The 124352-nt window shown below is 37.1% G+C and overlaps 5 protein-coding genes and 1 long non-coding RNA gene across 11 annotated transcripts; 3 read left to right on the plus strand and 3 right to left on the minus strand.

Moving 5' to 3' along the window:
- Positions 1-2462: 2462 nt before the first annotated feature.
- Positions 2463-10988, plus strand: LOC148853355 (E3 ubiquitin-protein ligase ORTHRUS 2-like). The gene is made up of 9 exons (XM_088982968.1): positions 2463-4185; positions 6332-6864; positions 8087-8212; positions 8671-8770; positions 8860-8921; positions 9026-9128; positions 9232-9376; positions 9693-9910; positions 10298-10988. Exons 1-9 carry the CDS (start codon positions 3703-3705, stop codon positions 10799-10801), a joined length of 2274 nt encoding a protein of 757 aa, XP_088839094.1. The 5' UTR covers positions 2463-3702; the 3' UTR covers positions 10802-10988.
- Positions 10989-12306: 1318 nt separating this feature from the next.
- LOC148853356 (mitochondrial import inner membrane translocase subunit PAM16 like 2-like) lies at positions 12307-19379 on the plus strand. 2 transcript variants are annotated; one of them, XM_088982970.1, is made up of 5 exons: positions 12742-13140; positions 17016-17093; positions 18423-18581; positions 18837-18970; positions 19093-19379. In XM_088982970.1, exons 3-5 carry the CDS (start codon positions 18479-18481, stop codon positions 19207-19209), a joined length of 354 nt encoding a protein of 117 aa, XP_088839096.1. In that variant the 5' UTR covers positions 12742-13140; positions 17016-17093; positions 18423-18478; the 3' UTR covers positions 19210-19379. The 2 variants fall into 2 exon arrangements, with proteins under 2 accessions (XP_088839095.1, XP_088839096.1); XM_088982969.1 differs by having other exon boundaries at positions 12307-13140; positions 17008-18581.
- Positions 19380-29196: 9817 nt separating this feature from the next.
- Positions 29197-31079, minus strand: LOC148853357 (ethylene-responsive transcription factor ERF113-like). 2 transcript variants are annotated; one of them, XM_088982712.1, is made up of 2 exons: positions 30408-31079; positions 29197-29891 (listed from the first exon to the last, which is right to left on the minus strand). In XM_088982712.1, the coding sequence occupies exons 1-2, from the start codon at positions 30538-30540 to the stop codon at positions 29299-29301; spliced, it is 726 nt and encodes a 241-aa protein (XP_088838838.1). In that variant the 5' UTR covers positions 30541-31079; the 3' UTR covers positions 29197-29298. The 2 variants fall into 2 exon arrangements, with proteins under 2 accessions (XP_088838838.1, XP_088838839.1); XM_088982713.1 differs by having other exon boundaries at positions 30014-31079.
- A 10694-nt stretch (positions 31080-41773) lies between these two features.
- On the minus strand, positions 41774-75951 carry LOC148853358 (protein BONZAI 1-like). The gene is made up of 16 exons (XM_088985615.1): positions 75566-75951; positions 72164-72211; positions 58394-58542; positions 58210-58258; positions 49032-49088; positions 48090-48278; positions 47842-47976; positions 47357-47418; positions 47175-47274; positions 46970-47084; positions 43277-43353; positions 43051-43188; positions 42786-42950; positions 42520-42633; positions 42245-42341; positions 41774-42118 (listed from the first exon to the last, which is right to left on the minus strand). Exons 1-16 carry the CDS (start codon positions 75710-75712, stop codon positions 42024-42026), a joined length of 1737 nt encoding a protein of 578 aa, XP_088841741.1. The 5' UTR covers positions 75713-75951; the 3' UTR covers positions 41774-42023.
- Positions 75952-102522: 26571 nt separating this feature from the next.
- Positions 102523-104059, plus strand: LOC148853359 (uncharacterized). Its single transcript, XR_016112558.1, has 2 exons — positions 102523-102869; positions 103040-104059. It is a non-coding gene; the product is annotated as an uncharacterized LOC148853359 (long non-coding RNA).
- On the minus strand, positions 103608-115378 carry ML1 (MEI2-like protein 1). Of its 4 annotated transcripts, XM_088982974.1 has the most exons (16): positions 114510-115039; positions 114032-114409; positions 113562-113879; positions 113287-113332; positions 110215-110433; positions 109598-110037; positions 109314-109472; positions 108942-109058; positions 108695-108843; positions 108361-108458; positions 107823-108251; positions 106330-106984; positions 105297-105381; positions 105135-105203; positions 104830-105009; positions 103608-104273 (listed from the first exon to the last, which is right to left on the minus strand). In XM_088982974.1, the coding sequence occupies exons 3-16, from the start codon at positions 113637-113639 to the stop codon at positions 104118-104120; spliced, it is 2880 nt and encodes a 959-aa protein (XP_088839100.1). In that variant the 5' UTR covers positions 113640-113879; positions 114032-114409; positions 114510-115039; the 3' UTR covers positions 103608-104117. The 4 variants fall into 4 exon arrangements, with proteins under 4 accessions (XP_088839100.1, XP_088839097.1, XP_088839099.1 ...); XM_088982971.1 differs by lacking the exon at positions 114032-114409 and having other exon boundaries at positions 108692-108843; positions 114510-115378; XM_088982973.1 differs by lacking the exon at positions 114032-114409 and having other exon boundaries at positions 114510-115301.
- Between the last annotated feature and the right edge of the window lie 8974 nt (positions 115379-124352).

Consider the following 124352-nt stretch of genomic DNA (forward strand, 5'->3'; position numbering starts at 1 on the left):
CGAAGAGACAGGTCCAACCTGGGCCCAACACAACCAAAATTATATAGATAGAATCGGGGTTTAAGAATTCAAATTGGCTTATAGTAATCTTCAACCTGACCTAACCAATTAGGAGAAGGCTAGGTAATATGACGTTACAATTAAAATGATGAAAGTGATTTGATTGATCACCTCTTTTATGATATCAGTTGATTGCTGTAACTTTTTTCAATATCATGTCTTTCATGTGTCATAATCAAACACTAAGATGAAAATAATGAACCCAAAATACAATTTGCAGCATGTAGAGATTATCATTTTTTAGGATGAAACTTACAGTTGTTATACACCAGCTATTTTTCTGAATATGAAACCACTTTGGAGTATAAATACATACCCCATATTTGTTTACTTCCACCCCAAAAACAAAAGACAATGGGGAGTGAACATGTTTTTTTTTTGCACTTATATCTATTTGCATCGATCATAAATGATTTGACTAAATATTTCAGGAGTATGTTCAATGGTGCATGTTGATTGCAGGTGGTGTTGTTTTAATTGATGGAACTTATGAAGGACTAAATGTAAATTTGAGCTTATAAACAAATGCCTCAAAAACAAAATGTTAACAAGAAAAGTAAGACTAAGATAGAATAGGTGACATTTTTTCTAGTACATTGGTTCAATAAGTCGTAACAATTAAGAAATTGGGGAGGATGTCACAAGAAACATTAAAGCAAGCTAGAGCAAAATGAAGGGGTAAACCTATATTTTTATTTGATATGCGAATGTCATTTAGATTAAACAGAAATTTTATAAAACAACCTTAAAGTCAGTTGTGTTGTATGGAGTAGAATGTTGGGCAATTAATAAAAACATGTATAAATTAAGTGTAGCACATATGCAAATGCTAAGATGGATGGTGCGGAAAATTAAAACCATTGGGGTGATGAATAAATCATCCATATGAACCTAAGAATATATCTGATAGGTGATAAAATGTGAGAGAATAGACTAAGATGGTTTGGCCACATGTATAAAAGTGGAAGGATATTTGTTATGGGTAAACAAAAAGGATATAGATATAAGTAGTAAAAAAATGATTTAAGCATTAATAATTTAAGATTGGACATAACTTTAAATAGAATGAATTGGCTAAACTGAATCTATTTAGCCGACCCATATAGTTGGGATAAGGCATAAAAAATGATAATGATTTTTTTCCACACATTTGTTTCAACAAGTAAAACAAAAAAAAAAAAAAAATATATATATATATATATATATATATATATATAAGATCTCAATATAAAGTGTTTAAAAGTAATTGACTTATTTACATGAATCAGTGGATGGAGTAAATGTTTGTATCCAATTTTGGAACGAAGTGTTGCATCCATTTTGATTGGGACTTGGGAACGAATTAACATAAAATTTAATGCACATTTCAGAATTTTTTTTTTTCAAGAGAAACTTATATGTAAAACAAATATTTTCAATATAAAATGGTTTATTTACAAGAATCATTATATGAAGATCACATCTGTGCCCCACATGCACATCTAAGTGTGCATTGGGAACACCTCCGGAAGTTGTTAGTGGGAGATGTTCTCAAAACACAATTGCGATATGCTATGGGGCGTAGATGTGAGTTCCATGAGATCGGCTTTAGTCAGTGGGAGATATTTCCAATACAAGGCCCATAGGCTGTTTGAACGGGCCTTGCACTGACTGAAGTCGAGTTCGGATTCCATTGGTTGTATAAATGAATTTTGGATTTCATAACCATTCAACTTTGTGAAAAAGCTACATGTGAGAGATGTATATGGACAAGTGGGACCCACATGTAATTAATTATCAAATAAAAAATTATTTTTAATTTTTATTTTGGTCACGTGTGAAGAAATGAAATTTTAAGTGGGACACACATGTAATGACCATATTTATTTTTGACTTGGGTAGTGCCACATTAATAGACATTACTTTTTAATATGCATATACATATATTATTATTATTATTATTATAATATATATATATATATATACATATATAATAATATAAATATATACATATATCTGTATATATATATTTATTTTAAAATTTATTATACTATTTTATTAATTTTGTTTTATTATTTCATATATAAACAATTGTATACAATAAAGTTCATATGGAATATATATATATATATATATATATATATATTTATTTATTTATTTATTTTAAAATTTATTATACTATTTTATTAATTTTGTTTTATTATTTCATATATAAACAATTGTATACAATAAAGTTCATATGGAATAATTTTTTTGTCTATATTATTAATTTATTTTAACTTATTTTTTTAAATCCGACTAGACACAACCCGACATAGCATGGACACGCCTGGGCTGTGTTGGGTTTCCCTTTCCACTGAAGTGTGGTGCGCGCGGCCCGCAAAAATGAGCCCTACCGAGCGGATTTGCATGAAGTCTTGATGAGAAATCCTATCATGTACCAACACAACTAGAGGGTAGTGGTCTGTTTGATTGTCGAGAAAGGGATGGGATAAGAAGCATCTTTAAAGAATATTTGCTCTTCCATGTGTTTATTTTGAAGGAAAAGGATGGGATTGAAAAAAGGAGGAGGTGGGATGCAGGTTCCTGAAACTCGATATGTGGGGGTTACACCAAAATGGTGAGACCCCGTTGGGAAAAGAAAACAAAGGCCATTCGTGATAAAGTATTATCAAGAGCACCATCGTATCCAGTCATCTTCTTCCTCACACTATCTTACAGTCATCTCTCATTCACCATCTAAGGCGATTTCTTTCAAAGGCAAGCTCAGATCTGGCATCCCTATGCGATCTCCGTTCATTTTTTGTATCACTTTTTGTATACTTTTGTTAATGAGTTCCTCCTTTCATCTCACCGTCTTCTTTCGTTGAACGAGTTCCCTATCAAATCTGGTGTTTTTCTCAGCACTAGACGTTAAAATGAACTCATACAAGGGAAATCATCCAAGACTGGTGATGAGTTCCTTAGAGATACAACCTTGAACTTTTTGGTTGCTGGATGCAAGCAACCTCGAAAGCAATAATCCTGTAGCATTTCCCTTCTCAGCAATCCTGTAATATTTCTTAGCAATTAAACACTGAAAAACATATTTGACAGGACAATTGATCTCAGCAACCAGCAACCAAACACAGCTGATAGATTGAGAAAAAAATTCCCTATTCATTACATAATTTCTCATCTCATTCCATCCTTTATCAACAACCAAACGGACCATAAGGAAAAGTCAAGAGTTGAGATCTGCTGTAGTCTCGCTCGAAGCAGTGAACTGAAAAATGCACCAAAAAATAAAGAGAATAAGAGTAATTTAGGGATTTCGGAAGTTACAAGTTCTATGACCCTGCAGAAAAGATATGGTATGGCAAGATTTTTGACCAATCAAAACCCTTACATAAGAGGAAAACCTGTCTCGGTCTCCCGTCAGAAGAGGGAAAAATTTAAAAAGCGGTCGAAATATTTTTAAAACCCCGCCCTGGCCTCTCCACACTCCAAAGTCCAAACCACTCCACTCTGACTCTCCCTCTTCTTTATCTCTCCCTAGTCCTTGTATATGCACATTTTATCTTCGTCTAACCATTCGTTCCATCAAAAAGCTATACCCCATACGACAGCTCTCAATCGTCTTCCCCATTTACCAACTCCCCAATCTCTGTTTCACCCTCATCCATGGCGCAGGATAGTCAACTCCCTTGCGACGGGGATGGCGTTTGCATGCTGTGTAAGGAAAAGCCCCCAGAAGAAGAGACCCTTACCTGCAAGACGTGTGTCACTCCATGGCACGTCAGTTGCCTCTCTGTTCTTCCCGAATCCATGGCCTCTGTTATTCAATGGGAGTGCCCTGACTGTTCACCTTCTGTTGATGGCCTCCCTGCCGCGTCTGCTGGCAAATCTGTTGCTTCCTCTGTCCCTGCAAACTCTGGAGACCTCATCGCCGCGATTCGAGCGATCCAGGCCGATGCCTCACTTAGTGAGCACCAAAAAGCTAAGAAAAGGCAAGAGCTATTGAGCCGCGGTACTCGATCTCCGGACAACGAAGAGGCGGAATCTGAAGGGAAGGATAAGATGGTGGAAGGGAAGGATGTACTGGATCTCCTCGGTGGGAACATAAACTGCAGCTTCTGTATGCAACTGCCGGAACGCCCGGTTACGGTCAGTGTTTCTATCCCTCCTCTTTTCACCATCTCTTCTATGCCCGCGGCTCTGATTCAAAGATTCAATAGAGGTTAAGTCGTCTGGTTGAAATTGTTTCCATATATCTGCAGTGGTTCGCCTTTGAATACTTGATACTTCGAACCAGAGGTTGCAGGGAAAGGAGGTTCATTTCTAGATGAATGCTTTTTTTTTTTTTAATATTTTAGTTTAATACATAAATGAAAGACATAAACTGGTGTATCCTCTTTTCTTCGGGGCTCCGTTTGGACAGAAACAGACTTTTATTGGTGTATGTTCTCCCCATTCATATATCATACTTTGAATCATTATAGATTAATTGGATATGAGAGATTGAGTAGTTTTTGAGGAATTGAGTTCTGTAAGTTGTAAACTTCCAAATCTGTGTTGAGTTCGAGGTTTTTTGAACCCAATCTGGAGGGGAAGTTTGGAGAAAGTAGAACAGAGTCTTCTCTGTTTTCCGCTTTCTTGGATTTTTTCATTTTGGTCGAAGTCTTCGGTGCCCTTTTACTTTGGGAATATTAAGAGCATCATCTATTTCTTTTCCTCTGGGAAGTCCTTTTTTTCTCCTTCGGTTCTCTCTTTTCTGGTTACTCTCTCTGGGTTAGATGTTCTCTTCTATGAGAATTACCCTGTCGAAAGTTAATTGTGAGCAATATTGGCTCTATCCGATCGGCGGACTTGCCTGGATCTGTACTCAAATTTTAGGGTTTAAGGGTTCAGAGTTTAAGTTTTAGGGTCTTTGGGATTTAGGATTTAGATATATAAATCAAGAGGTGGTCGGACGCTAACTGAAACCCGTGAAGTTTGGTACTTGATAATGGGTAAACATCTTTTCAACGGTTTCGATTGACGAGGAAACACAATTAACTTGCCTATAATGGGGTTGAATATTTTTCGTTTCAATGCCTGTTTTTCTTAAACATTATATTCTCTCTATTTATTTATCCCTACGTGTAGTTAATTCCATTTCTTTGTTTATTTATGTTTATTACACTCGGTCCTGGTTCATATACTTCATACTGGCTTGTCTCCGTTATTGATTGTGAATTTGTGGTCGGCTAGATTGAGTGCGGATGATCGGACCCTATACGATTACACTCTTAACACTGGCATGGGCTAATGTGGTTTATTAATTATGATTGTTCCAGCTTCCTTGTATTTTTTTCCTTTACTGGTATTACGATTTACACTTTTTATAATAGAAAATTTTTGTTTCATTGAAATTCAGTTAATTTGCTCAATGAAAGAAAAAAAAACTGATGTAAATTTGTACCATCTTCCTCTATCCTGGGTACTTACCCTGGTTTTTGGTGCAAGGCATAAAAGTTAAATTTAAATATTTAACTTCAACTTATATCTTACTCTCTTCGGAAAATCTATCATCCCATAACCACGTGCTACAGAAAAATCTTTCACCAATCAAAACACCCTGTAAATTCATCACCCTAAGATTTTCTGATATCATATCTTTCCCTATCATACTTGAAACTTGCCCTCTATCATATAAAGCAGGAGTCACATCATCCAAAGAAATGTCCATTCTACCTCTATTTTCTTTTATATAAGCCAACAATACACCATTTTACTTCTCACAAACAAACAAGACAAGGCCAGAGATCTTAAACAATGGTAAACCAACATTTATACTCAATCTATTTGCACTCCGGTGCATTTATACTTGTGCAAATTTCTGTTTTTTTTCTTTTTTTTTTCTTTTTACATGCCCTATAAGCTAGTTCATAGGCTAATTCATTAGCATATATGTTCAGTCTATATTTGGATGTAAACATGTTTAAACAGTCTATAATTCTTTTAGTGCAAAAAGAAATGGTGGTTTGCCATTCCTTCATACGTGACATTGTCTTATTTATTTGTTCATGTAAACATGTTTAAACAGTTGTTGAATGAGGACCGAAATATACTATTCCTCGGCCTAGTCTTATTCTGTTTGTACATGTAAATATAATATTCCTCAACTATCTCTGCCAGAAAATAAGGTTTTTTGTTTTATTGAATAAATGCTAATAAACAACGAACTAATCAACTCTTGGAAAATTTGCACCTATTATACGAAAGTAAGAGATTGAACGCGCTCTGATGCAGATTTGTTTCCATATTCCAGACTCCTTGTGGGCACAATTTCTGCCTGAATTGCTTTCAGAAATGGACCGGGCAGGGGAAGCGTACGTGTGCAAAATGCCGTACCATTATACCTCCCAAGATGGCGAACCAACCGCGTATCAATTCTGCACTGGTTGTGGCCATTCGTATGGCCAAATTGTCCAAATCAATATCTACCGTGGGACCGCTGAAAGTGCATCATTTTATACACAACCAGAACCGCCCTGACAAAGCTTTCACCACGGAACGGGCAAAGAGGGCTGGAAAGGCCAATGCTTGCAGCGGCAAGATTTTTGTCACAGTCCCGCCCGACCATTTTGGATCCATTCCTGCAGAAAATGACCCCATAAGGAATCAGGGTGTATTGGTTGGGGAGTGTTGGGAGGACAGGATGGAGTGTAGGCAATGGGGCGTCCACCTTCCGCATGTTGCGGGAATTGCAGGGCAATCGGATTATGGTGCGCAGTCCGTGGCCCTTTCAGGCGGCTACGAAGACGATGAGGACCATGGAGAGTGGTTCCTGTACACTGGAAGGTTTGTTCTTGACTTAAAACTGAATTTGGATATGTTATTTTCTTAGTTCTAATTGGCATAGTTCTAGACTGCCAGGTTTTGATTTTTAGGCCCTGATCCCCCGTCTCAACCTCAGCAATTGATGACGATTGACAAAAAATCCAGTAGTTGCTTCTCCCTGAATGTTGAAGCCCGTGCCAATCGTATTCACAAAGTGCCGGCTGGACCCCTTTTCTTAGATTTATACTACTGGAAACTTCATTGCTTGGGATTATAGTTGTCAATGGACCGGTTTTGGGTTGGACCTGTCCAAATCAAAATCAATTTGAACGGATTGGACTGACGAATAAGGCAATTACATATCGAATTTGATCAGTCCAGACGTAATGAACCAAATTATTTATTGGATTGGGTTGGACCTGGACCATCTGTAATGCATTTATATCGGATTGGATCAGATTGAACTTGAATTGTTTTTCTTGTTGGTGTAATTGACACCCCTACTTGGGATTATAAAAGAAACCTGATTGGTGTAATTGAAATCACTAGACCATGTGATTTAGGGGGCATTCTATAACTTGAATTGTTTTTCTTGTTGTGGTTTCAAAAACAAATAAAAACTATTTGATTTGAAAACAGATTCTTTCTTAAAACACAAACACAAAAAACATGTTATTGGTTCTGTATGTGTTTTTTGTTTTCAAAATTGAAATAAAAACATGTTCTTGAATCTGTGTTTTAAAAACATGTTTTCATTATTTAATATTATATTTATAAATTATATAATGTCTATATTAAAGTTTTATTTTAGTTTTTAAAAATATTATTTTGTTGGTTCAAAAAACATGTATTTTGTTTTTGAAACAAAACCAATTTATTTTCTTTTGAAAACCAAAATTGTTCAAGAACATGCTTCTCTCTCTCTCTCCCTGCTGTGCTGATTCTAAAAACAAGTGAAAACAAAACATTCGTGTTGTAGAAGGCTCCCTTGTCAAAAAAGATTCATCTTTATTGAGGATCTCTACTTTGGATAGGTATTATGAAGGTGCAAGTTTTTCTTGATGCATTATGAATTTAACTAGCTTAGCTGCTTAGGTCTATTTAATATATTTGCTCGTTAGTTACGCTGCCTCTTTGACATTCATCTCTTTTAAAGTTTTTAATGCTCATTTATACTGTCATCCCTACCTTACTGATATTACTTGTATTTGTTGGTCTTCACCTTGATCGGTTTGCTACGTAGTGGTGGAAGAGATCTTAGTGGGAATAAGCGCACAAACAAGGAACAGTCGTTTGATCAGAAGTTTGAGAAAATGAATGAGGCGCTGCGAGTAAGTTGCAAGAAAGGCTATCCAGTTCGAGTTGTGAGGTAAGATTCATTTTGGTGAGGTCTTCCATGCTAAAAGATTAGACACTAGGAATTGGTTCACTATTTGATGGGCCAAAGCAAAATCCCTTGTCCGGAGGATGTCCTACGTGGTAGCGTTCCATCCAAAGATGGAACCAAATACGCTAGCAATAGCGTCCACATTGTGCTGCATGATTATTAATAATTTCTTTGGAATACAATACACTCAAGCTAATATGATTTTGATAGAAATGTAATTAGCATGTCAAGTAGCAATGGTAAATAGCCTTTTTCGACGATTATGCAATGATCAATAGCAATGTGGTTTTATATTTTTCATTAGCCTATGAAGTGATGCCCAAAACTCAGTTTCTTTGAGTCTGACCTTTACTTTTTAACCATACCAGGATAATACATTTTTTTCGTCAGCTTTGACACAGGGTCCAATACCACTTTTTTCTTTGCTTTATAATGAACAGGTCTCACAAGGAGAAACGTTCTTCCTATGCACCAGAAACTGGAGTGCGATATGATGGAATATACAGGATCGAGAAATGCTGGCGCAAAATTGGAATTCAAGTATGGCAGTTTCTTTTTCTTGACTACTCCAGTATCACTTACTCTTTGCTCGTAATGGACATGTTTTTTATGAGATTTTGCTGGATCAGGGCTTCAAGGTCTGCAGATATCTGTTTGTTCGATGTGATAATGAACCTGCACCTTGGACAAGGTTTGTGTTTGTTTTATCATTTCTTGTCCTCTAGAGGGAACTTGTCTTGTTCCCGAAGGGCTACTGCTTTGTATCCTATATTAACTGTGCAACCTCGGTTGCAGTGATGAGCATGGAGACCGTCCAAGAACTCTGCCTGTTATTAAGGAGCTAAAGAAGGCAACTGATATTACTGAAAGGAAGGAAAGCGCATCTTGGGATTATGATGTGAGCTTACTTGTCTGTTTTGTTATTACATGTATCATTTTCCACTTTTGTGCGCCTCCACCTACTCTCTATGTTACCAAATAGTTCTGTTTTTATTTTTCAGGAGGAAGAAGGGCGCTGGAAATGGAAAAAGTCTCCTCCAGCCAGCAGAAAAGCAGTTGAAACTGTAAATCAAGAGGACAGAAAGATGATAAGGAAGGCTATAAGACAAGCACAAACCTTGTCTGTGAGAGAAAAACTCTTGAAAGGTATGGTGTCTCTTTGATCTATCTGGACCCAGTTTCCTAATCATGGTACTTAAAAATAGTTTATTCATCTCTTATCCTGAGGGTTTGTTCTTCATGAGGGGTACATGTGAATATTTAATATTTATTCTTGATTTGTTATGGAGACTCTTGGTGGCTTGAACTTGTTCTGTTTGAATAGAAGCCTCTTTTTTGATCATTAAACATTGCCTAAAACAAAGAATTCTAGTATGGCCTGAATTTAAAATTGAGGCATTTCTGGAGCGGGATGCCGTCTTATGTTCATAACTGACAGTTTTTTGAATGGGTAATTGGGCAGAGTTCAGCTGCCTAATATGTCGGAAAGTCATGATCATGCCCCTTACGACTCCATGTGCTCATAACTTTTGTAAGCCTTGTCTGGAGAATGCATTTGCTGGTCAGACCTTTGTAAGAGAGAGGACATGTGAAGGTAGAAGAACATTACGTGCAAGAAAGAATGTCATGAAATGTCCATCGTGCCCTAATGACATTTCCGACTTCCTCCAAAATCCACAGGTGTGTAACTGAAAATCTCCTAATATATTTGCAACTTAGCAGTGCTTATTTAATTTGTAGTATTGCTGGATTCACTGTTCTCTGTATCACACTATGACTATAACTTTGAGTGCATTAGCTGTCCCAAAGTGGTAGATACTGGGTCTGGTTGCTTAGTTGATGGGGTGTGTATAGCTCATTTGGTTAGGGATGTGCTATTTATTTTCTTAAACTAAACGGGGGGAGTTGAGGTGTTATCATCAACATTATCATTTTTGTCTATCTGAATTTTATATTTTAAAGAAAATATTCCTGCCTCTCTTGCTGTCTCCCTTTCTTTCATGTGTTTTTCCTTCTACAGGTGCACCTTTTCTTTTGTTTTCTAATCTGGGATGTTTATTGCAACAGGTAAATAGAGAGTTGATGGATGTCATAGAATCCCTTAAACGTCAGACTGAAGAGACAGAAGAATGTGCTGAAAAATCAAGTGAAGAAATTGATGACATGGAAGAGAAACCTGATGCTCTAACAGATACTGAAGCCAGCACCGAGAAATTAGATATGATAAATGAAAGTGATGGTAAGGAAGTTGCTGATGGGGAGAAAAGCAAGATGTCCATAAATGAGAAGCAGGATGATCAGGAGAACTGTAAAATATCCAAAGATGAAATGCCCGATTCTGTAGAAGGGGATGCTGGTAAACCTAAAATGCCAGACTGTATTGAGCAGGATTTGCCAACCAGAAATGAGACCAGACCTAAACGGACTTGTAAGCGGAAGGCAACTGTTGAGACTTCTCATGCCGGTGCAAAGACCAGAAGCAGGAGCAAGAAAACCAAAGAGTCTATTGATGATGGAAATGTTTCACCATCAAGCCCTCTCCATGTTCAATCAGATGATGATTTTGAATGATTTATAGTCTATATTTTTTACCCAAAAAAATTCATTTATATTTCATCTTAAGAAAGTTTAAGAGCTTTCTTTTTCCATTTCTGGAGTTTATGCCATTATAGTTGGTGGATTTTTATTTAAACACTTGAGGAATTCTTGCCAATCAGGCATTCAATTTTTTAGCCTTAAATTTTGTATTATTTATTTACTTTTTGGATTCTTCATTTTGAATCTTTCCCATACCCGTGTAGGTTCAAAATATCCACATGGTGCATTTGATGGAGGATGCATTATATGACAGATATCTTTAAGGTATGGGCATGTGGCGTGGGTGAAACCATGTTTTAGCTTCTTCAAAGAAGTATGCCAAATTCGAGATATCTCAAGTGGGCACTGAGGTTTAGCCAATTGCATCTGCATCTGATCTGATTATCATGTGATGTTTGGTATGCTTTCCATTTATTTGAAAAATGTTTTTTTTTTTATATATCTTCAAAACCGATTAAGTGGTTGATAAACGTTTTTTTTTTTACTATTGTTTGATAGCCAAGTGGCATTAAGCATAATAGTAAATAAGCACCTTGGTATTAAGAGAGGTTAAAATGAAACTGTCTCCAATGGTTGATTTATGCATACACCAAGATAAACATTTATTTGATGAACAAGTTAACCAAATAATCATAAAAAACAGGTTTACCAAATAGCATTTTAGGGCAAATGCCTACATTGTGATGAATTAGCATTGTTTTTCAAATAAATGAAAGCCATACTAAACACCATCCGAATATTTTGATCCAAAATTGATTCTAATGTAGGGGTATTTAGTCAACTTGTAGATCTTGATATGTGGATTGTGGTGTCGATTGGATCCATCCTGTCCATCTTGACACACGGTGTCGATCGAATGCACTTTGACTATCTATCACCAACCACTACCAACCATTGCCACCTACTTCCAAATACTCTCAATCAATTCCAAGTCTCCAATTATAAAAAGGGGTTCCCACATTGAGGTAAGGACACATTATAACTTAAGCTCTAAGTATCATCTTTTGCTTAGTCTTACCCCTTAGAGCCCTCTTCTAACTTGATCATCGGAGCCTTCACTCCTGGGATAACTCCCAGGGCCTTTGGCATTTTCTTTGGACCCGTTGGCTTTGAATTTTGAAATTATGTTGTTGTCCTCGGCTCCATATTTGGTAGCGACAATTGGTGCCGTCTGTGGGAATATCTTCAAAACTTTTCTTTAAGAAAAAAAAAAAACTAATTTAATCAATTAGTGTCCTTGAAATAGTTGACAATCAAGACCTTACCCCTAACGTCTGGAATTTAGTCATGATTGACCAATTCGAGCTAGTCCTGAACATGTTGGACAACTTGGCCCAACAATTGGACAATATGGGGTGTCTGGCAAGAAGCCACCCACAAGGTGGCTACCCCATCAAAAGCCATGGACAATGTAATGGGCGATTCACTCGTATCCTGCTAAGCCAACACTTGGGTGGCCTGGAGAGAGCTGATCGTTTGGAGTCAGACAACAATAGTTGATGGGTCAGCAAGCCCTGTTCCAAGACCCTCAGCTCCCTAGTTGAGGGGCTGACCACGTGGGGTTCCACGTTGAGTACAAGAACCTTGGTCTTCGATATCATCATGCGGTGATTAGTTGGGACGACAATGGATGCTTGGGCCACTACAGTCCCCCTCTAAGATGTACTGGCGTTTGAGCACTCCGAGAATGGGGCTGACTTGTCTCACATGAGAGGGAACCAACACCAAGCCAAAGCGACGCTGATATATATCGACTAGTGCCTCAGAGATATCTATCCATTCACCGGTTGCCTTGCCTCATCCGGTTGAATGGAGGCGTTCATAGATATCGTCGTACTTGCAAATCTTTCGGGCACTCATGCTTAGGTGCCTTCATGTATAAGGCGTTCCAAGCCACGTTCAAGGGAGTTCGCGGACCTCTAAGATGTACTCTCCGCACTTCATTGCCTCTTGAAGATAGTTCGCGGACCTCAGAGCCTTCGAAAACGGTGTAAAAAACCGTCATGTTCTGATGTCGGTCAAGCAGACGCGCGGGAAAAGCCTTCTAACATATATGAATCTCTGTGTATCTTGTACTGGTTACTACTCATTTTCCTCGTACCGTCTGCTCCGATCTCCCTCAGCTCTCTCTATCGTCTGCTGGTTATTCCTCATTTCCTCCTACCGTCTACCCCGTGGCTCTTATAACCGAAATCTTGACTGGCGACGGCAAGGTTGTGCGCTGATCACCTGGAGCTTCATCTCGTGCATTCGAATCTGGTGTACATCCTGATTATCGTCACCAGGAGCTAACATAGGCGAATTTGATCAAGGTATGCTCTGTACTCGTTCTTTTAACGTTTCACGCCGTGATTTTCCTTCTGTTTTTCTCTTCTTCATTGGTTGTTATTTTGAATGTTTTTGATGTGGTTTAGTTAAGATTTGAGGAGGTTGTCGAAGTTGGTGATGAGGCACCTGTCGAACCAACTTCTACTAAAGACCTATACCCTCAAATTTCTAGTTTCTCATGCTGTGAGGACCTTTGTTTTTTTTTTTTTTTTAACTCTTCTCTTTTCTGAACTGCATGCTCTGTTTTTCTTTTCTTCTCCTTAAAATGCATCGATCTATAGTCATGTTATGGATCCTATCTGAGATTAATGACCAGCACCGATGATTGTGTCGTTTCTTCTTAATTATGCTCTCTCATATTGATCGAGTAGGGAATCCTTTAATAGAATGTTTAAGTAAATACTGAACCCCTGTATTCTTATGTGCGCTTATCTGCCGTTTTGTTACGGGTTCCATTTTATTTACTGTGAATAAATCTAGTGCTGTTGCAATATGTGCTATTCCGAGAGATAAATCCCCATACCAGCTCTGGTAAACCCCCTGATATCGACTTCGCTGCATATCTTTTTCATCCCTTTGCTGTATTAGATATCTTCCCTTTTCCTTTCTATCTTCAAATGATTGTAATAATTTAGTTTCTCATGGTATAAGTTAACCTTCCTCTGGGTTTAGCAGTTTTGGAAATGATTCAAGGATTTTTTGCCATTTCAATGAATGTTGATTGGAGCCTAAAGGTCTCGTAAATATCTTTTTCAATGTCCTCAGAATCTCTGTATTCTGATTTCTTCCTTTTCCATATTATTTGAGTTACTCCTGTTGTTAGGGCCAAATACCAGAAGGTCGCAATGCGTGTGTGCCTCTCACTACTGAATTCGGTTTTATTGAAATAAAAAGAAAAGAAAAAAAAGATCACTTTAGAGTAGGACCCATTATGGGACTGGTAGGAATTACATTGGGTGATGCTAGGAAGCACTTAACAATGATTCTCAGAATAAAGGTTTTTTTAGGTATAGACTGTCATCCCCGAATGAGTAGGTCTTAAAAGAAAAGGATGTAAGAAAAGTAAGGATGCTTGACCGTGAGGATAAACTAGTTCAGTGAGTCCAAAAAAAAAAAAAGAAAAAAAAGAAAAGAAAAGGAAGTAACAATTAAAAGCAACAATATAAAATAATAAATAAGTTTGGCAAAGGGTGAAATGGGAAGACTAGTCCATCAGACCCGGGTTCATCTAGGAAATAAAGGAGGGATAATAAGCTATTAAAAAATGAAAATAAAATAAAAAAATATAGTGAAATAAATATATAAATAACATAAAATATAAAAGTTAAAAAATTTTTGATAAAAAATAGTAATAATTTCAAAACTAAACTCAAATAGGATTCCATAAGAAAACAAAAAAAAAGGAGAAAATTCAAAAGATAAAAAAAGAAGAGAATGATAAAAATAATAAATAAAAAAATATATAAGAAGCTTTTTCTTTGTGTTGACTTATCCTTATCCTTTTCTTTCTTTACAGTTGTTCTGTTTGCTTAGTTGTGTTTGTTTATTTGTTTAGATTATCATGTGGGCCCTACCTATTGGACCCTGGAGAGGGGTGCCTAACCCCTTCCCTCTCCCATCCAAGTCTTATCGGTCTGGTTAGCTGGTGCCTCGGGCTTTGGAGTCATTAATAAATCAAAATGTTTTCTGACATAAATCCTGGAGGTCCCATCACCTCCATTTCCATAATTGATGGGTGGCGACTCCATTCACAGCCCAAGTAAGCCGTTTTTCTGATGCCCACAATAACAAAAAAAAAAAAGAAAAGAAAAGCGTAAATAGTGATTATGGACAAGATGAATTTGAGACAGTATACAGAGGAAATGACCAGAGCGGAATTTTCTGAATGCAGTAAGCCAATCCTCAAAAGCATGCTGACAGACTTTTAGCTTACATGAATTTTAGACTTATTAAATGCAAGAAGCATCATTATAGGATAAGAAAATTATGAGTGGATCAGGTTTGGGAGTTGGGACTCAAATTACTACTGCTCTTTACCTGATCCGGTTATTGATAATCAGGTTTTGTAGCATGAGCATAAAGGTGTTTGTCTACCATTCATGCTTACTTCAAATGATCTTAAAATGGATTTATTTGATTGACCAGTCACATCCATGGATCATGCTCTCATTGAACATGGAGCCAGGTCCCAACATATTGGATGTGTTGACAAAGTCAAATGGCTAGACTGACAAGGGCCTGTTATTTGTCTATTATTAGTGAGTCTAGGAAATTGGTACAAGTTGAAGGGCCTATAAAAGATGGGGTATGCCTAAAATGACATGGGTTGAAGTAGTGAGAAATGATTTGAGGGACCATAATTCAACAATGGGTATGACACTGAACTGTGCGGGATGGTGGAACATGATTCATGGAGTCCATATAATTGGGACAAGCCTTAGTTGAGTTGAGTTAGTCTAGGAAACTTGGAATGGTGGAACACAATTCATGTAGCCGACTCCATATAATTGGGACAAGGCTTGGTTGTGTTGAGTTAGTCTAGGAAAGTTAATTTGGGGATCTTTGAAGGTCTCTGTCTCAAGTTCATTATTGAGTAAGAATAAGGATAGAAAGTTAGTTTTTTAAGAGATTACAGCATTTCATTGGTTGATGTATCTTTATATTATTGAAGAGAATATATATGCTATATGCATGTAGACTAGGGTATTGCATAGATTTGTCTGGTTGATCAGTTGTTGAAGAAAAGAGAATATAGGAACATTTTTACTATATATTTCTATTATATGTTTGATCATTACTTTTCTTGAAGTTCACAAGTTCATGGATCCATGTGAAACTTAGCATTTAGATAGTTTGAAGAAGCTATTGTCAATTATCGCGTCTATCCTTTTAGCCGCACCACACCATCAGGCCAGATCCTCTTCTTATTGCATTCACATCTATAGATTTGTTGGTCTTATATTTGTTTCTTAGTCTAATGTTGATGATAGAGTTTGGAATATTTTAATCTTCTGGTGGTTGCCTTCTAATTCTTCCTCAAGGACACAGTGAATTGTCAGTCCAATCCCTTACCTTCCTGTTTAAGAAAATTTAGAAACCTTCGGTCTTTTCCAAAGTGAAAATGGTACTTGAGAAGGTAGTGCCAGGCCATTCATATTTTCCCTTGCACTCCTATTCTGACATTTTTGATCTATTTAACCTCCTTTGCTTCAGAAGATGGCCAGGTTGATTTTTGGCATTGATAGCAGTTTCATGGAGGCTATCTAGGTTTTCGTGTGTCCTTTAGTTGATTCTCAGTTGACATGTCAATGGATGTGCTATTTCAATGCTGTTATTTGGAGATTTGTTCATTAGGACAATGAACAATTGGTTCCTTAGCAAGCCCACCTCGACCAAAACAAATATGAAAAAATGATAGTTTATTTGTCTGTAATCAGAAGGACTCCACAATCTGAACCAACTAGTTGGATATAAAAAATCAGTCTACCATGTGGATCTTTTGCAATGATCATTCAATAGGGAATCACACATAATCAGATCATCAGAAAATATGAATATTGATTAGCTTCAATGTTTTAACATCCCTTCCATTAATATAATTTAATGGTCGTATACAATCTTATAATTTTCATTCGTTCATAATATGGCCATACATTTGCATTTTAGCAGAACTCAAAATAATGGCTGAGATTTTATTATGCAAGATAAAATTGAGTCTTTTTACTACATGATTGGTTGATATAAAACCTAGCATGATTTCTAGGTTGCACTCATTTTGTAGGTTTCTTTTCAGAATATGGTTCTTACATGTAATGTAATTCCAATTTTCCTCTTATTGTTTGCTATTCCAGTCTTGCAGATTTTTTCCTTCAGGAATCCTTCGCATACCAGATCCTGTTGTTTTATTAGCTACACCATTCCCTGAGGTTTGATTGTGGTATGGTTGCAGATGTTTTAATGTACTCATCTATACGATCTACTTCATGTTAGTTTTGGTTGTTTCTTTTTATGTGGTCTTATTTGTACCTTTTTCTGTTTATTGAAGTCATCTTTGGTCCTTAAGTTCTATTCTATTATCAGCTAGATTTTTTTGAGGCTCTGAATCATGGTATGTATAGTTCCATTCCATATTTCAATTAAAGTTTTTTATTTTCTACATCTCTGTATGTTAATTTGCTCTGGCATAATAGGTCTGCTAGTTGGATTGTTTAGGGAACTCTAAATGACCAAGAAATCTTCCACATGGGTATTTTCTATGTTAAAAAAATTAAGACTTTGAACCAGTATCGGTTGGGCAAACCACCGATACAGGGTGGGTTATAGGACAGAGAGACTAAACCATAGTCAATCCTGAGGCGCCCTACTTGATGGATTGTTTTGATCACACATCCTTCCACATGGCGCAGATAAGTAGGTTTTATAGGTAATCTTCCTACTTGGCCTGATTAGGAAGCCTTGTTCCTTAATGTTTCCCCCTAGTTTAATTGTTTTTCTATTTCAGGGCTTTGAGTTCTCCCTTGTAGTTACCTAAATGCCTTGGTAATTAGTTGGCAGTTTCCAAAAAAGTTTGTTTGCAAATTGCAGGTTGCTTCCCCTTGGTTCTGTTAATGTGTCAAACTTGGGGGATTTTTTGTATGGTTTCACTTTTCAAATAAAAAAACAACTGCCATTATCAGCAGATGTACATAAAAGAATCCTTAAAGACTGCTACTAGTTGAAATAAAAGAATCCTGACATCCCTTTGATCTTTAACAGGCCTTGTGTGAATAGTCCTCGTTGGAATGTGCATAAATCTATGCTTAAAAGCAAATCTATGAAAGCAAAAAGGGAACAAAACTGCTACAATTTCATAGTTTGGTGGAGCCATTAATTGCTTTACTGGACCAAAAGGCATGGATTGGAAAAGAATGGGTTCTTCTATGAATTGCTGATAGTAAACTGCAAAACCGTAACTTGACTAAGAGCCCGTTCAGATAAATAGTGACTAGAATGCCGTTTGGGAGAGCATGGCCTGATATGCGCTTGATAGTGGCTTTCTGGAATGTTGTTTCTACATGATTTTGACACATTTCAGTCACATGGAAAATGGATTTACATTCATCTTCCATCTTTTAAAATAATCAAAAGGATTATTAATATGAAAAAATGCATGGGTGTGGGGCTGATGTGGCCAATGACACCATACATGTGTGCGATCTAGTGAGTCAGCCATTTTCTCCTTCTAACTCTGTTGTTTTGCAAAATTTGTTTAACCAATCTGAAAAAGGACTGTCTTCTTCTGCAAAAGATTCATCGTCCATCAAATAATATGTGATAGTTCTCATGTTGCTGGTGCTGGCTGCAAAGATTCTTTCAAACTTGATTGTGACAGGGTCTGCAATATTGGCAAGGGCTGCTGTGCAAGCTTACCGCCAAGCACTTGCAAGTAAGTTCACTGTCTTTTAATAATATCACAAAGATTACATCAATTTGCTTCTTTTCCAAGTAAAGATGTTTCAACGATCATTGGATAACTTACTGGTCTTTTCTGCTTTTCTAATTCCATGGTCGTAATGGTACTAACAAATTTCTCAAACTGAAACTACTAGAGCCCATATTCTTCCGATGACATTTTTATTTCATCTGCCCTCTTTCAGTCCTTTCAAAATCCAACTTGACCTTTTGATTTGACCGGTTCCAGATGCCTCAAAATCTGGCGTCACGCAAGGGATGGCACAGACTACCGTTCGTAGGGCTAGCAAAATCATGACTGAAGCAGAGGCCCAACAGATTCTAGGGGTCACCGAGGGGTCGTCATGGGAAGAGATTTTGCGGGTTTGTATCTCATCCCATTTTGCTTTTTTTTTTTTTTTTGTTTTTAATTAACCTTTGCTGCTTGACAATTGAACTGGTATTTCTTACAAGTTGGGACCAAAAATCTGCACGTACGAATGCAGAAGTACGAAACTATGTTTGAGCAAAATGCCAAGAATGGGAGCTTTTACTTACAATTGAAGGTCCAGAGAGCTAAGGAATGTCTGGTAGTATTGTACCAAAGCAAAGCCCAGGGATGAACAAATTGATAACATGGCAAAGCATAGGCTGCGTTTTTGTCTTGTCTTCATCTAATTCTTATTCTTTCCACGATGTACACCCAGGTGGGCTTTGTAAATTTCATTTGTTTTGTTGACAACAGGGCATTAAAGTTTCTTTAAAATGTGAGAGAGAGTAGTAGTTTCGCCAAGATGAGCTGTTTGTGATTCATGAATCTCAGATAGCTTCAGACGTCGTGGTGGATCTTTACGTGAAAGTATTCTCGTGCTGTGCTAAAAATAGGGACTCTAGTCTTTGGGCCCGTTTGGTTCATAGTTGGAATCGAAATTGGAATTGGCCGTAATCTGTTTGGTTACAGGAATTGGAATCAGTTTGGTTCATGGTTGGAATTGAAATGATCTATTTTCATAATCTGTTTGGTTCAGACATGAATTTGAATCAATTGATTCTGATTCAGACCTCTATTCCCATGAACCAAACGGGCCGTTAACACTTAATAGTTGTCTGATAACCCTGAACCATTTGGAATTGGAAGGGTAATTGTCTATAAGCCTAGTGCGTGGGAATGTGACACATTTGAGATTATTATGCCGGAAGTGGGGAAAAGAAATGAATAGGCCACGGGATGGGTTCTTTGTCAACTTGCGGTCCATGAAATAGTAGTTGGCTTGAAAAGCCCACACCTGTTTGAGCCCTTGAACCTTACCTACCCAAATGAGGCCCATTATAATTTTTGTGGGTTTGGAATGGTCCGAACCCACAATGATTGTTGCCTACGGATGACTGTGTTGTAGTCTAGGTGGTTAATGACATTTCTCCTATTTGGAAAAGCCCATCCGGATATGCTGGTTATCCATTATTCATTGCTGGTTTTGCAATTTCGAGTGTGTACACAGCCTAAATACATGATCGGTAACCAGCAGATAGATCTTGACACCGGAAAAGCAGGTTCTGGATGTGGCTCCGAACCCTGGGCTGGCCAGTGAGGAGAGGGTCCTCTACACTACTGGTCCAATGGTTTCACGCCAACTTATTAGAGTTATAGTGGTCTTATGGTATTGCGTTTTTTGGTATTGGTGGTTATTTCTTTACCCACCAACAATTGAATGATTTGGCACAATATCATTGGACCAGTAGAGGATTTGGAGCATCTCGATATTGTACAAGCCAGAAAAACTTTGGCTGTTGAGGGCCCACAGCCTATGCTGTTGAGAGCGTTTTTGGGAATGTCTTGTTACCATAAGAGTGAGTAAATTAATAATTGCCCTCTAATTTATTTTGAACAAAATCAAAGATATGGGTGTGAATAGGTGAATATGCCCAGCCTAAAAACTCTCTCCAACTGTGTAGGCTGTTGGCCCCCAACAGCCAAAGTTATCCTGTACAAGTCAGAGGATCCGGATCTGGTGTGAAACATTTCCCCATGAATGACAATATGGCCTGACGTGCTTATTTGTGTACGAGTCAGAGAATCCGGATCTGATGTGTAGCTGGTGTGAGGAGCAAATCAGGTCTCCAAGCAGATGGCCTGACGTTCTTCCTTGTTCTGTTAATGCAAGCAGCCGCCGACTAGAAAACTTGTGGCAAATGGTTAATGGGCATTTAGGGCCAAAGCCCATTGTGATTTGCGACCCCAATAAAGAAGCCTTAGCCCATGCATGTAAAAAAAAAAAAAAAAAACAAGTATACATGCAATGCAATCATGATTGTTTTGCACATAAGCATGCATAGCGTATACATTTCACTGTGCATAGCCTTAGCCCATGCATGCATAGCGTATACATTGGCACCCCACATGCACATTTCACTGTGCATCGGGAACATCTCTAGTACTTATCACAATTCTATTCTTATATGGGCAATTACTGTCATGTCAACCCTTTGGCTTCAACAAAAGCATTATACATCTCTCTTTTTATGTAGGCCTTTTTAGAGTTTAGTCTACCTCAGAATTTATTTATTAATTCTTCAAATGTATGTATCCCCACCCCCATTAAACCAATGTTTTAAAAAATGACCAGGAAACAGAATCTTTCTGAGCACTGGTTTCCGGGTCAATGGTCCGATCATCTGGTTTGAATGAATAGTCCATTCTGACATTAAAATAATAAAAAATAAAAAATGGCCAAAACCCGTTGAACAGATCGACAGATTGATAGTTCGACCGCCTGGATTAACGGTTTATTGACTTTTTCAACGATTTTTGACCAAATTCCAGGTTTAAAGTAAAACGGAACCAATTGCATGAACTGTTCCTAGGCCGAACGGTCCAACCGTCCGGATCAACGGCAGTTAGAAAACATTACCATAAACAACATCCCTTAAATTGGGAATCTTTCCCCTTTCACGCTGACCCGAACTGTATGATCGCATTATGAATTTTGGGATGGACCGAACTCAAATTATCCCTTTTTATAATTCTCAGCCAAGCTAAAAACATATAAGAAAAACAAAACAGGATGGTTCCTTTTTTTTGAATCAACCACTTGTTGCATGAGAAAATTTCCAACGCTAGGTACGGAGTAGGGTAGGATAATTAGTGCGGAAAGTTTCTGATTCAACATCTCTTACATGATTGCATTTTCTTATCGCATGGTTACTATGATAAGCACTTTAGACTGATAACACTTCATTTCACTTGGTCTTTTGTCTTCCCGGTGTAAAGCACTTAGAAAAGAAGAAAGCTCTTCCGCCTCCATCTCCATTTGTGCGTTTCTTTCTTTCTTTGCTGGAATCTCTATTCAGCCACCGCAGCCCTTTTCTTTCTTTTCTAGAGTCTCATTCCTATCTGTTCTTCTTATAAAGAACCATCGGAATGTCTGCTACTGGTAGCTTCAGTTTTTCTTTGTTCACATGCAAATGCCCAAATACCAGTATACCATGGCAATCTATGATGGGTTACCGTGTAGCCCTAAATTTAGGACTCAACATCTTAACACTAATAACGTCAAGTCACATGTGAGTGTGCGAAAGAGAGATGGTGGGTTTTGTAAGTAGGGGTGTACATTGGACGGGATTTGGTCCGGTCTGATCCAATCTAAAACATTTTGGACCAGTCCAATTCAATGTATATACTGCTCAATCTGTTCAAATTGGTTTTAACCCAAATTTGGTCTATGGACACCTGTATTCTTATCTTCTTTTACCAATGGACTGGATATTGATTGGATCCAACACAATTCAATATAAATTCATTGGAGACGGACCATGTCCAATCCAATCGAATCTGATAAATACATGGATTATTAAATTTGAACTATTCCAATTTAATATCTTATTGATCTGTCCAATCCGTCCAAATTGATTTTAAATTGAAAGAGGTAAAACTGAAAAATGGACCCTCTGACACCACTAATTGTAAGTAATATAAGAAAAGAGTATGAAAATTTATTAATGGGGAAAAATAATCATGTTATAAAGTTGTTCACATCAATAACATAGCAAATCCTTAGGGGAATCAAAAACAGAAAGCATGTTGTTGATGAAGTGAACGTTGGAATTTAGAACTTTACTTAAACAATTGATGGACAATGATACTTGAATGGATACAATCAACCAGAAGCAAAATTTTATTAAATGCTCAGCTTTAGTTATAATAAAAAACATATATTTTTATATTAAAAAAATGGTTTACATGGTAATGTCAAGTAACCTAGTGAGTAGTGACACCTTAATTATTAGGCAAGTTAGATAAAGAAAAATAAAGAAAACATGATTTAAATGAATGATTGATGGTGCTGCCTCAGGTTTATCATAAAGGCAAAGTTAGTGAGGATAATAATAAACAGCTCGGCTCAGGTTTTTTTTTTTTTTTTTTTGAGGGCCAGGGGTCCCTACTTTACGTGGACAACCGAGGCTGGAGCTGTAAATGGATCGGACCTGATTCGGGACAGGATGTATCACAATACCAGTGATATGAAAGATGTATAACCAGGACAATTGGATTTGACCCAATTAAACTTACTTATACTTGATATTTATAATTATCTATGACAATAAATGTATAATTTTATTTTTGATAACCTACTCTTAATTCTTAAACTGTTTATATTAATATGTTGGTAAAATATTACAAAAATTACAAGAAACCTGTATATATTTAACAATATATAGGTGGCCCGTGACTAAACTGATTGAGAACGGAAAAAATCAGTCCAGAGCCAATTCTTAGTCAGGAGAAAATCACATAACCAGAGATTTCAAAATCGGTTTGATCAATTCGGTTCTATCGGATAGATCCGACCCATTGACAGCACTGAGCCAATCCAGGAGGTTACTGGTTTGATGTTTCATCTCATCTACTGGGCCCGATCCTGGGTATCCAGGTCCGTGCCACGTTGGTGTTAATAAATGGAGCCGCACTTTGATTGCCGTGGAAGTGGAAATCTGTAAATATATATATAAATATAGATCACTTCAGAGCCGCAAAGTTTGACGTGTAGCCGAAGCAGCATACGGAATAAAGAATGGGGATGGGAAGTGAGAAGTCTGGGGTTGGATGGGTCCCACAGACTGCAGCAATCATGTCCTTCCATCCCACGCTTGCATGCACAAAAGGAGGATGGTGGGGTAGCAATGGCATCTCACGCTGATGCCACGTCTTTGTCACGCCCACCCTCTGTCTACGTGGCGCCCTCTGAAAAGCCAGGAAGCTTCCTAACTTCTGTCGGCTACCCCATTATTCCCTTTCTCTGCTCTCCTCAGTACTCCCCCCTCCCAACCCTGAATTGAAGCCCTACTCTTCTTTCTTTTCTTCTTCTCCTCCTCTTCCGAAATCCAGACGGATTCCCCGACATCAATCAAGTTGGGCATTAGACTTCTGGGCTGAGCTGAGCTGGGCTGGCCCAGTTTATCAAAAGTTCTCTCTCTCTCTGCATAAGTTCATGTTTTGCGGCATGTGGAAAAGCAGGTTAATTGAATGGGTGGGACTCACGTCATTCTGATCGTCTTTTAGTCTGCCAATTCGTGGACCGAGTGATCCATCTCTGAGATCTCATGTGTTGCTGGATTTGTTGATTTGATGGTGTTACTTGTCGTTACATATATATTTGTCCCGCCTATTCACTCAAATGATTCAACCCAGCTTTTTATTCCTTTGTATTACTTTAAGGTCCGTGTCTAAATGGAAAATAAAATTCTTGAAATTAAAATCAGATAGAATGGGATTACATTCTCAAGAAAGGAGAGGCAATGGCCATTCTCTCAAATGGGGGAATACCATTCTACCAGATAGGGATGGTAACTTTCACCATTCCTAATGGATACTTAACTTTTCCGACCCCATTGGGTCCAGGATGGAAATTTGCTTTGGTGGGTGGAGACAGAGATGGGGATTAATAGGGATCCCCAATTGGGATTTGGGATGGAGAATGAGGTCCCTGCCCCATTTCAACCCTGATTATATATATATATATTATATTAAATATTATGCATATGATATTACTTATATTATATGTTTAACATATCATTTATATTTTAAAAATTTTATTTATTTTAAGTAAAATTATTTTTCAAAAAATATTATTAACTAAAAATTTTGAGGATTCGGGTCTCCATCGAGGATTGGGGATGGAGGACAATTTTTATCCCTAACGGGGATCGGGGTCGGGGATTTATTCCAAAATTGGGGTTGGAAATGAAAAATATGATCCCCGCCCAGTTGCCACTCCTACTACCAGAACTGAAAATGGGATTCTAATTCCACCCAACCAAACAGTTGGAATCTGAATGACCCATTTTAATTCTGAGTCTTGACCTTTATTCCTGAGAACCAAACAGACCCTTGAAGGTTTCGGGGGACCAGCTTATATATGACTTTGCCTTATAATAACGCTCTCATTGAGTAATTTCATGATGATCAACACAATCACAATTGTAGTGTGTTCAGTCGTGATTCAGCGGATCTCAGTTCTAAGACGGATCCTTCCTGCAACTTGAAAAAGAACTCAATCTGGTAGGCCCTACAAAAGGTTTATAAGTTTCTTAGCAGTGGCTTACAACCACCTCTGGATGGATCTGATGGGCCCATCCAAATTCAAATCTCATATTGCAGAGATACACCTTGTTGTTATTAAAAGAAAAAAAAAAAAAAAAGAAGAAAAGAAAAAGAAACGGGGGAAGAAGCTGTAAGAACAATAGATAGTCTTTATGAACCCCTGGGCCTGGGCCTGGACCTGGACCTGGCCCCGGCAAATTATCTTTTAATAAAGTTTTCCATGAAAAGAAGATTTTGTTCTTGTTACACTGTTTTTATACAAACCCACAATATCTTAGTCGTTTTCATATGAAGATCGTACGGAGATTTATTTTTCATGGATCCAACAGCACGCTTGATCATTCATATGCTCCCACTGCATTATATTAGAAGGCTTTCGACTAGATTTCCTGTACTTTCTCTTTTGATAAAGATAAATTAGTAAAGCATGTTGTGTATTCAATAAAAGAACATTGATTTTATTTACTTTTAAGAATTCTTTGATTGGATTATCTCCTTTTTCTTTTAGTCATGTGACCACACCATATTTGTTAAAATTCTTGGATTTTAGACAAAATTTAATTATCATCTTATCTTTTAGGAATGGGGATTCGTGCGATTAAAGTGCAAATTGTTAAAAAGGAAAAAGAATTAGATTCAGTAGAGCATATGATAGATATATAAAAGTCTTGTTAAAGAAAATTTAGAATGGTCTATTCTCATACTCTATTTGGTTGAGACAGAATTTGAAATAAAAATTGGAATAAATTGAAATGAGACTTCATTCCCAAAGAAAGGGGAAGGAATGACTATTCTTTCAATGGGGGAATGCCACTTCATCAAGAATAATAGGAATATGATAATTCCGCTCAACTAAAAAGTTGAAATTGAAATAACCCATTCCCGTTCTGATTACAAACTCTATTTTCACGAATCAAATAGGCCTTTAAATATTTTATATGTTAAAAGACTAAACAATAAACCATTCAGTTCAGCCATTTCAGCCATTATCAAAGGGGAATGGTTAATTTAGATCAGAACTACTTTCTCGTCTTGATCTGGGTTACTAATTGCCTTTTGTTTAATTTCTCCAAATTAGAAAAAGATATTTTCCCGAATTAAATTAAAAATATTATTATATTTAATTTTTGAAAAAATGCATATAAAGAGATAATAGTTTTTATTTTTTATTTTGTTGATATGACATATTTAAAAAATAAAAACAGAAAAGTAGAGACGTTCTTACTGAAGAACGTCCCTTGAAATTTTCAAAAGAGATACTTTTAATTTGGGGCCAACACTAAATTTAATGTGTATGTGTGTTAAGGTATCTGAACAGGGCCCCAACTTTCTACCTTTTATCTGTTGACACAATCGACCCATCCTCCTTGGTATGTCAATTCTGTTCTGTCGTTTCAGATTGCAGAAGGCTCTTGCAATTTAATATCGTATTCTCAGTGAAGCATGCCAACAGGTTACAATAAAGTTGCACATACTTCAGTCAATTACAGATGTATGGCTGGTCCCATGGACCCCCACTCTCAGTCGTCTCAGCTGCATACGTAATGAACCAATATTGCCTGCAGCTGCAGACGATAACGCAGTTAATAAGTCACTTTACCCATTGATGAATGATGAATGAACGAAGGTAGTGACACACTGACAGTTTGGTCTAAGCCCTTTTAAAGAAAAAAGTTTGATTTTCATTAATTATTATTATTATTATTATTATTATTATTATTATTATTATTATTATTATTATTATTCTGGAACCTTCTACACTCTTATCAGGCATGCACTGAGCAGGGATACAGGGATACAGGATACTGTTACATCAGCATGTGTGAAGAAAACGTTTAAATCGTCCCATGTCGGGTTTCTCTTCATTCAAATTCAGCTACACAACTCCTTAACTTTCTTGAACGTACGTGTCCCAAGGGGAGAGAGAGAGAGAGTTTTCCTGTTTTGCTGAAGGGTCGCACAGCAAATACTCTAGGTTTCGGTGGGACTGGGGGATGGGAGTGTTGCTCGTTGTGGTCGCCAACTTGCATGGCAGAACCACAAATTTGTCATCCACGTACATGACAGAGTGTTTGTGCTTGTTCATCGACTCGCGAGTCGCGACTCACTTCCTATTATCGTATCATGAGCGAAATACATATGGAGTTTGAAGTGTAGACAAACCGTAAATACCCTAATAGCTAGACAACTGTAGATGTTACAGAAGTCACACACGCACAGCAGAAGGACCACACGGCGCGACCACTTGTCTGATAAGACAAACATTAATGTTTGGACGATCCACAAACAGAGAGGGAGAAGAATACGAGCAAATGACATGACCAGAGCAGAAAGCTCCGAGAGCCGCAGCTCCGCCTGCCGTCAAGTATAATTCCCTGACCATCAGCTAGCGCCTCCTAGGCTCCAGCATCTTCCAACTCATAAAGCACACTTGGAAATTAGAATTTAGACGACAGGGTCGTCGTCGTCGTCGTCCCAATTCGGTCATGTTGATCAGCTGGTCATGCGGATCGACCGACCTTTCTTTAATTTTTTTTTTACTTACAGCCCCACCGAAGCTTCTGCGTATATGAGGCAACTCATCTCATCTCAACCAACTCCTAGTTGGATTCAACCTATGATCCGGATCAGGAATTCGGGTACCCGCCTCCTATATCTATATATGCTAATCGTTCCTATATAATTATTACTATACCAAGCCCAGAACGTGTGTGGTTGTACTAGAGACTAATTAAAGATCTAGTTTCATTCCAAACCCTTGTCATCAAGTCAAGCTCAGGGTCAGGGGGAGCCTTGCATTGTTTTCAAGCAACGGTTGCAAATAGAAGGTTTGGCAGAGATTGATCATGGCTCTTTAGACTTTGCAGGGGTCTCTTTTCTCTTTATTTCCGACTCCTTTCTTTCTTTTATTTTTAGGTGGCGTTGGCAGCAGCAGAAGAAGCACGTCCCCCCTCCCCCCACCGTTCATCTTGTCAGAAAGAAAGAGAGAAAAGCTATATATATATATATATCGAGTCTGTCTGTCTCGACGCCTCTATCTCGCTCAAAATCTGATGATCCAGTTCTTACTTTAGCCGACTTCCATGACCATTTTTATCTCCACCTTTGAATTTTATTATTGAATGCCTCCTGGTTTCCCACCTATCTATATTCTGTATAAAAATACCAGGTTGACGTCAAAAGCCCCTAACACGTTGAATTGGATACATCTAGATCCAAGTTTTGATTCATTTATATATCATTCGGATTCAAATAAAATCTTATTCATGCATTGAACTTGTATTGCTTTCGAATATTGGGTTCCATTAATAAATTAAACTAATTAAAAAAATTATATATACTAATATAAACTGAATTTGGATTATCGACTTTGGTATTGCGTATTATATATAATTATAAATAAAATGAATTGAACAGATAGGGGTGGATTCATATTTGATCCAATTATGAACAGATTGAAGCTAATTTGATCCTTAACCTGGATTTGAATTGAATTTCGACAAGCGGATACTGTTTGCAGCTGGCTGCATGTGTACATACTCTATCACTTGAATATACATAATTCAATCAGTTCACCAACATAACTTTCCTTATTTTCTGATGATTGCTGGTTCTCTCTAATTGTTTAATTTAACCAGGATCAGCCTATCCACCGGTCTAACCAGGTTTACCGACCTTGACGTCGGTCTAGCACTTAAAGCACGTGATGCATTTACATGCAGAATAATTGGACCAAACATCATTTCACTATGTCATTGATCGTCCTCTCTGCTAAGATCCTAAACATTATTTATCTGATTAAATTCTTTCAAGTAACAAACCGAACCAATTAATTAAGAGGGGGAAACGACTGCCCCTTTACGCCTTATCAGCGCAGGACGTCTGCATATTGGTGAAACTGAAATCGTGTATGTTGGTATTCTCTCTCTCTCGTTGCACTTCTGAACCTTAGCCTTCTTTTGGTAATCTTGTGAGATCAAAAACGCATGGACCAAAAAAAAAACACAATAACTTAAGACGAAGAATGGAATTAATCCTCCAAGGAAGATGTTTAACAAGAATCCCGTACAATAAAACTGAATGAGCATAAACCAAATTCCTTACATCTCACTCGCTAATCTATTGGGTCTCTGCTGTTTGATTCCCTCCGCTGATCAGGAAGCTCAGAACTAGAAGAAGAGCTTCCGAAGTGCGATGAAAAGCTCAGAAGATCTTGCTGTTGTTGTTGAGAAAGCACCGAAGTTGACGACAACGACGACGAAGACGTTGTCCAAGAATAAGACGGCAAAACAAGGGATTCCGGATTGTATAGATTCGAGGCAATGAATGGTAGATCTTCGTCCCTACTACAAAGAAGTTGGGCGTACTGAAGGAGGTCTGGGTACATTTCCTGTGACAGAGAAGGAGCAGGAGCAGGAGCAGAAGGAACAAGGACCTGGTTAGGAAGAGCAGCAGCATGGCTAGAGTCATGGCGGCCTAGTACGCAGCCCAATCCAGTCCTGCCTTGCACTCGCTCAGGAAAATTAAGCTTGGCTTTGGTTCCTTTAAACTTGAGTGCTGCCTCGTCATAAGCGATGGCTGCACTCTCGGCCGTGTCAAAAGTACCGAGCCACACTCGAGCTGCCTTCTTTGGGTCACGTATCTCCGCTGCCCACTTTCCCCATGGTCTCTGCCTTACTCCTCTGTAATGTCTTCTCCTCGAGTTCCCTTCACAGATATATATTATCGTCAAGTGTCATTCATAGCAAGAGAGAGAGAGAGAGAGAGAGAGAGAGAGAGAGAGAGCATGGCGCACACAGAATGGAACTAGAGAATTTGAGTATACTCACAATTTGGGTTTTTTTTTTTTTTTTCCTGCTTCTCCAAACTAGCCAGAAAGCTCGATATACCTCCACAGAAACTAGAGAAACAAGAAAGCATGGCGCACACAGACAAAACTAGAACTAGATAGACCTAGAACCCGTTCACCCAATACTTTGAGAATAAAAAAGAAGATTCGTTTCCATTTGGGCTAAATGAGAGAAGCTAGAATTACATATACCTGATAAAAAATGGCCAATTGATCATTTTTATGCCAAAGGAGGAAAAAAAACTTGGTAGGTAGTGGAAATGGTATTTTGATTTCAGCAAATTTTCTTTATAATTAATTAACTTGTGACTATGTGAAAGATAATTAGGTATGTATCTAGGGTTTTCATAACAATAATTAACAAGACACGGTACCTTGATCCTGAGTAGGTGGTTGAGAAGGGTCCAGCTCTCTCATGCCGGATTCCGGCACTTTTAGTGGGTTTGCTTGCACCTGGGCTGACTTTTCATCAGCGGGGCCGATGACATGGGCTAGGGCAGACACCATGGCCGATATATCTTGTTCAGAACGAGCGGAGTAGGCGGAGAAGATGTCCTCTTCCTTTTTCTCCTCCGATGCATCGGAAGGAAGAGGCCTCTTCCCATATCTCCGATCCACCTTTCTAAGCTTTGGGAACGGCTAGCGGAGACACCACCAACCACTACTTTCTTTTGTGTGGCGCTAGCTAGTCCATCACAACATCAATCTGATCAGTTTTGCAGTCACAGCATATACCGGATAGATGATTAAAGAATCAAGCGAATAGAAAAAGAAGAAGATCTGGAATGATAATCACGGCCGAGGGGATGACTGAAGAAGAAGAAAGAGAGAGTGAGGGAGAGAGATTGTAAGAAGGAAAATAGGGTTAGCGAGGGGGGTTTTATTAGGGAACGTTCGAGCCACAGTTGTATCAGTCTTAGCTTTTGGTGGTGTGAAGAGGAAGAGTTTATTTATGTATTTAATTGAGATGATCGCATCTCTTTTTTTTTTTTTTTTTTGGGTTTTCATCTCTCTCTCTTCTGCTGTATATATTTTCTTTGACTCCTGGTCTCTTCTGCTGCCGAGTCGATCTTTAATTTGGTTTATATCTTGCCACAAATAGGGTGTAAACGGATCGAATTCGAACCGAATCGGGCAATATCCGAATCCGAATCCGATTTTTTTAAAAATCTGATATCCGAATTCGAATGTTTTTTTTTTTTTAAAATATGATATCCGAATTCGATTCGATATTTGACGGATGTTAAAAATTAATATCCAAATTCGAATCTGATTAAATATTCAAATATTTGATTCAATTTGAATTCGATTAATTAATTATTTTAGATGATTAATAAAAATTTAAAATAAAATATTTTATTGATATAAAGTATATAAATATATAATTTAATTATTTATATATATAAATATATAACATAATTCTTATATATAAGTTATATAAAATATTTTATATATTATATATAAGAATTAAATAATCGATCGAATTCGGATATTTATCGAATCGAATCAGGTCATATCTGAATTCGAATCCGATTAACTATTCAATAAGAATAGGACATCCGAATTTGACCGATTAGATATTTGAATGATCTGAATTCCATTCAATTATATCAAATATAAAATTCGAAATCGGATTCCATAAAAATAAAAATAAAAGAAGAAAAAAAAATTAAAGTAGCGTTTGGTTTGGTCGTTTTAAATCTAACTCTATCGACCATATAGCAGTAAAACATGCAAACACGCATTAACTAAGAAGTAGACGTCCATATAAATAAATATATATATTCTTCCTCTTGACGTATGTGGGTTCATTACTTCACTGTCACTGAAGCTTGCATTCAACTTTCGTTGACGGTAGTAGGAATGATACCCTTTTTGGGAAACCCAGGAATCAGGCATTTTTCCATGAATGAATAGCCAAAATTTAATATTTGTAAATTAGATGCAATTTACCAGTCTCAAAGCTCGATTGGCTGGATCGAGATTGATAGGCTGGATTATTCTTGGTTAGATTGTACTTTGTCCGATTTGGTTCGGTCATTCGCTTGCTTGATAACAACTTGGACCATATAATAGTTGAAAATTTCTGCCAGTTGACTCGGTATTCATCATATAATTTTTCATTTATTTATTTTGTTTATTAGTACTCATTATGATTTTTCCACATTTTTCTTAAATTTATTCACTTTTCAAAAACTTCAAGATAATTCTCCTATCACTGAGTTCTTTCATTAGGATTTTTGTTAGATCGCCATTAGTGATCATTAGAATTACCAAACTACCCTAAAATGCTCAATCAATCTTATTAAATATTTTATGAATTTGAATTAATTCATCTGCCCAGTTAGTTAATCGAGTCATGGATATTGGGGGTCATCACTCAAGCTTTTCAGTTTTAAACAGTTAAATACCTGAAAATGGGGTGTTGGACAATCTGGGTGTTTTTTTTTTTTTTTCTCAAAATTACTGTTCCAGTAAAAAAACAAAAAACACATCCACTAATTTTATTTTTATTTTGAGAAGTGAAACTAAGATATGTTTTCATAAACCATGGAAATTATTATTTTTTTAAACAAAAACAAATGTTCACTCTTAAAACATTTGAAAATAATAACAATTCAGCTTGAAAAAACGCCCCTAGATCCCATAATGGGTGTAAAACAATGGACTAAGTTGAGTTGGTGATTGACATATAGAAGATATTAATTTCAGTTGGTGGAACAGAGATGAGATAGCTAGGTGGGGATCTTCCAGGGTTGGGTGCCAAGGACCAAGCATGTGCACCATGTGTTTGTGCCAGGCCAAACATGCAAATGATAGAGACTTGCCATCTTTCTTTTCTTTGTTCTTTAAACCGATAAAATTCCTACCTTATAAGATGATTACAAGTGTATATTTGACCAGTGCACTTCTCAAATTCTTATGACCTTTGTAGAGAAGAGATTTCCTACAATTCTGCTTATACAACCCCCAATAAAATATAAACACGTAAATATTTTAAACGAAACACTAATTGATGTATGTGATGTGTTTTATTTTTTCTTTGAAACACTGAGATGTGTTCACATTTTATTGAGGGTCTCCATATTATCTGGTCGCAGGAAATGTGATCTCAACCTTATATACTTGTATCCCCCCCCCCCACCCCCTCTCTCTAGATCGATCTCTCTCAATCACAAGCAAAGGTTCACGTGGAGATGCCTCCTGAAATGCTGCAACAAAATTTGAAACCCTTCACATGCCTTCTGTATATCCTCTGATATAAGGCCAAAAGCTTCCAATAGTTGGAATAGAGTCCCTAATTAATAATAAAATGATAATAACAGCAGGAGATAGCATGTATCAAGGCTTCATATATTCTCAAATGATTCATATATTCTGTCTCCGACAGGGCCATGACCTTGGGCTTCATGCCGTTTTCAAATCGACTTTGTCAGGTGTAACATGTGAGTATGCCATATAATAATCCGGGTCTTTTAATTTGCCCACTTTGGGTGCCTGAATCCCCTTTTCTTTCAACTTAATTTCATAGATAAGCTATCTTAATCCCTCTGTCACATGCCAATCTCTACCATGTTTTTGACCATATCTTCTTCTTTCTTATATATTCTAGTAGTTATGGCGGTGTTAGTGCTCGGATCCATCAACTGATAAACATGGGGTTTGGGTCTTTCTGCTTTATTTATTTTATTTTATTTTGAGTCCGCATTTTCAGCCACAAGACCCGAACCCATTCTGATAACTTCATATAATATGTCAAAAAATTGTCAATTTATCATTAGATATATCGAAGATAGTTTGAAAAGAGAGAGATACAATTAGGATTCAACTCTGATATTGGAAAATTTTATTACCAATTAATTAGTATCATAAAAATACATAGAGTTTTGATTAATTGGTCAAAGCTATTCCAATATGATACCTTTCTGGCATCATTGATTTACAAATAAAATTATCAGATTTATGGTCAAAATAGCAAACTCGAGGTATGCCAGTTATAATTGGATTCTAAACGATAAGTTTGATTAATAAATAAATAATATCCCTCTATGGTGTGGGTGTGGGTAAGGGTGTCAATGGACTGGTTTTGAATTGGACCCTATCCAATTCAAAATCAATTTGGATAGATTGGACAGACCAAAGAGACATATGAGATTGGACCAATCTAGACCAAAATATTTTTTAGATTGGATTGGACCTGATTCACCCGTAATAAATTTATATTGGATTAAGCCAACATCTGATCCATTGATATAAAATAAGAATATAGGTGTCAATGGACCAAATTTGGATTGAAATAATCTAAATTAAAATAAAATTGAATAGATTAGACGGTCCAGACATTGAATTGAACCGGTCCAAAATGATCCAAAATATTCATTGGATTAGATTGGACCTGATCCATTTATAATGGAGTCGCATTGAACTGGATAGGATTAGACCAAATCCAGTCCAATTAACACCCTTAGTGTAGGTGTGGGTTAGACTAGTTTTATGCGTTAAAGTTGGAGTTATCGGCTTTAACTTAATACATGACCCAGGCCCAAGCTACTGAAAGATATCTTCCTCCAAACACCAACTAACCATTTTTCTGTCACCGTTACGCTTCAATGTTAAGATTTAGAAAGCAAGTAGTCGATGGAAACGGCTGCTATTAAGATGGTCATGTCAACCTTTTAATCTACTTCCTTCATTTCTGCCACAATTCAGGCTTTTTGTTTTTTTAATAAATTGTCGAAACCTCTTGACCTAGCTGAATCCTCCCCTGAAAATTGGTAATTGTAGTCGCTTCCTATTAATTTTTTAATACAGTTGCAAGTAGATCATCTTTATTATTAGAATCTTCTAACAAGAGTACCCATGCAATTTCTATTAAGACTGATTTCTACAAAAAATAATACAAACTTTATAAACAATAAGAAGTAGATAAATTTAAAATTGCAGATTTAAGTTGAGCGATAAAATAAAAAAAAAAAATTGGAAGGGTTTGGAAAGATAAGTGGTTGATATGAAAAAAATAATTAGAAAATAAATATTTTTATTAAAAGTAATTGCATGGGTATTCTGAATATTTTTATACATCTATTTAGAGGAATCTAATCGATCTACAACCAGAGGTAGACTGCTTGCAACCATGAAAGATAATTACAATTACCAAATCATGAAAGATTTTAGCAATTTACCCATTTTTTTTATTTCAATGAATTTAACTATATTAATTATTATGATTTATATTCGACTCCGATAACCGAAAAGACAAGATGCCAAAAACAGTTATAACCAATGGAAATTGATTCTTTGGATATCATGTCATTCGAGCAGCATAGATTTTTCCGTGGATCCGTGGATAGGTAATGAGATTGTAAGATAAGAGGTGTCGGTGTCGTCAAATTTGAATTGGATGATTTCTCTCCTTGTATTTATTATGGGGGAAAAGGATTTGATTTGTAGCAGCCAAAGGTTGTTGTTTGGAAAGTGAAGATGAAATGTGAAGTGAACACTCAATCTCCATATTCCTTTGTTTTTTCCGTAATAGTTTTAATCTCTATTAAATTCAAATAGATTGGGATTTTGGAGGTTTTTATAGAAATGGGCTTATTGATCACTGGATCGCCCCATGTATATCGTCCTACCCATTATGGGCCTGGCCCATAAATTCTAATTATGACGTCCTTATAGTTGGGCTCCATTTGATGCGTTCCGTGTCGATTGTTGGTTTTTAGAAGCTGCCGAAAGACTTTTCCCCGAAAAGAAGTAAGAAGTTTGATTCAAATTTATTTCAAAAAGTTGAAAATAAAACCTCTTGCCGTTTTTTGTCTCGTCTTTGGGAGAAAGACTCACCTCCAACAAAACGGTATGTGGACTGTCAAAATTCAATAAAAAAAAAAAAAAAAACTTACCAAAAGACACTTAATTTAAGTCTGGCCGTGAGGCGGTGACTTCTACTGCCGGTAAGGCTGTCTCCACTGGACACGTTAGCTCATACAATCATGCATCTTTTACTGTTGCATGGAAGTGGTGTGCGGATGAACGTATCAGAGGATAGTGGATTATCATTGTCTAATTAATAATATTTGGACGGTTGGACCGGAAAATCAGAAATCAGTCAGATGATCATTTCATTTTATCTCAAAACCGTTATTTTGCCAAAAACTATTAATTTAATCAGTCTGACAGTCAAACTGTTCAATGGTTTTTACTGTATATTTTTTTCTTTCTTTAATATTTTTTATTTTATTATAAGAATGATCGGACTATTTGACCGAAGGACTGGACTCCTGACCCATTCATTATCCAATCCGGTTTTAAAAACCTTGATGTAAACAACCTAATATTTGACCTCTCAAGTACCCAACGTGAAGTTTTTAGTTACGCCCAAGCCTGGGTGAGACAATGGTTGGGCTTTCTCCTTTTCACCCTTCAAGTCTGAAGTTTTTGGTTACTATTGTCATGGAACGGGTGACTTTCTGTGTATCTCCGTTTTTGAGAGTTTCTTGATGAGTTTTAACTCTGTTGGAGGTTGGTCCTCCTTTATTGGCGTTTTCATCTTTCAAGTTAACCTTTTCATTCTTTTTATTTACTGTTGATGATTGTACTCTCATGCATTGTATTTAAGATTCTGAGCATTCTTAATAAAATTAGCCATTGCCTTCGAAAAAAAACAGTACACAACGTGATGTCGTGATACCTTAAGAAAGTCCTTAAAAAAAGTATCCAACGTGACGACCAAAGACTCAAGTGAGCAAAAGGTTTGACTATGAACAATACTGGGTCATCAGTTCAATTGGTTGGATAGAATATAATAAATTAATAATATTAATTATAAATATAAAATATAAATTGAAATAAAAAAAGGATTAATTCAATTTGACCACCAAACAAAAAGTTATGGCATTAGAAAGTTGATGAGAAATTAAAAAAAAGGAAGCCAAGTAGCCAACGATTTTATAAAATCAGAACTGGTTGTTTGATTTCCCGGTTGGATCAGCCGATTGACTTTTGATCAAAATTTCACAACTGGTTTTTAGGATATGATCGGATCAGATCAGTCGATGGACCAGTTTATGGTTTTTCCAGTTGGACTGATCAGTCCGGTCCGGTTCAGTAAACACGGGTAGGAGAGTAGGTATGGATGAAATTAGAGGAAATAGACTGAGAGGTTCTGGTTTGTTTTGGCATATCATGTTCGCGAATGAAGATCAATTTGATCCACGCCAACGGTAATGATCTCGTAATGTCAAACACGTTGCACTGTGTCATAATAATTTCCGCCTCTAATTTAGGAAATTTTTATTAATGTGTTCTGTGTTAAGCAAAAGCAGTCCACATTAGCTCGTGGATGTTTGAAATGAATGAATTGAGCATATTCCATGACATAAACTATAAAAATAAGTAAATAAAAATATAAATGGGTATCCGGGATACAAATCCAACAACTAAGGCTAATTGCAGAGAACCATTTAATTAGACGCATATTTTGTAGGAAGTAATTGGCAATTATTAATTCAGGCTCCAATGAAGCATAATACATATGCAGTTTGAATCTACTGATAAATAATTATTTATTTGGTTGGTCCATTGCTGGATCCCTAATAAGTAATAACAATACACCACCTGATCGGGACCCGTCCATGTGCACGAATCACATGCGAAGAAATGGATTTTTCCGTTTCAAAAAATATCACCTTCTCACAAGGGATCCTTTTGGTTTACGGGATTAGAGATTTAGTATTAGAACTGGATTGGCCCATTCCAATTTCATCGGAATCTTATTCTCATTCATGATGGAATGGTATTTCCCCATTTGAATATGGCTAGGGGTGACAATGAGCCGAGTTTTTCACGAGCTGTTCGAGCTTGGTTAAAATCGAACCGATTTCAGTGGCTCGATTATTAAATGAGCCAAGCTCGAGCCTATTAGAGCTCGGCTCGTGAGCCGGCTCAAATATATATATATATATATATAATAAAAATATTATAATTCTTAAAATTTTAAATAAAAAATAAAAAAATTTTGATATACAATTTTTATTTTTATAAAATATTTTTTTTCTCAAAATCGAGCTTGAGTCTGGTACTATTCGATTCAGCTCGGCTCGAATCCACCCCTAAGTATGACCATTCCCTCTTCTTCCCTTGTGAATGAAATTCCATTCCATCTGATTTCAATTCTTATTCTGATTCTCTTCCGAATCAAATAGGCTATGAGAATAAACCATTTTGATTTCAATTCCAACTGTAAACCAGATGGACCCTAATGCTCGGTTTAGAATGAGTACAAATATAAATATGTACAATGCAAATACATACAAAATAATATAAAATATGAGGTTTTGCATTCTACAAATTTGTATTTATATTCTTTCCAAACTGAGCTTAAGATTCAATTTGCTGCTTGAGGCTACACAGTAGAAGTAGACCATCCCCCTCCCTTAACCCCCCAACCTTGATGGCAGAGGGATTTGATAATATCAAAGATTCAATTTGAAAACAATATAAATACAAATATGTACAGTGCAAAATTTTGTATACATGTTTCTAAACCCTACACACATGACACCACAGTTGCACATTGGAAGTGAGATTGGCTTCTATCAGGGCAAATCTATGCCCACACCATTCTAACAGCCTTTTGTAACTTTGCATTGGGAATATCTCTCCATTAAATAAAGCACGCAAGTGTGAAGATATTTTCAATGCAAGGCAGTAGAAGCTGCCCGAATGGGCTTTTCCTTGACTGAAGCCAAACTCGTTGGAATCATACAAATACAGGAGATTGTTATCGATGTAGGGCTGTGGTGTCCCGTGGGTAGGAGATCGGGGTTGTAACATCACCGGGTAGTCCATCCCCTGACCCATAAAGCTGCCTCTACTTAATATTTTGCTTAGACCAATTAGTGGATTGATCCCATTCCCCATATAAAGTATTGAAGTGTTTTTCTTTTTTTAGTAGGAAAAACTAAGTGTTTTTCTGGAAGCTTATTGAAACGGTTCTTATATTCTCCAACACCAATGTATCAATTTCCTCTTTCTTGGCTCTTGGGAGTTTCCTTTAAGAATTTTATACCATTTTTCCCCTTTTTCCAAATCCTGTTGGCATCCTCCTGGTGAGGTTCCTCGTTTTCTGTGCTAATTTTCTCTTTCCCCCAACTAAGAAAACTTCTAATAGAAAGTCTGACTGACCTAGTTACTATCAGGGTTGCTCATTGGATCTTGATAACAGTGGCACTCAAGAGGTTTCTGTATAAATGATAGCAGGGATTAGCATGCTGTGTCTAGATTTTCAGCCCATGGGCAGGTATTGATTGCAGTTAGTTCCCTCCTCTCCATTGGTTCCACCAAGAATCAAGACTAATTTTGATGGGTGCTCGGTTGATAATCCTAACCCATCAAGAGTATAGGAGCTTTTGGTATACATGATTACATTGTGGTTCTTTCTTTACTGATAAATGATAATGCATATTGTATTGGAACGTGATTAGAGTGGAGATTATTTCCCTTGTTTATGGCCTTGGAGTCATGCTTGTAATGGGTGACAGTCAGTTTAAGGTGCAGTGACATTCACAAAAAAAAAAAATAGTTTGGATGCACAAAGCAGCCAATGGTCCTTGGTCTCTCCAAACAGAACCAGGCAAGAAGCTGTATCAAATCTGTCGTTGTTAACTAAATTTGAGGGGTTAAAGCTTGCTTGTTTGGTTTGAGTTTGGCATCATTGGATAGGTTAGTCCATTACCCATTCGGGATCACATGATTTGGACATCAATTGAGTAGGTTATGGCCAATTTATGGACAGCCAAGTAGCTGAGTCCAAATCAGCTCCTCACAAGGTTGTCCCTCACAACATCCCACAGCACATCTCCCGATGATGACATCATCATTTCTGGGATTATCATCGGGAGTTATTCTCAATACACAGCGGGGATGTGCTGTGCGACGTTGTGGGGGGTTGATTTGGTCTCCAAGTAGCCACAATTCTGTGACAGAATTTTTGGTAATTTTGTTAGTTTTATTTTTGAATTAAAACTCTTCTATTTTTAGAATTCGTTTGATATGTATTAGTTTTAGAAATTGTTTCTTACCAAAAAGAGTAACTGTAGAAACCCTTTTTAGGACTTCTTTCTTAGTTTGGTAGCCATCTCAAAGAACTGTTTAACCTAAATACTTAAGCTGTTAGGTGACGTTTCTGATTTTTTTTTTATTCTCTAGCACGCCCTCTTTGGGGTGAGCAGTTTATTCAGTTTAAAACCGAATTGAATAAACCAAAATAAAAAAAATGCAAACCAAATTACAAGAAAACCAAAACTGAAAATTTTGGTTAAAAACCAAATTTAATTAATATAATATATATATTATGAAATTTCTTTGTAATATATTATATATAAATATATAGCATATTGTATATCATATATTACATATTATATAATGAGTTCTGGTTAATTTGGTTTTTCGGTTAACCGAATTTCTAACTTTGAAAAGCGAAACCAAAAACCGAACTAACCGAACCAAATTACCCAAAAAACGAAAAACAGAGACCCACCCATACCTTGTATTGAAATTTAATTATTATAAAATGGGTAATAAGGACCAAATACTAGACCATTTGGTCAAATAAACTCTAATACCATCCCAAGAAACCATTCAACCTAAAAGCTTAAGCTGTTGCGTGAAGTCATTGAATAGGTTTTTATTATCTAACAAGCCATACTATCTAGATTTATGACTAGGACAAAGTTTAGATTAGGGAAATAAATCTATATTAGGTCCATGATGTTGCTTTAAAGGAGAACGACAAAAGTGAGAATAAAATATTGCGGAGCTGAAATGGAAGAAGGTTTGCTTTCTTCAACCTTATGTAGGGTAAGGGTTTTCCCCTATTTTATTTCTCGCGGTTAAATCTTATTTATTTTTTCAATTTTATTTTAATTTATTTCAAAAAATAAAAAAGATAACAGGGGAAGGCACAATCATGCCGTTTACCGTTTAGTGCAGGAAATCCCGTCTCCCTGCTATATATATATATATATATTTTACATCTATTGATTCTATTCTTTATGGCATAGTTGCTTCTGTGATGACTGATGACTTAAGTCATGCAAATGCTCAATCAGCATTGGCCTATGATGAGGTAGGAAGCCCTCAAATCAAAATAAATTACTTTTCAGGCCATAAACCCCCGTGGCCACATATTCGAACCAAAAAAATAGACATCCAAGGGGCCGTTAGACACTGAATGTTTTGTTTTAACTTGCCTTCTGAACTGCAACATCAGCAAAAAATACATTTTCTCCCACTCTGTTTTTGTTCTGAGAAGTGAAAATCAGATGGTTTTGTTTCCAAAAACAAATCTTTTTTTTTTGAAACAGAAAATATATTGTCTGAAATAAAAACAAATTTTCACTTTTCAAACATTTGGGGAAAAAACATACACATACACAGCCATTTTGTTTTGAGAAACATTCTGTTTTCAACCAACAAGAAAAACAATTTACTTAAAGAACGTCCAATGAGGCCATAATTTGAGTACAAATGTTCATGGTGTGGAGTTTCAGTCCACAAATTATCTACAAGCAGAAAATTTATCGAATAATCTTTAATGCGCATCCACCAGAATGATTACCTTCCACTTTATCAATGTTCCTATTAAAGAACATTCATTCTTGGAGTTTGATGGAAGATTATGGTTATTTTCCGGATTGGGCTTTGTAATGATGGGAATACAATCTTGCAATTTCATGGCATATTTTGATTCCATTCCGCATTGGGCTTTGTATTGATGAAAACTTGACTTGTAAACATGTTTGGAATCCATTTTTTAGCCAAATGAGAGAGACTGAAAACCAGAAATCTGGAGGCTGGAGTGGTAGGAAATGAAAAGAAATAAAGAGCACCACTGCAATCTGGAAACGTTTTCGGTATGGTAGGCAAAATCAAGGGGAGGTATTCAGGATGGGAAACAGTTATAAAATCCTATTTACAATTTTGACAGATAATTAGCTCTTTGGCTGAATACCTCTTGAACGCATGTAGGTTAAGAATTGTGTGGGCAATTCGGCTAGAAGTGATTGGACAATTGACATTTCTCCACCTGCAATTGAAACTGCGGTTACTGTCGGTCTTCTGAATGAGTATTGTCAGTAAAAGTTGTCAAGGGTAAATGGAATGAACAGTTGAAAACTGTTCAGAGTCAGGTTATGAGCCAAAGATTACATACTCTGTACATCCCGAAATGGAACAAACTGCACTATATCACGTGATGCAACTCGTCCACTAGAGCTCTCAAGTCTCTCTCCTTTGTCTGCATCCAAAACCTGCCAAACCAAGAGAAAATTGGGTAAACAAAAAGGCAAGAAAGCAAATAAATGGAACTACTGAGACATGGCTTCGCATGCTGTTTTGACTCCTAATTGAATTTCTGGCTTCAAATGAGTGCTATCATTTCCATCCTTTTTACAGTCTTAGCAATGGAGAGTAAGGGTAATACAGCACCTCCATTTCTTTGAAGTCAGCCCCACCAACACCAACGATGAGAATTGACAACGGCAAATCAGAAGCCTTTACAAGAGCATCTTTTGTTTCTTGGAGATCTGTTATGACTCCATCCTGAGAAAGTCAAACAAAGTTCGATTAAGAAGTTTTATAATAAAAGATAGAAAAGAAAAAAAGACCCCAGAAAGAGGCTGTTTCATGCCTGTTTGGTATAACCTATCACATTCATAGATGTGAAGAGAGATTGCCCCTGTACACGTTCTTACCGTGATTATCAACAAAACAAAGTACTTCTGTTGGCTGCAAGAAAGAGAATGGCTAGCTATTGCTGCTGCAGTGTTGATCACTGGCCCAAAAAGGGTTGGTCCAGCAAATGATACATTGTGGAGGGCACTTGTATAAGCCATCATAATCCCATGAATTCCCTCAACCTGGAAAAATATAATCATATCTTCTTAGTACAGTGGAATTCTAAACAGAAATTTTATTATCCAAGTTTGCTAACAACTACTGGTTTTGCTAATCTTTCACCTCACATTGATAACTGCTTCCATTCAAGTTAAAACAATGAGAGACTGGACCATCAATAGGGCGTGCTCCAAAGCCCCAGGAAGGAAAACGTTTATCCAAATCATAAAATTGCAACACCTCTCCAACCTCTAAGATTGCCTGTGAAAGAAATATGGTCACCCAACTAAATTAGTTTGATAAATAAAAATTCAACAAAAATATAGAACAATAAAGATCAATTTCTTACTCTCTGGTAAGCATTTGGCCGGCCTGAAGGGTCAATATAATGCAATGAATCTGGTAGACGGGGATTTCCATTTGAAGCTGATAAACAAAAAGTAATTCATAAACACTGGTATGGCTATGTCGGGGCATTTTTTTGCCACCCCAAAAATAAGTAATTCATAAACACTGGTATGTCAATAATTTAAATCATGATATTTTTTCTTGTTTTGGCTCCATTTGTTTCAATGTTAACTGGATGAAGGATTTTGTAGACTGAAATATTTAAGCTGTATTTGTGTGCCTTCTACAATAGCTTCGTTTTCCTTGCCATTTACATCAAAACAGTTTGAAAGGGGTGGAAAACAAAGTTCTCATTGTAAAAAGTATGGAAATGATAGCACAAATATTTCAAATTTCAATCTCAATAATTTTATGTCCACTTTATTGATAAACAAATGCCAGCCTAAAGAAAGCATGTAAGGCTTTTTACAGATCACAATAGAGAAATTGTGAATATAAAACAAAAATAAATACTAAATGCTCAAATTGATTTAGAAGAATCGTGAAGTTGAGCAGGATAGAAAGACAAAGCACTGAACCTTTCTGCCTGTAAGGAGATTTGTTATGACAGAAAATTTATCAGATTTGTAGACCTCTCTCAGAACACTTCTTTTTTTTTTTACAATCAAAAGCACCAAATTGTCAAAAATCTGGGCAACCAGGTACAACACAGCATCATGCTGTGTTCACCTGATAAAGCAACTGGTTGGGTCATGATACAACCAAAGGATTTCCTTCAGAGGCCCAGGTTCAAATACTAACACGAGTGTACACGTGCAGCAGAATCTCTGAAAATGGCCCCTTCAATCCTCCCTCAATTATTATTGTTTACCTTTTGTATTAAATTAGAAAATAACTTGAGAAAAAAAAAAGTATACAAAGGCTATACAGGCCAATGGCCCCAAAAAGATAAGGAAAGGAAAAGAAACAAAAAGGCAGGAAGCAAGAAGCAAGTGGCCAAACAACGAGGATCAAGTGATCAACCCTTACCCATATCCAACCCCTACACTATAGTTGTCATTAGGCATGGTTTTCAAAACCGGACCAGACTGGACGGTCAGACCGGAAAAACCAGGAACCGGTCAGGTGACCGGTTCCAGTTTTCCTCAAAATTGGATTTTCCATAAAAACCGTTGATTTTGGTCAGCAAACCACTGACCCAGGCGGTTAACCATTCAAACTGCTTGAACAGTTTTGACTGATTTTAATTTTTTTTATTTTTTATTTTTTGTCAGAACGGGTTCGACCCGGTAACCGGACCCCTGACCAGTTTGGTCTCCAGGCCGGTTTTAAAAAACATGTTATTAGGTGATGGGGATCAGCTTAAGGCATATCAAAAGAGAACCAAAGCTGCTCCTACGCTTATATGGCATTATTATGATGACATGGGGCCCACATGGGAGCTGGGTTAGCAGTGGATCAACTTGGGAAGATCCTAGAGTCATCAATCCACCTTAAGATACTCTTTGTGTGGTTGAGTTTGCCACTGGACAGGACTTATTTGACTTTCTTGCATTCCTAGACAGCAAGGGTATTTTTGTAAATTTACATGTTTAGGGGTAATGTTTGGGGACAAGTCTTAGTCTAGTAATTTCCCTTTGTTTGGCTTTATGTTTGTAATTGTTTGGGGCAGGTTTAGTCTAATTTAGCTTCTTTTGTAAGTGGCTTGTTGGGCAAGCTAACTTGGGGGGGCAAGTTTCCTCCTTTAGAAGCTTCTTTCTTATTAAGCTTGTAAGGCTCATTTGAAGAACAGTTTTTTGGCTAATGAACAAAGAAATTTTCTCTACATAATTTGGTATGACTACCAAGTTGAGAGGGTATGATTGCCTAGGGTTTTCATCTTATTTCCATCTCTTCTCTTTTCTTTCTCTGTTCTTTGTTTGACTTACATATCTACACCTAAGTTGATTGCACGAATTGTGCTGAATCACAAAGATCCTGCATCAGGCACCTAGGCATATGAAAACTTGGTCGTATGGACAAATACCTTGCCCAAACACCTAGTTGTTTTACAAGGTGCCTTATAATCATCATATCTAAGCCTCATCCTAACCCTATGGGGCCGGCCGTATAATACCTTTATATATATATATATATTATGAGATTATAATATTAAAATAAAATTGTTAAACTAAATTATTCATTTAATAGGTTTATAATGTTTTTATAATCCATACACAGTTTCGATTTATTTTTTCTTGTTTGTTAGGGTTTGATCAATAAACAAGTTGGCGGACACCACCTTTAACTCCTTAAGACTTCAAAAACCTCAAACTACAAGCAAGGAAGATTTTATCCAATCAATACACCAGCAACAAGGAAGATCCATTCTTTCCTCCTTTTTCTAGGATAAAAGAAGGGCCCCACCCCTTCGACCAGTGTTTTAAAAGCGCAAAGCACAAGGTGAGGCACACGCCTTTTTAAGCAAGGTGCAAAAATTAAAAAAAATGTCAATCAAAACAAATGCCAAAAAATCAAAAAATTATAGAACGTAATATTAATAAAAATATAAACTTAAATTTTAAAATAAATGTTTTAAAAAAACTATTATCTAAAATTAAAATACATAAACATAACATGTAAAGCATATTCAAATGAGAATTTAAAAATAAAATCAAACATATAAAGCATTTTCAAGCGTATAAAGCCCACAATCTCTTTTTTTCTCAATTACATTACTTCAAGTAGCTAACGTGACATATTACATTCCTAATTCTACGAGCCACCTTTTTGACACACTCCTTGAGGCAAGCCCAAACAAGTCCATGTTTGGGTCTTAAATTCTTAGTTTTCACATAAAAAATAATGATTTTATAGTTTTAATTGCTTTTAAAAAGATATTTTATTAGGATGAATGAATGGACAACATTACCAAATAGGGGATTCTACTCTGCTCTAGTGCTCCGGCCCAACCGCTAGACTCAAAAAAAAAAAGGAAAAAGACATCAAATTTTCAAAAGGCACACGCCTGGGCTGAGGCGCACCAGGCATGCACCTAGGACCTGGGCGAGGCACCTACCCTAAAATGCGCCTCGCTTGTGCACCTGAGGCACACCTTTTGAATCACTACCTTTGACTCCTTTTTATCTTTTTATTTTCTAAGTTTCTCTTTATTTCTTTATTTCTTTCTTTCAAACATATTGATTTTCCATGTTTTAATATGAGGTTTATACTTAGTAATGAAGATTATTGCTGATTATTAACCAAAGAATGTTGCTAGTCGCTATGAAACCAAGGGAATTAACTTATGATTTAGAGCTTTAAAATAAAAAACAAAAATAAAAGATACATTTCCTAAGCAACACTTAGGCGGTTGCCTAAGTGGCTATATACTTGCATGTCACCTATCTTCGCCATTGTGCCTAAAAAAATATGTTCTACACTAGCTGATATACAGAAATAAATAAATAAATAACCTAATGATCCAGTCCAACCCAGCAATACTTCCCAAACCAACCAGTATACAGAACCAAGTACAATGGTCACCATGAAAAGTCTACAAATCCATAGAGGATGACATCATGAAATACCTCCCTATAAAAATTCCAATTGGTGCTTCCTCATAGAAGATCACATTACACATAAAAGCTACAGGTAAAAGTGCTCAGGCATGGAACATAGATTAGTCCCCAAAGTGCCAAGGTAAAATATGTACCAGTGAAATCAATGGCCACCATGAAGTTTAGTTCACATCCACCAGCAACATAATCCAAAAACGTATATTGTACACTTTCTGAGAACTTGTCCACAAATAGTTGACTCTTCAATACCTGAGAGATGTTACCAAAAAGTCACCAAAATTTTAATTGAAGAAAATAAGTAATTGGATAAGCAAACCATCTTATCAGAATGATCAGGACCTTGTGATAATTGTGTCCGACAGCAGTTGGTAAGAAAAAATTTTCTCCCTGCTTACTGGTCCAAAGGTTTTCCAAGTCTGCCAGTGATTTTTGAACTTTTCTGGTCAATCCACAACACGGAAAATCAAAATTCCAGTGGATCAGACAGAGAACGAGACAGAGGAAACTAGGTGTCTACTTACCCAATCAAGTCATGTTTGCCATTGCTATTGAAATTAAAGCACTCTATAGTTAATGGATTGTCCTGCATGAAACAAAAGGTACTGAGAAATGAGATCTAGTAATAGAATAAGGAAATCCAGTGTCTTCTGAGCAAAGACCCTAATACATCCATCTCCACAGATGTGCACTGCCATGTGGTACATATGATTGGACAATCAAATGTTAGTCCACTCCCTGGATAGCCAATGACACTATAATAAAGCAATAGGAAGTCCAACATTCTTTTAGAGGTGGGGAGGTGGGATAGAAAATGGATGGATATGGATATAAGTATTGGTGCCATTTGACTAAAATCTATGCCAATGAGCCACTAAAGCTCAGAGAATCCATGTGTCCGAAGTGTATAAAGTATGCCTTGGACAATGAGAGGAAGGGATGGGCCTTCACCGAAAGACACCGGATTTCCTCTGTACAAAATCCTAGCTCCTTAAAGACTTGCTTATGCCTTGCTTCCAACTTGCTGAAAATTCAAGAATATAGGCTTCCATGTTGGGTTGAGATCGTTCTTTTTCACTTCTGTTTTGCAAACTGGAATGGGGCCACCACTCTCCACAACTTTTGAAATTACTAAAAAGGGGTCCTGAAACAAGTGTAAGATGATTGAATATCAGTAACCATTCCTACATTACTTTTTTTTTCTGGCAGGGGGAGTGTAACAATAAAAAATAACATAAATACAAGTCTGGTCCATACACATTTAGAGAAGAGATCCTTGTACTCCAGATCTAAAGACCGTAAGGTAATCTCTACTGTGCTCTTTGAGCTGAAACATTCTTCAGCCCGAATAGTAAGCTCCCCTAAGTTTCTGGGCCAACTTGGCTTACTAGAATCTTCTCTATGCACAAGACTTAGTGTCAATGACCGAGTTGGCTTAGTGACTATCTGCAAAGAAACATAAAGGTGCAAGATGCTCATAAGTACAGAATGTATTGGTTTTGACAACAGATATAAGGTGAATAAAATTATGCTGCATAGTTTGTCCTATAAGTAATTGTACTTGCAACTAGAAGCTTTGAATTGAATTTTCATCTCTAACTATAAAAGTGGGCAGAGTTGACTCATCAAAAAGACAACAAAATGTGGAGTTATTAACAAAGTTAGAGATTTATCCAATCAAAGAGTATGGCAGCCAAAGGTTTACTTTCAAATGATGCAGAGTCTCTCTGTCTGATATATGACATGCTATCTGACCTATATCCAAGCTTGAATAGGACAGAAACTAAAATCACACTAATCAGGTATTTCTAACCACAAATCCAGTAAGTCTCTTATATAATGATAAACTTAAGTAAGGCTGTGAATATGTTACCCATTTTGAAGAATTTCAATTACATTGGACTCAGTTAGGTTTGGTCCCATTGAAAATTTAATAAATTCCCAACTCAACCCTACCCACCTAAAGTCCATTGTTTTGAATGGTCATCAGTCGAATTATCATGATCGTTTGATCATAACTTTTAGCTAAGAAAAATTCAAGAGGAGGCATATCAATTGGAGGTCTGGGTCAATCAGCATGCTTGTTAACCAGGGTACTTGAACCAACTGTAATGTACCCAAATGGCTCCTGGGCCTACAAGATGTTCAATGACTTAAACAGTGTAAGACACACATACTACAACTCTTGGAAGGCCATACCTCAGATAAAGCACAAGAAGCCTCCCCAAGAAACTGCTGCTCATCCAGCTTAAGCATCTGCAGAAAATAGGAAAGCATAAGTTATGGATATATCACTTCAGCCTTGCACACCAGAAAAAAAGGCACCAACATGCTAAATTAACAACAGTTACCATTGCAAGAACCCAGAAGAAGTTATTCAGTATTGCGCTTACATATTCTCCATGTTCCATTCAAATCATATCTACCAAAGATGATTTTTTTTTCTAATAAGAAATTTCATTTTGTGAATAAACCCTAGTTGATTCTAGGTCAAAGTAGAGAAGAAGAAAGAAGAAAGAAGAAAGAAAAGAGAAAGAAGAAGAACAAGGATAGGAGAAGAGTGTTCGGCCAGACTAGAAGAGAGGATGTTCAAAAGTCACTCTCCTAGTCGACCCACTTGACTTTTATTCATAAAACTTGAGTTACAAGAAAGACAATTTTGTCCCTCATAGAAGATGGGACACATAACTTAAACTCAGATACAATAGATATTTCACTTTCAATAAGATAACCAGAATGACCAAAATACCCCTGACTCGAGCATTCTAACACTCACCCTCAAGCTGGAGAGTATATATCATATAGTCCCAACTTGTTACAAATGTAATCTATTCTTCCCCGAGACAAACCTTTTGTGAAGAGATCTGCCCACTGATTTCCTGAGCTCACATGAGATGTAGTTATTACCCCACTTATCACTTTCTCTCTCACAAAGTGACAATCCACCTCAATATATTTATTTCTTTCATGGAAGATAGGATTGGATGAGATGTGAACAGTAGCTTGGTTATCACAGTATAGTTTCATGGGTTTGTCAATTGAGAAACCCATCTCCTGTAGTAGGTTCTTCAGCCATCACATGTGGTATGGGCCATAGGCCTGTACTCTGCTAGCCACCACTGTTTGCTTCTTGCTCTTCCAAGTTATAAGATTGCCACCCAGGAAGGTACAATACCCTCCTGTCTGATATAGAGCTAGCCCAATCAACATCTGTGTACCCTACTATCTCAAGAGTTCCTCCCTTTTGGTATAACAAACCACGACCTAGAGCACCCTTTAGGTATCTAACAATTCTCAGAACAGTTTCCCAGTGAGGAACCCGAGGATGTTGCATAAACTGACTCACCACACTTGCAGCAAATGATATATCTGGTCGGGTAATGGTCAGATAGTTCAACTTTCCCACCAACCTTCTGTATCTTCCAGGATCATCAAACTCTTCACCTGCATCCACACCTAACTTGGCATTGAGTTCCATAGGAGTCTCTGCTGGTTTAGCACCTAACAACCCTGTTTCTTCAAGTAGATCAAGAACATATTTCCTTTGACATAGGTTGATCCCCTGTTTTGACCTTGCAACTTCTATTCCTAAGAAATACTTTAGCTTCTGTTGAGCAGGAGGCCAAGAAGAAGAAGAAAAGAAGAAGAAGGAGAAGAGGAAGAAGAATAAGAGGCAACTGAGTTAAGGCCTCAACAAAACTTAGCTTCAGTCGAGTGAAGCTTTGCATTTATACTATTCTGGCCGTACATAACAATATGTCTACAGAATTACAAAAATACCCCTGCAGGTATTAAGACTGTGAACAGTACATATATTACACCTGTTAACACTCCCCCTCAAGTTGGGGCATAGATATCAATCATGCCCAACTTTTCATAGAGACCTTGATGTCTGGAATGGTCTAGCCCTTTTGTAAATAAGTCTGCTAGTTGGTCTTCAGAGCTTATGTATGGAGTGCATACTTCGCCTGTGATGATTTTCTCTCTGATAAAATGCTTGTCAACTTCAATGTGCTTTGTTCTATCATGTAGTACCGGGTTGGCAGCGATATTGATAGCTGCCTTGTTGTCACAGAGTAGAGTCATGGGTTTACCAATTGGAAAACCCAACTCTCCCAATAGATTCTTTATCCACATACCTTCGGCTACTCCATGTGCCATTGCATGGTACTCAGCTTCAGCACTGGATCTAGCTACCACGGTTTGCTTCTTACTCTTCCAAGTAACAAGGTTCCCTCCTACAAAGGTGCAGTAACCACTAGTAGACCTTCTGTCACTTTGAGATCCAGCCCAATCCGCATCTGTGTAAATTTCATCCCTCAAGTGTCCATGTTTCTGGAATAATAAACCAGCACCCGGGAACTTCTTAAGATACCGAAGTACTCTCCTGCTACTTCAAGATGGGTGGACCTAGGTGCATGCATGAACTAGCTGAGGACACCAACAACATATGCTATGTCTGGACGAGTCATAGAGAGGTACAACAATCTTCCTACAAGCCTCTGAAATTGCTTCACATCCTTAAGAGGTTCACCTTGGCTGTCACTTAACTTATGGTTGGGGTCAATGGGAGAGTCAGCTGGTTTAACCCCAATCTTTCCAATGTCCTTAAGCAAGTCTAGGACATATTTCCTTTGGGAGATGAAGATACCCTTTTTTGATCGGGCAACCTCAATTCCAAGTCAGTATTTGGCAGGTCCTAGATCTTTCACTTCGAACTGAGTGGCAAGGAAGCTCTTCAAACTTTGAATTTCATCATCACAGTCACCAGTAACAATTATGTCAACCACATATACTATTAGGGCAGCCATTTTACCTTCTACCCTTTTTACAAACAGTGTGTGATCTGACTGACATTGCTTGTATCCCCTCTACTGAACTGTAGTATGAAATCTACTAAACCAAGCTCTTGGTGATTGCTTCAGCACATATAAAGACTTCTTTAACTTGCACACTTTGTGTTCACTTCCTTGAGCCAAAAAACCAGAGGGTTGAGCCATATAAACTTCCTCTTCAAGGTCACCACTCAAGAAAGCATTCTTGATATCGAGCTGATGTAGATCCCAATTCAGATTGGCAACAAGAGAGAAAAGTACTCTAATAGAGTTCATTTTGGCAACAGGGGCAAAGGTTTCTGCATAATCAACTCCATATACTTGAGTAAAACCCTTTGCCACTAAACGAGCTTTATACATCTGCACAGTTCCATCAGCCCCATGCTTAACAGTGAACACCCATTTACATCCAACTGGAACCTTACCCTTAAGGAGATCAACAAGTTCCCACGTGCCATTCTTATGAAGAGCATCAATTTCTTCCTTCATGGCATTTGTCCATTCTGGTACTGGGAGAGCTTCTGCCACATTCTTGGGAATAGGGATACTGTCAATGGAGGTAAGGAAGGCATGAAATGAAGGTGAGATGTTCTCATAGGAGACAAAGTTGGAAATGGGGTGTTTTGTGGTGCACAACCTAACACCTTTCCTGTGAGCCATAGGAAGGTCAAGATCATTAGCAACAGGGAGGTCAGGACTATCATTGGGAGTCAAGTTACCTAAGAGGGTATGATCTTCCCCCAAGGAGTTGATGTCACTTGAGGTACAGCTTCTGGATTCTCCACAACTCTTGAACTTGGTTGGCCTTTATGACGACAAGAAAAAACACGGAAAGGTGGAGGATCAGGAAGAGAAGGGGGAGAAGGAGAAGGATTAGGAAGAGGAGGAAGTTGAACCAGTTTCTCCTCATGCCTACACTCCCCCTAAGGAGAAACAGGAAAGAAGGGCTCATCTTCAAAGAAGGTAACATCCATGGAGACATAGAATCTCCGAGAAACAAGATCAAAGCAACAATACCCTTTCTGAGAGAATGAATAACCAAGAAATATACACGGGATAGCACGAGAGTCCAATTTCCCTCGGGTGGGAGATAGGTTTTGGACAAAGCACCGACAACCAAAAACACGAGGAGGGATAGAAAGAAGAGGAGCCTTAGGAAAGAGAAACTGATGTGGGGCTTTGTACTCTAACCAACGAGAGGGCATTCGGTTAATGAGGTATGTAGAACAAAGGACAGCCTCAAGCCAAAATCGTTTGGGAACATTCATGTGGAGTAGTAAACCCCGTGCCACTTCAAGGAGGTGTCGGTTCTTCCGTTCAGCCACACCATTTGTGGCGTACGGGCACAAGAGCTCCGATGAAGAGAGCCATGTGAAGCAAAGAACTCCGTGAGGTCACTATGAAAAAACTATTTTGCATTGTCTGACTGGAATATTTGAATCTCGGTCTGAAATTGGGTGAATACCATCCGCTGAAAATCTTGGATAATTTTTGGTACTTCCTCACGGGTTCGCATTGGATATACCCAAGTGTATCTGGAATAATCGTCAATGAAGGTAATGAAGTACTTGTAGCCACTCTCAGGAGGTAAAGTAACAAGGCCCCACACATCAGAATGCACAATGTGAAAAGGAAACTCAAATTTACTATTTCTTTGAGGGAATTGAGTTCTACAATGCTTGCTTAACTGACACGTTTGACAGGAAAAATTAGAAACAGACATTGACTTACACAGTTCTGGGAAAACCAATTTCAAGGTTTCAAAAGACAAATGACCCAGACGGCAATGCCACAAATACATTTTACTTTTTTTGAACTGACTCATAGACTCTGTAACATGAAGGCTAGCCGTATTTTCCAGCATGTAGAGTCCATCAACCATACGACCCCTACCAATCTTCCTCCCCGAGGCCAGATCCTGAATCACACAATAGGTAGGGAAAAAAGTCACAGAACAGTTCAAGGAATTTGTAATACTACTGACTGAGAACAAATTCATAGGGAATTTTGGAACATGAAGAACATCGGAATGAGTAAGGCCGAGGGGAAGAGAGAGAGTTCCTTGACCAGCTATGGAAGTGTATGATCCATCAGCTAGTCTCACTTTATCTCTTCCGAAAAGAGGGTGATAAGTTTGAAAGTAAGAGGACATACCAGTCATGTGTTTTGACGCTCCAGAATCGATGATCCATGGAGAGTCAAGGTTGTGTGAGGCAACATGGAAAGCATTGGCAGAATTGCCTGATATGGATGCAAAAGAGGTGGTGGAGTTTACAATATCCTCCCTTGGGTCTGATCCAGAGTAGTTGTGTTGGCTATGTGGTGTTTGAGGCACAGTAGAAGTGGAGGGTTGATTCTTCCGAGAAACCATATTTGCCATGTGGTGTTTCTTGGTACCTTGTTGCCCGGGTCTTCTAATTACATCTGAGCCTTGCTTCTTAGGTAAATCCTGAACCCACTTTGGTTTCCCATGGAGATCCCAACAAGTATCTTTGGTGTGTCGAGGCCTTTGACAATTAGTGCACCACAATCTTTCCTTATTCATGATTCTAGGTTTAGAGGTACTCAAAAAACACAGGTGCACTACCTTATAGAGCTGTTACAGTCCACAACTAGGCACTAGCTGATTTTCAGTTTCACAGAGAACCAAACACAAACACTGCAATTGCAGTACTAGGGGTTATCACCTACACTGTGTAGGAGTTCACAAAAACACTATACGAACTGCACATGCAGTGTAACCAGGTCTGAAAGACCTACAGTTCACAACTTTGATACAACTCCTTCTCCCTCAGATCTTCATCTCTCTATTGCTTTGCGGAAAGGTAAACGTACTTGTACTTCTCATCCCATTTCAGACTATGTTTCCACTGCTCACCTTTCTGCTTCTCATTGCAAGTTTATATCATTACTCTCATCGGTTCCCATTCCCAAGACTGTACAGGAAGCCCTTACCTCTCTAGGGTGGCGGCAAGCCATGGAAGAAGAACTCTCTGCTCTACAACATAATCCTATGTGGGAACTCACCACCCTTCCTCCTGGTAAGCACACTGTTGGGTGTAAATGGGTCTATACAGTGAAGCATCTTCCTGATGGCAGTGTGGAACGATTGAAGGCACGGTTAGTGGCCAAGGGCTATTCTCAGTTATATGGTGTGGACTATATGGAGACATTCTCTCCTGTGGCTAAAAATGGTTCAGTTCGGGTGTTGATCTCATTGGCTACTATGTATGATTGGCCTCTCCTACAACTTGACCTAAAAAATGCCTTCCTACATGGTGATCTTGTTGAGGAGGTGTATATGGAGCAACCACCAGGGTTTTTTGCTCAGGGGGAGGCTGGTAAGGTGTGCAGGCTCAAAACGGCAATCTATGGACTGAAACAATCTCCTCGTGCATGGTTCGGTAGGTTCAGTGAAGTGGTGAAGGCTTTTGGAAGCTAAAGAAGTCATACCTGAATGGGCAAGTGTAGCTGTGTTTTGCTGAGATGTTTGAACGAACTGCTCATATATTGCCCGTGGTACACTCACCATTTCCTGCCCAGAAGCACAAGTGGGTGTGGAGGGGGTTGGGGCAGTTTGCTGGCTTTCAGTAATTGTGCTACTACTCTTAGATGTAACATGGTTAGCCCAAGTGTTGGGTGGACCACGCAAATCATAGCAGAAATTAACTGTGTGCCCCCCTAAGCCACAATGTGTACATTTTCTCTGAGCATTACCCCTTCCTTTTCCACGGCCTCCCCCTGACTCTCGGCCTCCAGTCCGACCACTGGCCCGGTTAAACATGTGTCCACCACGGTTGCTTGGAGGGCCACTGCTGCCACCACCACTTCTACTTCCACGGCCACTCCCTTTAGTCACTACCAAACCAGATCTATCAGAGAAGGAAGAATGTTCCACCGCCTCAATGGATGTCTTCTTAAGACGGGCAAAAACTTCTTCAAGTGAGGGGAGAGCTGATCCCCCAATATCTATGCTCTGACAGGCTCATACTCAGCCTTCAAGCCCACAAGAAACCTAGTCACATCAAGTTGTTCACGTTGCTGTTGTTGGATCTGGACATCTGATGTTAGAGGGTGATACACATTTAGCTCATTGCGGATGTTCCTCAAACTTGCATGATACTCTTCTAAGCTTTGACTTCATTGCTTCAAATTGAAGTACTCTTGGTATAACTGATATACCCTAGTTGTGTTGTGTTGTCTTGTCCAGAGTACAATTTTTTAGCATGATCTCAGATCTCTTTGGCTGTATCTAGGAACATGAAGTTCACACTAATCTTTGGTTCCATGTTGTTCCAAAGCCATGTCATTATCTTGCATCATCTTGTTCCCAATCACTGAACCCATGAGAATCAGAGGAAGGTTTCTCCTCCCTCACATGTTTTACTTTCCTCTTGGCCTTCAAGAATACCTCCACAGATTTTGCCCATGGTACATAGTTCTCACCATTCAACTTGATGGATGTCATTTGAACACTTAGATAATCTGCAGAAAGCATGATGCTTGTTTTGTTGTCATTCCCAACTACAATTGAAGCCATCTCAATTATTTCTCCTTTGAATATACACCACAATCTCACACTCGTCACAAGACTTATCTCACTTATATACCACCAACCCACTTTCTTCAACTGCACATTACACACTACACTCTAAAGCTGAAATCATTCAGTCAACACATCAAACACTTTACCACCAACACACCACTACTGAAAATACTCAGTCATTTCATCGAACACTTGTTCTTGCATACTGCAGAACTGATTACACACAAGGTCTAGGGGATCACTTTTAAGAACTTAGAATCATAGATATGTCAGTCACCACAACACAATCAACACCACACCACTACTGTCGTGGACATCAATAGTCTACTACTCTTATTTCAGAACACATGCGAGCAAGAAAACACAAAAAAAAAAAACATGACCGATATGTGTATCAATTTCACCCAGCACCACAGCAACTAACTTTTGAAGCACACAAAAAAAAATCAGCATTCACAGTCCATTTCTGAACACACGACAGCAGTGTCCATACCTGTATACGTCCAGCCCTCTTCGTACACTGAATAGAGGGTCTAGTATACCACTTCAACGACTACCACAACACCGGCCAGAGGCATTCTCACCTCCAGGCCCTCAAAACGGCAACTCCTTTTCAGCCCTTTATCGAGTCTTCAATCAGGTCAGCTGTAGGATGATGAAACCTACTGTGAAACTTGCGGCGAACCCAAGAAGAAGACAGCAGCAAGAAAAAGAACACAAGACCTTAATGCTCTGATACCATGTGAATAAACCCTAGTTGATTCTAGGTCAAAGTAGAGAAGAAGAAAGAAGAAAGAAGAACGAAGAGAGAAAGAAGAAGAAGGAGAGGAGAAGAGTGTTCGGCCAGACTAGAAGAGAGGATGTTCAAAAGTCACTCTCCTAGCCAACCCACTTGACTTTTATTCATAAAACTTGAGTTACAAGAAAGACAATTTTGTCCCTCATAGAAGATGGGACACATAACTTAAACTCAGATACAATAGACATTTCACTTTCAATAAGATACACCAGAATGACCAAAATACCCCTGACTCAAGCATTCTAACACATATAAACAAAAAGGAGAGCATACAAAAAGGTGACAAGGTAGCACCTCAGAAAACACAAAACCTTACATCAATAACTATATAAAAAAAAAGAAAAAATAAATAAACATCTTCAACAATATCATCAAATAAAGAGTTAGAACCAGAAAACATCTGATCAACAACTTCCAAATTGCACCAGGAAACAAATAAGATAATAAAACATCTTTACAATATAGTTAATAATAAATCAAAACATAAATATTATAAATCAAAATTTTGACCTTGTATATGTGTAGACAAGTGACTAGTTCAGTCATTTCTTTCCCTCACAAGATCAAAAGATGTTTTTCATTCAATTTTTGGTGTAGCATGCACCAGGCAACCAAAGAAGGGTCTGCATACTGGACTCTATAGCATGCCCCTTGTATGAGTATTATGATTTTTGGTTGTCCAAAGAGTATTATAGTTGGGACAAAGCTTAGCTGAGTTGAATTTAAGGTTCAACACATGAAAACCTAAGGGAGTTAATGCTTATCCCAGGTATCAAGTTCTCTTTCTTCTCTAGTACTTGGCATGTGAACAGGTGAGATCTGGGTCTGATTGAAATAGTCTAGGAACAAAACTGAATAAAACTACCCAGACCCAGTACCAACTAACCATATAGGATGGTAACAGGCCCAGAACAAACCCCTTTCTGGTCAAGCTTACTAGGTCAAAACCAACAAGATCCAAGTCACCCAACCATAAATATGTAAACTACACGTATAAAACATTATGATCTAATTTGAATCCATACAAGTAAATTAGAACTTAGAAACCTAATAGAAAATTGAGTATGCATTATGTGTCTATCAAATTATACATACTAAGAATGATTCATGTTCAACACAGTAGAAATTATGACAATCTTAATAAGCCTTATTCCAACCACATTAGAATTATAACGATACAAAGCATAATAAGTATACCTTTACTGATGTATTATGAAACTGTGTGTCAACATCATATACACAGAACCTGTGGGAAAAAGTAGTTACCCAGAGGATAAGTGAACTTGAACAAAACAAGAGCTATATTGATCATTTAGAGAGAGAGAGATTGAAAAACACCAAAAATAAAATGACCAAGGGTAACAAAAGCATTAAGACTTACAACAAATTCTGCACAATCTCAAAATGATAAGTAATAGTATGTTTTGTAATCCAGACAGGATTTAATGAATTTAACACTACTTCAGTGCGACCAAGCTCGTCAAGTTTTCCATCTCTTCCTTTTGCATAAACCACCACCATGGGGTCACTCTACAAACAAAATGAAAGCTCTAAGATAACAGGCTAAACATACTGCAGAAATTGTAAAACCTCACTTTAGGAGCATAACCAAATACATTATGTAGATGATTTTGTAAGTTATTAGATCTTTAATGGTCTAAAAACTAAATTGTAGAACACAACGTGGTGATAACAACAAAAGTAGCTGCCTAGATGGTTTCACCGGGCTGTGGAACACATTACCAACAAACAGAGTGATTACCATTGCTTATAAAAATCTCCATTGTTCCACAATATGTAGACTTTGCAGGGGTCAAAAGCAGGTTTTCATATATTAAATTGTCAATTGATCACAACAATCTGAAAGGTAACAAAACTCTGAATAATCCTAAAACTTATTATTCATTGAATCTGTATAGGGAAGCGGGCCAACCAACTAAGCTGCCACATCTATCTTATGTGATGCAGACCATGATGGGGGTGGGGGAAGAAACAGTTCCAGATCTGCGATTTTGGGTTTTTCTCCACCGGAGCCATAAGGTTATTCTTTTTTAGGTTCTAAGAGGCCAAAGATCTTGGGATAATACCTAAGGAACAGAAGGAGATATCCTAGTGGAAGCACAAAAGATACATGAAAGGGCCTTGCATCATTTCTTTCGGTTCCCCCCTCATCAATGGTTTTAGTGACAGAAGGGGCCTCAATTCATTAAGAGTTTCATGTACAAACTACAAACATAGATAAGATGCAGAGGGGTTTGGAAATTACTTTCCTTGTGCCCAGGGAGCCTTATGAAGATTTTAGATCAACTTTTGGTGGTAGTTTTTCCTATCAGTATTGTGTTAGTTATGAATGAAGGGATAGGAAATCCATCACATGGACGCCCAGGATTGCGGAATAAAGGGGGCGAATTTCAAAAATTTTTCTTTCCCTTCAACTGGGAATCAAATTCCCTATTTAGAAAATCATATTTTCAATGATCATTCTTGAACCACAAACTGAATCAGATCTGAACCAAAAGAATGAGAGAGAGATAATACTTGATACAGAGAAACAATATCTCTCAATGGAGGTGTTCACGCCCAAGATAGGATCCAAAATCTGCTCCCACTGAAGATGGCGCAGTGCAGGGTGAAGCAGAATCAACAGTGTTCTTCCCAAGAACTTGATCCTTCCAAAGAATCACCTGGACGGCTTGTGAATACAACTCCTACCAATCTTTTCTCCAAAAGATTGGAATCAAGATCCAATCTTGATTTCTCCCAAGCAATGGAGATCGAACTGCTATAGGTGGCGGCTGCAGGAAGGAGGCGGAGAGAGTATTCGCAGGGTGCAGAATTCTCTCTTCTGTGATCTCAACTCTGAAGACAAGACAGTTGGTTGTCTGTTGTGATGTGTCTAAAAGCTGCCGCCCCCTCTTCCTTTTATAGACTTAAAGGGATCAGCTCCTAATCCCATTAGGAGTTGCTAACCCAAATCATATCTAGATTAGAAGTCCCTTTAAAATAAGGGATAATCCTTATCTTATCTGCAGATTAGATCAGCCAGCTCCTAATCTAATTAGGAAGTTTCCAAATATAAATCTCATTTAGATCTTGGACTCTCCGAGTGGATAGGGTGTGGGCCAAATCCTATCAGCTGATCTTATCTCAAAATTCGCCCCTTAAAGACTAATCAAATTAGCCCAGTTCGAAATGGGCTTAAGGCCCATTTAGGGTTATGTATTCATTAAGCCTTCCAAACTGCTACCCAGTTGGGCTTCCTTGTATGGTGTGGGACCCAAACATTGATCTATACATCAGCCACATGGGTTCAGCCCAGCCTATGTTACAAGGCCTGGCCGAATACACTGTTATGGACAGTGCACCCCCTGAAACCCATCAGATGGGCTCTATGGGCCCAACACTTACCCTAAGTGGTCCCTGGGCCAAGCCACCTTGTAACACCCAGGGACTGTGGGCAGATGCAAGATTAGCCCATCAGGTATTATCCTCAATGGCCTTACACTTAACCTCTCAGCCCATAATGACAATACACTGCCTGACAAGAGAGGACCTCTCCCTCGGCTGCAAGGAACAGTGTTGCACTCTCTCAAGTATTGATCTCGGGAATTAAAACCTTTTGCAAACATTTCGAAACCATAATATATATACTTTTATATCTCATATAAAATATATTTTGCAAAACAAATCTCAACGATTGAAATCGGCTGCCGGCAGTCTTGGTTTCCATCAGTGAGAGTGCATCCCCGATCATTACCTTTGTCCGACAAAGGGGTTGATCCTGTCACTATGATCACCCGCTCAGATGAATTCTTAAACTGTCCCAACATACCCAGGTTTTGACCCCCGCTAAGGATCCCACTGATTGGTACATCAAAGACAGCCTAATCCGACACCTAGTGCAGTATCATAATCGAGTCTAGGGTCGGGTGTAACTTTCCAGTTTTGCCCATCAATCTCCAAGGTCCAGGGCAATGTTGGAAATCTGGTCCAGTTCAAAGATTCAATTAATCTCACATTGTATGTGCCTAGGGTCTCACCCCGGTAGCTGAGACAAACCACCCCAACCGACTTGGTGGCACCACAGTGTCAGCCTTGTCAGGATAGGTCTCCCCAGACCGACCCACTGGCTGTGAACATTCTAAACTAACACTGGTCTCATTAAGTGTCCAATTTAAGGGTATTACACAGAAACATACCAAGGGAACATGAATCAAATATGCACTTTTATTCATTTACAATAAATTCATAAAGCATCATTTTGATTGAAGCTAAGGGCATACAAAACTGTCTAACAATGAAAACACATATATCTTATGTATAGAACCCCAAACCACACAAGAAGCAATCAAGGCATCCCAGTCACTTAAAAGGGCTTCCTAATAAAAAAATGTCCAAAAAGATATTATTGTACTGTCAAAGAAAAAGGTCCCAGAAAAAATCACTCTAACCTCGGCCATTTTTTACAGCTAAAGAGTTTGCAGACTACGAACTTAGCTACATGGATTATGCTTGCCCAATTTGATGGTATAAGTCATAACCACCAAAGACCACACCATCTTTCCCACCCTTAATTCGTTCGATCACAATGTTAGATTCCCTTATGATGAGTCTTAGAATCCAAAAAGATTGACTATTCTAAGTCCATGAAGAAGAGACAGTAGTTAGTCCAGTGTTTTCAATCTATGGTTGAAATGGACAGTCAGACTGATTGATCCATCACCCAGCCAGAATTCCAGGTCCATTTCATCACTAAACTTCTTACATCAAAAACTGTTGACCAAGTCAATGATTCAGTGACCTGGCTGGTTGAACTGCTGAACCTTTTGCCTTGCCGGTGGGTCAAGGGTTAGATTTTAATTCTCTTTTTTCATTTTTTGGGTGTTTTTAGCCATTTTCATCATTGATAAAAACAATTCTTATTTATCACACTTGCATTTGTTTAATATGACGAATATATAATATTAGAGATATGCTTAGTTTTTCTCTCTACAAATTTTCTGTAATTTTTTGAAAGATAAATCATAAATGTGTATTTATCACACTTTTCCATATCTTCTGTATTTGTATATTTTTTATATTTTATTATTTAATTATGCTGTCACAGATGGTTAAACAACTGACCTACCACCTGGACAGAAAAGCGGTTCTGCTTCCAGGCATGGTTTCAAATGTCGCCCAACATATGTCGATGTCGAGGCTCACTGACATGAAAATGGATGGTAATATAAAAATTACATTATTTCAGTCGACATTTCCTATATTTTGGAAATGTTGACCAAATCAGTCCAAATAACCAAAAAAAAAGACAGTTTTTCCTATTATGTCGACTAATGTGCATTAATAATATAATATACTAGTATTTTATATTAATATAATTCAGTATATTACTATAAATTATTCCATTAATAATTTCCATTTAATATTTCAAATAAAATATTTATAAAAAAGAATTAACAAAATATAAAAACAAAAGAATAAATTAATTACTTTATAATATAAAATATAAAATATTTTTCAAGTAATAAAATATTAACTAGTTAGTATTTCTAAAATATTTATTAATATCAAAATAAGTTTATTAAATTTTATACTAAATCATAATTTATTATAAATTTAGTATTAAAAATCATAATAAGTTCATTGAGTTTTATAAGAAATCAGGATTTATCATAATCTTAATACTACAAAAAGGAGAATCAGTTTATTAAATTTATAATAAAACATAATGTATTATAACTTTAATATTTAAAAATCAGAATAAATATATTTCTATTTACTGGTGTGAAATAAATATGTTAGAAGTTATAATAAATTAGAATTAAAAATAAGAAAAGAAAATATCAGATAACCTTGTAAAAGCATCAAAATGCATAATAAATCAATAAATCGTCATTTACTAATTTGTTATTGATCTTAGTTTCTTAGCTTTATATAATGGTTGGGAATAAGATAATAGTCTAGAAAAATGTATTAATGCTTTTATCATTTTACAAACTATCATTGCATATTTCCACAATGTCTAATTTTTACAATATTTCCCCCAACATTTCCGACATATGTCCTATATTTTGGTAAGCGACATTTCCATCGACATCGACATTTTAAACCTTGCTTCCAGGTTGGTTTTAAAAATACCATTTAAGTCCTAAACAAACTGCCCAATCTCACCAATTCCAGAAATAGTAATATAGTATTTCTATTACTTTCCCTGTTTTTTAATCAACCAGTTCAATGGCAGCATCCTTTGGGTTTTTTGTGGTCTAGGTGTACTGAGACTCAAACAATGGATGAGTGCCTCACACTCAAGCCATTGCAACACTGGTAAAGTCCTAATTCCTAAACAAGCTGCCCGACTCACTAATTCCAAGAATAGCAATATAATATTTCTATTATTTTCCCTGGCAAATAGGAACAAGGGGCAGTGTTGGAGACTATCTCAATTCTTTGTCATGTTTTCATGATAAACCAGTCATATTCATCACTAATACAAAACATACTAAGCAAATATTACTCTTTCAACCTCAATTGAGACTGAATATATATTTTTTTTTTGATAAATGAAAGATAATTTTATTAATTAGATAGAAAAGGTGTATAGACACCCTAAGAGGAGGCACGAGATGTTACCTCCCCTTAGGAAAGAGAATATAAGCACACTCTTAACAGAAATACACTTATGAAGTAGCCCAAAACAAATCACCCCTTGAAGCCCCTTGTTTAGCCAAGGAATCAGTCATAGCATTTGCTGATCTGCTAACCCGCTGAAAGCTTATTGTCATGTTTCTTGTCAGCCACTTAACTTTCTTGAGAAGATCCCTGTAACCCCAGAAAACCGTATCCGAATCTGACAGCCTACCAAATACCACCTTAGAGTCCCCCTCAACTATCAAGTGTTCCACTCCAAGTTGGTTTGCAGCCTGTATTCCTTGTACTGCAGCCAATATCTCAGCCCTTGTAGAGTCACCAACACCCACTGATCCAGAGTATAGGGATAAGATGTTACTATCATTATCTCTCAAAACCGCTCCTATGCCTGAGGGCCCTGGATTACCTTGACTACTCCCGTCAAAGTTCAGTTTAACCATTCCTTACGGAGGAGGTCCCATTCAGCTTTTACACTACTCTTTTTGGAGGTTGTGGAGGCGACCTCTGCCCAGCTTTTCCAGTGAACTATATTTGCTTACAACTTTTTCTTTATCAGCAAAGAGATTTTATTTACTAATTTTAAAAACAGATTACAAGTGCTTTAGCTACTCTGCAGTCCAAAGAACAGCAATATACAATTTGTCCCAGATTACAAGGATCATCATCTCTCTGTTTTGCTACAACCAGCTATAGTTTTACCCAAAATAAAGTAGGCCTATCAACTCCCTGTTTTGCTAGAGTATCTGCCAATCCATTTTCTGTTCTTTTAACCCACCCAAATTTAGAGTTAAAACTCTTTGCAAGAAGGTAATCTCCCTAAAAGCAAATCTATACTTCCAGGGTGCTGGGTTTACTTGCTTAGCCAAAGAGATGACCAATACTATGTCCCCTTCTACTTCCAGCTCTAGCTTCTAACTGTACTGCTAATTTCAAGCCTTGTAAGAGTGACATTATTTCTGCCTGAACCGAGTCTCCATAGCCAATTGGTTCTATGAACAAAGCCGCAATTTCTCCATGATGATTTCTAAAAACTCCCCCTATACCTGCCCTCCCCAGTTACCAAAATATTTACCATCAAAGTCCGGCTTCAATTTGTTTGGCTCTGGAGGTTTCCAATCCATCTTGATAATTTCTGTTGGACCTGCTCCAGAACCAGAGGATTGACCCAAACATGGAGGATGCTTGGAGATGGAAAATGGGAAGCTGATGGCAGGTTTTCTGTAAAGTCTATGTTCAGTAAGCTGATAAGTTCAGGTCAGGAAAACTTTCCGGCTAGGCAGATTTGGAGCTCAATCAGTCCTTTCTAAAGTGAAGTTTTTGCTCTGGACAATAGTTTTAAATAAATGTCTATCCAAAGTTAATCTAGTGAAACGTGGCATACAGATTTCGGACATGTCATGTGGCTTATGTGGTGGGATAGTAGAAACTACTGAACATCTGGCCTTACATTGCCCAGTCTCGAATTATATTTGGAGGCATTTTCTTCAAGCTTTGGAAATCAGCTGGGTAATGCCAAATTCTGTGAAGGATCTGCTGTTGTATTGGCAGATTGAGGGTCTCAGCAAGAAAGGTATCTTGGTTTGGAAGACTATCCCCAGGGCAAAGCTAAATCTTCAGAGGAAATGGTGCAGAAAGCTGTGGGTAAACTTCTGTCCTGGGTGTCGGCAACAGAGGTGTTTAAAAATCAGATTTGAGTCTGTTGTTTAGATCTCAGAACTGGATGTATCTGTAATTTGTGGTGGCTCTAGGCAGCCTCTAATGGCCTAGGCTCCTTTGTACCGGTTCTTGTTTTAATAAATTACCTTACCTTTTCAAAAAAAAAAATTCATTTGGATTTTTACCCCAGGTGCAAATCTGATTTTTATGGTTTCAATTACTTCCTCCTTAGGTCTACTCTTCTCATTGAAAATCCTTTGATTTCTTTCTTCCCAGATGATCCATACCACAGCTGCTCTTATTACCCCCCATATGGATTTTGCCCTTTTTTCATTGCCGCAAGAAGCTGGAGCTGAATAAGTTGGCCACATCTTGTGGGGGATACCGTCTACAATCATGAGTTAAGAAAAGTATTCCCAAATGCAAGGTATAAAAGAGCAGGAGATTAGTAAATGAGGAAGGGTGTCACCACTAGCCAAATAGAGGATACAAACACGAGGATAGAGGCACTTAGTTGGCCTTCTTTTTTGTAGTATGCCGCAGGTGTTAACCTTTCCAAGGAACACTTCAAGAGTTTGCACTTTAGGAGGGATTAGTTTACACCAAATTTCTTTCACCGGGAAATTCTCTCCACATGTTTAGAGGGGTAAGAAGGTTAAAAAAAGAAGCACAAGAAAATAGACCATCAAGGGAGAGGGACCAAACTCTACTATTCAAGGAATTTTGATCCAAGAAGACCTTTTCCAAATTTGAAGGTAGAACTAGGGATTCGCATTCAGATATTTGCTTACAAGTTGACTATCAGCAATTATCTCCAAGTAGGGATTCCACCATAAATTGTAGGGGTTCTGCCATCAATTTTTTTTTAACATTTGCAATGAAATTCTGTTAAATTTTCAACAAAAGTTGTAAGTTTAAGGACAAGTTCTATATATTGTAATTATTTTCATTATGTCAACCACTAGAATCACAAGTTAATCAAAAAGAACAAGTTCACAAGTTTGATGTCATAAATTACATTTTGTAGCTTTTTGAGAAAAGAGGTTAACTTGATTGAGAAAACAGAGACTACATGAGATGATGTACAATCAGGCTACACAGGTTATAAAGGCATATTTCTATCACTGTACAAAAAAATCCCTCTGTGTACCAGTTTTAGCCAAACTATCAGCTACATAGTTTAATTCCCTAGGAATCCAACAAAGGTTTACAGGTAAGGAATTTAATAGATCTCTAGCTTCATTTAAATAGTGGGCCAGTCTCCATGGACCTCCTTCCTTCTCCCCTAACCACTTTATCGTGTTGCTGGAGTCTCCTTTGATTGTTAGATCAGTGAAGTCTAGGTCTCTTGTGATAAGGAGCCCCATTAAAGCAGCTAAAATCTCTGCCGTTGTGGAATCTGCAACTCCATTCGGTCCACTAAATACCCACAAAGGATGGCCACCCCTCCTCTTAAATACTCCACCAGTTCCTGCTATTCGCGGGTTTCCCTGTAGCACTCCCATCAAAATATAAAGTCACTTCCTTCTCCTCGTTTTGATGGGGGATGATCTTCCCTCTCGAAGAACTGGGAGAGGAGAACAATACTTCCACTACATTCTGCTGAAGCATATTCATGGATATTCCTTTGAAGCTGTCCAAATTCTGCACCCACTGATTGCACATGTATATTATATGAGAGATTAAGTCTCCAAGTGATCTAGCTTTATTATTGAAAATGCGACTGTTTCAATCTTACCAAACACCCCACATTACTGCTTGAGCTGCCGTATGCCAGCATATTCTCTCCCGTTTGCCTAGTCCACTTCCTTGCCATTATCTTAAGAAATCTTCCGTCTTCCAGGAAAACCCAGCTGTACCCTACTAGGTTAAGTAAAGCCATATCTTCCTCATTACTGAGCAATGTAAGAGGAGATTGTCTGCCGACTCACCATTACTGAGACAAAGGATACAGACATGGGGAGAAATGTACAGCCTTCCGTTGAGCTTTTTTTGTAAAAGATCATAGGTGTTTATTTTCCCCAAGCAAGCCTCTCACACAAAAAAAGAGACTCTCAAGAGTACATGAGCAATCCAAACTCTTCTATAAGGGAATCCATAGACTTCTCTTAAGGCTCTGAAAAAGGAATTAGTTGTGAACTTACTGGGTGGATGGAGCTTCCAGATTCGTTGGTCTTGGTTTGAAGGGGAAACATAGACTTCTCTTAAGGCATGTAGGAGTTCGGCAAGATCCTCAATCTCCACATCCCTTGAGTGTCTTCTTAGGTTTAGGTTCCAGTTTGAAGCAAGGGTTGAATCTGAAATACAGGAGCCTAAAGTAGCTTCTCTGTTTTGGGAGAGATTGAGAAGACAAGGAAATCTGTTGGCTAGAGAAATTTGATTTTGGCCCCATCCCCTACTTTATATCTAATAAAGGAAATAAAGATATCATAAATGGACTAATCGAGCAAATACCTTTCCAACGGTTAGAGGCTTTTGTTCGATTCAAGGTGACCTTGCTGTCCCAACCATTGGCATTCTTTCCGTATTTGCTGATTATAACCGAGGTCCAAAGGGCGTTTGATTCTAGAGGAAACTGCCACAGCCACTTCCCCAGAAGTGCTACATTTTTTTCCTTGATCCTTTCTATTCCAAGTCCTCCAGCTTTCTTTGGTCTACAAACTAAGTCCCAACTGACTAAGTGGTTTTTTTTCTCTCCACCCCCATCCCACAAGAAGTCACGCTGCAGCTTTTCAATTTTATTTCTGATCTTGGCCAAGATTTGGAACACTGAGATATAGTAACTAGGTAGGTTAGCCAAGGAAGCCTTTATTAAAGTGAGCTTTCCTCCTTTTGAAAGATAGCCTTTCTTCCAAGTTGCCAGTCTTTTTCACACTTTTCCACTACTGGTTCCCAGAAGCTTTGGCTTCTTGGATTCCCTCCGAGAGGCAACCCCAAGTATGAGATTGAAAAAGTCTCCACTTTACAACCTCGGATAGCCTTGAAGCTGTTTACCAAACTTTCACTTATGTATATCCCCACAATGCTGCTCTTGGAAAATTTTACTTGGAGACCTATAACTTTCTCGAAACACACAAGGACCTTTTTCAAGTTAATGATAGAACCCAGATCAGCCTCCAAAACACAATGATGTCATCAGCAAAAATCAAATGGAACAAGTGAATTGAGTCTCTTCCAACTTTAAACCCTTTCAAGAGGTTTAGGCTTTTTGCTTTCTCAATGAAGTGACTGAGAATGTCTACAACCAGAGTAAAGAAAAAAGGGGAAAGGGGGCAGCCTTGCCTAAGACCCCGACTTGCCTGAAAATAACCATTTGGTTCTCCATTTATCAGCACCGAGAACCGAGCAGAATTGAGGCACCCTTTTATCCAACACACCCATCTTCTTCCAAAACCTCTTAACTCCAACAGATTTAGTACACAGTCCCAGTCAACTCTGTCATATGCTTTCTCCAAATCGAGTTTTATAATCACTCCAGACTTGTCTTTTGTCTTCTGTCTTCAACACATTCATTGTCCACTAAAATACCATCAATGATTTGCCTTCCTTTTACAAGAGCATATTGACTATTGGAGATTAGATCCCTAAGCACTTCCTTTAGTCTGCCTGCCAGCACTTTAGCCACAATTTTATAAATACTGCCCACCAAACTTATTAGCCTAAAGTCCTTTACTTCCAAAACTCCTTCTTTCTTTGGGATTAAGGTGATGAATGTTGAATTGCTACCTTTGTTTATGATGGCTGAATTGAAGAAATCCTTGAACACTTCCATTAAGACCGATTTGATTATATCCCAACACAATTGATAGAAGAACAAAGGAAAACCATCCGGACCAGGAGATTTGTCTCCATCCATACCAAAAACCGCTTCCTTAACTTTCCGTTCTTCAAACTCCCTTTCTAGCCAAGCTTGTTGTCCCTCCGACAAACAACTTCCTTCCCAGTTTGACAAGTAAAAGGATTTGATGTTACTCTTTATGTACAGCTCCTTAAAAAAATTCAGAAACTGCTCCACTGTCTTCTCTTGTTCCTCCACTTCTTTTTGTGCCCCCTTCAGTTTTGAGATGTAACTTTTTCTTCGTCTTCCTATGGCATAGCTATTTAAAAATCTTGAATTTTTATCCCCTTCCTTCAACCATTTTACTCTAGATCTTTGCCTCTAGTATACTTCTTCCCTCCTAACTACCTTTTCCCACTCTTTCCTTAGTTCCTCCCTTCTTCTCCCTTGGCCATCTAAATTCCCATCTTGTTCCTTGCAGTCTAACTCATCCAATTCCTGAATTAACTTGTTTTTTTCTTCAGCAAATGCTTTTAACTCTTCCTTTCCAAATGATTTTAGCTTCCTCTTTAGGTACTTTAACTTCTGAAAAAAACAAAACCCAGCCCAACCGTCCACCTCACTCCTCCCACCAAGAGGCCACATTAGATTTGAAATCTTTATGTAGAGTCCAAACCTTCTCTAGTCTAAAGGGGTGCTTTCCTCTTTTTAAGACTTCAGTTTCTAACACAATTGGCCAATGATCGGATGTACACCTAAGTCTGATCTCTTAGAATAAGTCAGGGAAGTGTTCCTCCCAATCTGTAGTTATCAGGAATATATCAATCCTACAACTGATCAAATTCTCCTGCATATTCGACCAGGTAAACCTTCCATTGCAAAGGGGGAGATCACGGATGTTGTGTCTTGCTATGAAATCAGAGAACTCTCTCATGCTTCTGGTGATTCTTCTACTATTAGTGCTTTCGTGGCTGAATCTTGTGACATTGATGTCTCCTCCAATACACCACGAGAAGTCTTCAAATTCGTGGAGAGAATCAAGCTCTTCCCTAAATCTCACTCTGTCCTGAGGGGAGCTGGGCCCGTACACTCCTGTCAGAATCCAGTTGAAGCCATCTGGTACATTTGAAAACAAGACAGAGATGGAGAACTCTCCAGCATCTATTTCTGTTCCTAAAACCACCTCCTCTCTCCATGCAATGATGATTCCTCCTGCTGTCCCAATGGCTGGCAAGGTTGCCCATTTCTTCCCTCTTAATCCCCATACAGCTTTTATTAATTTCCTATCCACCAAATCCTTTTTAGTTTCCTGTAGGATGATGATATTCGGATTTTCCCTCTTAAGGGTTTCTTTCACTATGCTTCTTTTCATCTCTCCTTCCAAACCCCTTATGTTCCAGCTTAGAATCTTCATGGAAGCTCTACCACATTCTTTCTCTTACCAACCCTATTTCCCGCACCGGAGGGTGAATTCACCTTCTGACTTGCCAAACGCCATTGGAGTCTTTTCAGTTCCCTGTTTGTCCCTTTCTTCCTCCCTGTTCCTATCTTGGACTAAATGCACTTACTTTTGTTATTGTTAGTGTCTCCTTCCCATCTAAATTCCCTTACATCATTCACTTCTGTCATGCCCAAATTTCTGGACAACTCCTGTAATCCCACATCTACAACTTTTGCTCCTTTTTCATGCACTTGAAGCTCTTCACCACTCTAGCTATTTGGACCACCTGTCACTGTCCCAGAGTGTCATCAATTGGGAAAGCAAGGCACTTGAACCTGAAACACAGATAGTAGAGGTTTGAAAGTGAGAACAGGGGAAGCATGCGAGGAAATTAAAGATTCAGAAGCAATGTTAGAGGGGGAGGGTAAGGTAAAGCCTGGGTTGTGGTCAGAGAAATCCTGCGACAAACAACTTCATTCCTTCTACAGAAAACCCGGTTCGGACCCGACTCTATAATCTGGGTTCACTAAGTACATCGGCTGCAAAATCTCAACGCTTCCCCAAACTTCTCTCCCTTCGAATAAGAGCTTTGACCTTCTAAGAGCCACCTCATGGGCATCAAAGACTTCTTCTGAGAAATAAGAGCTTATCTCTGTTTCTGAATCAGAGACTTCTTCAGGAAAGGTCACATCTCATGCCTTTCCATGGGTTGCATGTAACTCTTATTTGCTGGTTTAAATATTTAATAAAATTTTACTCATTTATCAAAAAAAAAAAAGGAATCCAAACAAGGAATTGTAGGCTTATTTACTTCTCTTCCTATTCCTTCGAGACTGTTGGGAGTGTCAGGAATTTCTTGGTTCTCGAAGGTGGGTGTTTTAGGGATGACTGAATCGTCTGCTATCTCAGCCGAATAATCCTCGAGGGCTCTGGTCTTAATTCGGTCCAGCTTTCTTAACCATATAGGAGTCTGATGACCGGTTCGGGTCGGCTCAGTGGGTCGGTTCAGGATTTTGGACTTACCCGAATCCAAACCAATGGATCCTTACATTTTGCAACTTCTTTTCTGCTATGTTACAATCGATGCTTCTAGGGATCTCACACTTATCCAACCTTATAGTCAGTCATTCACTGTTATTTTGCCCAGATGTCCCATAGATATACTCCTACTTTCTGCAAGACTACAATTACAATTTACAACATAGTCATATTTTTCATAAAACATTCTGTGGAATTTTCCTTGCTTGTACTTTAAACTCTTTAGTTAAGGATTTAGATCTGTTTTATCCAAATGTCATGGCATTGAGTCATCAATCAAATTATACATGCCTTATGAGTTTTGTGTTGGACGACCTCTCAGGAGATTATCAATAACAATAAAATCCCTAAATTTAACCTATCAAAAAAATAAAATCAACAAATTTATGTAGCAATACTATATAAATTCATTAGCATTAACCAAAAAGTAGTTGTATAAAACCAATGCACTTCAGGCTTATCAGCAATCATAACATATTTATATCCTAAACTACTCAAATAAGGCTACCAAAAAAACATCTTAGAATAATCATGAAAAAATGATGTAATTTATAGTCCTCTGTACAGTTTTAAGAGTTAAGAAAACAAACCTTGGATAGAGCATCCCGATCTCGCAAGTTTGATGCAGAAAGTGATAACTGTCAAACATGTTTTTTCAGGTCAATTCAATATTACAAATCACCAAAAGCATGCTAAACACAATAGTAATAGCTACAAAAAGGAAAAGAAAGGATTGGACAGTTTCTAAATGCCAGCATTCTCTACACTCAGGTGCCCACAGTTTAGGAATAGTCTTTTTAGGTAAAGAATATGATCCAAATAGCAGACCCATATTCAAGTAACTAATCACATAAAGTGTTTCCTTCAGTCTGGCTATATAGTCATAAATCTGAAAGCAACCAACAAAAACTCCCATAGTTCATCATTCTATGGACTTATGCCAAGCTACAGGATAGGGAGTATAAAAGTTCAGACTTCAACAACCACAGAATTCCCAGTTTTTTTTTTCTTTTTGCTAAGGAAATAAAGAAGGAACTACAAAATTTACCACTCATTGCGTATAGTATTTGTAACAAAATTACTGTCTGTAGTCTGTCCTAAAAGAAGATAAAAACTTTAGTTGAAAATGCATACTTATAAGCAAGCAAAATTAATAGATAAGCTTTAAGAAACTTAAACAAGGTAACATATCAACGAAACAGTATGGACACAAGCAAAACTGTTGTGGTGAGGGTGCCAGCTAGCTCACTGGCAAAGTCTCCTGCTGGTTATAACAGAGACCTGGGATCAAATCCAGCTGGCTGTTATGCATTTCTTTCCTACCTAATGAACTTCACAATCTGCGATCTTTTTTTTTTAAGCCACAGGGAAGAATTCATTAAAAAATGCTCAGATTACAACTCAGGGAATACAAGTAGCAAGAAAAGTAAAAAAGATACAATATTTTAAATCATACTAATCTTGCTGAAAAAGATGGTAACCATGAGCATCAGGAGAATGACGGTAACCTCTGCAAATGAAGCAAAAGTCGTGAAAATGCCAAGAATGGAGGGACATTTGCCTCCAACAGAAATCATTTCAGCAAAAGTGTCTCCCTCGAAAGCATGACTGAGCACTAAAGCAAAGCCATCAAAGAAGGGTTTTAGGAATGCATATTTCCATAGCAAACACAAAACAATCGCAAAACCAGAAAAAGTTTAATAGCAAACAAGGCTGCAGGAGAGGCCCAAGACTTCCACCAACAAATGTGACAACAGTTCTCCCTGATACAAGATAAACCATTTGGCAACAAAAAGCTAATTGCCCAATAATTTACCAAAATTCTTCCAATAAATCCAATTGATCCACGTAGGTAGGAGCATAGGAAGTGCCAAAAATCACGCCCATCAATGCCAGGTGTAATTTGTTAGAAATAGTTAACCACAGGGTTGCAATTTGCTCCCAAATTCTCACCCATCCAACTCTTTGCAGAAGCAGAAACACCAGTAGCAGAGTGGTAACAAATCACGTCACAAAGGTTTCAGGAGACCAGTTCACCAGAATAATAAATGTCTTCATGTCCAGCACCACTGGACACAATCTCCAACTTTGCAAAGATAGAAGGAACCAAATTACTGGGACAATAATGATGGCTAAAATTCATTGCAACACCATGTTTACTGGAAAATCGATTGCTGGACAGAATAACTCATCCCTAGCGCCTGTGGTACAGGAACTGTGGTTCCCGCCAACATTCCAAAGGTCAAAATTAAACTCTGATGGAATCTCTATAGGTAATCCGGGCCCATAGGGTATTGGGGGAGTATTTAGAGATGGAGAGGGCAGAATTATTGCTATGCTTTTGGGACCAATAAGAGAGGGACATTCATTGAGAGTGGAGGTGATGGCTTTACTTAAAACAATTGGGGTTGCACCAAATGGAGATTAAAGGGGACTCTAAGTCGTTAATTGGTTTATTTGTCAAAAAAGAAAGTTGCTAATTGGTTGGATGCAGTCAGGTTGCTTGGGAGCATGGAAATATAGGCAGATGATAAGGGAAATACTCAATATAACGAGGGAGATTGGTGTGTGATTCAAGTGGACAAGAAGGTCAGCTAATGGGCTAGCGGATACCTTAGTAAAACAAGGGACTGTAAGGGAGGATAGGCAGTGTTGTAATGATTATGTAACTTGGGTCAACATCATACTATTGGGGTTGACGGTTGTACTTTGAAATATTTTTAGTGAAGTTACTGTTTCCAATCAAAAAAAATGGGCAAAGTGGCAAACAGTAGAATCAGAACTGTCTGACAGCCATGGCCTGCAGAAGGAAACAGCCCAATTACCCCACTCATCTAGTTGTAGCCCACCTTCAGAGTTGTAATAGTATAGAAAACCCCCATTCCCAAAACAAGAGAAGACCTTCTGCAGGTAAACTGTGAGAAAGAAACTTGCTTTCAGAAAAAGCGAGGAAAACACGCATCCATGGATGCAAGAAAGAAACTTATTGTTACTAGCATAAATAACAGAGAGAAACTTATTGTCACTTGCTGGTTAGTGGTCACAATCTGCAATCATCTGTTAAACCTGTTATCAATGTCAATATTATGTTCATGGGAATCAATGATAAAATAAAAACAGAACCTAGAGAAACAAGTTAAGCCTTTCAGTGAGTGATTAAAATTTAGGTCAACCTCCAAGGAGATCCAACCAGGTTTCTTGCAGAAATAATAACTTCAAGCATGAAAATATGGCTCCTTCAGATGCAGGATTTTACCCAACAAAAAAAAAAAAAGATGCAGAATTAGTAATCGGTTGCACACACACGCACACACTAAGGAGAATGAAAATGGAAAACGGTTTAAACCATTGTCACCTTCTAGTGAAAGAAGGGGATAATGGACATCTAAATTTCCATGTGCAAAGCAATATATGTGTGCGTAAACAGAATAATATATGATATGATAAACACTGTCTCTGACTCTCCCTATTCATGGATCCATTCCACGAACTGAAAATGATCATTTGTCTGCCTAGTACTGTCCCCCAATCACTGTGAAGATACAGTAATGTTTTCTACTACCTAAGTTAGAACTACAAAAGAGAAAATCAGGAACACTAGTTCCTATCTTTAGAATACTCAAGTCTTCCCAAAAAAGCGAAATTGTAAGCCCGTGAAACGCAGAGTGAATGTTTTGCTCATCCCAGAGTGCGACATCCAAATATCCGAGATCCTCACTATATAGTCTATCACAACAATCCAATTGAACATCTATTGCAACTGAGTTGCAGGATGATTCGATACGAAGATCTCACTCAACTAAGCTCGAACTGGAGAGAGAAACCTCGTCGAAATTCTGGTACACGTAACCAGAAATTAACTACTTGAACATAATATTGACCACAAGTATCACCTAAACATGATAATAGACAACTCATCTTGTTCTCATTAAAGAAAAAATAGGGTTTGCTGAGATAGGTAGCTCAATTCGAGTGACGACTGTAAAACCAACCTCGATCTGAGTATAGAGGCCGTAGCCACGTGACTTAAGGAAGAAATCAACAGCATCGTTGGGTCCTTCAGCGGGATTACTATGAGAAGCAGTTGTGCCTCCGACTGCCGCTCGTCCGCCGGCGTCGTCTGAGCAGCAATTCCCCATTTTGATCAAAAGATTTTAAGAGAGAGAGAGAGAGAGAATAAACAGACTGAAAATCCTATTTAAATATTTATTTGTTAAATATATAAGCTGGTACAGGTTAGTGGAAATATCAAATATTAACAAGATACTGCTACTAGGGAAAAAAAATCAAAATGCCGCGTTGGCTCAGAGGCAAGTAGTAGAGCAGGGCAGGAGATGGGAGATGGGAGACTTGGGAGTTAAAAGACGTGAGAAAGCGCGTTCAGTTATTAATATTTAAAAGTAAAATTTTACTGAAATTTGGGGGTAGTGTCCAATTAGTATTCAAACTTTCGAATCGTATTAATATACTACCTCAAAAAGTAACAAGTTGCTCCATGTGAATGTTTTTGAACCGTCGTTGATCCGGACGGTTGGGCCGTTCGGCCCGGAAATCATCTAAGCAACTAGTTCCGTTTCACCCCTAATTCGCTTTTGGATAAAATATTGTTGATTTTGTCAGAAAATCGCTGACTCGAACAATTAAACTGTCAACTCGTTTGACCTAACAGCACTTCACAGTATAAAGATGCAGGGAGAAACACATGAACTCATATCTAAGTTTGTGTCTCATATATGAGTTCGTGTCTAAGATCTTTGGAAGAAGAAGAAGAAGAAGATGTTGCAGAGAATCTCGAATCTGAGATCCGAGAACTCATACCTCAAATCTGTATATGTTGTTGCCACTTCGCCATCGCCAGTGACATCGAACCATCCTCCCCCTCTTCGCTCTTCTTCCCCCCTTCATTTCCTTTCTCTTCTTTTATTTTATTTTTTTCCATTCTCCTTCCTTTCTTTTCTTCTTTCTTTTTTTTTTTTTTTCTTTCTCAACCGACATCTCTTCTCCACTCCAATTCTCCTTTTTAAAATCTCATATAAAATATTTGCCCTATTCCTAATATACAAACCGTTCAACCCAGACAGTCGAATAGCTGATCTAGAAATTGATACCTAGACCAATTTCATTTCTAGGTCGGTTTTTAAAACCTTGCTCCATGCTATTTATTATTTGTTGAAAATGTCAAAACTACCCTTAAAAAAGACATTGTTCATGAATTGAATGAGGTGTCTTTGATTTTAGATTAATGAAGTCATTATCTTCTACCTTTAGATTTGAAACACATTATTGTCTAGTTATTTATTTGCTTTCAATTAGTGCTTCCCTCTATCATATTTCATGTTTTTTTCTCTCTTTTTCTTTGAAGATAATTGGTCCAGTTTCAAGGTAGAAGACAATGAATAGTGTATTCTTTTGAAAGGTAGTTTTGATATTTTCATTAGATAACTAACAGTCGGTTAATGGTAGGGAGTAGGGACCAACTTGACACTTTGTGAACATTTAGGTACTGCAGTGACACATTTGAAAGTCTAGGTTCTAACTTGAAACCACCCCCAAAGTTCAAGGTATCAAAGTAGAATTTTCTCTATTTAAAAAAATATATTAAAAAAAAAAGCAATTCCAGATTTCTGGGCTCCGTTTGGTTTATCAACAAACAATTCATTAAAATATTTCCCCTCAGCTTTCTATTCTCTCTTGCATTATGGTAAACCAAAAACATTTACGATGCACTTCACCACATATCACCTTCAACATTTTTTGCTAAAAATGATTTTTTTAATTCTTTTTATCTTGGGACAGGCGCATGTATGCAAGTAAAAGGGTTAAAAAAAAGTTAATATTATATAATCAATTTTAATTTTCATGAATTTCAAAATTTTGCTTGAAATAATACATACGAGTGTGAGGGCACGTGCTATAATTATTTTTTTTAATAATCATGCTATAATTAAATGACAAAGATATAAATTAATGTTATATAATCAAATTTTTGTATAGACTCCTCAAAGACCTTGTTCGCTTTTCCGTAAATTACTTACCCGGGTAAATGCAATTACTTAGGTAAGTGTATTTATCCATGCTCTTTTATTTCCCAAGTAAAAAAGAAAATGACCATTTTAACTACAAAAAAATTATTATTAAAATGGGCATTTTTGTCCCATTCAAGTGTTGGAAATTCCCCCTCCCAACCCCCAAGTGGGAAAGTTATCTACCCACCTAGGAGATGGGATACCCAGGAAAATAAACTTTCCTTGGTCCCCACATTAACCTGAAAAAAAAAATGGGATTCTTGGTCAATGGGAACCAAAATCCCATTGACCATATTTTCCCCCTCTCAAAATCCAAAAAAAAAAAACCCAAAGAGTCAATTAATTAATTTGATTAAATAGTAAATTTGCCCTTGTCCAACCCTTTGGTCGAGGTTTAGTCAAATTTAAGGCTATGTTTAGTTTGAACTTTGAGGCTCCGTTTGGTTTATAAGATGGGGATGAGAAAAAGGGAATATTCTAAAAATATTTCTTTTCCTCTTTTTTTTTGAGGGAAATAGGGGGATGGGATGAGAAAAACGTGGGATGCAGTATCCCAAAATCATGTAATCGGGGTCGCACCAAAAACAAATAAGGTGAGAAATGACGATGAACCAGCAAGAGAACAAGTGCGATGGCGACAATCCTTCATCGTTTTCTTCACCATACAGTGGCAAGAGAACCAATGCGGTGGCAGAAGAATGACGATCTATTCTTTGTCTCTATCTCTCCCTCCATCTTCCTCTTCTCTCTTCTCCCTCACCTTCTTCTTCCTATTCTTTCCATCTTCCTCCCCTTTGATTTTCCTTCTTTCTCTAATCATCGATGTAACTCTCGGCAGCAACAATCTGCTTTCTCAGCACTCCCATCTCTCTCTCATTCTGGCGTAGTGAAGGTACTTTTCCCATATAAACCAAACAATGGAAAGTTAAATTTTTACACTTTCCCATTCCATCCCACCCAAATCTTCCCACAAACCAAATGGAGCCTGAAGGAAAAGGTAAGGAAGTGAAAGAAAGGGAAATATGTACAACCTTAAGATTTTTTCTTTTTCTTTTTGAAGGGCTACATATAACGAAGATAGCCCATCCCCCAACCCAAGTGTAGGTGGGATTCAATCTCAGGTCTCCACTACAACCACCAACTTGGCACCTTGCCAACCCGAACTTAGGTCAATGTCATTACTTCCTAATTACTTTGCTTGAAAGGAGCAAGGTGGTATACTCGTCAAAAATCTTGATTTTCAATCTGAAACTTTTAGGCTGTGTTTGATTTGAAAAAAAAAAATAGAGAAATCTTTACAAACCCGGTATAAATTTCCTTATTTCTACCTTCCTTTCCCTATCCCTACCTTTTCCATAAACCAAACATAGAATGAATGATGTTGGGGGTGTCCGTGACTCCGGGGTTTAGCTGCTATGAAGTACGTATTCAATACAAGTTGGATGGTTTTGGGCCAAAATAGTGCCTGAATGGATGGCAATCTGCCAGTCTTTATATAAAGTCGTTCAGTGTGGACCTTACAAGTGACCTACAAAAATAAAGGCTCTTCTTTCAAACTCCTTTCTCTCATTATGCATACGCTCCTTACTCGACAGCCTCAACCAGCACTATAAGGTTACTTTTGGTTTAATAGAAAAATATAAATAAATAGAAAGTTGAAAGAAATTCTTAAAGAAATATTGGACCTTACAAGTAACCCACAAAATTCGGTAATAACTTCCCCCTTGACTTTCAGTTTGTCTCTTACCTTCTATCAAACCAAATGCATCTTAATGGTATTATATATATATGGGGCCTCAACACATCAGATCCACAATTATCCATATATCTGGTTAGCTGGGGGACATACTACCTTAACCTATGTTCTGCTTTGGTTGGCAAGCAACCCCATCACAGCTGGTTGACATCTAATCCTCCAAATTCTGTTCAAAATCTCAATGAGTTCATTAAAAAAATAAAAGAAATCCACATGCCAGCATTATTAATGTAGATTTGAAAGTAAATATTTGTTATTTGAAAGTGTAATAATTACATTAAAAAGTATATTGGTATCGATGAATTTTTCTTTTCTTTTAAATCTAAATGCATAAAATGTTGTTATGATTTCTGAATTTTATATTCTAAAAATTGTTAAATATTTATTTTAACCTTGTATATAAGAATTTTTGTTTGTGTTTTAGGGGTATCATTAAAAAAAATTGTAAGATTACATTTTAAGAGATGAAATATAAGAAGAAACAAACACCCATTTTCCTCTTAGACTGTGCTTGGTTGGAAGGAAAATATAGGGAAAGGAAGGGAAATGTGGAAAAACCTATACAAGGTTTGTAAAGGTTTCCCTACATTTCCCTACTTTTTCCTTTAAACCAAACATAATCTTAAAGTTGTAAGATTCCTCTTAAGGGATAATCGATTAAAAGGAAATGAATAGACCCTAAATGTGTCAAGAGGATTTAATCCCCCGCAAAAGAAGGTTTGGGGATAATAGGGTCACAAGTCATGGCTACTTCAAAAAGGTCCTCTATTACATAGATTGGCATTTTTTGTTCTTCTTTTAATAAGCCAAGAAAATATGAAATGGTTAAATAAGCATTCCATGTGCCAGGTTATTTTTGTTTTAATGGCCATGCTAATTGGGCTGCAAACAGATCAAATTGAATTTGAATAGAGGGATAACCAATATAACCCAATAAGAATAAGAGATATTGGAATTCAATTCAATAGTTGGGACTCGTGTGGATGCACAATCCTTTGTTACATGAAATTGAAATAGAAAGAGCCTTAAGATATTTCTATGTGAACCAAGTCAATCAAAGCCAAATTAACTCTAATGATTTTAAAACTACAAAAAAAATAATATTTCATATATGAAAAACCCTGTGATGCGATAAAGACATGATACTGGAAAGGCATTCCAACATCATAGTCTGTCGAACCCGTGTTTGGTTGGAAGGAAAAGGTAGGATCATGTAGGTTTCTTACCTTTTCCTTCAAACTAAATACATAAGAGCAAAACAATCTTCTACACCGTATTACGTTGGGTCTTGTTTTGTTTCGATGAAAAATCATTGCATACAAAAAAAATGATTTTCACTGAAATTCTTTTATATACTTCAATTTAGTAGAGGTAAAAAAGATGATTCCATATGCCTACATGCCAACAAGATATAGAGCCAAACTGCTAACATGCACAAAGGAAATGTGCCCCAGCACATTGACCCGCCTGGGCTGTCATGCATTAGCAAATGTGTCATCAAAGGTTCTGACTTTGGCACTTGCTTTTGTCTAAAGACTATACGATTGACCTCTGAACAAGTCCAAATATAATAAAATTTGAGCCTTTTGAGATTGGAGCAGTTGGGTTAATTATGTTACTTTAAAAAATTTTGCGTTCACTTCATTTTGGCATGTGTTTGGTTGTAATATGAATTTATTTGCATTGATGCAAAATTATGGTAGTGCAAATTATGATTTTTTTTTTCAAAATTTATGTTATTTTATTTGATTGCATTACAAATTAAGATCTGAAATAGAATGAAGTAAAACCCAAAATAAAATTTAACCAGAATTTACATTTTTTTTCATTTGCATTCCCATACATTTATATTAATGCAAATAAATCTATACGGTAACCAAACAGTTTTGCACCATCTTTTTCATACATCAATTCTCCTTCATATAAAGAGAGGACCACGTCATCTTACTTCTTATCTCATTCTCAAACAAATAGCCCTCCTACCTCTTTTCTCTTTCATATAAGGTGGGATCACATCATTTTACTTGTGACAAATAAATATAACAAAATCAACCTATTTGCACTTACATGCATTTAGACAAATGCAAATTAAAATAGCACCGCAAACAAACTGGGCCGAAGGTACAAATACAATACAAGAAACCATATATTATTAATTGGCACAGGTTCATATTCAATAAACTTGCCAACGCCATGAGTTATAGTTATGCATGTGGTAAAAAATGTTAATAGTTATGTAGAAAAAGAGAACTTCAATCTTGAATGCTAAGATGGTAATTAATTTCAATATCAAAAGGATATTATTATGCCCTGGCAGTTGGTAATCACTAATCATGACGGTTTCATTGAAGTTAATTCCAGTAACCACTGATTGAATATGCTTCTAGTTTTTTTTACAGGGCGCCGATTTTAAACCTTCCAATCCAGAGATCATTGCCTGGAGACAAATAATTATGCATTGCATATGTATTTTATGTTATTAGTTAAGCTCTGTACATCTAAAACCCAGATTAGAGCTTCTTCCTCAAACAAAGTGGCACATCTTGTTTTTCGTGCATCTCAAAGTGGCTATTCATACTTACAAAGTTTCGAAAAAAGCTTCATTCCTCCAACATTTGTTAATCCACTCAAAAAATAAGTACGAATTCCAAACGGTAGTTATCTCCAATGTTTTAAAAACAGATTTGGAGGCCGACTCCAGGTATGTGTATTTGTGTATTAATAATAAATTATGTATAAATATGTTTTAGATATGTTATATGTATTATTTTATATTTAATTATTTTAATTCAGTTTTTAATTTTTTTATAAAAAAATACTAAAAATTGTAATATGAGACTAAAAAAAGGTTTTTTTTTTGCGAAAATAAAGGAGCAAGGCGCCAACGAGGCCTTTGGATGCATAGATCTCAAAAAGTTACCCAAAATAAAAAAATCACCCCAATCGAATATCAGAGTACAAAGTTATGGCCTCCGAAAGTTTGCATGTATTGAGTGTGCAACCCATGACCTAGTCACCAAGTCGAACGGATCAATAGTCGAACCGCTCGGGTCGAACGGTTTTTGATTGTCTAGCGGGTCTTGACAAAACCAAACTGGAATCCTGACTGGGTGATAGTTCGAACGGTTCGACCGATCGAGTCAACGATTGGTTGAAAACATTGGTTATCTCCCTCTTATAAAAGAAAACAAAATTCATTTCAAACAATGTAGGATCCATTAAGTGGGTTATTATTTAGAAATAAAATTTGATTTAATCTCTTAAATCAAATAAAAATTGTATATATAAAACATATCAAATAAAAAAATAACCCAAATTTACAATATAACAAAATTTATCAGAATATATGGATAAAAAAAGCTGAATACCAGCCTTGTACTTAGGCCATGTTTGGGAGTGCTTAAGTTAAAAATAAGTGCTTAAAAACAAGTGCTTATTCGAATAAGCACTTATTTGCATTTGGCACATCTGGTAGTCTTTTTCTCCAATAAGCATTTGTGACTATTTTGTCCATTTTTTTCAAAATTTCAAAATATACCATTATGAAAGCATTTTTACCAAATTATTATTATAAAAACACTTTTGTGAAAGTACTTTTATAAAATCACTTGTGAAAGCACTTTTATATAAAAGTACTTTTACAAAATCACTTTCAAAAAAGTACTTTTACAAAAATACTTTTATAGAAGTACTTTTACGAAAGTAATTTTATAAAATTCAACTAGGCATAATTTTATAAGTGGTACTTTAAAATTCAACTAGGGTTAATTTTGGAAGAAAATTTTGAATAAGTACTTATTGTATAAACACTTAAAAAAAGTTGGGTTTAGGCTTAAAAAATAAGCCTTATTTTTAAAATAAGCACTTATTTTAGACTTATTTTCCAAATAGCAATAAGTACTTAATAACCCAAATAAACACTTATTTTTAAGCACTCACAAACATGACATTAGTATTGGAGCTAGCCGTTCTCTAGTATCTTATATATAGCATGCCTCATAAATTTTTAATGCTTTATGAAACTTTACATACTAACCATTGCTATTTCAATCCATTTGAAACATTATGGGTTGATCAACAAAAATCAACATACAACTCTCACATGCGACTGTGACAAGTGATAATACCTATCTTTCACCAATTTGTATTGATGCAAAATACATACTATGAATCAAATATCAAAAGGGTAGAGCTTATACCTAGGGCATGGTTTTTAAAAATGACTCGGAGACCGAATCAGTTAGGGGTCCAGTTATCGGGTCAAATGGTTCAACTGTTCGAATTGAACCATCGGCCCGTTCTAACAAAAAAATTAAAAAATAAAAAACAATCAAAACCGTTTGAACAGTCCAAACGGTTAACTGCCCGGGTCAACAATTTATTAATCAAAATCAACAATTTTAAACAAATTTCTAATTTTGGGGAAAACCGAAACCAGTCACTTGACCGGTTTTCGGTTTTTCCGGTCTGATCCGATTTTGAAAACCATACCTATGTTACGTACAAATAATGGCATTAGATGTGATATTTACATCGAGGGCAGAAATATTGAGGAGAATTGGATGGGCAAAAAGTGTCAAGAAAAAAGTTCAAGAGGGAATTTGTTCTTCTTGATAAAGTAATTAGATGTCCTAAGAGTTATTTTAAAACATTATTGCACTCAAAACTACTACTATCAAAAAGGCAATATTGGAAAAACAATTATTATAACTTTTTCTTTCTAATAATTATTAGCATCATTCGAGATTCTTAAAAGTTAAAACAATGGATGATGGGATCCCATCATCAATTGTTTTTCTTTTTAATCTTCAAAACACTCGATGATGAACAACAACGATAGAACTTATGTTTACTTAGATAATACCTAGGACTTATCTAAACATTAAACAGAAAGGAATTCGTTCTTGTTCATTTTAAAAAGGAGCAAAGGTTCGTTTTGAGTAAGTAGTAACACAAAGAATGGCAACGGGACTCCCATCCCAAACCGGCCAACCCCAATTCCCATTGGAGAGAAAAAGCAACCTCTATCCCCAATTTTCAATGGAGATAAATTCGTTATATACCCAAATCTCCAACTTTTTTAAATTAAAAACTTGGATTGAAAAAAAAAAAAATATATATATATATATATATATATATATATATGGAAAAGTACAAATAGGCTCAATGTAGATTTCTGATTTTCACTGCAGAGTTATAAATATTCAAAATGTCAACAATCCACATTCTATGCATTAATGCCCGCCCATGAATCGGCATCAATTCCAAGCTGGCACCTACTCCAGCATTACTTTGGGCCTATAAATTCTGACCCTAGGCTGAACCATCATTCTCCAAAAAAAAATATTTATTTAAATAAAAAAACATTAATCTAAATTGGTTTAACACTTTACTAATCATCAAGATAGATAGCATAGAAATTGAAATTTGTCCAACATATGTAGTGTCATTATTATAATTCTACACAACTATTTTCGAATTTTAAAATATAAATAAAATATTATACAATTGGGGTCAGATGGGGTCAAGGATCAAAGTATCGGTATCGGGTATCGTGTCGAATAGTTTGGATATGGATATGGATACGCTTTGGAAGCGCATGAATACAAACGAAAAATATGAAAACATATGGATACGCTATGGAAATGATACAATTTTTTTAAATACATTAATTATACTAATTTTAAAAGTCAATATAACCACAAATAAAGCATAAATACATAAAGATATATATTACTAATATAACAAGATACATAAATATCTAACAATTCTATTGATAATCCAACAATCAAGATTCTAAGACTCATATTATATAGTTTTTACAAAGTAAAACATGCACAAAATCATTATTATGTTAAATTCTATAAGTCCAAGACACAAAACATATGCAATTATTATATTTTAATTACTATAATAATTATTTTATATTTTTATTTTTCAACATTAACAAAAAAATCAGTTAAATATTAAATTTTGAAATGTTTGATAATATCAAAATTACTATCATATGAAATTTATAATTTTTCTAAGATACATATATTATTATCATATTTTTACTTTTAATCTTAACTAAAAGTATATCAAAATTATTAAAATTTCTAAGATACATATCATATGAAATTCATAATTTTTAATTATTAAATTAATAATTCCATTATTAACATTTTTATTTCTTATAGTTTTTTCTTAAATAATAAATCATTTTTACATAAATTTAAATTAGTGGATTTGATCAATTCAATTTAATATTATATTCTTGAAAATTTTTGTAAACATTTTTTTTTTATTTTTATAAACAATAAATATGTTATTTTTAGTATAAATTAAAATATAAATTAATAGTTTATAAACAAATATATAAAATTTGAAGATACATATAATGTACAAATTTATGAAATTTAAGTACTAAAATAATTATCTATTGTTAATATTTTTATTTGTATAAATTTATTGAAAGTAAAAAACAATTTTTGATTTGGTAGATTGTTTATGATGTAGCGCGATCTGGTCACTCCTAGTTGGAAGGGGCCTCGCTCCTAGCTGGCAACGAACAACACCTGAGAAGGAGAAGATGAAGGGTTCCCGGGGAGCTCGCCCGGCGGGAACACTCCGATGCTTAAGTTAGAACTTTGAGAGAGAAGCTTAAAGAGTAATGACGAGCTAAGAGTGGGGATGCGCACTACTCGATTACCAAAAATTCAATTACTTTTTTTCTTGGGGGTCGGAGCCCTTATATATTAATGTGCTGCAAATCAGGTGTAACCGCCTTTGGTTCTCTACTACAGCCGTTATTCGTCAAACTGATTTGATTGGCGCAGGTATCCGTCGCAAGGTACGGTCCTGTTACCTGAGAGACGTTATGCAGAACTGGCGTGCATGATGCCGCCTGACGTGAGACGTGGGGCGCAGTCCTCTGTTCTAGCAGGTGTTGCACCGCCGGACAAGAGACGTGGGAGCAGACTAAAAAGCACGGTCTTGTCGGATAAGACGTTACCCGAAGACTCTGAGTTACTCAATTGCAAGCTCCTTTGTAGCGAGCTCCTTTGTAGCGAGCTCCCTTGTAACGAACTCCTTCGTAGCGAGCTCCAATAGTGAGTTGCCTTGCAGCAAGCCGTTCTGTAGCGGGTTGTAGCGAGCTGTCTTGCGGCGAGCTGTCATGCTGAGCTGTCACTTAAGTCGATCCATATCCACGTGTCCCTTAGTTACGAGGTCGGGTCAAATCACCCTCTATCAGTTTACTTCATTAATGTTAATAAAGTAGTAATTTTAATATTATTTATTTATTTTAAGTTAAAATTATTGAACATAAACATAGGTTCATGTTAATGATAAAGTTAATAAAATATATTTTATTTTAATTAATATCACAAAATAAATGCCGGCATAGTGGCTTAGAATCTTAGCGCATGGTGGCATGTGTGCGCTGAGTCTTGAGTTTAAATCTTTATAGTAGCGCTTTTTAGACAAAATAATAGATGCACGCATATCAGTGTGAATCGAATTGTATCAGTATCGACCGATATGATGTAATACACATTAATACACATGAATACAGTGATGTATATCATACCAGTAGCATATTACGGATACCGATATAATATGTGTCGATATTTTAATCCTTGGGTGGGGTTAGGATGGAGACTTCACTCCTCGCCCTTACCAAAATAGTCTCCATCCCTGATTAGATCGAGAGGAATGAGGAAATTGTCATCTCTAAACTGAGGGTATAGTCAAATCTATAGGGGTTTTATTTGACTCCAGCGAGGATGATTGGATGAAAGTGCTCTATCACCTCCTATTTTTACATCTGAACCCTAACACCACCACCCCTCGTTGGACGTAAATGTTCTCTACCCTTTTCGATCTTTGTCATCAAACATAAAGTGGGAACCCATACGACAATGTCAATCTGGGTTAATAGTATCTATTCATATATTGGGAATATCTTCTAAATATGTATGTTATATATATAGCAAAACATTCCCAATTTTTAATTGGATGTTGTATTCTGAAGCTGTTTATATGATTTTAGTGAGATTAACTTCGATGCTTATACGACCCTGTTCACACTATTCTTACAGTTTTTTACAATCATGCATTGGGAATATTTTCATACTTTTTTATAGATCAGATTAGTTCTCTATAAGTGCCCCACAGCACCCCCACCTGTGTATTGGGATTTAGGAACATCTCCCCATGAGTATGGAGATAGTTCTCCATACACGTTGATATATGCATATGGGGCTCTTGTGGGGGAGTTCATATCTCCGCCATACAGTATATCCCTGCCGTGTATTAGAAATATCTCTCAATGATAATATCAGTCCCGATGACGTTATCATCGAGAGATGTTCTCAAACATAATGGGAATGTGTTGTGGGGCGGAGATATGATCTCCTTGTGGGGTGCCCTCTATGGAGTGCCAATCTCATCTATATTATTTTTATGACATATTCCCAATGTAAAACTGCAATGGACTGTCCAAACGGTGTGAGCACTGAAATTGATTTGTATTTTAGCTTTCAAGGGATAATGTCTCTATAATCTCTATTTCTACCCCTTCTACAACCTACATTCCGTCAACGTCAGTGTCACGCACTTCTTCTCACTTGGGAGTTGGGAAATTCAGAATGAAGTTTCAATGGAAGCTTCACTGACGGGGCTGTACACTAGCCTACTAATCTAGGTTTGTCCACTGGCCAAAGAGAGAGAAAAGAAAAAAGCAGTTTTCACTTTCTAATTCAAAAGTATGCACCAGTCAATGCAGAACTAACAAGGAGGTCTCTCATGTCAATTTCTTCTTTCTCTTCAAATCTGAATGCAAGGAAAAGGCATGGGAACGTACAGGTCACCCTCACCCACCACATGAGCCACTTGTGCCAGCTTGGACAAATGTGAAAGTAAAAGAGTACTTCCACCTTTTTGAAAGGAGCAAGGTGTAAAGCAATCACCGTGAATGGCAAGATCCTACCAGCTCAACTTCTCCGGCAGTTGGATCCATGTAGGAATTAAGTACCGCTTTGCTTTGGACCTTTGGTTTGACTTTTTTTTTTTGAAAGTGGGGTCCATTAGAAAAACCTATAAGCAAATGAGCAATGCTTTAAAAACTGAACCAGTGATTGATTCAGTTTTCTTTCTTTTATGATGGACCGTATAGGCTGAACAGGTCAGAACCATAAGCGAATCAATCCCTTAATTAGAATTTAGAATATTAAGTATGCGTGTATAATTTAGTTTGGAGTTTACTATCTAGTTATCAAAAATTAAATAAAAATAAAAATTAATATATCTTTTGCAATTTTGTAATTGACAATTTATTCTGCCTATTTTATTTGAAACACATTATTAATTTATGTTTTTTTTTTCAATTTGATTCAAGATATTATATGAGATCTTATTGGTAAATAATGACCTACTTTATTTGGTATTTACTATTTATCTAATAAATCTATTTTGAGTTATTTATTTTTAAAAGTTAAATTAGGTTGCTTCCTAAAAGTTAAATCAAGTTTGTAATTAATAAAGTATTTTCTTTTTGAACAAAAAATTATTTAAAAACAAATGTGGGTTGATGGTAATCTTTTAATGGGTCACACCATTTGTATTTAATAGAATATGGATAAACATGTTAAGCTAATAAATAAATGTCTATTGAGAATGTTTATGAGTGAAAATACCCACTTTTTCAATCATATTTATTGAATTAATAAGATGCCACGTGTACAAATGGTGGTAGTGGGCTATGGGATTTAACATCAACTTCTCAAAAAAATGCCACATGTTTAGATTTCCAAAAAAATAAGAAAGCCACATATTTGAATGATGGGAAGGTTATGGCTTGGTAGTGGGTTGTGGGCTTTATTAGGGCATCTCTCTTCCCATCTAGGGAAAATCTATGGTGATGGGATTTGTTCTTCACACCAACCTTACAATCACATTTCACTATGTTTTGGGAACATCTCCTATGAATAATAACATACAGATATGGAAAATGTTCTCGATGCATTGTTGTAACTAGACCTGTTCATGGGCCGGGCCAGGCTGGGCTCGGGTTGAGCTTTGACTCTTTATTAACGGAAAAATGTTAGGCCCGAGTCCGAGCCCGAGCCTGGCCCGACCAACGGGCCTACAACTTGGGCTCGAGCCTAGCCCTGATAAAAAGCCCGAAACCCGACCTAATAAAAGAAATTCAAAATTTTCCTATTCAAATAGACATTATCTATTTTAATTCAGATGTTTTTTCCCTTATTTAAATGAACAATGGGCCTACAAGTGAATCAACAACCTTCTCAAATAAAAAAAAAATTATTCAAATGGACATCACATAGGGTTTTTACTGGTTTAACTATAGATCAGGCCGGGTTTACTTAGGTTTAACTATAAGTCGGGCCAGACCGGGCTCGGGCCGAGCTATTTTGGCAAAACCCAAACCCTACTCAAATTTTATGCGAATCTGGCTTTTTAGCCCGATGTTAAGCCCGCGAGCCAAAAAGCTTGTTCAAGCCCGTCCGAGAGTCGAACCAGGCCAGACCGACCCGTCGGACCACTCGGCCCATGAATAGGTCTAGCTATAACATGATGTGAGGTCGGTGTGAGGAGCAGATCTGAACTTAAATTTTTTGATACTAAAAAGATATGGTGCCCGAAGATACCAATCAAAGCAATCTATTATAATGAATACCACTTGATTGGTTAGCTCTTTTATGATAAGATTGATTGGCTATAAGATTTTTGGTATTATGTCTTTTTGAGTGGGTAATGGGTATCATATGTCTATTCCTCGCACACAATTTAAATTTAAAATTTAAATTTTGAGTGAAGTTCAAATCATGACCCAACTATTTGACCATTCAGGCTGACAATTTTTGACCAAGTGCACTGGTTTTTGAAATTTAACAATTTCGGGATAAAACTGATCCATTAACATCTCCTCGTCAAATGGTCCAACTATCCAAAGTGACCAAATTAGCTAATATTTAGTGACAAGCTTGGCAATGTATAGTAAGGCCCTATTTGAGAAGGCTGAAGCTTTGGCTAAGTCAATTTTGTTGAGTTGCCTTAAGAAGCTTCAACCTAAAACCATTTTTCAGGTGAAATCAAGGTTCATTCCTCACAAAACAGTATTCATAGCCATTTGCAACTATGTATTGGAAATATACTTGAATGTTTTTATCCATAAGAAGATATTCCTGATGTACAGCTACAAGTGGGCTGTGAGCATGCTGTGAGTTTGTGATGACTGAATTTAATCTCCCATCAACATGCCAAATGACTTTCTTTGGGGTTTTGACCTTTTTCAGGGGGTAGACAAGCCTAGGACATACACATTGACCGATTTTTGAAATATAAACTTAAAAAATAGGTTGCATAGGGTTCAAAGTACATAAACCCCTTTAGGGGTATCCACGGTTCGGTTAACCAAACCGTGGACATATTTTGCAAATCTAACCGCTTTTTGGTTTTCGTTTTTTTATTTTTTTTTCATTTTTATTAAAAATATGTTTTCTGTGTAAAATGAGAAAAATAATAAAGGAAAAAACCTGATTCAAGCCAAATAGGTATCATTCGACATTCAGACATGAGACATTCATATTTTAAACAAATTTTATGTCAATTATTTTAATTAAAAAAAATCATTTACCTGCAAGTCTACCACCATTGAAGTAAGGGAGAAGAAAACCAGAGCTCAAAGATTCAAATTCAGAAAATGAGAAGAATGGGGGAGAAAGAGAACCAGATGACGGCGACGGCATCGGGGGAGAAATAGAACCGACAATGGCAACTAGAGAGGAGAAATGGTTCAGTTCTGCCTGAGGAGAAGAAAGAATACTAGAAGAGACCAGAGGCGATGGCAGCGGGGGAGAAATAGATAACCGGTGGACCTGACGATGATGACGGCAACGGGAGAGGAGCGGCGGCTTACTTGCTACTAGGGTTTCTAGCGAGTGGCTTTTGCTGTTCAAACTTCGAACAAGAAGAAAGAATTCAAGAGGGGTTTTGTTTTGGGGTTCAAATGAATGAAAAACATTCATTTTTTTGGGGTTTGGGCCGAGAGAGAGGGGCACTGAGGCTGGGCCGCTGGGGAGAAACATATTAAGATAAAATAAAAATATATAATATATAAAAATCGATTGATTCGGTTAACCATCGGTTTTTTGATAGATTGACCGAAAACCGAATTGATTCTTCGATTTTTTTAAAAAACGTTAACAAGATTTTTCAGATTGGTTTCTTCGTTTCAGACCGATTTTTCGGTTTTTCAATTTCTTATGGACACCCCTAAACCCCCTCTGCCGTATCTGGCTGGATGATATTTTGAACCTTGGATAAAATCATAAAATAGAACTAATTTTGGGCTTTCCATGTCTTTCACCAAATATTGTTTATAAGCTGGTTTGGGTGAATCCACCTTGATCATGTGAGAGCCTTCCCAAATGGAAACTACGAACATCTGGAGATTGGAGAGCCATTATTATGTTGTTGTTTAAGCAGCTATGGCATCTCTTTCAGTAGCTTTTTTCGAAGCAGTTGAGCCAAAGCAGCTAAGGGGCTCACTTGGGAGGGCTTGCTTAGAGTTAGCTGCATTGACCGAGCCGCTTCAGAGAAGCTATCTAAGATGGTGTAAGTAGAAAGTTGATTTCTCGTATCATGGAATTCTATTTTCAGTATTGTAATTCTTTGTACCAAATATCCTAAAACTTTCCAAATTTCTCAATTCATTTAACAGTAGAAGCCACTACATGAAAGCCTTCCCAAACAGGTATGGAGCTAAGCCTTCCCAAAACCTAAATCACATTCAAAACTATGATGTTGCCCAACATTGTTACTAGCAGACGGAGACTCCATTCTTTTCAAGTTGCGCCAGATTATATTTTTGGAGGGATTGGTACAATATTTTAAAAACCACCCTAGAATTGGAATCACTTTTGCCACCGGTTTTCAAGTCAGTCATTCAAATCTCCAGTTCAAATGAATGGCCTATTCCGATTTAAAAATAAATATATATAATAAAAAATAATTAAAATAAAATGACCAAAACCTTTGTTTGGGTCGAACAAATTAATGGTTCGGCTGCCCAAGTCAGTGGGTCACTAACAAAGTCAATGGTCTTGGCCAAGGAACGAGTTAAGGGGAAACGGAACTAGATGCCTAGACGGTTTCTGGGCCAAACAGTCCAACCATCCAGGTCGAACGGGTTAATGGTTGGACTACCCAGGTCAATGGGTTGCTGACAAAGTCAATAGTTTTTTGCCAAGGGAACGGGTTAAGGGTGAATCAGAACTAATTGCCTAGACAGTTTCTGGACTGAACGGTCCAACCATTTGGGTCAACGACAGTTAAGTATTTAGTTTATTTGGTGGTGGGGATCTCCCCAGAGTGGTTGAACTCTCATGTATTTAGTTTATTTGGTTAGTGTTAATTTTCTATGACTTATCAAAAAGAAAAGTTATAATGCAATAAAAGTTGGGAAAACAATATTGGATTCACTAACATCCAAATATGATTGGAGTGTTTAAAAGTGTCATTTACTAAAACACCCCCCATAGTTTCATAGATTTACTTAATCCTATCCTATAATTTGCATTTTACTAAAATACCCCTTATAGTTTGCAACCTAGTTACTTAATCGCCCTTTCATTAAGAATTATTTGTATTACCATATGAAAATAGTAACATGATCACCCAAATAAAGTGGAAAACGTTTAAGGGCATGGACCATTGTTGTTTATTCCAAAAGTACCACCAAACTAGTGGAAATGTTCAAGGTATGGATCAATGGTTGTTTATTCTAAAAAGTAACCCTAACACTTACTTGTGTAGAAAACAAAATTTGCAATAAATAAAAAATAGTGGTTGCCCATGTTTTATTAGGGGCAAAATTGGCATTTTATTTTTAGTTTCTTTTAATTAAATTTATTTGAATGGATGCTAGTTTCTTTTAAGTTGATTGCAAACAAGAAATAGGAGATAGAGGTGTAAATCGGGTTGTGCTACCCGTGGCCCGGCTTGACTTTGGACTAGCCTGGCACAACGGCATGCGGGTCATGCCAAGCCCGACACGGTCATGTGGGACTAGGGGTGGATTCGAGCCAAGCCAAGCTGAATACTACCAAGCTTGAGCTCAACTCGAGCTCGGTTCGAGCCAAAACCTTGAGCTCGAGCTCGAGCTCGGCTCAAGTAAAAAATTTAAAAGATCGAGCTCGATTTTGAGAAAAAATATTTTATAAAAATAAAATATTATATATATATATATAAATATTTTTTATTTGATATTTAAAAATTTAAGAATTATAATATTTAATAATTATAATATTTCTATTATATATATTAAATATCACATATATATATTCGAGCCGGTTCGCAAGCCTCACGAGCTGAGCTCTAGTAGGCTCAAGCTCGGCTCGTTTAATAATCAAGCCAGTGAATTGGGCTCAAGCTCGAGCTTGAGCTCGATTGAAACCAAGCCGAGTCGAGCTCGAGCAGCTCTGAAAAGGTTGGCTCGTTGCCACCCCTATGTGGGACGTGTCGCAGCCCATATATATTATTTTATATTTTATATATTTATATATTTTATAAATTTATATATATATATAATATTCTATATTATATAAATTATAATTATATAATATCATAATATATAATATATTAATAAAATAAATAATTGTTTTAAAATTTATTATACTAATTTATTTAATTATTGTATATATAAACAATTATGTTTTTTTTTTAGTTTTTTTTTCAATTTTTTTAATTAAATAGATTTGGCCCAATCTATGGCCTGGCCTAGCTCAAGGCTTGGCCCACAGGCCAGCCCAGCTTGTGTCATGGCACGGGCCCGCACAGGTTTGGGCCATGGGCCGTGTCGAACCAACCCCCCAAATTATCCTAGGGGAGGGCGACATAACCCGTAGGCCAATACGACATGGCTCACTTTGCACGGACCACCCACGGGCACGACCCATTTTACACCTCCAATAAGAGATTAATCTTTTGTAAACTATGTGGTTATTGAGAAACCATAGGCATGAAAGAATTTAGAGGGCAATTGGAGTAGTATATTAGGCTATTGACTAGAGAAGGTTCCGAGTTTAAGAACAAAGACATATGCAACATCACCCACAAATATCATATGGTTTGCATTTCCTCTCTGCTAAGCGAATCACAGCACATGCCAATTTCAACTGATTAGCACGAAGCCGTATAACAAAAGACATTTTTAATTCCTTGGCGGAAGAATGTGTCTGTTTATTCATTCCTTTTCATTAAAAGAGGTTAATGACATATTTTAAGGAAAATACAAAAAAAAAAACAAGGAAACGAAAATAGAAAATTCAGAAAAACTCAAACCCGATGACCACAAAATGGCTATAAATGGGAACAAATCCCAAAAACAAACAAGTAGCTCTCCCATTCAGTCTCCCAAGCCATGGTTTTAGTTCCCCACTCCTTTCTCCTCTTGGCCCCTTCCCCTTCCTTTCTAAACTACTACTAGTTCTAGCATCGGAGGAAGCTCCAACTGCATATCCGCTACCACTTCCAAAGGTTGCAAACTGCTTTACTTTAGTGGGCACCTTTACATTAAGCCCCATTAATTTTTGGGATTAAAATTCCTTGTAAATGTTGTGCAAATCAGAATTTTAACATGAAAAATCTTGTGAAGAGTAAAAACCACGGAGCACTAACTCAGAAATCTACCATTGTCAACAAGAATAATGGGTTACAACTTCTCTAGTTCCAACTAGATGATATCAACTTCAAGACGAGAATTTCTCTTGAATATACAACAGTCATCAAACAATAAGTGTTTCAATCAACAAAACATGAGAAAGATCTTAGCAAATAAACTGTCCAAACCCTCTCCAAAACTACTGTTGAAGAGCCAAAAATAAACCTACCAAAAAGCTTGATGGAATAAGTGTAAAACAACAACCACAATGATTGATTGAATGCGCTCTTATTCACGTACCAAGAAGCTTGAATCTCTTCCTCTTCTCTTCTCTTGTAAAAGAAGAAATTTCCTTTCCTACTCTCTTCTTATCTTCTCTTCTCAAAGAGAATACCAACATAAGAGTCAAGAATGCCAAGTGACTCTTCTCAACAAGACAAAACGAGACTCATTGAGAAAGCCAAAGGATAGTGGAGAGTGGGTCCCACCATCCACTAATTATGAACAAGACAAGACAATTTGTATCATTCTCACTAATGAGAGAACATCAAGAATCTCAACATTATTTGTCTTTCTTACTTTCTCAAGTTACATGTTGGGCAAGAGACCCCAATATGTGAGTGGACCCCACCTCCACATGAGGAGGGAAACCCAACATTTTGAATGGGGGATAAATTGATTTTCCTAGGCATCACTTACCATTTGACTTAACACTTGAGTAAGTTGAGTTTGATAAGTAGAGTATAAATAAAAATATATATAAAAAATGCCCCTACAAGATAGAATTACCTACATAAATTTAACAAAAAAGAACATGGGTAAGTGCACTTACCCAAGAAAGTGGGTTACTCAAATACAAATTTTGAGATGAGAGCCAAGTTTAAAGTATCATAAACATAATGTGTATTGGAGAGACAATTTTAAGAGACGTATTGAGATATGCATGGATACAGACGAAAAAATAAAGATACGCATGGATACACTAGGAAATTTATATAAATCCTAAAAAGTTATATTAATTACAATAAATATGAGTTTCATATCACTATAAATAAGCTATTTAAACATAAAAATTCACATTTCAGTTATTTATACAAAGTGCGAAATATTGAAACAAAATTGGAAACTAATGAGGGCAGATTTGGCCCTCCACTGGCATCATGACACATGACATATCAAAACAGTTGGACTACATCCCAACAACACCTAGGCGACAACTTGCCTTAGCCAAAATGGGGTCCCAGTTGGTGACCTGCCTCTGCCGCTGACTTGGCAACCTACTTCTATTGCCAACCTGGCGACCTGCCTCTACCGCCGACCTGGCGACCTACTTTTGCCGCCGACCTGGCGATCTGCCTCTGTTGTTGACCTGGCGACCTACCTCTCTAGAAGCTTGCTAGTTGTCTCCGAACCCTTTAAGATCGCGATGCGTATTCGTAGGCCTTATCTTCATCTTGCCCGAATCGGAGGGAAACGACAAACCTTATTAATTGGCAAGTTATCCTCCTTCCAAAGCAGAATGGACCCCTACGTCGTTGGTCGAGGATTCTGGGAGCATTTCGCGAAACCCACAGCAACCCAACTATATAAGGGCATCAGCCCCTGAGACCCAGGTAGATGCGCAATTTAGTTCTCGCAGCTCTCCAGCTCTCTCACATTTGGCTAACTTAAAATCTCATATTTGCTAACTTAAGCATTAGAGTGCCCACCCCGAGTAAAGCAACCCGGGCACTTTGACATTGTTTCCTTGCAGGTCGCATCAGAGCCACCTCTCCAGCTCGTCACCATTCAGCTAGGCATCAGAGCCTCTCCAGCTCGTCACCACTCAGCTAGACATCAGAGCCACTTCTCCAGCTCGTCACCACTCAGTTAGGCATCAGAGCCACCTCTCCAGCTCGTCACCATTAAGCTAGGTAACAGAGCCACCTCTCCAACTCGTCACCACTCAGTTAGGCGTTAGAGACACCTCTCCAGCTCGTCAGCATTCAGTTAGGCAACAGATCCACCTCTCCAGCTCGACACCATTCAGCTAGGAAATAGAGCCACCTCTCTAGCTCATCACCACTCAATTAGGCATCAGAGACACCTCTCCAACTTGTCACCATTCAGATAAGCAACAAAGCCACCTCTCTAGCTCGTCACCATTCAGCTAGGCAACAGAGCCACCTCTCCAGCTCGTCACCACTCAGTTAGGTGTCAGAGCCACCTCTCCAGCTTGTCACCATTCAACTAGGCAACAGAACCACCTCTCCAGCTCATCACCATTCAACAAGGCAACAGAGCCATCTCTCCAGCTCGTCACCATTCAGTTAGGCGTTAGAGCCACCTCTCCAACTCGTCACCATTCAGCTAGGCATCTAAGCCACCTTCCAGGTAGGAACCATTCAGCTAGGTATCCAAGCCACTATTCAGGTAGGAATTATTCAGCCAGGCATTCGATTCACCTGCCAGCCGAAGAGCTGCCAAAATGCACATCATCATAAACTGTTGAAAAATGATGAAAGAATTAAAATATTTGTGAATGCATACATACCATAGTATTTAAAGAATCAATATAATGTGTATTAACATTTACCATTTTTTAGAAAATAGGACCGATTAGCCTATTGGACCAGTTGGACCATGACTAGATTGGATTAAAAATTTGCCAAAATTGTCGACTAGTCAAACTCGAAAACTAGTGAATCAGTCCTGGTTTTAAAAAACAATTGATTTTTGAAATTGTTTTAGCACATTAATGCAAACTTCTAATAGCCATAACTTTTTGCTCAGATGTCCTATTGCGGTGACCTTTGTTTTTATTTTGGGTAACTTTTCGATATAGGTGCCTTATAAAAAATCAAAATTAAAATAAAAAACACAATTATATAATTTGAATATATTATAATCCAAATATATAATTTATAATATTTTATATATGTATAAGAATATATTATATAATATAAATAATATAATATATTACGTCATTACAATTTGACCTCGATTGAACCTCTAACCTATGAACCTCTCCCTTTTTTGGGTTGATGTCCAGCCCGGTTCTCTAAATATTGATATTTATTATATTTTAATGATAAATTTTAGCTTTTATTGGTAGTCATCCACTAACAAACAAATTTAATTAAGAATTAAAATATAAATTTATATGACAAACACTTGTGGTATGACATAGCAGTGGACTTCTTGTTGTTACAAACAAATAACTAGGTTTCAAATCCATTTGACCTCTATTTGTGATTTTTAATAGGCAAGTTAGTGGCATGTCAAATTCAAAATCGAATTTGAACATTGCCTTAAATGCACTATTCAATATTGGACTGTATCAAGATTATATCGGCTGATACAGACCCGAAACAAACCAATACGAGCCCAAAATGGACCGATATGGGCTTGCATTGGACCGATACTATCAAATCTTCAACAAAATGCAACGTTATACAGACTTCTTTTCTTATGGGGTGGGACTTTGAGGCCCTGTTTGCTTTTCAGTAAGATACTTACCTAGGTAAATGCAGTTACTTGGGTAAGTTTTTCTTGGGAAACACTTACCCGGATAAGTGCATTTACCCATGTTCTTTTATTGCTCATTTAAATAAGGCAATGACCATTTTAGTCATAAAAATCCATTATTAAAAGGGGTATTTTTTATTCTATTCAAGTGTTGGCAACTTTCCGCCTAGGTGGAAAAGTTATTTACCAACCTAGGAGATGGGTATCACTTAGATATGTAAATCGGGTCATGTTGCTCGTGGCCTGACACGGCACGATAGTCCACAAGTCGTACTAGGCCTAGGGTTCCAGGTCCACGGGCCGGCACAACACGGCATAACTGTATGTGCCATGCCACCCGTGGACTGCGCTTGGCCCGCCCGATGAATTAGCCGTTGTGTCACGGGGCTAATCGGCGAGGCCCCGTGCAACACTCAAGTGGGTGGAGTAAGCCTAAGAAAGCAAACAAACACACACAAAAGACAACAAAGATGGCACACAAATTAGTAAAAAATGCACTTTATATAGCAACAGATGGCAAGCACAAGCACACAAGTCTGTGTCGAGAGGACCTCGTGCTTAACCTTTACACGGTCTTGGCACCTCTCAACTACCTACCTCCCCTCAAAGAGTAGTTTAAGGTTTTGGTGCTCTGACAAAATATTACATGGAAATACAGGAAAATCATACTACATAATTACAATAATGCCATCGGTAATCCCCCCTTACAAAATACACATGAAGCCCCACCCAAGACGCACTAGACGACACTCTGATGGCATGTTGTGGGCATAGCAAAGGCACTTGATGTCGTGAAAAAGTGGTCACTTGTGACAGTCTCCCCCACTCAATTCAGGCTTCGTCCTCGAAGACTATCTCTTGTATGTTGCTCGAGTCTGTTGCTAGTGAAGGAGGGTTCTTCAAATGATCCACAAAATTCTTCACTTCCAAGGCCTAAGAAACTACTTTGGGAATAGGTTTGTTGTTGTTGAATGTGATGGGGAAACCTATGGCAGGTCCAAAGTTGAGTCCTTGGCTAGTGGCTTGAAGGTAAGTGATGTGTGGCTTAGTTTGATTTGCACTACTAGCTAAGGTAGGGATTGGAGCAAAAGATGAATCTAAGTCAAAAGGGCATTGGATATTAAGGGATGTTCCCCAAGGTTCTCTCCTCACAGGTCTACTATGTGGGCATAATGGAGACCAAATGTTGGGATGGTTCCTAGAGCATGTGGGTGGCACTCTCTTCCCAGGATGGTAGGTATGGCTGATGTCAGAGTTGGCCTTGGATCTTCTCTTCGGCTCGTTGGTGAAGGGCGTTAGCATCTTATGCTGCGGATGCGGCTTCTGTTGACGCTGAGATGGCGGTGGCACTGTCTTCTTGATGGAGATGTCACGATCAGTTATTGTTGTAGTGATTGCGGTTGCTGCTGTTGTGCTCCTTAAAGACTCTTGATATGCAGATGGAAGTTGGAGTTGCAAGGCCGAAACTTGCTTCTTCTTCATATCAATAGATTTAATCATGTCAACCATGCAAGGTGACCACTCGTCCATGATCAACAAGGTGTCGAGGTGAGGTGCTGGTGCGGCTTTAGCCTATGTCAAGAAGTCCATGCCAAGGACGACAGCAAAGTCATCCATTTGTGCAATGGAGAGGTCAATCTCCTGATTCTAGGTGCCGACTCAGAGTCCAACTCGATGAGCCATCCCTTCGATGGGTTTTGCACCTATATTGACAGCTTTGAGCCAGCCTGGCTCTCTTGAAATGGCCAAGTTGAATCTCTTGGCCTCTGCAATGGATATAAAATTATGAGTGGCCCCTGTGTCAAATAGGGCCCGGGTTGGCTTCCCGCCAAGGTATATGTCGACGTACCTCAGTCCTCTCTTGACTAAGACGAGTTGTTTGGAGGTAGCCCCTTTTTTCACCATGGCATTGAAAAGTTGTAGGGCACCCACTCTTGAAGCCTGTCTACTCCGCTCCCCATCGCTTCGTTCATCATCACTCAACTTGGCAATGAGGGCATTTAGTTTCTCCCGTTTTGGGCAATGCTTGGTCAAGTGCTTCTCCCCACAAATGTAGCAAGTGGGAGGATGGGCGGGTCTCCCCTGATATCTGCTGTTGTAGGAGTTTCGGCTTCCTTGTGGTTGTTTCCCTTTGTAGTACTCGACTGGCTTGTAGTGGAATGGTTGCTTCTCCTTCGGGGGACGGGGTTGTCCATCTCACCCACTCAAATTGCTGGCACACAGGCTGGTTGGCTCGCTTCCTTCATCATCGGACAGCCTTAGTTCACCAAGTTGTTCGGCCACAACCATGCCAGAGGCAAGATCTTGGACATTATGTCGCTGGAGCTCAAACGCGGCCCAAGGCTTTAGGCCATTCATGAAGTTGAACAACAAGTCTTTGTCCGACATGTCGGTGACTTACAGGGTAAGAGCTGAAAATTCTTTGACATATTCATGGAGTGAGTCACCCTGCTTGAGTGTCTTCATCTTGCGATGGGCAAGATACTCCACGTTCTCTGGATAGAACTGCCTCTTCAGCTCCCGCTTGAAGTTGGCCTAGGTTTGGATGGTGCACGTACCATGTTCTATATCAACACATCTTCTATGCAACCACAACATAGCGACATCAATCAAATACATGGTAGACATACGTACCTTAGCTGGTTCATCATTCACATTGGTTGTGGCAAGGTATTGGTTCATTTGCCATAGGAAGTTGTCGAGCTCCCGGGCATTGCGTGCGCCTGAATAGGGAGTTGGCTCCCTAATCTTTATGTGGGAAAGACTATGCATAAAGGAGGTGTTGGTTGGATTGGCAATGGCCCTCTTCAAGATTGCACACTCGGCCTTGAGTTCATCTAATTGAGCTTGAGAGTTGGAGGAACAAGCGATGCCTTCATGGCTGCCCATTTTGCTTTCATCTCATTCAATTGGGCCTGGATGACCACTGGGGAGGACATGGCTCTCCTCCATGTTGCCCACTCGTTTCTCATTACGTCAAGTTGGGCCTGAAAGCTATCTAGCTTGTCTTGAATGTTGGAGTGGGATGAGCTCCCTTCTTGTAGGCATGCGGTGCTGTAAACTTCCTTGAGTGTCCCATTAAGCATGTCACAGACTTCATCAACAATACCATTCATGCAGCCTTCCACAACCACCACCGCACTCTAGATGGCTTCAACATTTTGGTGGAGCTCATCTACTCGGTCACGCATCTCACCCATAGTGGCTTCACAACGTAGCACTCGTAGGTCGATGGCGGAATGCTTGTCTGTGGATTTCTCACGTTTGCTTGCCTTTGATGTGCGGGTCTTCGGTGCTTTGTCCTTGACTATGTCATCGGTAGGTGCATCGTCCACCTCATGGGAAGGGGAGAGTCCATGCTCGATCTCCTTCATGATGTCCCTGTTATGCTTCATTGTGTGCTCGCGTCGCGGGTCAAATGGATAGGAATGAGCTCCTGCTCTGATACCAACTGTCACGGGGCTAATCGACGAGACCCCGTGCGACACTCGAGTGAGTGGAGTAAGCCTAAAAAAGTAAGCAAGCACATACAAAAGGCAACAAAGATGGTACACGAATTAGTAAAAAAGACACTTTATATAGCACTAGATGGCAATCACAAGCACACAAGTCTGTATCGAAGGGACCTCGTGCTTAAACTTTACACGGTCTTGACACCTCTCAACTACCTACCTCCCCTCAAAGAATAACTTAAGCTTTTTGTGCTCGACAAAATATTACATAGAAATACGAAAAAATGATACATAATCATAATAATGCCATTGATAATCCCCCTTTACAAAATACACATATATCCCCACACTAAACGCACTAAACGACACTTGATGGCATGTGGTGGGCATGGCAATGGCAAAGGCACTTGATGTGCCAAAAAGTGGTCACTTGTGAGAGTTGGGGGGTCCACCAAAGTGACACTAGACGCGGTGTCCTCAGCCCCCACTCCCCCACGTGTCACTCTTCCTCAACTGTCGTATTGCCGGATTCCGTCTGTCTGCGATCGATTTTCACGTTGCATCCAGCGTGTTGTTCTACTCCCGCTTTGCCTCGCTCCCTAGACCTCTCACCTTCTTCTCCATCGTCAGTCGACCTTCACAACGTGCCTGGATGTCCGACAGGCTTCGCCTCCGTCCCAGTGTCTCTAGCGGTTTTACGGTACATCTCCGTTGTTTTTACAATGGCAGAAGAGGCCAAGGAGTTCAGCCCCGATTTCCCGTCAGAATTGGTCACGCAGGACACATCTGAGCAACCCCTCGGCGATGACCCCAGATCTTTCAACGAAAACAACTGTTTGACAGGGTGTCTGTTAAAAGCCTAGCGTCGAACATAAGGCGGTTGACAGGGTCCGTTTGACTCATACCAGAACTCGAACTCTTTCTTTTTTTTCTTTTCTTTTCTATAATTCCCAACATCTCCAGGGCTTCGATCGAAGCAGTCACGTTTCTATTTTCTTGTTCGTTCATTAGTGTTTGGATCTAATTTTTCTTTCCTTCACATTTTATAATTGCCACAGTTCACACAGCTTTGATCCGACTATCCAACACTCGCATTTTTCTTTCTCATTCGGTCCCTTTGTTAGGGCTTACATCAATGGCTAATCCAGAAGAATCAAGCCATCTTCTGACCAAGCAAGGTGATGGAGAGAGGAATACCAAGCACGGCGAGAAAAAGGCGGCGCCTACGAAACCAGTGGCGGTGGAATCTGGACAGAGCATCGACCGGGGTGCGGGATGGACTGCCGATGGTTTGCCGTTAGGAAACAGGAGTGTAGTTGGTGAACCGGTGGCTCGTGCTCAGTGGGATTCCTCTCAACGATGATCGAATACTTCCTCATAGAACTTGAGCGAGAGAGGAAGAGAGTGGAAGAACACAGCTTGAATAAGAGAGAGAAGGCACATGTCAAAAATATAAAACATGAGCGTTAAGTCATAAACGTTGCAAGTGTGGATCTCTAATTATATCCGTACACCAAGCAAATCCTTTAGGTATAGATATAGATCCATAACGCAGAAGCATAGGAGGATCGTACAACGGTTAAACGAGAGTTAACTTCAGATTAAAATAATATCGAAGGGACGATAGAATCAAACACTACAAATTCATTCAGAAATAGACTAGTACATATAAAATACACCAAAATTTTCAGGATCATATCACTCTCGCTCTCCCTCTCGCCCTCTCTCTCTCTCTCACACACACACACCTTTGCCCAATCCAAAACAGGAACCCGCCAGGGATCCAAAAGGACAATGTAGAACTTTGAAAAAAAACACTTCTAAGGGAACAAAGAGAAAACGTAAAAGAAAAAACGTTAAGACACAGAGAATCCTCCTCGAGTTCACGAAACATCAACCTCCCTCGTTTAGAAATTCCTGTACACTTTTTGTTACTTGCGGCGATTCAAAATCTCGAATCTGTCCCCTGTTCTGCTTTTCTCGTAGTAGAGCTCAATGTTACACAACTTTGAGGTCCCATGGAAAAATGGAAATGACCTCACTAGTCTAAAAATTTCACGTTCCCAAAATTTAGAGGACTCATTTGTATAGATTGCTTAGGGTCCTATAGTTAGTGCTCGAGAAATTTCAGCTTCATCAATCCGAGTCCTTTGCAGAAACTGATGAAGTGTCCGTTCCATTCCCAGATTCCTCCGCATTTGCAGACACTGATTGGCTTCCTTGATTGTCATTGCCAGTGGTTCGTGGTTTGCCAGGCCTTGATCGAACATTGACCCCCAATGGGAAGGGCTCCTGCAAAGAGAAAAAGTCCTTTTAGGCTTTCTGTAGTTGCAAACTAATTTCAGTCGATGAAAAAGGAGTAGTCCCAGCACGCTATTAGGGCAAATTACTTTGGGGCTCCAAGGGAGTTCTCCTATTCCTCTCATTGCCTTTTATTCATGGAAAAATATTTCATCTCAATAGACCTTGCCATGTGTTCATAATAGATCCTCTTTGAACAACTTCTCTATTGAAGAATTAAAAATATGGAGGGCTATTATTGGTTGGAATCATGTAATAAGGCCATATAGGGCTGACAGGCCGTAGGATTGAACATATGCTCAATCCAATGAATCCCCTTTCTGACGAACAGTTTATGCGTGGTAGAAATATGAAGGGAAGCTCCTCACCCTGATTAGGGAACAAATGTACACACAGACATACATCGGCAGAGCTAAGATGCTACATAAAGATTAGATTAACTAATCCTGGCATTTTGTTTAAAGAGTATGCAGGGAAGCATAAAAAAAAAAAAAAAAAAAAGAGCCAATAATGAAAGAGCAGCCTACCAAAAATGTGATTCTCATACCTGATCACCTGCATTTGGGCCATCAGAATGAAATAGAATAGGGCGGCACCGTTTATCCTCATTCATCAAGCTTGAATTCTGGAAATGGGCAATCAAAGCAGCTTTTCCCTGAATACGGGCATATGCAAGTGATGCAACCTTTTCACTGTTGAACTTTTCCCATTTCTTACCATTAAATGCCTGCAAAATATGAATGTTCCCCTTCAGTTTACATTCATTGTATATAAGATGTACCTCAAAAGATGTACATTAAACAGAAATAAATGAAAACATTCATATCCTATAATAGTTCACATGGATCTAACCTGAAAGAATGGAACAATAAGGAGAGGTTCAATCATATTAATGAAGGCATACCCAACGTTGCATTTGTTCTGAGACGAAATAAATGGAAGCATAATCAGTAAGACAAAAACCACAGATATATATATAAAATCAAGTTTTCCACTGGCAGATAATTCACTTGCCTTGAAGTCAATTGGCAAATAAAGGAAATCGTAAGTTCCTCGATGGTGCTCATCAATCGCAGCCAAAAGCATCTTTGAAGTATACCTATAATTACCACGAAATCAAATCAAATTTGTGAAAGCCTGAAAGGAATAGAGAAAAAGCAAGCACTCCACGTGAATGCAAGACCATTCCTCCACCTAAGGAAGAATGCAAAACCTAAAACCTATGAGGGGCTTTAATACATCGGGGAGCATAAAAGAAATTGCATGCTTCTCTCTTCCCTGGCACTCTAAAGGAAGCAACGAACATGATAAAGTGGCTGATAGAACCATGAAGTGTTGAGGCTAAACTCAGCCAATATGAAACTATGAATGACCCTAAACATCTCTAAGTTGGGAAGAGTCAGGCTTTTAGACAACCAAACATATCCCACAAATTAAAATTTACACGGGAGAATGTATGAACTTCAAATAATACACAGCAACATCAAGGAAAGGTGTCTTTTTTTCATCAATCATCATCATCTGAGCCTTGTCCCAACTATATGGGTGGTCGGCTACATAAACCCTGTTTCACCATTCCGTTTTGTTCAGAAAGGTGTGTCCTCATTTAAGTCTTCCAAACATTAACCAACGTTGAAAATTTTTCCTTCTTCCTAGGTTGCTCAAATATACCGTGTTGAATGTAGTAGAGTCTCTAGGTATTTAATCTATATCAGTGGCAACTGATTACCTTGAAAGCAAAGTATCTATGGTAAATCCACCATTTTGTCAATCCAGACATATTGTCCTGGTAACTTTTGGAGTAGGGGTACAACTTGAGCGGACTTGGATTGAGCTTTTGTTAAATTCTGAATGGGTCCAACCCAAAGGCCTCAGCCCAACACAGTATAAAATCTTCTACTCAGGTACTCGAGTTGCACTCCTTTTTTGGAGTATATCAGCATGTCCAAAGTCCAAACGTGTGTGCTTTAAGTTTTTGTGTGTGTGTATAACACAGAGAGAGAGAGAGAGAGAGAGAGAGAGAGAGAGATGCTGGACATCCACATACTTGTTAGGAATATTCTTTATCATAACCGTTGTTCGTGTATCCTCTCCACGCAGTATGCGGTCAATATCAAGTTCATACTGCTTCTTGTTGTCAGCCTGATTAGAACCAACATCACTCCTACGGCTTCTCATCCGCTCATTAGGTGCATCATATGAGCTTGACATAGGAACCATCAGGTTTCTTCCAGGGAACATGTGGCACCTTTGTTGAGGGGAGTGCAATCCAACATTTGTAGAGGGAATTGATGGATCCATACAGCTACCACCAACAGGAAAAATGTTATGACAAGCAAGTTCTAAAGGATGCAATGTAGAGTTTCCTGAAAATCCCATATTCCCAAGAGAACCTGGGTGGAAACCAGATGCCTCAGGAGAATCCCCAGAATAGGCATGAGGCCTATCCCAGAGAGATGGATTAACAGCTGGTGCTGATCCAACATGGTGATGTATTGGTAGAACTGTATTCAGCATATGAGATGGTGCTCTAGGAAGTCCATGCAGTTGCACAGGGGGATTATTATGCAGGCCATTGACGAATGATGGAGAGTTTGGCCACATCATGTTTGTTGGAGGATGAGGCTGATATGAGTTGGAGCAATTCCACATATGATGATGTCCACGAAGAGGGTAGCTCCCATTTCCAGAAGAACCAAAAACTGTGAAACACGGGAAACATCAGTTGCAATGCAAGTAATAGAGGAAACAAGCATGTAATAAAATCCCAGTTACCATCTTTTCATTCAAAAATAGCAAATCACCCGACTAAATAGACAGCCAGCTTATCAAGTTGTTTCTAGCTACATGCCGACTTGCTCAAATCTGAAAACCTTAAGTGTGTAATAAAATCCCAGTTACCATCTTTTCATTCAAAAATAGCAAATCACCCGACTAAATAGATAACCAGCCTATCAAGTTGTTTCTAGCAACATGCTGACTTGCTCAAACCTGAAAACCGTAAGTATAATAGAAATAGTTTGACCCAAAAACACAGGTTAGATAAGTAGCTAGCTGAGAAATTCCTGAAACTGCTTTCTTTTCTGCCTTTGCTATTATTCATTTCACCTTTGCCTTTTGTTCTCACAAGTGGAAACTTGAGATCCCCCTTCAAGTTAATTTAATAGCACTCTACAAACAGTACAACCTAGTACAAAGAACACAGGGAGAGATGGAATATGCCCCACTTGGGAGATATCATATGCCTAGTATAGCTGAACTTAATAATCCTCATCTAACTATCACATTTAATCAGGACTGACTGTTAAATATCTGTTCTCTTTCAAACAATGCAGGATAGATCATATCGTTACTTAAACCAGTTAAACAAGATCCCAGGCTAGGAGAGTTGTTGCAATTGGCTATATTAAAAGGTACCTTTCACTTTCCATTCTAATTTGTTTTCCCATTATGCTGGAAGTGGGAACAGTTGTGCATTCAGCCAGATACTTCAAAGAAAAAAATCAAAACTAAAGATCTATTAAATGATCAGTCACATACCACCATCATTAATATCAACTGAAAGCCCATTTGAGCCTACTCTGCAGATCTGCCTGTTCTCAATTCCTTCTGATGGTCTAGAGCTGATATTTGCTGCCATAGGTGCCATGGTGCCTGGAGAATTGTAAGGAACACCATTGACTAAACCATCGTGATATTCCGGCAATGAATGAGGATGGAAAGTTGGCATAGACTGAAAACCAAACTTCATTTGGCCCAGCGAGTGGCTAGGCTCACCAAACCCAGATAGGTTGCCAACAGATGCAACTCTAACTGGAAAGCGTATGCTATTGGGGACAGAAGAAGAAATATCATGATGAAAGGCATTTTCTATGAAAGGACTAACAGGTGCTCGGATTGTGGATTGTAGACCCTGGACAGCTCCATTCTCCATGCAACTAGATGTGATTGACCCATTAGAAATTGAACCTGTAAAGGATGCCATGTCAGAGGGCATAAACTAATGTTTGTCCATTTTTTCAGTGTAGCATTAAGTAATTGTTGGCAAATCAACATTTCTATCAGGCAAGAGTTTTACCAAAGCATCCTGATGGTGAACCACTAGGAGGGCTACTCTGTTGTTGAGATGAAATGGAATCTTCTTGCTCCAACTCTGGAGAAAACTGTTGCATCAGACTGCAAAGGAAATAGTTTACTATAAATTTAGATTTCATCATGCAAAAAAATGATTATGACAAGGATAATAACAAATAAAGGTATCACATGGACAAGTTTCGGGCTTCAATACCCTACTCCCATATAAGGGATGGAAAGAAGAGATTTTCACTTGCTCCTAGAACTTGACCATCCATTTCAATGGAGCCTAAGTTTAAAATAAGAGAGAGAGAGAGAGAGAGAATGGATAATACCACCGTCTTGCACCGCCTTGACGACTTGGTTCAAGCTTGATCCGCTTCCCCGCAATATCACTCCTGTTCAGAGCACGAAGAGCAGACTCAGCAGCCCTAACATCATAAAACTCTATGAATTTGTGATTATGTTTGTGTGGAGTTTCACGGATCTACAACCAAAAATAACAAACCATGTAAGCCCATATTATCATAATACATACTTTCAAAAAGTTAATGTACAGAAAATAATATTAATGAACCAGCTCACCTCCTTAATTTCTCCATAAACACCAAAAATCTGGCGTAGGTCATCATTGGAAACAGAAGAATCTAGGTTGAACACCACCAGTGTTCCCTGATTAATATCTTTCTCCGAAGGATTGTCCTAACCACCAATTACCCACAAGTCATCTAGCAATACAACATCATCTTCAAGCACAAGGGAAATGTTTGGAAGAGCAAGAGCTTCCACACATATTGGAACATTTTACAAGTTAAGCTACTCCCATGTAATGAAAATGATGAATATTAGGAGTTCTAAAGTTTGTTAGATCTAGTTATTTGTAGAGTGTGTGTTAGTTGCAATGGCACCAAAATATCATGCATATGCTGAGAAGAGCAGAACATCCCAGATCAATACCTTTGGAATCGAATAGTGTATGTCAAGTTTCCTACGCCTCAATGGCTTGTTTTGGAGTGCTTTCATTGCATTTCGTGCTGCTCTTATATCATAATAAGAGATCATAACAAAACCACGGTGCTTGCATGCTGTATAAAGAGTACGGATGTCGCCATATTGCTGTATGAACAGAACATAATTTTGAAGGATGACAATAATTATAAGTTCTTGATTAGGAATATTGATGTAATTATCATTAAGAAAATCTCAACCACAAAGCATGTGAAACATAGAACTACAAATACCTCAAAAAGAACCCTCAACTCTGAGTCTTCAACATTGCTATTTATATTTCTGACAAAAAGTGTTCTAGAGGGGTGTTCTCCATAAGGGTGCTCCCCAGCAACAGAGCCATTGGACCCCCCCTGCTGATTATTGGAAGCTCCCCCAGAGATATCAGAATATATTTCGGCTGCAAAGGCACCACCATCTCCTTCTAGTTCCAGCCCTCCAACACTGCTAAAGAGATCAAAATCTTCTACATCATCCCCACTATTTGGTTGGGCAATATACTCTATCTCATCGAAGACACCGGAAAGCAAATCATCGTCATCAGGAAGGAGGTCACCAATTGTTTGTGCCTCAATTTCTTCGAGGGACTTAAACGGCTCCTCTTCCTCATATTGGGAGGCAACAGTATTATTAGCAGAATTTCCAAATAGAACATCATTGGATGCTAGTCTCACTGTACCATAAGGAGAAAAAATCAGTGCAGAGAGACTATAGACTTAATGATAAGAATGAAAAAAAGCAAGAAAATCATACTAATTACAGACATCAATGCAGTCAGAATGGTACACAAAGTAAATGGTGCAGCATACTAGCATGCACCATTAAACAAATGTGTAAAAAGGAAACTTACATTTCCTATTAAATATTTCTGAGAAGGAACTCGAGAATAGACCATTCTCATATTGACCTCCATTCATATCAGTTCTCCCACCTTCTGCAAAATAAGAAGTTGGCTGCAAAAATAACTTGGACCTTGCTCCAGCATCATAATCCAGAGATCTCCAGGAAGCCAGGGATGGATCAACTGGTTTGCTGCAAGACATTTGTGATACTCCACCTCTTCCTACTTCTGATGAAAGAAAAACATTAAGGCACATATAAGATTGTTAAGAAAAAGAAAGTAAATACACCACCATAAAGACTAAGGCAGTTTAAAATGGGTGTAAACATTAATATATAAGCAAGGAAATAGAAGCAATGAGCTATTTCTGCAAACATCAGCATGTAAGGCGAAACTGGCACAGATGTATAACCCTCAACCATCAAATATCTAACAACAACCGATTTTAGTTACAATAAGATGCTACTGTTCCAGAGAAAACCAAGTTATGCAAACAGTAAATATCATACAAAAGAGAAATGAGGAAATTATAAAGGAAAATCACCACAAAATAGGGAAACAGTCCTTACCAGACAACAAGAAATACTCCTACTGGCATACATAGTTTTAAGTAATTCTCATCATAAATTGAATTTACCTAGTGAATAACTCTTGGTTAGAGATATTTCATCTGGAAGGTTACTATTTTGGTTTCCAGACTCCAGAATGAGCATGTTGTTCATATGGTCCCAAGGTATTCCAACTAATTGTAACAGGGATCTGAAATTACAGGATGGGTCTTGCATTTGTCTTATTCATCAGTCATTCATATAGGATATCTGGGCTTGGTTTGAAGGTTTGAATGTTTACATTCTTTTTTGATGAATGTTGAATGTTTACATTCTTAAGCTGTCTCTCCACTTGTCCTTTGGATAGAATTAATTGTATTGTACCTATTCTCCTTTTTTATGCTGAACAATATTTTTCTAGCAATCAATCAACCTATCCATAAGAGAACAGGACAAAAGAATATGCTAACCACATAAGGATGGGATCATCGGCCCTCCCAACCCTGTCCTTATCAGAGGGCAAAGGATGGAGCAGCCACCAGGGTAGGGAGAGAGTTTTGACAACGGAGAGATAAAGAAAGAGAAAATGGCAAGTTTGAGAGGAGGTATTTGATATTTTTTCTATTCAAATACTTTTACTAAATAAAAATGAATATGGAGGTGCTCAACCCCCCCCCCCCAACCTTGACATATTCGGGATTAGGCTCATGTAAAGGAGCTGCTATGTCTCCCTGAACGGGAGGACATTAACAGGGACAGAGTCGAAAAACAGAAGATCCCACCCCACCCACATATGACACCAATTTCCCCTTTTGACCAAACCACCATTAAAGTAACATTTTTTGGGAAAACAAAATAGTAACAGAGACTAAAAGAGACCAGTATCTCAAGTTTGAAATGGCATTTTATCCTGGAGCATGGAATGCATCTCAGTTTGGACCACCTTAAAATCTTAAATCGATGGCCCCAAAAACCAAAGCCAGCCTGAAGAAGTCATTATAATTTTATATGTTCTGGAAAGCCAAAATGTTTCCACATATTAATGATTGGTTTAACCATAACTGCTATTTATGTTAATATATTACATACTCCCTGATTTCTTAAGTAGCGTTTTAAAAGGCATGCCCAAGTTCACAAGCAACACTCATTTTGGCAAGTGCACCTCATCTGGCTTGTTATGTTTCAATGAATTAACTCTGAATCTATATGTTGTACTTATGATGCCAAGACTTTAATAATGTTAAACTCAGACACGCATGGAACTAGGGATGCCATGGTTTGACCAGTTCTGTTGTTCAACCAATTTGACTATTGAGTTCATAAATGTCCATTTTTTCGATGTAATAAAATATAAAGATGGAAAGTTCATGGTTAAACCAGATTTTAACTAAGATCAACTGTTTTTACCATATTCCCGGCAATTCAATTTTGGAAACTAGAAAGCAATCCATTTTGGGTTCAACCACCCTTGTCCACAACACTTAACCCATTGAGGTATTTTATTCCTTTTAGAATTTGGATATGCACACTCCTTTTTAAAAGTTTTCTCTTTATTTTCTTTGTCAAGAGAAGTACCACACTTCATTCAAGCATGAGAGGGGATTAAATGAGGTGGAAAGTAATAATTGAAGTTACATTTTCAACCCTTACAATTAACGATGGGCTAAATACACAAATATGGGCATTTTAACAGCCATTAAAGTTGATATTAAATCTAAAATAAAATGACTTTTATACCTTTTCTCAAACAAAGAAATAGAGAGTACTTTTAGTCCAAAAAACTATTTCACTCTTCACCCACACTTTTATATATAGTATAAATATATTTCTGATGTTTATTTAATAAATATTCTTTAAAGTTATATTATCAAAAAAAAAAATCTTTAAAGTTACCTTCAGAAAAAATTTAGGGACTCCTAACTGTTTCCAAATGTCCATTAGAACTTCACCCAGAATCCTTAGGCTCCATTTGTTTCAATGTAAAATGGGTGAAATTTTTTTTCAAGCTAAAATAATTGAGCTATACTTTTGCCCCTTCTACAATGAAAACCATGCTTTCCTTTTTGTTTACATCATAACAGTTTTTGCTATAAAAGGAGCAGAAAAAATAGCTCAAATATTTCATTTGGAATTTTTATGTCCATTTTACAATGAAAACTATGCTTTCCTTTTTTTGTACACAAAACAAGATTAATCTTGAAAGCTCCTAACAGTAAAAACTAAGCATGACTGAACTGCTTTTTCTTGTGAAAGGATAACTAATAGGTCAGTCCAAAAGTTGGTTAAGTATAAATGACATCTTTATGAATTAGAACTTAAAACAACATTTATTTTCTTTATCAGTAAAAAATGGCATTTGGTTTGCCTTTATGGAATGTTACAAATATTAGCATGGAACCCAGAATATGTGGAGAAGTCTTCCCCCATTAGACCATTAAAATCTATTAGATTTGGATTATGTCAAGCTCTAAGACGACATGCTTCCATGGACCAAAACAATAAAGCGCTGGGAAATGAGACAAGATATACTCACCAGGGTGATCGGGCATGTTTTCAGGCTTCCAGAAACCAACTTTCCTCTGCCAAGTGCAAATATAGGAGGGAGAGTAATTAAGATAATCCAAGAATGGAAAATTTTCCAAAAAACACAAATATCCTAAAATGAATACTAAGGCAAAAGAAGAACATTTAAGCGATTGAAATCAAATCAGGAGAGATAATGTTACACCAAAATTATGACAAGTGCTTAAAACTTAAAAAAAAAGGATAAATTCGGGATTCAATTCAACAATGTTGGAGGATCCATACCTCAGCGGGAAAACGGATTTCCTCACAGAAGTAGGAGGATGGAGGAAACCCCCTTTGGTTCATTATTTCAGAAGGCATGGTGAAATTCAGAAACGAAACGAACCAAATATAGGAACTAAAACTTAATATTCCGTATCTGTATGCTACTTTCCAAGCCGTATGCCCGCTCCTTGACAGGAAATTCAAGCCCTAGGCCTCCATATCTGTATCTACAAACTAAAATTTAATATTCCATATCCGTAAGCTACTTCCAAGCCGTATGCCCGCCCCTTGACAGGAAATTCAAGCCCTAAGCTTCCATACCAAACACGAGAAACTCTGCATACGATGAAATCAGACAATTGAAAAGGGGTAAGAGTTAGCAATCCCAGAGATATATAAATTGAAAACGAAGAAAACAATTGCATCCAAATAAATAATACCAATAAAAAATCACAAAAAAAAAAAAAACAAATGAAGGTAATAGTTACACTGATTCAACTGCACAGTAGAATTCAACAGCAAACAACGGATGCGTAACTCCAGCAGTAAAAAAGACGGAAATATTAATGCATCTTAAATATCACTGAGGGAAGGGGGTTAGCTATCGCCAGAACTGCAAGACTCAAATTCAAAATTCTTTCTGTATAACCAAAATTCCGAGCATATGATGACTGAAAAATTCCTATTCGTCGCCTAGCACAAGAGGGTCATTAAAACAAAAGGGATAACAAGTCGGTAGAAATTAAAACGAAAGTAAATTGTTAAATCGGAAACAGGAAAGATCGGCATGAAGCCACGCTGAGAAATTCAAGCAGAAGATCTCATCACGACCACCAGAACCTTCAGAAACCCGATAAAAATACTACCTTTACACACGAAACACAACCAATCAAATAATCAGAGAACAAGACAAGCCTAATAACACCAAAACAACAATAATTCGATAAGAGAAGAAAGAAAACTTACCATTTAAACATTCATCTTCACCTCCAACCCTTCTTTTTCTCTCTCTGACTCTTCTCTGTAATGTTTTTTTCCGATTTTGATGATGAAAGAACAGAGAGATGATAGCATATAAACCAGATGGGCAGAAGAGGACAGAGAGAAAAATCGAATAGATTACGGCATAAGGCAAGGGGATTGAGGAAGGGATCTCGGCATCTGTGCCGTGTAAGAGCCTCCAAAACTATGATGCCCTCCCTCCTTTTCCCTGCATTGCAAGTTAAGAGCTAGAAAGAAAGGGAGTTTGTAAGAAAGACCGAGAATTATAATATTATTTCTCAACCAAAAATATAATAACAGGAGCTCCCTCGCTATGGTTCCGTTGCATCTATTCTGGAGTGTCAATGCTTTGTGATGGAATTAATGCATATTCCGGCAAACGAGAAGCAATTCTCCGGCGAGTTTCCTGACCCTCGCTCGCCCGCTCGGAGAGAGAGAGCGTGCGAGAGCGAGAGAAGGAAGGGGAGAGAGGGTGAGGATGGACGAGGAAGAGAGGGTTGGTTAGCTTTGAAAGAGGACAAAAAAAATAGGCGGGTTGTGCCTTAAACGGCGGTGGTTTTACCAGACCCACTCCTACAAACGAGAGGCTCCGATATGGATGGCGAGAGAGAGAGAGAGAGAGAGAGAGAGAGAGAAGCTCCTCTCCGTGAACAAGTTAACGGCGTCACCTCTAAGTCCGGGACGAGGTCTAGATGTACGGGCATCAGCGAATCGTGAGCTAAGCCAAGCTCCTCGTGTCTCACAGTGCTGAATCCTGATCTTTGCGTGAACAGTTTTTTTCAATTTTTTTGAAATTGCCCGAAGCACTTTTTCCGGTTTGGCCGTTAAACCACATAATGATAATGTTGCGAGTATAGAAATGGTTAAAAAATAGGGTATTTTGGTAAAATAGAGAGTGGGTGAAACAATTAAATAGTTGGAGCAGTTTGGGAAGATTAGTTAAGGCCTGTGTATCATCCGTCCAGTTTTCCCACCGAGTACCTTCAGATCCGTGTCGTATACGATATCATTTTAGGAACACTAAAACATACAAGCCACGTGGATGGTGACATTAGGAAATTTCAGATGCGGACCCACTGAAGTGGCTACCTAATTTCGTTATATTCACAAATTTAGGTGGGCCTGGGCCAAAAGGGAAGCACGTTCTTATGTCCAAATGATCTGCCACATGGAAGGATTGCATTATCGGCTGCCGGAACACTCCGTAATTAATGTGTCTTATATACAGCGGGATGAGGCACTCAGCGCTCTCTTGAAAATGGCCCACGTATTAGTAAATGGAGGGTAGCGTGTCCTTCGATCCCACCATTTAAGAGGGACCCACACTTAAATCAATACGATTGGATGCTGTATATGATCCTCTATTATATGCAATACGCATAACTCTCGTTGGTTATTGGTTTATATTTTTTAAGTTCTTGGAATTGTCGGTTGTAAAAGCGTGTAACGACCTAGCTGTAGAGACATGTGCTGTCACATTTGTAACAGCACAGAAGAAAAGAAAATTAATAATAATAAAAATATCAATAATAAAGATTAATATAAAAGAAGTGGATTCTAAATGAGGCCTAGGGCAAGATTTACAAGTATAGACACCCCGATCGGTCATACTGATAAGGCTGTGTTTGTTTTGGATGTAAGATCAAAATTCAATCTTTGACATTTAATAATAATGACTGATGGATTTAAATTTTTAGTGAATCGTAAATGATAATTGATACAAAAGCATATCAGTTATTGATAGAAAACTTAACTAATGAAAAGGTTTGCATCGATTTAAACAGTTTACATTTTCGACGGGAGGCTTATATTTCAATATAAACCAACCTTACACCGAAAACAAATATATAAAAATACGGATTGAGAGTAAAATTTTAGATAGATCTGTATTTACAATAAAAATAAATATAAATAAATGCAAACCAATTATAAAATTTTATATAAATTTATATTTACACGGAAAATAAATACAGTCTAAAGCAACAATGCAAAAACACATATTCTTCAAACAGAAGAGCTGTTAGGACGTGGAATACAATTACAAAGGTGGTCATGGGATCAAAACATTTTATTGGTCTATTGGCCTAGGAAATAGTAACACTATTCAATTGATGAAACGGGTGATCCATGAACAGTTTAATGGACTGTTGGCCTTGGAGAATGGAAATGTATGACCACTCTGGTGGCCCATCCATACACAAGATTTTCATTTTATTTTCTACTCAGTACCATGGCCCATCTCACTTCAATGGATGTGACTTCAGTGGGTGATGATTTTGGGCCCCAGCTAATCAACCCAGTGGGATCTTTCCAAGAGTGGGTCCTAATCTCTACAACCACTGTCACACAACAAGTTACAGGGGGTGTCTGACCCAAGTACAGGCGAAGAAAAAATTATTCATCATCTTGAGGAAAACATGCATGAAATGGCAACTTGCGCACTAACACTGTAACATAATTCTTTTCCGGATATAGCTATTTCCTATCTGCTTTCGTCGTCCGCACCACTTTTGAGAGAGGGAATAAAACTAAAAAGAAGGTGGCATTTTCATTTTATAGGTGTGGATAAGCTTAACACTATCTATTGACACGATGATGCTTTTTGGAGACGGGAATTAAGGTATCTTTCTAATGAAAAAACCGATTGCGCCCTTGGATTTTTGGGCATCGGTTTATATGTGAGAAATTTGCTCGAGCCGTTTTCATTGTGGCTCATATCAACCATCAAGAATATTGGAACAAACAAGATGGACGGCATGATCATTACGGGCTGCAATTTTCCATGCATAAGATAGGATAGAAACCTTATTGGAGTACACGTCATAATAATAAATATGATAGCTCACAGCTCAGCATGTAGCCTTGAATGATTAGCATGTTGGTATTTTCATTAGTGAAGCATTTTATCTTAATCGCCCTGATCAATTGAAATCATGCAAATTTGTCTTATTGTACCCTTCACGAACGCACCGTACGCCACACCTCTGGAACATTGTGCAGTGCCACTTTATGCGGGTCCCACTAATATTCTTCACTATAAATAAATCTTTAAATTCAAAAAATAGGAGTCAGGATTTCCCTACACTCCCAATATCAGCGTGCCATATCAGTATTGAATCATGTGTATATCTTATGTCTCAATCCTTCTCAAAGAGAGTGATTTTTAATAAAATATACTAAAAAATCTGAATTGCCTCTTAGTTTATTATTAGCACTCTATAAACCGCATCTTATTCATGAATTTGACATTAATTCAGTTTATCTCTAAAAAAATCTTAAATTCATCCTAGAGGTAGACTGAATTATAAAAACCCCTAAAATCTAAAACGGCGAAGAGCAATAACCTGTGCTAATACACTCCTTAATTCCCTTTTCGTTTTGACCGGTGATGGAATTGAGAGATGAAGTCGAAGCCTTCATTCCTCTCTCTGTTACCTCGTTTTGATCAGTGACAAAAATGGGAGAGGAAGCCAAAGTCTTCCTTCTTCTCTCTTGTATTCTTTGTTGCTCCATTGTTATTAACCTTACTTTTTTTTTATAAATGTGTTTTTTTAAGTTAAATAAAAGAAACATGGGCAAAATGGCCCAATCCATCCTTGAAAGACAAGGTCTTCTTCTTTGACTCAACGGTTTTAAACACTACTTAACCATCAAGTGAACACTGGTGAAGCATCGATATAGACAGTTAATAAAGTATTATTTCTCAAACTGTAATAATGAAGTTCTACCTTCACGATTAACTTTATCGATGATGAAGAGACAAAATCGATTTCACTCAAGTGATGTTGATTTAGTACGAGAGGATAAAGAAAATGAGGTGGTTTTTGTTTCTTAAACACTGATTTTGTAGGATCGTGAAAATGGGACAGGTTAATAGAGAGTGAGAAAATAATGAAAATTTGAGCAAGAAATCAGAGATAATGGACAAGAGGAGTCAGCACATAAGAGAGAGACATGATTTAATACTGGCACGTGTGATATGTACACTTGATTTAATGTTGATGTGGTGTCCATTGATTGGTTGTGCAAGATGTTGTGCAGGGAATCCGAACTCTAAAAATAATCGTATAAATCATGCACTCTATCATTCAGATGGTGTTTGTTTTAAACACCATGATACATGGGTATTTTCCTTAATAGAAATTTAAGGTTTGTTTAATTAAATTGTTTATTAATATTAAATAAATACTTCTCTCTCTTTGTATGGAATTCATTTTGTTGTAGGAATATTTTGATTGTTTATCCCAATATTAAGTGTTTATTGTTTTTTAACTACTAAATAATTTAGAATGTTGCTTAACTATTAAAGACATTAACAAATATTTATTTAATTATTTTCTCATTTTTTCAAAACTATATATATAATGTTTATTAAATAAATGCCAATCTATACTATCTATGCTATATATAAAAGTGTGAATGATGTGTTAAACTTCTGGAATAAAACTACCATTTATTTCTTTGTTTGAGAAACGAAATAAAAGTCATGCATTATGGTTTTATTGCCAACCTTAGTGTCTTCTATAATGGCCATGTTTATGTATTTAATTCATCCCTAATAGTAAGGGTTAAAAATGTAACTTCAGTTATTACCTTCTACCTCATTTAATCACATCTCATTAAGTCTTATGCTTAATGTATTAAATCTCATTTTCTCCTATTAACTTATATATTTTTAAGTTATTTCACCAATAAATTCACTTATTAGATTTATATCAATATTTTAAAAAATATAAACTTATATATTTTAAAACTAACTCAAAAGCAATACCATTCTTTATCAAAGTGGTGGCTAAGCAATTCAACCATCCAAATCAAATTGATCGACCTATGAAGTCGTAGTTAGGTAATAATTTTTTTTAAATGGAAATAAATACGTAAATTTACAAAAAAAATGTAAAAAAATAGACACGTTTATGATGTTTTTATTAATCAAATTATAAAAATAAGTGTAATAAACAAAAATTATTTTTTATTCACATTGAAAAATGAAATACATAATTTAAAACTGACCAAAATGAAATATAAAAATTAATAATAAGGAGATCAACTTTTGGGTCAAATGTATTAACCTTTAATGTTCTAAATATACAATAAAAAGTAATAAAATATAAAAATACATAAATTTTGCAAAAAAGAAAGAAAAAACATTTAGGCACATGTATAATATCATGTATTTATTATATAAAACAAAAGGTAAGTGTGACATATCTGAATTATTTTTTACACACAAAAATACAAAAACAATTGAACATATCCATAATTCTACATTTACACTACTATAAAAAATATGGATAAGATTATGTAAATTTCTTTTGAATAAAATCAATGTTTTAAAAACCAACATATAAACGGAACCACTATAGCTTTTTATTTTTGGGTCAGGGGTTCAACCGTTTAGTTTGAGCGAGTCAAATCAGTAAGATATAAAATATAATGTAATTTTTATTTTGATCATTAGATTATGATCATGTTAAAGTCTATTGTATATATACATTATTATGAAAGGGGAGTATAAGACTTTGAGAAAGAGGCAATTGCTTCAAGATGGTAAGTTTAAAAGAAGAAAAGAAGAAGAAGATAATGAAACATCACCAAAGGTGGTTGTCACCATGTTCACCGATCATTGTTGCACAATCGTTTTGCTTTGAGAATAAGAAGAATAATAAAAAGTTGTCGACAACTCTCTCCATGTCCATCATCACTGCTACTACAACACCATTTGTCATCTTCTTACATCTATGTCATATATCTAAATCTCTCTTAAATCCCATATCATTTGCTTCATCAGTGATTTTGTGTATTTCAATTTTTAATATAAATATCAGTGTTTAATCTCTCATCTCTTGCATCAACTTTTTTATTTCATCATCAGAGTTATATTTTTTTTCTTTTTCTGATACAGCTTAAAAAGAATCATATATATGAGAAAACTCAAAATCAAAATATAAAAACTAAAAGTCCTAACTAATTTTGGTCATAAAGAATAATTGAACACGATTATGAGATAAGATTTTTTTTCAATTATTTTATTTTTCTATGTTCTATTTTAAAATGAATAAAAAATTGGAATTAGTTTGAAAGTGACATGAGAATCATTAATTGGGTCAAACATTTTAACAGTTAAACCGTATATGTTAACAATTCTCTAACCATTTCAACAATTTTTTTTTTTGGTAAAATAGCAGTTTGAGGCCAGAATGGAACCGGTGACTTGACCAATTCCTGAGCCAAAATGGTTTGATCGTTACATCTGATCCAGTTTTTAATGCAACGACTAAGGCCATGTTTGGTTCACTTCTATGGGCCTCATTCTCTTAATTATGGCTCATTCTAGGCAAGAATGGGCAAGAACGAATAACATTAGAGTGTTTGGTTAGACAATTTTTACCAACGGCCACATTCTTTTTAGAATGAAAATTCAAACCCATAGCACAAAAACTAATTAGCTTGCAGCATGAAAAATAATCATGCCCCTTCTCGCTCATTTCATTATTTGAGAAAACTATACTCATAAAACTGTTGTCATAGATGTTTACTTTTGTGAAAACACTTTTACAAAAGTACTTTTACGAAAAGCACTTTTATAAAAACCTTTCATAAAAGTATTTTTAGGAAAGCACTTTTATAAAACTACTTTTACATGAAAGCACTTTTATGGAAGTACTTTTACGAAATCACTTTTATGAAAGTACTTTTACATGAAAGCACATTTATGGAAGTTCTTTTATGAAAGCATGTTTATGAAAGTATTTTTATAAAAGCACTTTTATGGAAGTACTTTTACGAAAGCACTTTTATAAAAACTTTTCTAAAAGTACTTTACTAAAGCACTTTTACAAAAATACTTTTATAAATGCATTTTTACGAAAGTACTTTTATGAAAACACTTTTATGAAAGAATTTATAAAAACACTTTGTACCTTTACAAAAGCACTTTTATAAAAACACTTTTATGAATGTACATTTATAAAAGCACTTTAATGGAAGTACATTTATAAAAGCACTTTAATGGAAATACATTTATAAAAGCACTTTAATGGAAGTACATTTATAAAAGCACTTTAATGGAAATACATTTATAAAAGCACTTTAATGGAAGTACATTTATAATAGCACTTTAATGGAAATACATTTATAAAAGTACTTTTATAAAAAGCACTTTTATGGAAGTACTTTTTACAAAAACACTTTTATGAAAGTACTTTTACGGAAGTACTTTTTTCAAAAGTACTTTTATGAAAGCACTTTTACGAAATCACTTTTATGCAAGCACTTTTACAGAAGTACTTTTACAAAAGCACTTTTAGGAAGTCACTTTTATAAAAGCACTTTTATGAAAATACTTTTATAAAGGCACTTTTATGAAAGTACTTTTATAAAAGAATTTTTATGAAAGTAGTTTTGTAAGATACAAAACATCTATGCCAAATTGGTTAACATTGACTATTGGAGACCTTGCCGACAGTTTGTGAATATCGGCACAATTTCATTTTCTTTGACAAATGAAAAAGAACAACTTACGACACTTGTCAATCTGAAAATAATTTATTTTTAGGAAAAAAAAGTGTTTGGTCCATAGCAATATTTTCTCATTCTACCTATTTTTACCTATTATTTTCCATTTTAGAATTTCACATTGGGTAAGAATGAGAAAGAATGAGAATTGAAACAAATATGGCCTAAAATACTCATTTTGGAATTTAGTATCGATTTAATTGTAAGGTTTAAATTATAAATTAAATTACGACATTTTGCCTCATTCTTTTTATTTAAATCTGACATTGTTTTGATAAATGAACAAAAAAAAAAGACAGAATAAAAAAGATAAAACACTACAAAAAGAAGAGTTTAACGAAGTAGGTATGTATGTAAATGATACTTAAAACTCCACAACTTGATATGATTATCACATATTTGGATGAGGTGTTTATGTAATTAGATTTGAATTTTGCAATTTGCATTTGAATAATAACAAAGAAAAAGAAAAAATATAAAAAGTTACAAAATACATAAACTTTATAGAAAATTTTGGATATATTATTATTATAATTATCATAATTTAAAATCGCCATGGCACATGCACACATACTAGTATATAAAAGTGTGGATATAGAGTGAAAGTTTTTTTTTTTGGACTAAAATTATCCTCTATTTTGTTGCTTGATAAAGGGTATAAAAATTATTTTATTACACTTTTAATGCCAGATTTAGTGGCTACTAAAATGCTCATATTTGTGTATTTAGTCATTCTCTAATGGTAATGGTTGAAAATGTAACTTCAATTATTACTTTCCACCCCATTTAATCCCCCCTCATTAAGTCTTATAATTAAGGTATTAACTCTCATTTTCTCTTATTAAATCTTATATTTAAGTTATTTTCCACAAATAAATGTAACTAATTAAATCTAAGCCCAATATTTTTTATAACATAAACCCGTATTTTTTAAAGCCGACTAAAAAACAAAACCATTATTTATTAAAGTGGTGGCTAAGCAATTCAACCATCCAAATCAATAAATTGATTAACCTATAAAGTCATAGTTATGTAATAAAAAATTTAGAATGTAAATAAATACAGAAAATTATAAAAATGTAGAAGAAATTAGTCACACTTATGATATTTTTATTAATTAAATTAAAAAAAAACAAGTGTAATAAACAAGAAATATTTTCATTAATAATGAGAATGAAATACATAATTTACAACTAACCCAAAATGAAATTATTTTAATGATTGTAAAAGATCTATTGTTCAACTTTTGGGTCAAATGTGTTAACCTTTAATATCATAAATAAATAATAAACTTATTAAAATATAAAAATAAAAAATGCATAAAATTTCCAAAAAAGAGTATAATATCATATAAAAAAGCAAGTGTGATATATCAGAATTATTTTTACACATATAAATAAAAAAACTATAAAAATTGAACACATTTATAATTTTATATTTACACTAATATTAAAAACATGAATAAGATTGTGAAACCTTATTTTGACTAAAATACTCATTTTTTTATTTAGCCCCTATTTAATTATAAGGTTTAAATTGTAATTGAACTTTTACATTTCACCTTATTTAATTCCCATTATTAAATCTTACATTTTTTTGATAAATAAACAAAAAAAGACACACTAACAAGATAAAAATACTACAAAAAAACAAGAGTTTAGTCAAGCAGGTAGGCTTGTCAATGATATTTGAAACTTCACAACTTGATCCAATTATCACATATATTAATGAAGTGTTTATGTAATTAGATTTGAATTTTGCAATCCGCATCTGATTAATAATAAAAAACCAAAAAATATAAAAAAAAATACATTAAGTTCATAAATATTTTTGGATACATTATTACTATCATTATCATCATTTAGAATTACCACGTGCAAAGTACATGCACACTTACTAGTATAAATAAACAGTTGCAAAATGCCAATTGGTTGATTGATAAGGTCTCCTGCTAGTTATAGTGGACACTTTGGATGAAATCCCCACATGCAACCAAGTTGGGGGAATTTATGGGCTTGAGGGATGGGATGCCCCGTTGTGTAGTCCCTTGAGGGGGAAAAAACTAAACAACTCCTTAATTATTGGAGCCTTTAGAGATTTGAAATATTTTACGTTCAAAATAATATTTGATTTTGTTTATTTTAAGATAAATCCTCACATAAGTTGGGGGAATATGTGGGCTTAGGTGATGGGCTACCCCGTTTGTGTAGCTCCTTGAGGTGAAAAAAAGGGGTTTCTAGCATAGAAGGGCAACTTTCGGGGTTTAATATCAATAAAAGTAATGTATTT

This window comes from Nelumbo lutea, chromosome 4 (assembly GCF_056320005.1).
Source record: "Nelumbo lutea isolate HS-2025 chromosome 4, American lotus-T2T, whole genome shotgun sequence".
In the NCBI taxonomy this organism is placed as follows: domain Eukaryota; kingdom Viridiplantae; phylum Streptophyta; class Magnoliopsida; order Proteales; family Nelumbonaceae; genus Nelumbo; species Nelumbo lutea.

What these genes read in the sequence shown, in the direction of transcription:
- LOC148853358 (XM_088985615.1), bottom strand. Translation starts at nt 75,712, where the DNA reads ATGGGGAATTGCTGCTCAGACGACGCCGGCGGACGAGCGGCAGTCGGA. An exon ending in ATCGGGATGCTCTATCCAAG is followed by an intron (nt 58,543 to 72,163) that starts GTTTGTTTTCTT and finishes TTTTGTTTGTAG; the next exon opens with AGTGACCCCATGGTGGTGGT. An exon ending in TTCATAATACATCAGTAAAG is followed by an intron (nt 49,089 to 58,209) that starts GTATACTTATTA and finishes TATTTTCTGCAG; the next exon opens with ATGCTTAAGCTGGATGAGCA.
- LOC148853357 (XM_088982712.1), bottom strand. Translation starts at nt 30,540, where the DNA reads ATGGTGTCTGCCCTAGCCCATGTCATCGGCCCCGCTGATGAAAAGTCA. An exon ending in ACCACCTACTCAGGATCAAG is followed by an intron (nt 29,892 to 30,407) that starts GTACCGTGTCTT and finishes ATATCTGTGAAG; the next exon opens with GGAACTCGAGGAGAAGACAT.
- LOC148853355 (XM_088982968.1), top strand. Translation starts at nt 3,703, where the DNA reads ATGGCGCAGGATAGTCAACTCCCTTGCGACGGGGATGGCGTTTGCATG. An exon ending in TGCCGGAACGCCCGGTTACG is followed by an intron (nt 4,186 to 6,331) that starts GTCAGTGTTTCT and finishes TCCATATTCCAG; the next exon opens with ACTCCTTGTGGGCACAATTT. An exon ending in ACTTCCTCCAAAATCCACAG is followed by an intron (nt 9,911 to 10,297) that starts GTGTGTAACTGA and finishes TTATTGCAACAG; the next exon opens with GTAAATAGAGAGTTGATGGA.
- LOC148853356 (XM_088982969.1), top strand. Translation starts at nt 18,479, where the DNA reads ATGTTGCTGGTGCTGGCTGCAAAGATTCTTTCAAACTTGATTGTGACA. An exon ending in TTACCGCCAAGCACTTGCAA is followed by an intron (nt 18,582 to 18,836) that starts GTAAGTTCACTG and finishes GACCGGTTCCAG; the next exon opens with ATGCCTCAAAATCTGGCGTC. An exon ending in CATGGGAAGAGATTTTGCGG is followed by an intron (nt 18,971 to 19,092) that starts GTTTGTATCTCA and finishes GTACGAATGCAG; the next exon opens with AAGTACGAAACTATGTTTGA.
- ML1 (XM_088982971.1), bottom strand. Translation starts at nt 113,639, where the DNA reads ATGCCTTCTGAAATAATGAACCAAAGGGGGTTTCCTCCATCCTCCTAC. An exon ending in AGAAATATTTAATAGGAAAT is followed by an intron (nt 110,038 to 110,214) that starts GTAAGTTTCCTT and finishes CTTATGGTACAG; the next exon opens with TGAGACTAGCATCCAATGAT. An exon ending in AGTTGAGGGTTCTTTTTGAG is followed by an intron (nt 109,473 to 109,597) that starts GTATTTGTAGTT and finishes CTGTTCATACAG; the next exon opens with CAATATGGCGACATCCGTAC.